This window comes from Aulonocara sp. 'chitande type north' Nkhata Bay, linkage group LG14, assembly GCF_057382095.1.
Source record: "Aulonocara sp. 'chitande type north' Nkhata Bay isolate Kocher_YH1m ecotype deep benthic linkage group LG14, A_spYH_male_GT1.1, whole genome shotgun sequence".
In the NCBI taxonomy this organism is placed as follows: Eukaryota; Metazoa; Chordata; class Actinopteri; order Cichliformes; family Cichlidae; genus Aulonocara; species Aulonocara sp. 'chitande type north' Nkhata Bay.
The window spans coordinates 36,076,309-36,219,726 of NC_141357.1; the positions used below are offsets into that span (position 1 = coordinate 36,076,309).

At 42.2% G+C, this 143,418-nt stretch overlaps 10 protein-coding genes, 1 long non-coding RNA gene and 1 pseudogene across 14 annotated transcripts; 4 read left to right on the forward strand and 8 right to left on the reverse strand.

Annotated features, from left to right (window-relative positions):
* Positions 1 to 13,707: 13,707 nt before the first annotated feature.
* Positions 13,708 to 15,490, forward strand: LOC147315133 (uncharacterized). Its single transcript, XM_086260325.1, has one exon. It carries the CDS (start codon positions 13,719 to 13,721, stop codon positions 15,063 to 15,065), a length of 1,347 nt encoding a protein of 448 aa, XP_086116451.1. The 5' UTR covers positions 13,708 to 13,718; the 3' UTR covers positions 15,066 to 15,490.
* Positions 15,491 to 22,589: 7,099 nt separating this feature from the next.
* Positions 22,590 to 23,767, reverse strand: LOC147315134 (uncharacterized). The gene has a single exon (XM_086260326.1). It carries the CDS (start codon positions 23,633 to 23,635, stop codon positions 22,718 to 22,720), a length of 918 nt encoding a protein of 305 aa, XP_086116452.1. The 5' UTR covers positions 23,636 to 23,767; the 3' UTR covers positions 22,590 to 22,717.
* A 7,942-nt stretch (positions 23,768 to 31,709) lies between these two features.
* Positions 31,710 to 36,768, forward strand: clns1a (chloride channel, nucleotide-sensitive, 1A). 2 transcript variants are annotated; one of them, XM_086262393.1, is made up of 7 exons: positions 31,711 to 32,111; positions 33,058 to 33,194; positions 33,393 to 33,524; positions 33,630 to 33,740; positions 34,788 to 34,961; positions 35,656 to 35,722; positions 36,399 to 36,768. In XM_086262393.1, coding segments are annotated over exons 1-7 (741 nt in total). In that variant the 5' UTR covers positions 31,711 to 31,992; the 3' UTR covers positions 36,400 to 36,768. The 2 variants fall into 2 exon arrangements, with proteins under 2 accessions (XP_086118518.1, XP_086118519.1); XM_086262392.1 differs by lacking the exon at positions 36,399 to 36,768 and having other exon boundaries at positions 31,710 to 32,111; positions 35,656 to 35,726.
* A 1,801-nt stretch (positions 36,769 to 38,569) lies between these two features.
* On the reverse strand, positions 38,570 to 101,887 carry aqp11 (aquaporin 11). Of its 3 annotated transcripts, none has more exons than XM_086262395.1 (4): positions 101,764 to 101,887; positions 42,723 to 44,385; positions 40,971 to 41,087; positions 38,570 to 39,331 (listed from the first exon to the last, which is right to left on the reverse strand). In XM_086262395.1, exons 2-4 carry the CDS (start codon positions 43,486 to 43,488, stop codon positions 39,231 to 39,233), a joined length of 984 nt encoding a protein of 327 aa, XP_086118521.1. In that variant the 5' UTR covers positions 43,489 to 44,385; positions 101,764 to 101,887; the 3' UTR covers positions 38,570 to 39,230. The 3 variants fall into 3 exon arrangements, 1 of the variants encoding a protein (XP_086118521.1); XR_015124757.1 differs by lacking the exon at positions 38,570 to 39,331 and adding an exon at positions 41,903 to 41,993 and having other exon boundaries at positions 42,091 to 44,385; XR_015124756.1 differs by lacking the exon at positions 38,570 to 39,331 and having other exon boundaries at positions 41,903 to 44,385.
* Positions 44,849 to 46,914, reverse strand: LOC147315137 (uncharacterized). The gene has a single exon (XM_086262394.1). The coding sequence runs from the start codon at positions 46,834 to 46,836 to the stop codon at positions 45,622 to 45,624; it is 1,215 nt and encodes a 404-aa protein (XP_086118520.1). The 5' UTR covers positions 46,837 to 46,914; the 3' UTR covers positions 44,849 to 45,621.
* On the reverse strand, positions 70,396 to 72,484 carry LOC147315138 (uncharacterized). Its single transcript, XM_086260328.1, has one exon. The coding sequence runs from the start codon at positions 72,382 to 72,384 to the stop codon at positions 71,041 to 71,043; it is 1,344 nt and encodes a 447-aa protein (XP_086116454.1). The 5' UTR covers positions 72,385 to 72,484; the 3' UTR covers positions 70,396 to 71,040.
* LOC147315139 (hemicentin-1-like) lies at positions 100,812 to 102,318 on the reverse strand. The gene has a single exon (XM_086260437.1). It carries the CDS (start codon positions 102,147 to 102,149, stop codon positions 100,812 to 100,814), a length of 1,338 nt encoding a protein of 445 aa, XP_086116563.1. The 5' UTR covers positions 102,150 to 102,318.
* A 58-nt stretch (positions 102,319 to 102,376) lies between these two features.
* LOC147315140 (tubulin alpha chain-like) lies at positions 102,377 to 106,549 on the forward strand (annotated as a pseudogene).
* Positions 106,550 to 126,403: 19,854 nt separating this feature from the next.
* LOC147315141 (uncharacterized) lies at positions 126,404 to 128,144 on the reverse strand. Its single transcript, XM_086260329.1, has 2 exons — positions 127,787 to 128,144; positions 126,404 to 126,898 (listed from the first exon to the last, which is right to left on the reverse strand). Exons 1-2 carry the CDS (start codon positions 128,044 to 128,046, stop codon positions 126,628 to 126,630), a joined length of 531 nt encoding a protein of 176 aa, XP_086116455.1. The 5' UTR covers positions 128,047 to 128,144; the 3' UTR covers positions 126,404 to 126,627.
* Positions 128,145 to 128,281: 137 nt separating this feature from the next.
* LOC147315142 (uncharacterized) lies at positions 128,282 to 132,309 on the forward strand. The gene is made up of 3 exons (XR_015124540.1): positions 128,282 to 128,403; positions 131,037 to 131,159; positions 131,893 to 132,309. It is a non-coding gene; the product is annotated as an uncharacterized LOC147315142 (long non-coding RNA).
* A 702-nt stretch (positions 132,310 to 133,011) lies between these two features.
* Positions 133,012 to 134,540, reverse strand: LOC147315143 (hemicentin-1-like). Its single transcript, XM_086260330.1, has one exon. The coding sequence runs from the start codon at positions 134,368 to 134,370 to the stop codon at positions 133,027 to 133,029; it is 1,344 nt and encodes a 447-aa protein (XP_086116456.1). The 5' UTR covers positions 134,371 to 134,540; the 3' UTR covers positions 133,012 to 133,026.
* Positions 134,541 to 136,126: 1,586 nt separating this feature from the next.
* LOC147315144 (uncharacterized) lies at positions 136,127 to 138,018 on the reverse strand. Its single transcript, XM_086260438.1, has 3 exons — positions 137,109 to 138,018; positions 136,443 to 137,012; positions 136,127 to 136,146 (listed from the first exon to the last, which is right to left on the reverse strand). The coding sequence occupies exons 1-3, from the start codon at positions 138,016 to 138,018 to the stop codon at positions 136,127 to 136,129; spliced, it is 1,500 nt and encodes a 499-aa protein (XP_086116564.1).
* Positions 138,019 to 143,418: the final 5,400 nt, after the last annotated feature.

A 143,418-nucleotide genomic window follows, 5' to 3' on the forward strand; every position in this document is an offset into this window, starting at 1 on the left:
CAGGTTGGAATTGACTGCTGCAGTTCTTGCAGTTCGGGTGGACAGGCTTCTGCAAAAGGAGCTGCAAGTCAGGTTGGAAAAATCAGTTTTTTGGACTGATAGCACAACAGTACTGAAATACATCTCCAATGAAACCAGAAGATTCAATACTTTTGTTGCAAACAGAATTGCTGTTATTCGGGAAGCAACAGATGTGAATCAGTGGAGATACGTTTCTTCTAAGGAGAATCCTGCAGATGACGCATCCAGAGGTATGAGAGCTGGGGATCTCCTCAAATGTAGGAGATGGATAAAAGGGCCAGAATTTCTCTATGAGTCAGAAAAGGAATGGCCTAAACTGGATGTGGAGTACAGTGTAATTTCTGCAGATGACCCAGAGGTCAAAAGGGACCTGACAATGAATGCCATTGTGAGAGAATTACAAAATCCTACCAGCTATTTTATCCTCTACTTCTCGTCTTGGGCAAAACTTAAAATCTCTGTAGCCTGGCTTTTAAAGATGAAAGAGGTCTTGGTGTTGTTGGCACAGAAGAGGAAAGAGTTGCTTGCTGCAGGTTTGAATAAGAATGATCCGGAAGGTCAGAAAGAAGTGGAGATAAGAATGGAAAGATTTAAGACCACTTTGAAGAAAGGAAATCTCACTCCAGAAGACTTGGCAAAGGCAGAACAAGCTATTCTTCAATATGCACAACAACAGAAATTTACGACTGAAATGGCTTTAATCCGCAATGGCCTCAAAGGAGTCTCTAAGGGAAATTGGCTCTACAAACTTGATCCAGTGTTGGATGCAGGAATCCTCAGAGTGGGTGGCCGATTGAATAAAGCAGCCATGCCTATGGAATTAAAGCATCCTGTAATTTTGACAAAAGATATGCATGTGTCAACACTGATTTTACACCATATCCATCAAAGGTTGGGACATGCAGGAAGAGCACACATGTTGTCAAAACTAAGACAAAATTACTGGATATTAAATGCAAATTCTGCTGCCAGGAAAATTATCTCTCGTTGTATCACGTGTAGACGCAACAGAGGAAAGTTTGTTGAACAAAAGATGGCGGATCTGCCTGAAGAGAGAGTCCTGCCAGACATAGCTCCATTCACAAATGTTGGAGTGGACTATTTTGGACCTATAAGTGTTAAAAGAGGACGAAGTCTCCTTAAAAGGTATGGAGTTCTTTTTACCTGTTTCACCAGTTGTGCAGTACATCTGGAGATTGCATGTACACTTGATACAGACTCTTGTATAAATGCTGTGAGGAGGTTCATCTGTAGACGAGGCCCAGTTTCGACCATCAGATCTGATAATGCTACAAATTTTGTTGGGGCGAATCGAGAGTTGAAAGAAAGTTTGACTGAGCTGGACCATGCCAAAATTCAAAAGGCTTTTGTTCAGGATGGCATGAAATGGAACTTCAACATCCCAGCAGCCTCTCACCAAGGCGGTGTGTGGGAGCGTCTCATTCGTTCAATAAAGAATATTTTAGCCTCAGTTCTTAAGGAGCAAGTTCTGGATGATGAAGGACTCCACACAGTCTTCTGTGAGGTTGAAGCTATAATGAACGACAGACCCATTACTAAAGTTTCAGATGACTCAAATGATCTTGAAGCACTGACACCCAATCACTTGTTGTTGCTGAAAAATAAACCAGTTTTTCCACCAGGACTGTTTCATCCAAGTGATTTGCATGTCAGGAAAAGGTGGAAACAGGTACAGTACATGGCAGAGTTGTTCTGGAAGAGATGGCTTTCTGAGTACCTACCTTTGATGCAAGAAAGACAAAAATGGATGAGGACTAAAAGATGTCTTATACCTGGAGACCAGGATGCAAAAGGCTTTGTGCGTTCTGTGAGACTACAAACAAGGACCAGTGTTTTGGAAAGGCCAGTGACAAAACTTATTTTGCTACTGGAAGCCTCATCGTGAAGAAAATCCTCAATGAAAATTAAGGATTTGTTTAAGGGAATAGCTCCTCCTTTTGGGACTTTAAAGTAATTGTGATTGTATGCACAATTAGGGGCCGGAGTGTTGGAGCTATTTGTTCTTTATTTTTGTTTTTGTTCTTATTTTTGAAATTAGTTAAAGTTTGTTGTTAGTTTACTTATATTTTGGGGTTTATTTGTCGGTTAATATTTTGTTTTAAATGATTTGTTTTGTTTGTTGTTATTTTGTTAAATTAGTCAGAGCTGTAGGGCCATTTTGTTTCTATAAATAAAGAGACTGGTATAGGACCAGCATGCATTGGGGTGGGCCTATGGTTTTTTTTACCAGAGCAGGAGAAGCAGTAGGAAGGATCTTGTTATTGCTTGCCAAATGGATAAATAAACCAAAACCCTCAACTAAAAGGTTTGGACAATGGACTTCTTTTGCCTGCGTACGAAATATTACCTCAGTGCAGCAGTGGCTTGTGGACTTTAAGTTGTGGGACGTTTGATCATTCAAAAGTAAAGGAATTGCCACTACAAAAACATTTTAGCATTATTTTCTGACTCCATGTTCTGAGTGTTACATTTTGCCAACTTGTCTGTTGGCGATAAAAAGTAAATGTTAGACTGAAAGCAGGTTTAAGTGTCCAATGTTCTTCATGATGATGCAGTGCACTCACACAGAGCACAGCACAAGTGTGGTTTGTCACTGATATTTGGGACTTGAGTTTGTGCAGCTGAAAGCAGATGAAGAGGTAATTTCATGGAACAAATCAGAGGTTTAGATTTAAAACACACTTTACTTCAAAGAACAGGCAGTAAACGGGCAAATTGCTTGCAAGAAACTGACCTCACAGCAACATTGTTCCTTGAGTGGGCTGGTTTCAGCCATTATGCAAATGTACTGTTTAAATGTTAGGGGAAACCTGCAGTCAGCCGAGACTGAAGAAGTCACTTTAATGAAAACACTACGTCCAGATGAACAGAATCAAGTTTTTGGGACGTTTATGGAAAGTGAATTAAAGTAAGTACACACAGCCTGACTTAATGGAAATGTCTTTTACATTCAGTCAGCGTGTTGTTATAAACTTCATTGGGTTGTAAAAAATTTCACTGTTACATTTATCTTTTGGGTGACAGCATGAAGACAGAGGGGAGGATAGAGAGAGAAGTAACCACCACCTCCCTTCAGCACCTCCTGACAGTAACACGGTCCTGTTCCAGAATGAGTGTTGAATCAATAATGAAGTGCAGGTTGGAGAGCTTTCATCAGGAAAACAACTTTTTGGATGTGACAACAGGGAAAAATACAACTTTTTTCTATCTTACTACTACTACTACTACTAATAATCAGGTAAAGTAGGGATATTTCTGCATGCATATGTCTTTGTGTGTTGCAGCAGGCCCTGTGCTGGTGAGGGCCGCCTGGCTCCTTCATTTAGATCCAGGCAGACTTTGAGGACATAAATCCGTCATGATTGTGCAGAGCACAGAGACGCAGACTTAAGACACACAGACTGACACAACATCAGGGAATAAACAAGTAAAACAATGAACATACAGCAGAGCTGAGAAGAAACAATGAGAGCCACACATGAACAGGTAAGGGAAATGAAACACAGAGACACTATTAAGAGGGCGAGGGTAAGAATTGGAACGGCTCTGTTTACGGCAGCAAGGTCGCTATTTCTCCAGGTCACGTCTTTTAGTTAGGAAGTTAACTATGAAAAATAGTGTTGAAATGCATCCGTGTGCACTTCAGTTCCCTCCTGCTTTCATCTCCCCGATGTTGGCTGACCATGAAGACAAACATGGCTCTCCTGCCTCTTCTGTGAGGCGAGACTAAACACACAACATCTGCCGGACTGAATGAAGATCCATCCTGAACTGGTTAAACAGCAAATAGTGATTTTAAGTTTTCCCATCAGGCCTGTTTCCTTTATTTTGTACCGTAGCAGTACCGTATCTACTAGCTAGCTGACTTTGGGAGAGACCACTAGCCTCAGCAGTGCAGGAAAGAAAGGGCAAATTACCAATGATGTCACTGTTATGATACCAAGAAAAAAAAAGAAACAAAAAGCTATATGTTTTGATATAGTTTCAAGAACTAATATTTGCCTCTTGGATTAGCCTCCAACTGCGCATGGACCATGCAAGTCCAAAACCCGAGAGTGCTCTGGAAGTCAGTTCCTGTCACTTAGTTATGTTCGGTATTATTTGCTTAAATGTGATACAGTGGGATGCAAAAGTTTGGGCAACCTTGTTAATAGTCATTATTTTCCTGTATAAATCGTTGGTTGTTAGTAAATATATGATATAGGAGACACACACAGTGATATTTGAGAAGTGAAATGAAGTTTATTGCATTTACAGAAAGTGTGCAATAATTGTTCAAACAAAATCAGGCAGGTGCATAAATTTGGGCACTGTTGTCATTTTATTGATTCCAAAACCTTTAGACTTTATTATTGGAACTCAAATTGGCTTAGTAAACTCAGTGACCCCTGACCCTACATACACAGGTGAATCCAATAATGAGAAAGAGTATTTAAGGGGGTCAACTGTAAGTTTCCCTCCTCTTTTAATTTTCTCTGAAGAGTAGCAACATGGTCATGGTTTGGGGAAGGATACAGAAAGGTGTCTCAGAGATTTCAGCTGTCTGTTTCCACAGTTAGGAACATATTGAGAAAATGGAAGGCCACAGGCTCAGTTCAAGTTAAGGCTCGAAGTGACAGACCAAGAAAAATCTCAGATAGACCGAAGCGACGAATGGTGAGAACAGTCAGAGACAACCCACAGACCAGCACCAAAGACCTACAACATCATCTTGCAGCAGATCGAGTCACTGTGCATCGTTCAACCATTCGGCGCATTTTACACAAGGAGAGGCTGTATGCGAGAGTGATGCAGAGGAAGCCTTTTCTCCGCCCACAGCACAAACAGAGCTGCTAAAGCACATTTGGACAAGCCAGCTTCATTCTGGAATAAGCTGCTGTGGACTGATGAAACTAAGATTGAGTTATTTGGGCATAACAAGGGGTGTTATGCATGGAGAAAAAAGAACACAGCATTCCAAGAAAAACACCTGCTACCTACATGGTGGTGGCTCCATCATGCTGTGGGGCTGTGTGGTCAGTGCAGGGACTGGGAATCTTGTCAAAGCTGAGGGACACATGGATTCCACTCAGTATCAGCAGATTCTGGAGACCAATGTCCAGGAATCAGTGACAGAGCTGAAGCTGCGCCGGCACTGGATCTTTCAACAAGACAACGACCCGAAACACTGCTCAAAATCCACTAAGGCATTCATGCAGAGGAACCAGTACAACGTACTGGAACGTTCATCTCAGTCCCCAGACCTGAATATTATTGAAAACCTGTGGTGTGAGTTAAAGAGAGCTGTCCATGCTCGGAAGCCATTAAACCTGAATGAACGAGAGATGTTTTGTAAAGAGGAATGGTCCAAAATGCCTTCAACCACAATCCAGACTCTCATTGGAACCTACAGGAAGCGTTTAGAGGCTGTTATTTCTGCTAAAGGTGGATCTACTAAATATTGATTTCATTTATTTTTTGTAGTGCCCAAATTTATGCACCTGCCTGATTTTGTTTGAACAATTATTGCACACTTTCTGTAAATGCAATAAACTTCATTTCACTTCTCAAATATCACTGTGTGTGTCTCCTATATCATATATTTAACTGACTTTTTGTTATTGTAACAACCAACGATTTACACAGGAGAATAATGACTATTAACAAGGTTACCCAAGCTTTTGCATCCCACTGTGGTTGGTTTTGATTATCATGTTCAACACTGTTTATTCATATCTGACCTCAAACAGCCTATGGAAAAATAGTGAATGCAAAAGAAACAATCTCTGTGTGAGGTGATAATTCTGCAGAATTTATTTTTTAATTAAAAAGTCTCATTGTGACTTCATGTGAAAGAAGGCGTTTCAGAGATGTACCAACAGTGGAGTGCTTTCTTTATGGGTAAAAGATGAGACGTGTGTTTCTGGTTTCATTTCTTTTTGCCTCGCTGCAGTTTAGTATCTGTATCAACAACAGAAAACACTGATCACACAAATAAGACGCACACAGAGTGATGATTACAACATCATATAAGGTAAGGTCTTGTTTTCCTGTCTGCTTTCAGCTCTGTGTTTCTAAATCTAAAGTTCATGACAGGGTCTGCTGTGGTGGAACTTTGACATCCCATTTTCCTCCTTTAATGGTTGCAATATAATAACGTTTATTTTACCCACAGTCTTCACCAGCCCACTCACCCTCACCACTAGATGGCGCCATCTGCTCATTCGCCTTCTTTCTGTTGCTTTCGGGTCAAATCTGACCGATTTACAAATTAAAAACTCATAAATAAATGTTGTGTTTTACATCATTTGCACTACGCACTTGAACATATAAAAGTGATGGGCACCCTTTTCTTTAAACTTTGAGTGTTTTAATCAATGTTGTTAAAACATTGTGTGGTGTTCCTGGTCAAGAGTGACCGCCATAGGAAATGAATGGGAATCCACCCAGCACCCACCCTTTGGCGTCAGACCCCCTGAATGGCCCACTGAACTGAATTTGGTGGGGAAAATATTTCTTATGTTCATTTAAGAGCTGCTAAAACAGACTGGTCAATTGTGACTGGAACACTAAAGTGAGGGGGTGGGGGTGCACACAACCAGACTTAATGGCTGAAAAAAACATTGATGTGGATTAGATAGGTCTGTAACCAAAAAAACTGCACAGGATTTTTATTTTTGTTTCTTATATACTTTTGACTCAGTGAAACTGGGAAAAATCATTTAAAAATTCCATCTCATCAGGTTTTCTTGCAACACTAGCATTTTTAGTTAATTAATTATATAGTTTCCCTTTTTAAACTGAAATCTGATATCCCCAAAAATTGTGACCCCAGTGGGTGACTGAACGAACTGACGATGAGTAGCCCAGCTCCATCCTGCACCACACATTTACACACCAAGATCAGACCCTGTACAGGCTACAGTGATGCTTGTTATTAGAATCAGTGTCATTCTAATTTATTAATAGGCATTAGAGAAAAGCTCTGTTTTAGCACTTTGATCATTTTTAATCACATAAGGTTGGACATAAAGACCTTTTATCCTCTCTTAGCTGTGATGTAAACGCAGCTGGGGGGACTTCAACCTCTTTCTAAGGTGAAGTTCCTGAGTTCAACTCCACCACTCAGCCGGGATCTTTCTGTGTGGAGTTTGCATGTTTCCCCCGTGTTTGCATGGGTTCTCTCTGGGTACTTCGGCTTCCTCCCACAGTCTGAGACATGCAGTTAGTGGGGTTAGGGTAATTGATGAGTCTAAATTGCCGATAGATGTAAATGTGAGTTTGAATTGTTGTCTGTCTCTATGTGTTAGCCCTGTAACAGGCTAGGAACCTGTCCAGAGTGTATCCTGCTTCTGGCCCTATGACAGCCGGGATAGACTCCAGCCCAGCTGTGATCCTCACAAGGATAAGAGGATGGAGAGTGCCTCTGAATGCCACCCAAATATTATTAGAAATATTTATAAAAAATAATTTGCCCTTTTTTGGCTTGACCACATGCCCCAAAGAATGTCTCTGCACACCTGTGAAAATAAGAATAAAGATAAGTGTGACAGCACTAATGGAGGAAAACTAAAAACATTTCCTGCAACACTCTCAGTATTCACTTATCAGGATTCAGGTGAACGGCTGTGTCTAAAAATAGATTAATAACTAACTTTCCAAGGCCCCAAAGAAATTGTTACTCTAAAGCGATTGTTAATCTGGTTATTTCGCTCCTGGTTCAAGAAAAACGTCTAAAGTAAGATGAGAAAAAACAAACTGGATGTTGCTGCTGTGATAACCACATTTATTCAGGGCCTTCTTGATACGATGTTCTTCTGCTTCCCTGGCCGCTGTGTCTGTGGGGATGTTATTCGGTCTGTGTTGCGTCCTGATGACACCCAGTTTGTACTCCAGTTGATGAGCCCATTGTTCCTTCAGTGGTGCTGGTTTCAGTCATTGTGCAAATGTACTGTTTATAAGATTTGGGGAAACCTGCAGTCAGCTGAGACTGAAGAAGTCACCTGGATGAGTGACGAACCGTTTCTCCCACTGAACACGCTACGCCCAGATGAGCAGAATCAACTTTTTGGGATCAAACTTTCTTAATATCATTATTCCTCTCTTGTTGTTCACACTGTAGAAAAATATAAACAGAAAAAACTGAAATCAAAATACAGAAATAAACAATTTTTATGCGTTCAGCCACTAAAGGAGGAGAATGGGGAGATGGCGCCTCCTAGTGGTGAGAATGAGTCGCTTCTTGAGGACTGAGAGTCCAAATAAGGGAATAAAAACAGGCATTTATTTTTTCTTTATAAATTTGCTGTTTATGTTGTGAGAAGTAAAAAAAAGGAAGAATATGGCGTAATTAAATTGCGACTGCACCTTTAATTTGATTTCTGAGCTCTGGAGACTTTAAGTTGCTCTCTGAAAAAGTGCAGCATGGATTTGGAAACTGGTTAGAACAAAATATTGTTCAATTTTTATTCAAACAACATAATTTTTTTGGGTCACTCTGAGAAACCACTGCCCATTTCTCTGGTGCATTAATGCAAGAGGAGGGTCTGGATGACCAGGAGGAGCCAGAGCCTCCACAGAGTAAAGAGGAGGAGGAGGAACTGTGCTGCAGCCAGGAGGGAGAGCAGTTTGTACTGAAGCAGGAGGCTGATGCCTTTATAGTGACAACAAGCAAAAAAGCAGTTCAACTTCTCCGCTAGTTAGATGTGAACTTCAGCTTCTCCATGACTGCATTTAGTTGAGGAGGGATCTGGTATTAGTGAGGAAAAGGCTGGGAGGTTGGTGGTTTGTGAGGCTGTCTCCAACTCTGCAAGCTCGCTTCTGCTTCGTTTAAAAAATAAAAATTAAACACCTGGCTGTTTTTGAATATGATTTGGGAGGAGCTATAATCATGGCCTCATTCTAGTTGTTTTAAAAGAAATCATTGCTAGATACACGATCACTGTACACGATCTCTCAGAGACACCTTCTTTCTCGGAAGAGTAATAGATTACATCTCTACAGTATCTGGTTAACCAGCTGCCGTGGAAAGTCAGCTTTGAGTCTTTTTAGGCACAGAGATAAAAAATGTTTGGTTAAATGCTGATCGGTGAATACTGAGAATTTAGAATCTGATTAAAACTGTCACACTAATCCTTATACTTTTTTGAAACCCTGCAAACAAGAAACTAACAACTCTTTTTCATCATTTGCATTTTTTGCTCTTATTTTTTTGCTATGTGTAAATAATTCACAGAAAAGTGTTATTTTCCTCAGTGGTTAGCTCTGTGACCTCACAGTAACATGTTTTCTTCAGGAGCTTAAATTTCTCCAGCCAAAAAATATATTTCAGGCTAAGGGAATGCTTCATGCACCAAAAACGACATAATCACACAGCCATTGATACTAAATAAGACATCTGATTTGACATGGCTTCATTTTTCAGTATGACATACTGCCAATGCAGTAAAAGCATACCTAGATATAAAAACAGTCAGGGATTGGCCTCTTGCAACCACTCAAATACACACCTGAAGGCACGTACTTGCAAAACCGAACACCAATTAGCCAACTACAAAAATCCCTCAGCGTAGCCATTTCAAGAACTTTGCAAGCATGGATGGAGGGAGAGCAAGAGGAAGAGGAAGAGGTAGAGGAGGAGGAGGAGGAGGAGGAGAAGGCCGAAGAGGCCATGAACGGACCCATATTTCTGATGAAATAAGAGCAACTTTGGTGGACCATGTCATCAACCATGGCCTGACTATGAGGGAAGCTGGGCAGAGAGTCCACCCACATCTAAGCCGCTTCACAGTGGCATCTGTAATACGAACATTCCGACTAGAAAACAGGTCTGTCTTCACCTCCATACCTTCTGCTCTACTCAGATGGTTTTATAGCACTGTTCTACAGTATATCACATTACCATATCAAGTGTACGGGGTGCTAATGCTCCTTTTGCAGCCAAAGTGGCTGATTCCTTATATTGAAGTACAGTGTTGTACAGTGGATGACACAGTACATACAGTAAAGTACTGTAAGAAAAATTAGCAAACCGATGACAATATGTGGTTGTATTCCTCCAGAATGACCCGAAGACCTTCTGGGGGAGGACGGCAACGCCTGTTCACACAACAGCAGGAACTTGCCGTTGTGGACCTAGTGAGGGCAGACAATGCCATCCGTCTCCACCAGCTACGACGGACAATACTTGCAGACAGGCGAGTGTTCAGCAACATAAACCATGTGAGCATCACCACCATCAGACGCATCTTGGGTAAACTCAGCATCACCATGAAGCAGCTCTACAGAGTCCCATTCGAGAGGAACAGTGACAGGGTCAAAGGACTTCGAGCTGAATATGTACGGGTACGTGTAACTGTCCCTTACATTTACAATAGAGTATTGGTGAAGTCCAGTAGCAGCTGAATATGTACCATATCAGTACCACATGGATCTATTCTGAGAGCTACACAGGTACCTGTGTGATGGGGTGAGGGTGCTGTATGTGTAGCACTGTAGTACAGTGACATGTTCCCCTTTTTTTCAGAGAATCTCGGCCATGGATGGAGCTGCACAGCCTCATGAATACATTTTCATTGATGAAGCTGGATTCGACCTGAGCAAAACAAGACGACGGGGTTGTAATGTAATTGGCCAAAGGGCAATTGTGCACGTCCCAGGGCAGCGCGGGGGAAACATCACATTATGTGCCGCCATATGCCTTCGAGGGCTTCTGCACCATCATGCAATACTAGGTCCATACAATAGCCAACACATACTCACATTTCTAGATGCTCTCCATGATATAGTTGTATAGAACAGAGCAGATCAGCCCAGGTTTGTGGTGATATGGGATCATGTCAGTTTCCATCGGGCTGCTCTGGTCCAGGCCTGGTTCTCCAACCACAATCAATTTGAAGTGGTATACTTGCCCCCTTACTCACCATTTTTAAACCCTATTGAGGGTTTTTTTAGGCTTGGAGATGACGTGTATATGACCGCCAACCACATGCCCGCATGCCTCTTCTGCAGGCAATGGAACAGGCCTGCGGCGACATTCAGGTGACAGCAATCCATGGATGGTTTTGACATGCAAGAGGATATTTTCCCCGGTGCCCAGCGGGAGAGGACACTGCTTGCGATGTTGATGAGGTCCTGTGGCCAGACCCCAACAGACGGCGGGATCCATGAGCCCACTTATGCACAATTGTCATGGTTTTTTGTGTTTACAGTATAGTGTTTTTTCTATTGCAGTATTATTGTCTTGTGGTTTGTTTGTTTTTTTGCTTTATCTGAATTCATGGTACTGCGATGTACACTATTGAGTAGGTCTATTTGCGTTTTTGGTTGTTTGGAAATGTGTCTCCTGTAAATGTGCCTTCTGAATACACAATGGAAATCAAGGACTGCAGTGTTTTATGTAAAGAAGACTAGTGTGTTCCCCCTGATCTGTAAGTGTTTGCATATGATGCAAGTATGTGTCATTTTGTCAACAGAGTTACATTTTGACAGAGGAATGTTAGGTTTTGACAGCAGAGTTTAGGTTTTGGGAGTGGAGTTTCATTTTGGCACAGATGTGTATGGTATATTTCCCAGTGTTGTGTCGTGTTTACTTGTGTTTAGAGTTTTGGCACAATGAGCGACGTTTTGCCAAATGTGTTCAAGCAACGGGCAAAAACTGTAAGAAATGAAGGGTGACTCCAAACCTAAGCACAGTACTGTATTGTGAGTAAACTGGCAAATTGAAGAGGAGACTCCATGCTCCTCTTGAGTTGTCCCAAATTAACAAGAGTGATGTTCAGGCACATCTCTTTTGTATATCGGTGTATATATATATATATATATATGTGTGTGTGTGTGTGTGTGTGTGTGTGTGTGTGTGTGTGTGTGTGTGTGGTGCGCCTAAATGTAAAAAAATAAAAAATACAAAAATGTAAAGTTAGGCGCACCCAAGTTTTTCACCATTTTGCTTAGCACCGCAATTTTACATGTGCACTTTTTTGGGAGGAAAATTGCCGTCCATATCGATTTGTAAATGATTAACTAAAAATCTTGTGCATGTGCTTAAAGTGGTTTAGCACTCTTTGGTAGTATTGTAGACAATGTTAAACTTAACCATCATCTCGGCCTCCTCTGACGACCTGTCTGCTGCTGCCTGCCGCTGAAAAGCAGTGGGGAGAGGGGACACTTGCTGCAGTGCATTTATCGCAGCATATAATGTGTTTTCTGGATACACTGTGCTTTTTCAGCATTCAGAGATTGATGGCTCCATGTCAGAACACTGGCTATGAATTTCAGATGGAACAGGCCTTAACTTAACAAAAAAGTTATCAGTAGTTCTTTTCATATTTTCTTATTCACAGCTACATCCACTTCTGTCGGGCCTAGGCTGCTGACTAGGGCTGGGTACCATCACTGGTTTCTATTATCCATTCGATTCTCATTTCCAAGGTCCCGATTTGATTCGATTCAATTTAGCCTCAGACAGCCAGAAATATTATAATTCTGAACATTTATCAGTACTGATACATGTGAGACTTCATCAGAATTGTGAACATCACAGCAGATGCCTTTGTGTGAAAGTAACTGAGAACAAAACACAAAACATGAAGGAGATTTTCCTGGCCCGAGTTTTTATAGCAGATAACCTTAAAAACATTCTGCAATATTCTGCAATTTTACATAATTTGCAAGTCTAAATTTCTTCAGTATTGAACAGCAGAAATTAGGCTTTCTTGTCCGAGGTCATTTAAGTAAAAAACAAAAGCCAGCGGCCGACAGCGCTGTAAACAACGGCAGACTGTTGGGTAATAATCGAATGAATAATGCAGAAAACAGAGATTTGTGATGGAAAACTGTTCTGGAAGTACAGAGAGAGAGAGCTGTGCATGAAGTGTGATTTTTATCGTGGTGGAAGCAAAGCAGCAACGGTAAGATTCATGATGATGTTTATCAAATGTGAAGCGTAGTTTGTCGGCACTCAACTTTTTTCAGACCATTGCAAAAAATTTGGTGCTTCCATGTGATTGGCTGATAAGATACTTCTTCGTTACATTCTGAGTAACATAAACAAGGGAGGTAATGGAAGGCAGTGGATCACACCACACCGAGACATCTGAGTCCATTTTTCAAACTTCAAAATGTGTTGATTTACATCTCTGATCCTCTAATACAAATAATAATATGAGTTCAACACTTAGAATCACTTAGAATTTCCACTTTAATCTGTCAAAATGAGGGAAACTGATTCTCAGTCGGATGGAAAGTTTGATTTTTAAGACACTCGGACCTAAAAGTATCTGGCAAAATGTTAGCTTAATATTAGCATTTAACCAGCTGTTGTTGTTTAGTCTGCTCCTGTCAGTTGTTGGGAGGTGAGAGTTTTGTTTATCTAATCTAATAAATAACTTGATGATATTAGGAGTAAATAAGAGTGTTTATGCATGTTTTTGTATTTTGGTTGAGGTGGAAATGAGGAAGGAGCGGGAGCAGTGACGAAGGAGGGGAGAGAAATAATGAGAAAGAGATGATGAAAAAATAGACATATAGTGAAGTGAACATTAAGCAGACAGACCACTGGATAACCAGTCAAATGTTTCATGCATAAATCTGATGATGTGATAAAGAAGTGGCGTTCCTCCTCCAACCACAAACAGGAAGCTCATGAAGCGAGCAGTGTCAGTGTTTATGTTACACTCACCAGGAGACCTCTGAGCAGGATGGCTGCAGTCGCACAGCTCTGCTTCTCCCTGCTGTTCACTCTCATCAGCAACATTCATGCAGAAGAATTTATTCTCACTATTGAAGAAGGAGGCTCTCTTGAATTCAAGCTCCCAGATCGAAACAGCTCCTGCATCACCTCCAGACGTGTTGGTGAAGATACTCTGGTCCTGTGGAACATCTCTGACCCCTGGAACAGAAACTTCACAGTACATGAAGACCTGACAGGACGACTCTCATTTCCTGAGACATTTCATGGTTCTCCTTCATTTACTCTCAACAACCTGACCCACTCAGACTCTGGACTGTACCGAGATGTGTGCTGGACTCAGGGCAGCGTGACATATGAGAGAAACATCAGCCTGACTGTGTGCAAGACAGTAAGTAAGGAAACAACGCGTAATGTAACACACAAAGCCATAGTGGACGTACGATGTGAAGGCGCAGGTGAGGATCTGACGGTGAAGTGGATCAAACATGACTTTACGTATAACAAAGACTTAAAGCTAACAGTTTTAGATGATGGCACAGCTTTGAAGGTGAACAGTTTAAAAGAAAGTTTCCTGGAGGTAAAGAAAACGTCACTTCTTCACGTCTTCAACACATTACAAACATTGTACATCTGCCTGGTGATGAACCAACAGCAGTGTGTGAGCACTCACTCAGTACGTTTGACCAAAGCAGCAAAGATAGTCCATGGCTCAGTGGGAGAGACAACTGTGCTGCAGTGTCCCTTCATTCATGACCAACACCCGGTTTGGAGGAAGTGGGAAATGGGCTCGAAGACTTATGAAGAAGTCGGTCAAAACTACTCGCTGGTGCTTCCATTGCTAATGTTAAATGATTCCGGTTGGTACACCTGTGGAGGTCAAACCATAAAACAATGGTACAAACTTTTGGTGTGCCCCAAATTTGGTCCACCTGCAGTAGAGGTCTTCTCAGAGGGAGATGAAGTCAATCTCACATGTACTACTGAGAGAAAACTGGGTATGAAGCCCTGGTGGTTTATGAATTCGATCAAAAGAGAAGGCAAAATCATTGAATTTACTGAGATTATTGAAAATCAAAGCAGAATCCTTTTTTCCAATGAAAGCCTGATAATGTCTAATGTCTCACTAGAAGATGCAGGAGAGTATTGGTGTACAGTTTTAGAGTCAGAGTATGAGTGTGTGTCAGCAGAAAAATTTGTTCTGATCCACAGAGAGCCCTTTGGGGTTTACTCGACCTTCTACAGAGTCAGGTGGATACTGCTCAGCGGTCTGCAGGTGATGCTTTGTGTTGTTGTGGTCTGTGTGATACAGAAAACCAGGAGAGGAGAGCAGCTTTCAGCTCAGACACACACTTAATATGCTCATCAGCATTTAATAACAACATTATTATTATAAGTAATAATGATAGTGTTAATATTAATACAGGGACCTAGGATTGATGGAATCAAAACAAAAACAAACAAAAATATTATTGTAGATATGAATCTGTGACCTGACTGTACGGCTCGCTCTCTTATATGATTATATATTTTAAACATTTTGCCTTTTTTATCTTTCGACTTAATTCTTATTTTTTTGTACTCATTTTTTTATTTCAGCTTTAATGATTTTGTGCTTTTTTGTTTTATGTGATTTAATTTTATCCATATCTCATTCATGTATCTCTCAGAGTATCATTTTGAATATTCTTCTGTTTCTATCAGTGATCAGTTCGATCTATAAGAAATGTTAGAAACCAGTTGTAAATGTATTCGTTCTTCACTCTGATGTGAATCATTATCATCTCAGAGCAAGAACAGCAAGGATCATGGCTCCACAATGTCACCGATCTGGGTTCAGGACCCTAAATAACTTGTTACTCTAAAGCGATTGTTAATCTGAATAGTTCTCTCCTGGTTTGAGGAGAGAGATGAGAAACAGCAAACTGGATGTTGCTGCGGTCACATTTATCTTCCCCTCACACACCTGGGGGGCTGATGTGTGTCCCACAGGATCTAATTCCAGTTGTTCTCCACCACCTCCAACAGTGAAGCACAGCTGGAGTTGAGGACTTGTAATCCACATGTGACACAGATGTTCCTGTGCACTACCCCAGTCGTCTGGTTGTGCGTCTCAGTGTACAGATACACCCACATAGAATGACCACCCCCAGATAGCTACCAGCGAACTGCCAGCCAGTTACCTGTTGGCCGTTCCTCCTCCTCCTGGGGTGTTTGGGCTTTCTACACTCCCCTTTCATTCAGTCACAGAGTGGCACCAAGAGGTGGCGCTTTCTTCACAAAAACTGAAAATGTCAAATAGACCAAACTTTACAGACAGCTTGACTTTTCAGACATTTTTCACTGCACTAAAAGTATTTCTGAAAACATTCCTTCATTTTAATTTAAACCAATTTAAAGTAAATTATTAATTAATTAAATAAATAAATGGAAAAAGGAAACCGTTGATAAAAACGTCATACTCTAAGCCCACAAGCAGATGTGAATGTAAAAGCTGATATTTGTACAACTTTCATGTTTCGTTTACTGTTTGCTTCATTGTTACTTGTTCAGACTTCTGTTTCATCTCTAAATATCCATCCATCCATCTTCATCCGCTTTCCGGGTCGCGGGGGCAGCAGCCTAAGCAAAGAGGCCCAGACCTCCCTCTCCCCAGCCACCTCCTCCAGCTTATCCGGGGGAACACCAAGGCGTTCCCAGGCCAGCCGAGAGATATAATCTCTCCAGCGTGTCCTGGGTCTGCCCCGGGGCCTCCTCCCGGTGGGACATGCCTGGAACACCTCACCCAGGAGGCGCCCAGGGGGCATCCTTGTCAGCTGCCCGAACCACCTCAGCTGGCTCCTTTCGATGTGGAGCAGCAGCTCCACTCTGAGCCCCTCCCGGATGGCCGAACTTCTCACCCTATCTCTAAGGGAGAGGCCAGCCACCCTTCGGAGGAAGCTCATTTCTGCCGCTTGTATCCGCGATCTCGTTCTTTCGGTCACTACCCACAGTTCGTGGCCATAGGTGAGGGTAGGGATGTAGATCGACCGGTAAATTGAGAGCTTCGCTTTTACACTCAGCTCCCTCTTCACCACGACGGACCGGTGCAGCGTCCGCATTACTGCAGCTGCAGCCCCAATCCGTCTGTCGATCTCCGGCTCCCTTCTCCCATCACTCGCGAACAAGACCCCGAGATACTTGAACTCCTCCACTTGGGGCAGGAACTCATCCCCGACCCGGAGTGGGCACTCCACCCTTTTCCGGCTGAGAACCATGGCCTCAGATTTGGAGGTGCTGATCCTCATTCCCGCTGCTTCACACTCGGCTGCGAACCGTTCCAGTGCGAGCTGGAGGCCCTCACCCGATGAAGCCAACAGAACCACATCATCTGCAAAAATCAGAGATGAGATTCTGAGGCCACCAAAGCGAAAGCCCTCCGCCACTTGGCTGCGCCTAGAAATCCTGTCCATAAAAATTATGAACAGAACCGGAGACAAAGGGCAGCCCTGGCGGAGCCCATCACCCACCGGGAACGAGTCCGACTTATTGCCGGCAATGCGAACCAAGCTCTTGCAACGGTTGTATAGGGATCGAATGGCCCGTAGCAATGGGCCAGACACCCCATACTCCCGCAACACCTCCCACAGGACACCCCGAGAGACACGGTCGAATGCCTTCTCCAAGTCCACAAAACACATGTAGACTGGTTGGGCAAACTCCCATGCACCCTCAAGTATCCTGGAGAGGATAAAGAGCTGGTCCAGTGTTCCGCGACCAGGACGAAAACCGCATTGTTCCTCCTGTATCCGAGGTTCGACTAGCGGACGAACTCTCTAAATATGATTTATATTTTTCCATCAGATTACAGCTCCTTTGTTCGTTCATTTTAATTTTAGTAGTTTCAAGTGGTTGTTCAAAAAACACCTGAGGCATTGACAACATTTTTAGGTAAATAGTTGTATGAACTTTATTGTTTATAACATTTGTGCCTAGGTTTTTTTTTTAATTTACAATTCATTTTTGTATTTCAAGCTGTGAAAATAATTCTATAGATATGTTTGTGGTTTTTACATTACAAAAAAAACCAACGACAGCCTTTTCTTACTCATTTATGTTTTTTTTTTTTTTTTTTTTTAACAACTTTATTTATAGTTTTCCAACAAAACAGTCCAGAATTTCTTACAAAAGTTGCGAACCCTACCCCCCACCCCCATCCAGGTGGCATCCCCACAACCAGGAAGCACAATACACACAACACAAAAAAAAAAAAAAAAAAAAAAAAAGGGGAGAAACACTCAAACCAATCTGTGACAGTCATTATAGCACCAACAGCCGGACCCCGGCATATGAGAGAAGAAACAAAGAAGAAAAAGGGAATAAAGAAATCCCAACAGTCAAAGTACGGGCATTGAGGAGACTATGGACAGCAGTCCGAGAAGAGAGCAAGAGCATAAATTACCAACAAGTAAAGAACAATAAATCAGGCAAAAGACAGACTCTTGACATGAGTTATGAACCGTGACCAGGTTTTGTCATATTTACTCTCCAAGCCGCGCACGGTATACCTAATTTTTTCCAGAGCTAATCCCAACATCACCTCTCTAATCCAATGGACGTAGGAAGGAGGGTTCGACGCCTTCCAGCTCAGCAGTATCAGACGGCGGGCATGCAACGAGGCAAAGGCTATTGCGTTTTTGTGGAGGGGAGAGAGTCTCAGCTCTTCCCGAGGTACACCGAAGATAGCTATCAAAGAGTCAGGCCGCAGTGTTTCACCCGATATAGCTGACAGTGATTGAAAAATTGATGTCCAGAAACCATACAGGGAGGGACATGACCAAAACATGTGCCCCAAAGAAACAGGAGAGTAATCACATCTAGGACAATTCGGTGCAACATCAGGGTACAGTTTAGACAGTCTGTCATTAGAATAGTGGAGCCTGTGGACGACCTTAAATTGAATCAGGCCATGTCTAATACAGAGAGAAGACGTATGTATACGCTGTATGGCTTTCTTCCAGATGTCTTCTGACATGAGTTCTCCAACCTCCCCTTCCCACGCCGCCTTAGGTTTGTCCCATGTATGAGGGCAGCTTTCAAGAATCAATGCATAAATCTTCGATATTGCTCTTTTAGTGGGCTGACTCACATTAAGAACTAGATACAGTAGGTCCTTAGAGGGCAGAGACGGGTACCCTGGGAGAAATTTAGAAGCAAAACTCCGAGCCTGAAGGTATCTGAAGTAGTGAGACTTTGGTAAGTTATGGTCTTCACACAAATATTTAAATGAGACAAAGCCATCCTCAGTGAAGAGATCTTGAAAGAAAACCAGACCGTTTCTGTGCCAGACTGCAAATGAATGATCTATTTGAGATGGTGTAAAAAGATGGTTGAACATTATCGGAGAAAAGCTACAAGTATTTGTCAAGTTAAAATGTTTCCTGAATTGACCCCAGATCTTAATTGAATTTTGAACCACCAAATTGGAGTTCAGCCCAGATGCTTTGACATTCAGTGGGAGAGGGGCAGTTAAGATCGAAATCGGAGAGATTGGGAGTGTAGCTCTCAGTTCCATATCTGCCCAGACTGGACCCTCCCCATCCGCAAACATGGTTATCCAATATGTCAGCTTGACAATGTTAGCAGCCCAATAATAGAATAAGAAATTAGGTAAGCCCAAACCACCATCAGCTTTAGCTCTCTCCAGGCTTGCTCTCCTTATGCGTGCAGGTTTTTTGTTCCATATGAACAAAGAGACAAAGCGATCCAGCTGGGCAAAATAGGATTTGGGGAGAAAGATGGGGATCATTTGGAATAGATAAAGAAACCTGGGCATTACAGTCATCTTCACCACATTTATCCGTCCTGCCAGCGAAAGTGGAAGTTTTGACCACCTACCCAGATCAGATTTAGTACTGTCCAGAATAGACCTGTAGTTATACTGGAAAATAGTCTTAATCGAGCCAGCTATTTCCAGTCCCAAATATGTGAATTTGTCATTTTCAATTTTAAAAGGCAAATCGTCATAAGTGGTCTGTTTTGCCAGATTGTTCAATGGAAACAGTAAAGATTTTGATAAATTAACCTTATACCCCGATATGTTGCTGAACTCCCGCAACCAGCGGAAAAGGTGGGGCATACTCCCAATTGGGTCTGATATCTGCAAAAGGAGATCATCAGCATAAAGCAGAGTTTTATGAGTTACCTCACCCCTGGATATACCTTTAATCCTCTCATCAGATCTGATAGCAATTGCCAGCGGTTCGATCGCAATGTCAAACAGGAAGGGTGACAGGCAACAGCCCTGCCTCGTCCCCCTGTAGAGCGAAAAATATTCCGAAATCAGACCATTTGTCCTGACTGCAGCCATAGGCGTTGAATATAGGACTTTAATCCATCTACAAAAAGTAGGTCCCATGCCGAATTTCTCCAGAACTGTGAAAAGGTAGGACCATTCGATTCTATCAAACGCCTTTTCAGCGTCAAGGCTCAGAATAACTTCCGGTTGTATTGTCGAATGGGGGGAGAATACCACATTAAACAGTCGTCTCACATTAAAAAATGACTGCCGTCCGGGAATGAAGCCCGTTTGGTCCTCATTAATAATGGTGGAAATAATAGGGTCCAACCGTAGTGCAAGAGTTTTGGTTAAAATCTTATAGTCACAGCACAAAAGACTTATTGGCCTGTATGAGCTACACTGTACAGGATCTTTATCTTTCTTTAGTAAGACTGAGATCGTGGCCTGGGTAAGCGTCTGCGGCAGATTGCCAGTAGCAAAAGATTCAGCATAAACTGATTCTAAAATAGGTGTGAGCTTCGAAGAGAATTCCTTGTAAAACTCCATGGGGAAACCGTCCGGACCTGGCGACCTTCCAGTCTGAGATAATTTAATAGCGTTTGTTATCTCTTCAATCGACAACGGCTGTTCCAAAGGCGACTGAGCATCCGGAGAGAGCTTGGGAAGATCCAGCGAGTCAAGAAACGAGTAGATCTCGGATGAATTACTGCCCACCTCTGATTGATATAGGGTAGAGTAGAAATATTTGAACTGGTCATTAATGACTCGGGGGTCGTGAGATATCGAATCAGCACCTATTTCAATTCCCGAAATCACGCGCTCAGCTGACCGCTGTTTGAGCTGAAGTGCAAGGAGCCTCCCCGCTTTATCTCCATGCTCATAATATACCTGCCTGGATTTAAAAATATTTCTTTCGGCTCTCCATGTCATAAGCGTGTCAAATTCAGTTTGCAACAGTAATTTCTCCTTAAAAAGATCTGGCGTAGGTGAAAGAGCGTAACGCCTATCCATATCCGCAATCTTGTCAGCCAGTTCTTTAAGTTGTTTAGAGCGCTCCTTGTCTCTGTGTGCCACATAAGAAATAACTTGGCCCCTAATATAGGCTTTCATAGACTCCCACAAGACTCCCCTCGACACATCCTGAGTGTCATTAATTTCTAGAAAGAAGTCAATCTGATTGCTGAGAAACGTTTTAAAGCGTTCACATAAAAGTAATAGGGGGTCTAGCCGCCACGTTCGTTGGGGCGCTACATTACCTGGAAAAACCAGACCCATCTGCACAGGGCTATGATCTGACAACACTATACTGTGGTATTTGGTGCTGGAAATTAAGGGAAGTAGCTGGTTATCGACAATGAAGTAATCAATCCTGGAGTAACTATGATGTACAGGGGAAAAAAAGGAAAATTGCTTCGTAGATGGGTTTGTTGCACGCCAAGGGTCTGATAAGCCGTAAGAACGAAGTAGGGAATTAATAGCCACTGCTGCTGACGAGAGGGTGTTGCTCGACCTTACGCTTGATCGGTCCAGCTGGGGAGAAAGGACACAATTAAAGTCTCCACCTAGAATTAGTTTATAGGAGACAAGGTCTGGGAGAGTCGAAAAAAAATTAAGAAAGAACTGTGCGTTGTCCCAGTTAGGTCCATAAATATTAGCCAGTATTAGTGGTGTGTTAAACAGCTTGCCCACTACAACAACATATCTGCCATTAGGATCTGATATCACTTCAGAGTGTTCAAATGGAACCCCCTTCCTAATTAAGATTGCTGTTCCCCTGGCTTTGTAGTTAAAACGTGAATGATATATTTGTCCAATCCACTTACAACCTAATCTTTTTTGGGAGTTAGTATTTAAGTGTGTCTCCTGTAGAAACATCACGTCAGGTTTGAGCGATTTCAAATGACTAAATACCTTGCTTCTTTTAACCAAATTATTCAGCCCTTTGACGTTCCAGCTAATGAATGAGACCGATTGCTGTTGATTATTCACATTATCCAGAGTCATAGTGCCACAATCGATAATAGACTGATCCTGCACGTTGGTTATATCTCAGTGTTTCAGTGCCTGTTTGAGCCACAACATAAACCACAGATAAACCCAAAGCAAAACTAACAAAAACAAACAGATAAACATAGATAAACCTCTCACCATCCTGGACCCCTGGGCTGGTCTTCCACAAACCTGAGACTGCCCTGAAAACACTCCTCTCTCTCCTAGGCATATAACACGTTTACACTAGCTTAAACTCTTACATGAACTCAGCAAAGACAGAACAGAGTATAATAGGACCCTTGACTCAGCATCATTATTGCCGCATGCATGTCGGCACCCATCCACTTACAGGCCGGTACGGCTCTGAACACTCACGGTTGGAAAATAATCCCACAAGAAAGGGGTAAAACCCAATAAAAATAATGACACTGGTGATAAGAAAAAGGGGATTAATTAATCAGAATACATCAAAAAGCAAAATAAAAGCACTGTTGGGGTTATGGTGTCGGGCTGGAACTAAGACCAATGAGGATACCGAAGATATTCTGAAATAAAATATTCCCCAGGCCACATGACATCCACAGCAATCCTCAACATCTTATAGCTATACCTTGTCCAATCATAAAGGGCATCCAACCGTAGCGTGGCGACGTTCACCAGTCAATGCACAGCCTGTGCAGACTACCTCAATGGTAGCACGCAGCGTGTGATACTTGTTGTGGTCCGTGAATTAACTGTCACTCTCCCTCCGTCTCCCGTGGGCGCAGATTGGTCTCGACGTAGTGCCTTGCCTTGATCGGGTCTTCGAAAGACATCTGTTCGCCAGCCGGGGTCGTGATTTTCAATGTAGCTGGATACAGGAGACCATATTTCACTCCCGTACACCGGCGAAGCAATCTTCTCACCTCGGTAAAGGCCGATCTCTTCTTTCTAACGGTGGCCGAGTAATCTGGGTAGATGTAGAAACGCTTCCCATTACGGGTAATGGGACCTGCCCCCATGGCCTTTCGAAGAACATCCACTTTCTCCTGAAAATAGTGGAACTTGACGATTATCGGTCTCGGGGCATCTCCATCCTTTGGCCTCGGCTGCAGGCTCCTATGCGCCCGATCGAGCGTCGGCGTATAGTCGAGGGCGAGCGCTTCCTTCAACAATTCAGCCACGGCTTTCTCCGGTCGAATATTTCCGAATCCCTCTTCCACTCCAATTAGTCTGCAGTTATCACGACGTTGCCGGGACTCCAAATCATCGGCCTTGTCTGCCAACCGGACGACTTGGGCAGATAGCGCATCAACTTTAGCTTCCAGTGCTACAACACGGTTAGCCTGGCCATTAGCTTCCTCCTCAAGATCATCAGTGCGGGTCGAGAGCGTGGCGTTTTCTTTCTGCATGTCTTCGATAGCCTTCGCAAACTCTGCGCGCACACTCAGGACCTCTGACCTTAAATCACCCGCCAAGTCGTCTATTTTCTTGTGTAGTTCACCTGCAGCTGCCATCACAGACGAGTCGATCTTGGCTAGCACATTCTGCTCCGTTTGCTTTATGGCAGCCATGATTGTGTCGAGATCCGGCCCGGCCCCCACCCCCGCGGCCGGATCCGCACCAGGCAAGTCCGAGGCATCAGGCCCCGGCTTCTGCTTGAGCGATTTAGGCATGTTGAACAGCTTTAGACTACAAAATACAACTGATTCGAAAGATTAGGCACTTGTGAGACGGGTTCGCGCCGGGATGTACTAGAAGGGGAGCGGGAAAATTACGCAAATGGTCAATCTAAGCAGAGCTCGCAAAAACACGTCTTCACATGTCGCTGCTCTCCTTCTTCTCCCCTACTCATTTATGTTTTTGTGTGATTTCAGATCAGTTGTGTTAGTACGGTATGTCAATAAATAAATAACTTTAAATTCAGACATGTGAGATTGTGCTGAAAAGGTTGATACCAAACAAGGCAAGAATAAAAAATGTAAAAACAATTTAAAAGTGATGAAATAGAAAGGTAAAATCAAAAGTAGCCAAAAATGGCCAATTATACCCTGGACCCCAGAGGCTTAATCCAATAAATCATGAGAAGCTAGGTTTAAATTTTTGGTAAAAATGTATTCATGACAATGATTTCTGGCATTTTGTGTAAATTAAAGCAGGTAACAATTTGATTATTACTAACAAAAACAGAGTGAAAGTTAAGTTAGACTAGTGTTTGCAAATGAACCACCCCATGTTGTGTAGCTTTCTTGATTTTATACTTATTGAGCTACATACGGATTTATTCAGAATCAGAATCAGAATCAGAATCAGAATGGGTTTTATTGCCAAATGTTGAGCAGGTTTACAACATTAGGAAATTGCTGCGGTGCTTCAGTGCAAACATACTGTCATAAATTACGCTTAAATAGACATGAAAATAAAAATGAGAATAAGAATTAAAAGTGCTAAGTAGATAGATATATACATGATATATACATGAGTGCAGATGGTGATCAGTGCCAAACATGGAATGATGCAGTGACACAGCGTAGGGTCATGTGTTAGTGGTGGGAACAGTCATATGGTTATTGTTCATGTGTCCAACAGCAGAGGGGAAGAAACTGTTCTTATGGCGAGAGGTTCTGGTGCGAATGGACCGGAGCCTCCTGCCTGAGGGGAGCAGGTCAAACAGACTGTGTCCAGGGTGAGAAGGGTCAGCTGTGATCCGAGCTGCACGCCGCAGTGTCCTGGAGGTGTACAGGTCCTGCAGAGATGGGAGTCTGCAGCCAATCACCTTCTCAGCAGAGCGCACAACACGCTGCAGTCTCTGTTTGTCCCTGATAGTGGCTCCAGCGTACCACACGGTGGTGGAGGAGGTGAGGATGGACTCGATGATTGCAGTGTAGAACTGCATCATCGTCCGTGTTGGCAGGTTGAATTTCTTCAGCTGCCTCAGGAAGTACATCCTCTGCTGGGCTTTCTTGATGACGAAGGTGATGGTGGGCTCCCACTTCAGGTCCTGGGTGATGGTGATACCCAGGAAGCGGAATGAGTCCACAGAGGTGATGGGGGTGTCAGACAGGATGATGGGGGGGAGTGGAGCTGTGTGCTTCCTGAAGTCCACAATATATAGAGGATAGAAAACATAAAATCAAAATTCTAATTTTTTATGTAACTGAAATCTTTAATTATCTAAGCTAAAGAAAATATTTAAGTTATAGACTATTTATATGAAACCTTTGTATATTTAATGCATTTGATGTATATAATGTATACATGTAAACTTATATAATTGTCATGGTCCTGAGTCTGTGGACTCAGTGCTGTTGTTTTGATTATTTTCTCATGTTTAGTTTTATTCTGATTTTGTATTCTGTCTGGGAACTTCCTGTTTTACTTTGGAGATCTGTGTGTGACTTAACTGTGTTCAGCTTGTATTTCCCTTTCATATTGTGAATTAGGATCAGCTGTGATTTCCTCCTATGTGACAAGTGCCTCAGTATTTATGGACCTTACAGTCCTTACAAACTCTGTCTTTATTCTGTTTCCAAACTATTTTTCAAGAAGCTGATATAGTGAGGATCAAACTGATTTGTAAAATTTTTGTCTCTCTCACTTGACAAAAATACCAACAGGACAAACAAAAAAAAATCTGAAAACACAAAAATATTTTTGTTGGTTTGACTTGATGGAAAATAATCAACTGAGGAAAAAAAACATCCATCTTCTTTCTAATCCATTTGATTTTCAGAGTCACAGTCTGTGACTCTGTGCTGCGAGGGATCGGGATGTCTGACATTAACACATGAACCAAACTGTCCTAGAGTACATTCACTAATCTACCGTCCAGTTTGTGACATGAAAAGAGAAACAGGACCAGAAACTACTTGGACCGGTTTCATGCGCCTCATCTTTTACCCACAAAGAAAGCATCAGCACACTATTAGTACATCTCAGAGATACTTTCTTTCTCAGGAAGTCACATGAAGAGTAATAGATTACATCTCTCACTGTATCTGACCAAACAGCTGCTGTGGAAAGTCAGTTATTAGTCTTTTTAGTCTTTTTTTAGACACAGAGATTGATGTTTTAAACTTCTTCCAGATAAGCTGATTAAAATTCTCAAACTAATCTTTATACTCTTTTCAAATTCAGAAAAACTCAAGAAACTAACAGCTATCTTCATAACTAAAATGTATTTCTCTCACTTTTAAGTGCTACGTAAATAATTACACTGTTAAAAAAATCATTAAAGATGCAGTTGTCACTGCTGAGCAGCCAGTGTGTTAAAGGTACAGACCCAAATGCGGACACGGGAGAACTGAACTGAAGTTAAACAAAGAGCGAACCTTTTTGGGGGCTGATACACAAGAAACCAAAAATCAAGGCGAGATCAAACTTGGGCCTAAACTAAAACCTAAACTGGGAGAACTAAATAATTTGACAAACCGTGACCACAATGAGGAACGATGAAACAACTATGACAAGAGGTACAAGAACGTGATTTTGAGCAGCAGCATGAGAAACAAAAACATAAACTAGAGATTAAGGAGCTTGTAAAGAAAGTCGTCTGGACTTCTTTAGGTTGCTTGAAGACGTTTCACCTCTCATCCGAGAAGCTTCCGAGAAGCTTCTTCAGTTCTAGGGTCACATGGTGGATAAGACAGGTCCATGTCACTATAGATGCCCTCCAGAGCAAGATTAGACAAACCCTTCTACCCTCTCCTATCCTAGAAGAGGTTTACAAGTTTGTGGACAAGGCTCAGCGGGCCAACACTTTAAAGGAAAAGAAAGACAATGCAGGAAAATCCACAGCTTGCTTTCAAAAACACTCACTCCTCAGTCTGAATCTACACAACTCAGAGAAGAACACACACCTGAGGACAGTCAGGAAAAATGGGTGAAGAACCTTTCTGACCGGAATCTCACTGAACCTGAAAAGAAAGTGTTGGCCAAAGGACTCATTTTTGCCATTTCTCCTCAACATTTGCCCATAGTGGCCCTCATCACAGCCACAGAAACCGCCACACGGATTAATGAATTATCACAAACAGAAGCAGAGCAAATCAGGATGAAAGTCTCAGCCACCCTCTCCAGTGCCAAAGTCCTAACCTCACAATACAACTAACCACTTTTAACTTTTAGTAACTGGATTACTTTTTTGGAGAAGTGTTGAGCAGTGCATCATCAACAGCGATCAACTCGAAACTGACGACGGAGGCATGCTTGGAAGTTCTTTGGGAAATTTATTACATACTGACACACATTACATCCTCTCTTCAAGGCTTTGTTGTGTTGCCACAGTATTTAACTGTCTTCTCACATACATTGCACACAGCATAATTTCTATGCTGAGCACCTCCAGTTTCTCATTGGCTCTTGCGGAGCCTTAGCACGCACATGAATGAGAGGTGGAAGGCGATTGTGGTTTCTATTAACAGCAACAGTGGAGGTACGATGTGAGGGAGCAAATAAGAATCTGCTGGTCCAGTGGATCAAATACGAGGGGGATACACGGCAAAGAAATTCTTTTACAACGACAACAATTGTGAAGGTGAAAAGTTTAAAAGAAAGTTTCTTGGAGGTGAAAAAAAACACCACTTCTGCATGTATTCAACACATCACAAACATCTTACATCTGTCTGGAGATGAACCAACAGCAGTGTGTGACCACTCACTTTATAGATGTGACCAAAGCAATAATGTTCATCTATCACACAGTGGGAGAGACAGCTGTGCTGCAGTGTCCCTTCAGTCATGGCCAACCACCGGTTTGGGAGAAGGTGGACCTTTACTTTGGATCAAAGAAAGCCGGGCAAAACTACTCGCATGTGTTTCCATCACGATGTTAAATTATTCAGGTTGGTACATCTGTGGAGGTCAAACCATAAAACAATTGTGCCGGCTTGTAGTGTGCCACAGATTTGGTCCACCTGCAGTGGACGTCTTCTCAGAGGGAGATGAAGTCACTGTGAGATGTTCACAAAAAAGTGAATGGCTCACAAGGTGGTTCATGAAGTCAATCCAGGCACAAGGAAAAATCACTGAGTTTACTGAGATTATTGAAAATCAAAGCAGAATCCTTCTTTCTGATGACAAACTGATAATCTCTAATATCTCACAGAAAGATGCAGGAGAGTACTGGTGTGCAGGTTTAGACTTTTTTGAAGAGTGCAAGTTCACAGAAAAAACAGTTCTGATCCACAGAGAGGCCTTTGGGGTTTACTCGACCTTCTACAGAGTCAGGTGGATACTGCTCAGCGGTCTGCAGGTGATGCTTTGTGTTGTTGTGGTCTGTGTGATACAGAAAACCAGGAGAGGAGAGCAGCTTTCAGCTCAGACACACACTTAATGTGCTCATCAGCATTTATAATGATAATAATAATGATAATAATAATAATGATAATAATAACAAACAAAAATATTATTGTAGATATGAATCTGTGCTCTGAGCTGACTGGATGGCTCACTCTCTTATATAAGTTATAAATTATTATTATTATTATATTTTGCCTTTTTTTTTTAATTCTTTGATGTACATCTTGATGATCTCTTTTCATATATTCTCATTTAATGTCAGCTAAAGTGATTATGTGCTTTTTTCTTTTATGTAATTTGATGTTTATCCATATCTCATTCATGTATCTCTCAGAGTATCATTTTGAATATTCTTCTGTTTCTATCAGTGATCAGTTCGATCTATAAGAAATGTTAGAAACCAGTTGTAAATGTATTCGTTCTTCACTCTGATGTGAATCATTATCATCTCTCTTGGAAAATGTATTTTGTTATTGTGTTTAAGAGCAGATTCATTACAGCACCATGTTTATCTGCACTATATTGTTTTCATTGTTGTGAATCATTTATATTTGCATTTCGATTGTTGTGATGCAGCAGACTGGAAACATGATTGTCTGATACAGCAAACACTTCATGATATGGACTTGACTGCTTTGATTGTGTTTTTATATTCTCCATTTTTGTTAGGAATCATTTCTGAAATAAAAATATCTAAATCTAATTTAACAGGCTGAATGTTGATGTTCTTCTGTCAATGACTCCATGATGATTTTAAATTTTAATAAACACACAATCCTCATATTTCAGTGCAGGATTTAATTAACCGGATCAGAGCTCCCAAACTTTGATGTAAAATGAGTAATCAGTGTGTGTGCGTGTGTGTTCTGAGGCAAGATTAGAAAATTGCATAACTGCCTCAGTGCTTGTGGACCTTATAGTCCTTACAAACTCTGTCTTTTGCTACTGTAGGCCCCGGTCTGGATGGACCTGGGCTCCCTTGCCTTGGTGGGTACCAGAGGACGGGGGTGCCTACTGGGGTCAGCGGGGGAGCTGGCCCTAGGGAGGGGCATCCTCCCCTCCCTCCTTTTCCTCCCCATCCCCGGCTACCTCCCTCTTCCCGCTCCACCACACTCACCCACACAGGTAGGGCCTTGGGGTGCGGGTGTGTCACAAGGGTGCATGGGAGACATCCCCCCCCCGTCCCCTTCTGGCCACCTGTGCCTCAATTTTATCTCACAACTTAGACATCCACATTACTTACACTCTCATAACACACACATATATATAGGGCCTTGAGGGTGGGCACGTTAACGGCGTCCAGTGGACGGTCTGTGTACTCAAACCTACCTCTGGCGCTGGTGCCCACCTCCCAATTTTAAATCCATGTAGACACTGAGGGTTCTCGGGAGGGGCCGTGCTAACACCTGCTGCTCTCTGGCAGCAGCACCATGCTCTCCCTTGTTTTAAATGCACTTTAGACTTTAGAACAACACGCAGCAACACTACACATGAGCGGGAGGAGGGAGGTATGGGGTCTTCACACACCCCCGTTCTCTGCTAGCCATTGGGGCGGGGGGGCTGGGAGGAGATGTTAGCTGTCCGATTGGCCTCCCTGCTGCTGCGGAGCCTGGGACGGTCTGCTTGCCTCCACCCCGGGGGGAAGGGTAACATCTCTTGGGTCTGGGTTCTGTTTCCCCCTCTGGGGGCGAGGGTACCTGGACCCGGGGTATAGAATATGTTTGGGGAGTGTGATTGTGTGTACATGTCCATTTATGTCAATCCTTACGTTGGGTGAGTGCTGAGTGTTTGTATATGTGTGCATGAGGGTGGGAATGCATGTTTGTGTCTGTGTGTGCCTGTTTTTCTGTGTCTATGTCAGGTCGGGTCTTACACTCCACCTCTCTGGGAACTCCCAGGCCCTCCAAGGCCTATCTCCCCTCACCACACTCCCTGCCGGTGACTGATGCCTTTAGGGGTCGGTGCATTGGTGGTTCTTGGTGTCCGGGGCTGGGCACTCAGGTATGTACCGGCTCACTCCCGGTGGCTACCTGGCGGGGCCTGGCGCCTGTTGCTTGGTCGGGCCTCCTCCGGGGTGCGGGGGGCCCTCGGGCCTCTGGGCCTGCCGCTCGGTTCACTCTGGCACAGCTGGCTGCCGGCAGAGCCGGCGGGCACGCCGGTGCAGCCCCCTCTAGCTTCTGCTCGGTGGCTACTGGGTGACGCCTCGTCTGGGGATCCTCAGCCCTTCCCATGAGGGTGGCACGGATGCCCCTCCGGTGGTCCTCTTTGGGCTCTCGTGCTTTGGGAGCCTCTGGATGTCTGGGGCCTGGATCTCCTCCATGCCTACTTCATGCCCTGGGGGACGGGGCTATGGCTTGCTACATCCTCTTGCAGACCATTACATGTGGAAACCATTTGAATACAAGCGCGCTGATCCACACAGGTATGCACACGGGTGTTCACTGCTCGTAGACTTAAATTACACCTTTCTTGGCTGCTACTTCAAAGCACATTGTGCGCTGTCTGTCCTGCGTGCTGCACAACAACATTGAATATTCAGTATTTACTGCTGTTTACACTTAGCTAGATTAATGCAATGGTGTTGTGTTTAGTATGTTGCTTTGGTTTTTTTTTTTTTTTGCTTGTTTTCTATTCTTCTTCTCTCAACAGGTGACCCAGGAGATTTTTTTCTCCCCCCCCTTTCTCACTGTCCCTCTCCCCTTCTGTTTTTCTTTTCCTTCCTCTTTCTTTCTCCCTTTCCTATCCCTCACTCATGTCTGTCCCGTCTGTAACATCTGAAAATAAAATATAATAAACAATAAAAACAAAGGTCGATCAAATGGACCAATACGGCAATGCCACGATGATCCATTTGGCAAAGTAAATCCATTGGGTATCCTTGTTGGTCTTCAGACAACAATTCTGACGGCTAAAGAACCAAATGGGACAGGCAAAAAAACAAACAAACAAAAAAAACAACAAAAACAAACAAACTCTGTCTTTATTCTGTTTCCAAACTATTTTTCAAGAAACTGATATAACGAGGATCAATTATCCAAACGTAATGAGTTACTATTTTGAATATTAATGATTCTTTTTTATTAAGTCAGTGTTTAAATCAGTTTATAAAGCCCTTAAGTTAATGTCTTTACCAACAAGTGAAAAAAAGAAAGAAAAAAAATCTTATAAAATCAGTGGTGTTTACTCAGTGTGTCCTTTCCCTTTTTTACCTTGTTGATTTGTGCTTGTTTATTTAAAAAATCGTGTTTGTTTTGTCTATATGCTCAGTCTTTGTTAGAATGTTATTTTTTTTACTTTTTTGGGGGGGGGGGGGGGTAAATAATGTAAGAATTTATGTTTCTACATCTTTAGGAATAAAAGATTACGAAACAGCTCCATCTCGCGACAGCTTTTTAAACTGCCAATCTGGAGTATGTGAATTCTCGTTGGGAGTTCTGCGTTGTCGCGATACTTTAGCGTGACGTCACCCTGAACAAGCACTTTGTAACCTGTGTTTTCAGTTTTTGTCACGCCTGTTCTCGCACTCAAAGCTTTCTGTCCCGGATCTGCTAATCCAAGGGAAGAGGCGTTATAGCACGGCTGACGTTTACTCGCCTCCAGCTGTCGGACTTTGATTTAGCACTGAGAAGTTACCCCGGGTAAAATTAGCCAGCTTTAGCCAGCACAAAATTTGTCACGCAGCTGCGCGTTTTCACCGGTTTCTGTTCTTTTCCGTCCGAGCGGACCGAGGACTATGGTATTACTGAAAAACCTCCACCCTCCCACCGAGGGAGTGAGACACGAACAAGCCGAGACCACGGCGGTTCTGGACGGCCAGCGGCTCGGCTGCGGCACCCTCTACGTCGCAGAAACGTAAGTGGTGCACGTGGCGCGTGTTTTCCTCTTTGGCTCGTGGGTCTGGGGTTCAGGCTCGTGTTTATTGAGGTTCTTATCGGGATTTCACGCGCACTTCATTGGAAATCACACCAGTTTACATTATAGACATAAAATAAAGGTCTGCTCCGCGCGCTGAAATCACTTCCGGAGCGCACTCTTTCAAAATAATACATTGCAGAACAAAATGTGGATGTCTTCTTTTAAATCCAGTATTAGAAATATGTCTACTTATTATTTATATTACATTTTTTTTCTGGTACCTCTCCGTAAACATGATATATTTTGTGTGTGTTTTGGTATTACTTGGACTCTCGGTAATGTTAAAAGGCGGGTTTCTTTTTCCTTTTTTTCATGTTTTTTTTTTTATGTATTTTTTATTTTAATTTTTTTGGAATTTGTTTCTGTGCTATCATTGTATTTCTTTCCTTTTTTACATTGTCTTTGCGTTCTTTTTCTTCTTGTTGTCTTCGTGTTGTTATATTATTTCAGTTATTCAATTCTTAATTTAATTTCATATTTATTTTTCTTAAGCTAGTAAAAAATTTTGGAAAAGCACAAAACAGCAATAAACTGGGAAGGAAACATTGTGTGTGTGTGTGTGTGTGTGTGTAAATTCAGATTTTACAGCTGTGTTATGTTTCTCACAGACCCTCGCTGTTGCATTACAATTACATATTTTCTTATTACATATTTTTTTACAAAGCACTTTTTTACTTTTAGGAAGTAGAAGCAAACAATGTTAAAGTAATTTAGTTGGCATTTTGTAACATTTTTTTAAAATATCATATGATAAATTAATAGTCAGTTGAGACCGTAATTAGTCGTTGCCAGAAAAGTCAGATAATAAGCTTGGCAGACATTTAAAAGCATCTAAAAGTTGTTTAGTGCTGTTGTTTAAAGCAGTTTGTTTTCTTTTTATCAGGCGCCTGTCGTGGTTTGACAGCTCAGGCCTGGGTTTCTCTCTGGAGTATCCCTCCATCGGTCTGCACGCCATCTCCAGAGACGTCAGCGCTTACCCACAGGAACACCTCTACGTCATGGTCAACGGCAAACTCAACAGTGAGGCGAAGTTTACATCTGAACTTTATATCTCTTTTTACTTGTTTAGGCCCCCAAAAATATGTAGTTTTTGGGGGGTGAGGGGAGTCCAGTCTTCAGGGTTGTTAAAGCGTGTTTGACCTGTTGTGTACAAATAGTTTCTTTACAGTTTCTGAAGGAGTTTTTGGGTCACTGCTGACTTCTCCTGTTTCCTTACAGAAGAGAACGAGGCAGAAATGGCAGAGAAAGCAGCTGATGATGATGATGACGGCAGCAGTGATGGTGGTGACGATGATGAAGACGAAGGGGCGATCACAGAGATTCGATTTGTTCCCAGCGACAAAGCGGCATGTGAGTGACCTCGCTGAGGATGAGCAGCAGGCTGCACATCCTGTATAAACGACAGTTGGAGATGGCGCAGCATCACACTTATACCTTTGTGTGCCTTACTTGCAGTGGAGTCCATGTTCTCAGCCATGTGCGAGTGCCAGGCGCTCCACCCCGATCCCGAGGATGACGACTCGGACAACGACTTTGAAGGAGAGGAGTACGACGTGGAGGAAGCCGGTGAGGCAGAACTCAAACGCATAGATGCAAAAAAGTTTTCTTTTTAAGCATTTTATTGTATTTGAGAATACAGAGTAGAAATGGCTTTGTGCCTAATTGTATTTCTATTGAAGTGAATTTCTTACATCACCAATGGCTGTTCTTGTAAAGTTGATCTGTTCTGCTCATTTCCAACCTAAAGTTTTATTCTTGGACACTAAATTATCTTTAAACACATTTCATATTTACTTTATTCCTCCTTCCGACAGCACCACAGTTCATCCTCGATCCTCCTTTGTCTGACACAAACCCCTCCCATTTATCTCCTTTAGCTCCTCCCATTTAAGTAAGCTTCCTTCTGATGGATGGATGGATGGATGGATACTTTATTAATCCCACAAGGGAAATTGTTGCTGATTAGCTTTGTCTAGCAAAGAGAAGGTCTGATTAGCCACATTATGGATGTCCCCGTGTTTGAGATTAGACAGATCCAGGTTATAAACTAATCCTCATTAATAAGCGCTTAAAAGCTCATAATGATTACTTGTTAGTATGGTGATCTCATGATTTGTTATGGTGGCTGTTTTACTCTGAGCACGCACCATTGTAGCTGCATATATGACAGAAAATAAGGATTACCAAATAGCTCCAGTTTAAATAGTTTACTGTAAAGAACATTTGATAAAATAGTTCTTTTGTCTGAATGTAAAAGTCTTTTCATTTTTCTCCTTCTGTCTTTTCTCTTTCCACTTCACGGACTGGTGACTCGGACTGCTTGCTTGCAGAGGCTGGTAAGTTTAAATGAGATGAGCACAGAGTAACTGATGTTTATGGCAGTGCAGTGTGGACAGGTGGATTAAACAGTACTCTTTGTAAATCTGTCTTTAAATCACTGAAGAAGCAGCAGGACTGAGAATAGATGGTTATCAGCAGCTGAACTTTCAAAATAAGAGTGAGGGGATTGTGCTATCCTGTTGTTAAGTGATGATGTGTGAACCCTGCATCCAGGTCCAATTTGTCTTTAAATTGTTGCTGCTGAATCACCATCTCTCTCCTCCACCTGCTTAGAGCACGGTCACGCTGACATCCCAACCTTCTACACCTGCGACGAGGGCCTGTCGGCGCTAACGCAGGAGGGTCAGGCCACGCTGGAGAGGCTAGAGGGGATGCTGGCTGAGTCAGTCGCTCAGCAGTACCACATGGCTGGAGTCCGGACGGAAGAAACAAAAGCAGAGTTTGAAGGTCAGAGTCGCACAAACCTCGACCTGTCGCTCTTTGTGTTTTAGTCTTAATAAGTAATGGCATGACACACGGAGCACGATGAGACCGATGTGAGGGACACAATAACACAAAGTTAGACTAAAACTAAACAAAATGGCACCGTAGATACAAAAAAGGTCAACTCATGTTCGACGTTGCTCTGATGCGTATCGGGAAGGCGGATGGTTGATCAGCATGCAGCCTGGCTGTCATCCATTGCTATCTGAACTTTGCAGCATTAGTGTTTTGGTTGCCACCATGTTGGTTTATTCAACGAACTGTATTTGTCAGATAAGTTCATTAAAATGCTTCAGGAGGCACCAGCAGCATGGACAGAGTGGAGGTGAAGCTTAGCAGGCAGCTAGCAGCTACACCTGTGGTGACACACCTGTGAATCAAAGCAGCCAGTCCCTAACTTTAAGCTCTGGTATGAGTTATCATCACCTGTACAGTTGTTACTAAAAATGAAACTATCCTATGTTTTTCTTGCTTTAACCAGTCAATGAGAGACTAATAAATATACTGTTCAGTTTATAATGTAGAGCAAATATAAATTACTTGCATTTCCTCAAAAATCTTTTCTGTGCAGTGAAAATTAAAGTATTTCTGGATGATTTGCAAGATGAGGATCAATTATTTTAAGATTTATTTCTGGTGTGTACATTTATGTTGACAGATGGGATGGAGGTGGACACAGCAGCGATGGAGGCGGGTCAGTTCGAGGATGCTGACGTAGAGCACTGGTAGGTCTCAGTGTGTCGGTCAGCATTTGCAGGAATTGGCCTTTAGTAGCAGGAACAGGCAGTCTGGCCAAAGAGCAGATGTTATGAAGAGAAAGAGAAAGCTCTGTGAAAAATGTGGTGGTAAAACAGTAGCTTGAGGGTGGAAATCTTTTTAAAACTTCATTTTGGGGCAAAGGCGGCACACTTTTAAGCATTTTAATCTGATTTAACAGGTGATGCTATAAGTGCTGATTTTAATTAGCACTGAAATAAGAATTCATTTACGTCATGCTTCAAAAATAAGTACAATTACATTTATAATGGCTGCAAAAGATCATGTGATGATCTTTTGGGTCCAGATCCACCGTCTGAATCTCACCATGCCGGTGAAATGTAACTACACTCACACTACACTACCACTTGTTTAACTAAAAATGTGTGAATGGGTGGATGACTGGATGTGTAAAGCGCTTTGGGGTCCTTAGGGGCCATTTACCATTTAAAAAAGGCAGTGATAATATATACAGAATATCATATGCAGAATAAAATGTAAAATGTGTGCTGAGATGAGAAACATACTGCACACGGCCCATCAATCAGTGTTTGCATTGATTAACCGTGTCGTGAACTTGCGACCACAGAAAAGTTGCCCGTTTGCAGTTTGGTTCATTCGTGTGCGTTCTGACTCTTTCTGTAGATGGAAATCGTGTCTGCAGCCGGTCAAAGCATCAGTGTTGCATCGTGGGATTGAAGACAAGGACAACAGCACTTCTTTAAAGCTCTTACTCTCTTTTCTGTGAAACCTTTTACCGCTGAGCTTCCGACATCTGCTCTGCTGCATCGTGTGGTTTCTGTTAATTCGATAACGGTCACATCGACATACTGTCAGGCACTTCTGTAACAAAGCTACTCTGGACTTTTGAGATGCAGTCCTGAACGTGTTTGTAAAACCAACTAACGCTGAGTTTTTGTTTGTTTTGTACCTAATGACCAATTGAATATTTGATGTTTTTGCTGAGGACAGTGGATCTTTGTATGTGATTGTCAATAAACAAGTAGTTTTTGTATCAGCTTGTTTATTTCAGTGTTAGTGCAGATAACAGTGAAACTCAATGTGGATGGGAGCACCAAAGTTTGTCCGTCTGGAGCTGCTCATTAATTCGTATATCACGGAATTTCAAACACCACAACAGTTTGAGGTGTTTGTCTTCAGTCCTGTTTTTGAGCATCAACAGTTCATTTGTAAGGCGCTGTTCTCAGGCCAGCAGCTCTAGCGGTCCTGGTTAAAGTCGGTGTCAGCTGTGTGAGTTATAGATGTGATTTATTTCCTACAAACTAAAAAAGCTGAACCATCGTCCTCCAAGTGTTGATTACATCAGCGGTCCCCAACCCCCGGGCCTCGGACCGGTACCGGTCCGTGAGTCGTTTGGTACCGGGCTGCGAGAGTTGAGGCTCAGGTGTGAAATGTATAGTTTTCAGGGTTTTTATCGGTTTTATCGTTTACTCGGTTTTCCTGGGTCTTTTCACGTGTGTTATGAATAAATCTTCTTTGTTTTGGTACCGGTACTAGTTTCATTTTGTTGTATTTATCCGCGACACCTTAAAGGCCGGTCCGTGAAAATATTGTCGGGCATAAACCGGTCCGTGGCGCAAAAAAGGTTGGGGACCGCTGGATTGCATCATTTTTTACATGGTTTGTAAATGGAACAGTTCCATAGCATTATATTCTATAGACCATACTGGTGGATCTGGAGAAGCTGACCATTAAACCACCAGCCTTCCAATAATGGTAAACAGCCTGCACTTCCTCCTCAGCCATCATTGAACAGGCAGTGAATGCCTGCTCATTTGGATATGCGAGGAGCAGCGCCAGGAGCCTCTGGTGGCAATTTTTTAAGGATTTTATATATGATAGAAGCTTCTGAGTAATTTTCAGCTTTGCATGGTCTCACTAAGGTCAGTCAAAAGAGGAAGTGTAATCTCACAAAATTATATTTTCTTGATGGGCATCTTGACACTGGATTGAGTCTTGAATTTTGCAAATGTTTAATGGACTTTATCAAAAAACGGTAATCATAAAATAGTAAATGAGCCAATTATTGCATCAGCTTGTAAAAGTTTTCCATCTTGCAGATTATCTGCACAGAAGAAATCAAAAATATCTTTATTTAACTTATTTGAGCAGCCATGTATCCCACACGGTGAAATGAAAACGCCCTTTTCGAAGTTTCCTTCAGTTAATCTTCAGAAAACGGATCAAACTTTACTGCAGGCGTCTCAAACTCGCGGCCCACGTCACACCTATTTGCGGCCCATATATTGACGTGAAGAAATACAATGGAATTTGGTCCTTGAAGTTACTTTTTTTTGTTAGGGAGGATGTTAAAGTGAGTTCTTTAAAAAGCAAAAAGTTTTTTAATATGAAGGCAACAAGAGCGGAGAGCACAAACATGCTGAGGGATTGGCTGTTAGTCCAGTGAGAGAGTCAAAAACTGATATGCACACTTATGTCTGCGTTTTTATTTTGTTAAATACAAACACAATTATGCGATGTTTCTTGTTTTTCTGGTACTACTTGAACACTAAAGTGGCCCTCCAACAAGATGGCAGCGCAGCAGTGGCCCACAGCTCATTTAAGTTTGAGACCCCTGCTTTATGGTATCAACATAAAACTGATGCATATTTAACAGCAACAGATGTGTTCAGACTGACACTTGGATTTGGCTGAAATGTGTTTTTCAGCCCTGAAATGTGCAAAATTTCATGAAGCTAATATGAAGTATGAAGCTAATAACTTTTCGTGGCTTCTTTGGAAACATTAATGTTTTTGCTGAACCCTTCCCAGGATCAAAGAAACAACCAATCAGCACTGATTACACTGTTTATTTATGTTTGCATGTACAGTATTTACAAAGAGCTCAAAGGCACTAATTGCATTTGTGCAAAAACTAACAGACATGTGCATGTACACTCCTACACTGTGCATGGCTCAGGAATGTTGTATTAGGTAAAAATATGACTAAAATACACAGATCATTTACTCAAAGACAGACTAATGAGGTTGTTGCAATATTATGCTACATCACATTTTCAGTTTGCAGTTGTCAGATTAGTTTAGTAGCTTAAAAAGTGATTGAAACATAAAATAGGGGCTAAGTGTATGTTACTGTATAACATTTGTTTGCAGGGTTACAACACATCTGTGTCCTTTATATCAGCTCTGTGGTTCCAGTCTTTTAAAAAAAAAAAAAAAACTCATGCAAACATTATTTTAGTAACCCTAAAAAAGGTCAGTGTGTTGACTCAGGATTAAATACAAAAAGTTCTACAGGTTTGATTGAAAGTAAAATGTTGGCGTTGCCCTGTTCACAAATTTAAAAGCTAATTTTGTGTTGAACTTCTCAGATGTGCTTCTGGTATCCCTTAAAAAGAAGTGCATTCGTGCGGTTCTTCTTCTTCCTTCTTTCTCAGCAGCAGGTTGACAGTCCGTCACAAACAGCTTCACCTGAAAATCGCCGTCCAGCAACGCTCACGCCTTCTTCTTGCTCTCCGTGGGAAGATGGCGAGGTGACGGTTTTGTTGAGAGCGCAGGGACGAGTTTGTCAAACAGCAGCACCGAGCTCATCATCCCTGAAAGAACCACGATGCAGAAGAAGAGGAAAAAAATTAAACTTTTAGGACAAAAGTTGTTTTCTGTATGTCAACCATGAAACTTCTGAATAAAACATTTAAGGTGTTACTGTGAAGCGATGCACACCGCTCAGATAAATGAAACAACTCCCAAACAACAGTCACCTCGAGGTGCTTTGTACCCAAAGCTGTCTTATTTTTTAACTACACAACAAATGTCAGTCAAAAACTGGAATATTTCATCGACCAAAATCTGATGTGTGCTCTCTCACGTTTTTGAGTTTTGCTGTTGCATCAAATTAAATGTGCCTGAATCCTGAAACGGCAATCATGGGATTTATTCCATTAAACAAACGATGTCATTCCTGAAGCACCGAGAGATATTTTTAGACGCTCGTCGCTCTGCCAGTGAAGGTAAATTACACACATCTTTGCTTCAAACAAATGAGTCATGAGATTTTAATATTTAAGCAGCTTATCAGATTTGTGTCAACACTTTGAACACAACTGGCTCGCTGGCTGCCAGAGACACAGGCACTAAAACGTAGCAGTGCTCATCGCTAATGTGGTTTCTTCTGTCTAACAGTTCAACTAAAACCTTTACTGGTGATCCACGTGGCAAAGAGGGGTCATTTATGACCACAGCTCTTTATTTCTGTGTACCGTCGTGTAAAAATATTTTCTATCTTGAATCTGTCCTGGAAATATAAAGACGAAACTGTCTTTAAGGCTGCACCACGTTTTGGACTCAACTTGAAAGAAAGGCAGATGTGAAGGGTAAAAGTGAGGTCAGAGGTCAAATGTATATGTATGTATATATGTATATGTAAATATATATGTAAACTCCACGGTGTGTGCATACAAAAATTGAAACAGAAACATTGTGGGGCAGTATACAAGGACAGTTATACAATATAATAAATAAATAAATAAATAAATGAATAAGGGAGGGGCTATGGTCATTTAGGGTGGGGATGGTAATTTCACTGAGACCAAAATATTGCACAGAACATGGAAAGACTGAGAAGGTCAGAAAGAAGGTCCAAAATAAAGTGATATTCAGGAACCCCATTTATCATTCCCTATACGCCGACACGATGAAAATACAATGACAGTAAGAAACATAGTTTTAAATAGCTCTATTATTATCCCTTTGACATTCAGAGCAATCAACTGACCTTGAAGGAAAGGTCGGAGGTCAAATGTGATATGATATTTTAAACCTTTATATGGTATTTTCTATATGTTGACAATATACACCACACTTGTAAGAATCATAGTTTCTTAGTTAAAAGGCTTTTTGTCTGTTTTCAAATAGCATGTAAGGCAAATGTTACTGGACTGTTAACATGACTCCACGCTACACCCCCTCAAAGTTTTATCAGAATTCATTCAGGACTTTTTGAGCTGTCGTGTTTATAAACAAAATGAAAAGCCAGAAGAAATTTCACTTATCCTTATTAAAAGTCAAAGACCTGAATTTATAGCACTGAGGATTTTCCAGCCAGTTTGTGCAAAAATCCCATTAAAAACTATTTTCAAACTGATGTTACTGGCTTCAGTCGGCAGCAGGAAAAATACTTGTGATCTCTTTAAGTTGAGATTTTTCTAGCGTCTCTGTCAGGTGTGTTAGTCTCACCGAGCAGCGGGCCCAGCCAGTAGACCACGCAGTACTCGAGGAAAGAGTGTCCACCACAGGGGAACTGTGTGGAGAAGGCCAGCGCTGGGTTAAAGACAGCTCCGGTCACGCTGCCACCTGGACACACATGCACAGTTTTATTAGTGAACTCACATTTGTTCATCATTTAAATCTGCTATACAGCACAAAGCAGCTGAATGCATTCCTGAATCTGCCTTAGAAAGTTAAAGTCTGTGAAGGTTCTCAGTCATCCAGGTCATATTTGCATCTGGACTCCAGACGCTTTTCTTCTCCATAAAGGTATAAAAAGAGAGCAGAAAATGATAATATTCCAGCGGATGTGTGACTTTAAAGGTTACTGGCTGAAAAAAGGTCATTGATCAAACAGATTCTTGCTTAGATTTTAATCAGATTCTCTGCAGGAAAATTTGAAAATATTTCCTCCTAAATTCTCAGTATTCACTCATCAGCATTCAGTCAAACGTTCATTTACGGGTGTAGTTAAAAAACTGCTAATAACTGACTTTACACGGGAGTTGGTTGGTCGGACACAGTGAGAGATGTAATCTGTTACTCTTCATGTGAGAAAGAAGGTGTCTCTGAGATGTACTAATAGTGTGTTAGTTCCAAATAATAAATTAGTGAATGTATTTCATGGCAGTTTGATTATTCTGGGACAAACAGTGCAGTCTTCCTCAAAGCATCACTGTGAATATAATCATATAATGTTAAAAATATAATAACAGTCTTTTTATTATTGGTCAATGAAATAAATAAATCCTCTTTATTATCAGAGTGAAAACAGACTTCCACAAACGAACGTCAACTGATGACTCCATAATTATTCACCTCTTTAAAGATGACTAACCTCATTCAACAGCCAAATGACTTATAAAATCCTAAAATCACATATTTCTGGAAGGTCCACTCACTGGTTATTCAGTGTGCCAGGCTGCAGTTACACCATGCAGACAAAGGAGCACTCGGAGCAAGTTAAAGGAAAGTTTATTAAAAAGTAGATGTCTGGGAATGGAGACAGAGGAGTTCACTTAAATCTGTCATTATGAAACGGAAGCAATCAAATCTGCCTAAATCTGACACTCAAAGGTAAACTGGATACCTGGCTGACCATCACGTTCACGACCAGGTGAGGACGGATCAAAGATCAGGAGTCGATTTTAAGCGTTGAGTTTGGCTTGATCATAATTGTTCCAGTCTGCTTGTTCTATATAAACACACAGTGAACATGTGTTCCTCTACACACACTCAGAGTAAAGGTTCTACGGTCACGCTGCCACCTGATTGGCTCCCATTCTTAACACTTTAGGACTGAGGCTTTTCCAAGCCCCAGTGTTTGTGATGAGAGACCGTTATGATGGCTCTCCCGCAGGGTAACGTGTCACTGCCTTTTGATGCCTGCACTACCCTGAGGTGGGACACGTTGCCACATAACTATAAGCTGCACACTTTTGTGTGTAATATGATGAAAACTACACAACCAATGCGGCTCCGACCCTCACACCGCTAATGCGTGTTTATGAGAGCAGGAGGTCTGAGCCACTGTTCAGCCACATTTAGGTGATTTTTATGTATTCGTGGCTGAAGTGTATGATTAGTGCCCGGTTCGTGTCTCCCCCAACAGACCCCGGCACCATGTAAATACTCTGATGTGCTCGTGATTTCCGATCACGTGATTAATTAGCGGTGGAGCCGGATTTGATTCCCTGCAGCAGTCATATAGAGTTATCATACCTGCATAAACCGCTGTGGTGATGACCGCAGCCACGGCGTGCACGCGGAATTTCTCCTGCACCGATTGCGTGTGCGTGATAACAGTCTGAACCGCAAAGGCGCACGCGAGCTCAACCGCAGCGGCCTCGTGCAGGGGCGCGTGGATGGGGCTGGTGCATCGGAACCCGAACAGCTTGTGTCGCGCGTGCAGTCTCGACAGCCCGACCCCCCACAGCCTCGGCACCGCAGCGCGTGCAGCGGCGGCCGCCGCGAACTGGCACGCGATCCTCCGCAGGGCGCGGGAGCCCGACAACTTGGCGTGGTAGGCGCGCTCGAGCGCACCGGAGGGGTTCCCGATCGCCCCGCTGAAGGTGAGCCCGTGGACCACCGACGCCAAATACGTGAAGGTGAGCGCGAGACCAGGCTCGATGCCGCCCACCTCGGACAGCAGCTTGAGCTCGTGGGTGCAGCAGCACAGCTGGAAGGTGGACACGAGCTCCACCACGTACTCGGAGAGCCCGGTGTCTGCTAGGGCCCGAGCCAGCAACCTGCGGGTCACGTCGCTCAGCACGACGATCCCCGCGAGCACCGCCAAAGACACCGCCACGTCCGCAGACATGCTGCCGGCCGGTCCGTGCTCCCAGCCGGGGACAATCCCTGTGCGTGGCCGCTGCGTGCACTGAGCTGCGGGCCTCCTTTCTCCCACTAGAGCGCCCTGATGATGGGGTGCGGAAGTCTTTGCTGTGCCGGGGTGCTGTTTCTCTATACCGGAGGATGTGGAGTTCATGCGGGAGCAAATGAGCTCCAGTCCCGGTGGCTCACATGGTGCGGAAGTGACTGAGCTCCGCAGTCCTCCTCCTGCTGGTTGTCTGCTCACAGTACGGACTAGTGATGTGTCGGTCGCGAACGAAATGTAAAAGGAAAAGGCTGAAAATTTAAATAGTTAAGAGTTGAAATGTGAATAGTTGGTTTTTGTATTATATGAGTTATTTCTTACATTTTATGTGGAGTGAATAAATAAAAGTATATTTACGGTGGCCCCTACAGACAAAGCATGTGCAAACTCCAAAACACATAAAAACTCAGAAACACACAAAAACTCAAAACACATACAAAAGACAACAGAAGTGCTCCAGGATGCTGGGCGCAGTGTTGAGCTTTTGTTATCTTGTGGCTACACAAGCCAGCAAGTACCAACGACCGGATTTGGTGTGTGGTAATAACAGGTAAATGAACTTTTTTTTTTTAAATTATTTGAATATATATGAGTGCCTGTGTATAAATACACAGAAAATACACAAATGCTTTCAATTGTGTAATTTAAGTGATCTAGTAGCTCTGTTTTGGAAGTTCAGTTAATGCTAGAAATGTGCTTTGTCTCTAGGGGCCACCGCATATTTATATATAAACATATATAAATAAAACCATTTTTTTTACATTAGTAATTCCTTTTGTGCATAATGTTATATTATTGTTAACAATAAATTAAAGCAACAAAACAACCTGAAGAGCCGGCTCTTTTTAGTGAGCTGAGCCGAAAGACCCGGTTCTCTAAAAAGAGCCGGGAATCCCATCACTAGTACGGACTCAGATCAGTATAACGATGTAGGGAAAGGAGGGCTGATTCACTGCGTTTCTTCTCCTTCTTCCGTTTTCTTCCATGTTTTTTCTCCCACTCGCGGCCCTGTGACATCACACACAAACATTTTAAAATTTACTCAAACAGAAGCAATAATCATATTTACAGTACAAAAGAGTTACTATCAAATTATATTTAATGTCAATAATACTTTTATATTGTGCAGAATCATGAAGTATGATCATGAGTACTGGTTCATTAAAGTATTCTTCACTATTTTGTTGCAGTAGATTATTTCAATTAACCTACTTCATATTCTGCAGTGAAATCTAAATTAGTGAAGAAATAAAGCAGACACCATAAACCATCCCTTAAATTATTTAACTCAATAAGGTGTTGGCCGGCATTCTGTTTTTGGCTGCATGTTAAGGTCAAAATGCTGATGAGGTCTGATCCAGTTTACTGATATACTCTGTTCTACATCCTGCACTGTAATATGAGGATTGTGTGTTTATTAAAATTAAAAATCATCATGGAGTCATTGACAAAAGAACATCAACATTCAGCCTGTTGTTTAGATATTTTTATTTCAGAAATGATTCCTAACAAAAATGGAGAATATAAAAACACAATCAAAGCAGTCAAGTCCATATTATGAAGTGTTTGCTGTATCAGACAATCATGTTTCCAGTCTGCTGCATCACAACAATTGAAATGCAAATATAAATGATTCACAACAATGAAAACAATATAGTGCAGATAAACATAGTGCTGTAATGAATCTGCTCTTAAACACAATAACAAAATACATTTTCCAAGAGAGATGATAATGATTCACATCAGCGTGAAGAACGAATACATTTACAACTGGTTTCTAACATTTCTTATAGATCGAACTGATCACTGATAGAAACAGAAGAATATTCAAAATGATACTCTGAGAGATACATGAATGAGATGTGGATAAACATCAAATCACATAAAACAAAAAAGCACATAATCATTATAACTGGGGCCACCGTGGCTCAGGGGGTTGGGAAGCGTATCTTGTCTGGGCAAGACACTTTACCCTACCGCCTACTGCTGTTAGCCAGAGGGGGCCGATGGCGCATTCCACCAGTGTGTGAATGCGAGAGTGAATGAATTGTGGCATTGTAAAGCGCTATATAAATCCAATCCATTATGAAATAAAATATGAGCAGAAATATAGAAGAATTAAGTGTGTGTCTGAGCTGAAAGCTGCTCTCCTCTCCTGGTTTTCTGTATCACACAGACCACAACAACACAAAGCATCACCTGCAGACCGCTGAGCAGTATCCACCTGACTCTGTAGAAGGTCGATTAAACCCCAAAGGGCTCTCTGTGGATCAGAACAAATGCTTCTGCTGACACACACTCATCCTCTGACTTAAAACCTGTACACACATACTCTCCTGCATCTTCCAGTGCGACATTAGAGATTATCAGGCTGTCACGGGAACAAGTGATTCTTTTGTCACTGCAGAACTTATCATCGTACACAATTTTGCCTTCTGTTTGGATCGACTTCATGAACATAAAGCCCGAAGTACTAGTTTTCCAATCATCAGAGCATCTCATAGTGACTTCATCTCCCTCTGAGAAAACCTTTACTGCAGGTGGACCAAATTTAGGGCACACCAAAAGCCAGTACGAATGTATTACTTTTTCACCTTCACAGTAGTAGATACCTGAATCATTTAACGTTAATGATGGAAATACCAGCGAGAAGTTTCGACCAATTTCTTGATCAGCATCGTAGGAAATTGCTACCTTCATCCAAACTGGGGGCTGGTCATGAATGGGGTCCATGAAGGGACACTCCAGCACAGCTGTGTCTCCCTCTGAAGCATAACGTAGCTTTGTTTGTTTGGTCAAACGTACAGAGTAAGTGCTCACACACTGCTGTTGGTTCATCACCAGGCAGATGTAAGACGTTGGTCGTGTGTTGACATGAAGAAGTGATGCGTTTGTCACCTGCAGGAAACTTTCTTGGACTTTATTCACCTTCAAAATTCTGTCTTCGAATCTACTCAGCCCGGCTTGTTGCCACTCCCCGTAATGTCTGATCCAACGCACCGTCAGATTCTCACCTGTTCCTTTACATTGTACGTCTACAGTAGAATCAGAAGCTAAGATAGGTTCTTCCCCCCTTACTGTCTTGCACACAGTCAGGCTGATGTTTCTCTCATATGTCACGCTGCCCTGAGTCCAGCACACATCTCGGTACAGTCCAGAGTCTGAGTGGGTCAGGTTGTTGAGAGTAAATGAAGGAGAACCATGAAATGTCTCAGGAAATGAGAGTCGTCCTGTCAGGTCTTCATGTACTGTGAAGTTTCTGTTCCAGGGGTCAGAGATGTTCCACAGGACCAGAGTATCTTCACCAACACGTCTGGAGGTGATGCAGAAGCTGTTTTGATCTGGGAGCTTGAACTGTAAAGAGTCTCCTTCTTTTCTTATGGCGATAAATTCTTCTGCATGAATGTTGCTGATGAGAGTGAACAGCAGGGAGAAGCAGAGCTGTGCGACTGCAGCCATCCTGCTCAGAGGTCTCCTGGTGAGTGTCGTACAAGCACTGACACTGCTCGCTTCATGAGCTTCCTGTTTGTGGTTGGAGGAGGAACGTCACTTCTTTATCACATCATCAAGGAACACTTTGAAGCATTTGGCTCGATATCACGCCGTATATCTGCTTTCACTCTTCACAGGCCAAAGTGTGGACACGTTTTTTTATACTTCGTTGCATGGGTCCAGGGGTATCAAACATGTGGTCTGGAGCACAGAACCGGCCAGTCACAGTGTCCAATCTGAACCATTACAAGTGAGATAATGTCAGCTTTACCACACAGCCATGAATATTTATGAAAATGTAAAAGTCCTTTCTAAACTATTTAAAACTTTTTGAATCGTTTTTTTTCACAAAAAAGACAGAAAGATGGCGGGGCGCTAGGTCGCTGCGGAACTATGGCATTACACATGTGACAATTATATTATCTTGGCAGCATTTAGAAGAAATACATAGTTAATATGTTTTAGGCTGTCCCGAATTCTTTGATGTTGGGCTGAGAACAAACAACCAATACTCAGAGCAGGTCCAGTCAATCAACAATTATTTATTATCATACATGTATGGGAGAAGTACAAAATACCAGTCTCTGTGTCGCTCTCAAAGAAAAACACATGAAATCTACTGTTTTATTTTTCGGGGTGCACGCCCCTTCATGAGTAAGCAGATAACATAACATGCGTCAGTTACAGTTCGTGGCGGCTAGATAGAATTCCTTTTTTGGCACTCTTCTATAACACTTAGGATCTCAACTGCCTTTCACTCCAGGTGTTTCCTGTTGTTCTCACTATGAGGCCCAGGATCAGATGTGGCACATACTGAATACATCCTGTTCCTGTATCTGTAGGGATTTATACCAAATCTACACAAGTGGAAAAAATTAAGGTCATTTGTTGCAGAGAAAGGATTGATGGACAATGTGGAGGATATGTGGGAGGAAACGGACGTCAAACCACTGAAGTAAACATGTTTTCAGAGATAATGAAGAACTGCATGTGGGAAAGTGTACGAAACAGATAAAAGCCACGGATGTGTGTGTGTGAGAGGGTCATTTTCTAAAGTATCAGATTATAAAGTCAAAGAGAAAACAACTTTACCATAAAAAACAGGCTGCGGAGCATCCACACTTCTTAAATCAGTAGTATATAACTGTCACATGTAAATGTGTAACAGCAGCAGTTATAACAGTCGTGATTGTGTTTTTGAATGCATGTCCAAGGTGTAGTTTATACCCTTGAGTAAGTATCTTGTTTGCATTTTATAGATATGATATTAATGTCATAGACGATGTTATAGAAGCACTCGCTTCTCTCTCTTTCTCGGCAGCTGTCGGAGGGGCTTTTTCAACCCAGGTACGTGATCCATGGTCCAATCAGCAGCCCACTGCACTTCAGTAGAGGAACAACCTGCAGAAATTCTTAAAACACAGGACAAAACACAAGCAGCTAACACAGACTTCTTATGGCAACTGTTGGGAGAAAGAAGTGATGAAACAGATGTCGGCTTTCTCACCCAACCATGGACATGCCGTTGGAAAGCTGACAGCTCACAGATTCTGATGACGGGTCTACACTTTGTGTTTACGTCTTTTTTTGCGCTAGATTCTGAAGCTGCAGGTCTTATCACTCTCCAACCAAAATTAACTGAACCAGCAGCAAAAGAAGATCCCAACTACATTTCACAATTCGCGTCACATAAACACCGTCATGAATTCCCTACGTTAAGAAGTGGCTCGGCCTTCCAAAATGCCTCCGCAGCGCTAGACTCTACAGCGACGGGATACTGTCATTGCCTATTGCTAGTCTGGTAGAGGAGTTTAAATGTGCAAAAGTGAGGCTTGAGATGTCACTCATGGACTCCCGGGACCCCATAGTGAGAGGCACTGCTCCCACCTTGGAAAGGGGAGGAAGTGGACTCCAGCCACATCTGTGCTACAGGCCAAATCTGCTCTTCGCCATCGTGACGTGGTGGGTCACATCCAACAGGGCAGAGGAGGATTTGGTCTTGGAACAGTAACACCTCTGTGGCAACAGGCATCCGTAACCAAACGTCGGAAAATGGTGATGGTGGAGGTGCGTCAACAGGAGGAAACAGCCAGACATGCCAGAGCCGTAGCGCTGGCCAAGCAGGGTCACTGGATGAATTGGGAGAGTGTTGAAAAGAGGAACTCTCATGGAGTGAAATCTGAGGAATGGAGTCTAATAGACTAAGTTTCATCATCTGAGCGACATACGATGTGCTACCTTCCCCAATAAATCTGCAGCTGTGGTTTGGAAAGGACCCATCCTGCCCCCTGTGTACAGTCCCAGCAATACTCAAGCACATCTTGGTTGGTTGTAGGACTAGCCTTACTCAGGGCAGAGACACATGGAGACACAACCAGGTCCTCAGGTGTCTAGCCAAGAAAGTTGAGTGCAAGAGAAAATCCATCAACACTCAACCTTTCACAAACCAAGAGGATCGTCGGCCTTCATCAACATTTGTCCGGGAGGGAGACAAGCCGAGGAATAGCCCCTCAACCCCGGACCTGGGCCCGCTGAAGGTTGCCAGGGATTGGTAGATGCAAGTGGACTTGGATCAGAGGCTAATGTTTCCCTCAGACATCGTAACAACTACTCAGAGACCAGACCTCATCCTTTGGTCCAACTCCCGAAAACTTGCGTACGTCATTGAGCTGACGGTACCATGGGAGGAAGCAATTGAGCGTAAGAAGCTGCGGTATGCCAACTTGGCAGCTGAGGCAGAGGACAGAGGCTGGAAGATCAAGGTGCGCCAAGTGGAAGTGGGGTGCAGGGGCTTTGTTGCCAGTACAACAGCAAAACTGCTTAGAGAGATTGGGATCAGAGGACAGCGCAATGGCAGGCTATAAGAGAATTAGCTAACACTGCTGAAAGGACCAGTCACTGGCTATGGTTAAAAAGGGCTGACATCACTTTGGCAGCTAAGGCAGTCAGCTAACCGTGACACACATGCCCAGGATGGATCATCCCGTGGAGGGCATGCCTAAGTAGAGGGCTCTTCTTCTCTTTCCTGGGAGGCAGTGGGGAGGTAGAGCGTACAGCCTGATCTGGCGGAGAGGTATGGGAAGCCAGATTGGGCGCCCCCCTTCCGGCTCTCCTCTCTGCTCTCTCCTATCTTGTCTCTTTTGTTTTACTTCTCTCCATCACCTTTTCTATCCCTTTAAAGAAGTGAGGCTCCATAAATGTTAAAGAGGTAAGTATTACTTGTCAGTAGCAGGGAATTGATAGAAGAAAATAAATTGTAGAAAACTAAACAGAAGAAAGAAGAGAAAAAACAATTTAACATAAACCAGTGACACACTCCAGGGCCTGATCAACCCTGGCAGAGCCTCCTTGGATGAGGGTGTCTAGTGATAAAGGCCGAAACACCTGATGATTCCAAGGTCCACTACTGACGATGTGTCCCAAAATTGAATATGATAATCTAGATCAGATCTCTAATCCCTACACATAACCAAGGAAGGTTAAAAAATGGCAGATTAGCCTGGGTAAAAGACCAAAACACCCTGTTAAGTTCAGGCATACAACGATGTGTCCTGCTGGTAAAGTTTATGGGCTGCCTTTCCTCATAACAGCCATCCCTCAAGACTTTCTCTATTCGAAGCAGTGCATTATCAGGGATTGTAACATCTAGTCCTTTTACTGAACCACCACAATAAAATCCCACTTCCTGCTGAGCTCTCTCTCTCTCTCAGTGTACTTCAAGAACAGTTTCCCATCTAAACATCTCTCTTTTCTGCATTATTCGCTTGCTTATTCCACACCAGTCTACCTTTGTGTACAGCACTGTTGGCCGCTGTTTTTTTAATTTTTATTTAACCGTCTTCTTCTACTGCAGAATAGTTTTTAGGTTATCTGCTTTAAAAAGCCAGGCCAGGAAAATCTCCTTCATCTTTGTCTGTGTTTTATGTTCAGTTACTTTGACGCAAAGGCATCTGCTGTGATGCTTACACCTCTGATGAAGTGTCACAAGTGTCAGCTTTCTTTTTATAGATGTAAAAATATGGATATGTACTGATAAATGATCAGAATTATAATAATTTCTGACTGTCTGAGGCAAAATTTCCCCAATCCAAATCAAATCGTGGATCGAATCGAATCAGGACCTTGTGAATTAGAATCGAATCGATTCTAGAAATCAGTGACGATACCCAGCCCTGGCGGAGCACTCACAGGCTTTGTGTATTAGTTGCTGTTTCCTAAAAACAATCAAGTATTTGAGTGAAATCCCTTTTCTCATTAAATGTCAAAGACCTAAATTTATAGTACTGAGGATTTTCCAGCCAGTTTGTGCAAAAATAACATTAAAAACTATAGTGGAACCCCCGACTTAGGAAATTAATTCATTCCCGAGGGTCTTTCGTAAGTCGAAAATTTTCGTAAGTCGAAGCACCCATCGCGCGTTTTGACTGAGGCGATGCTGAACGATAGACTATAGGCTAACTAGAACAACAATACGTCGTTCAAGTGGAACAATGAAGCGCAAGTACGGAAGCCAAGGGGTTGTCAAATGATTCGGAAGTCATTGTGGGCATTGTAGGCTCAGCCAATCAGAGCCAGCGGGTTTCATTACTTGGGCATTTTGCCGTAACACGGGCAAAGATATTGCCGTTCAGTGCCTTCGTAACTTTAATTTTTCGTGAAACGGGGTATTCATAAGTCGGGGTTCCACTGTATTTTCAAACTGATGTTACTGGCTTCAGTCGGCAGCAGGAAAAATACTTGTGATCTCTTTAAGTTGAGATTTTCCTAACATCTCTGTCAGGTGTGTTAGTCTCACCGAGCAGCGGGCCCAGCCAGTAGACCACGAAGTACTCGAGGAAGGAGTGTCCACTGCAGGGGAACTGTGTGGAGAAGGCCAGCGCTGGGTTAAAGACAGCTCCGGTCACGCTGCCACCTGGACACACATGCGCAGTTTTATTAGTGAACTCACATTTGTTCATCATTTAAATCTGCTATACAGCACAAAGCAGCTGAATGCATTCCTGAATCTGCCTTAGAAAGTTAAAGTCTGTGAAGGTTCATCAGAGACTCTGTTCATCCCAGTGTGGAGTCCATGCAACTCTGGCCCACAATAAATGAAAAACATAAAAATGACAGTTTCCCTCAACAGCCACTTCAAAATCATACGTAATAGTGGGGTAAAACTGAAAGTATGAAGCAAAGTAAACTACTGATAATTACTCAAAATATTTAAATCTTCACTAAGATGGGTCAATTACAAAACACATATTCATAAAAAAGTAACTTTTCCCAGGATAGCTGAAAACACTATTTAACGTGCCGCCTTAGGTGACGAACTCATTATAAACATAACACAAAATCTCTAACATTTACACGTACCTAAAAGACAAAATGCAGCAGCAGGCCTCTCTGCTGTGGAGGGTGAGGAGTGACAAAATGAATTAATTAAATACACCATTAAATAATTAAATGCCCATTTGTTTCATTTACAACATTTAATAAATTATTTATTTCAATTTTTAAAATGTAAGTAAAGTTTTAAAATACCGCGTTTTTCTGTCACCAACTACATTTTTAATAATTTTTTAGCCACAAATGTAGTAATGTAATCTTCACGTTTGGTCAGGTTGTGAAAAGTCAGCACAGGCGATGTTTTCGGTGATGTCGCTAGCTCTGCTAACAGTCAGCTGACAGAGTGTACTGAGCTCACAGCCCCGGTGTTCCAGCGTAGCTGATTTTGACAATAACTGGGAAGATTAACATAAAGTGACTGACCTGGGTTAAAGATGACAAACAGGATTTAAAAGACAGTTAGAAAACTACAGAGCACTTTATAGGCGAACCCACTTTATCAGTGGCTGATTATCCAATCACTGGCACACAGCTTTAAAACCTCCACTGAGTTTTAGCTCTCAGTGGTTAAACATTGGACTCAATTCACTCAGGTTCTGTCTGTCAGGTTGTGCTTACTTCGCTGTTTTATTTACAGCTGAGCAAATCGGTTTGGCACAGATTAAAGTTAAGTTTCATGACTGCGTAGTTTTACTGAAGTTTATTGTCTCACTGGCACACATGTTAGACTGAAACATTCGGTTTTTTTTATCTGGTGTTCGTATGTGTTACGTTTTTTTCTTTTTAATCGTGAATTTTGAATTAAAACTAACATTAAAAATCTTTTTTATACGAGGATGTCAATGGAAAATTGTACTTAGTAGTCAGTATAAGCTTTTAATGATATAAGTTTACATGTGATAGAACACTGATGACCTTTGTATGACTTAGACTGTTGTCCACTATAAGATTTGTTTCTGTTTTATAAATTCTTTCCCACAGCGATAATAGCTGAACAAGCAGTTTATCTCCTACCAGGAAGAGGAGAGCTGGACACTTTTATCAGCGCTCCCTCACAAGAAGAGGGGCCGCGTCCTTCAGAATCACACACACACACACACACACACACACACACACACACACACACACACACACACACACACACACACACACACACGGTATTCTGTGTGTATGTAGACGTCATATGTTAATGAACCTATGTATATTCATGTAACCTCAATAAAAGAGCAGTGTTACGGGGGAGTGGACGAGAGCGACTGGGGTCAAGCGAAGGAACGGCGCTTGTCGTGGTTCTCTCCCTCATGCATGAGTAACATGAAGAACTTTGCCTACTTGGTGTTTAATGCTTTTTGCTGTGTAGTTGAATTGTCCTTAACGTTCCAGCGAATGGGTTTATGCTACAAACCTATCACGCCCGCTGAAGGAATGGCCACCAGCCTGAAGCAATGGTTTTGACTCAAACAGCATTAACCCCGCCCCTGAGTTTGAATGTGAGTGAAGTTGGCCCCCCCCCACCTTCTTCAAATCCAACAAAAGTGGTATCAAACATTTGTGCTACGTTTGTGCTGCAAAAATTGTCGTTTGTGCTGCTATCATTTTAAAGATATTCAAGAAAATTTCTAGAGGTCATCAGAGGTCAACCAGCCCCCCCACATTAATGGAATCAAACAAAACTGGTGTCAATCAACTGTGTTACGTTTGTGCTGGTTTGTGCTGCTAAAATTGTTGTTTGTGCTGCCTCTGTTTTAAAGATATTAATGAAAATGCAAACGACAAAAGGTCAACCAGTCCCCCACATCACCCAAATCAAACAAAAGTTGATGTCACAGGTTTGTGCTGCAAAAAATTTTGTTTGTGGTGCTATTATTTTAAAGATATTAATGAAATTCCATCCATTTGCTTATCCTTTTCAGGGTTGCAGGGGGTGCTGGAATCTCTCCCAGCTGTCATAGGGCAAGAGGCAGGGTACATCCTGGACAGGTTGCCAGTCTGTCACAGGGCCAACACACAGGGACAGACAACCATTCACACTCACATTCACACCAATGGGCAATTAGGATTAACCAATTAACCTATCACCACAAGCTGCATGTCTTTGGAGAGAGCCCACGCAAACACGGGGAGAGAACCTGCAAACTCCACACAGAAAGACCCTGGCGTGATGGTGGAATTGAACTCAGGACCTTCTTGCTGTGCGGCAACAGTGCTAACCACCGTGCTGCCGTAATAATAACAACATTAAATAACATTTATGAAGAAATTTAAAGGGGCATGCCAGTAGGTGCGTATCAGTTTATAATTAGATAAGGTGTTTTGAGCCGATAAGCTGGTTGTGGATCACTGACTACCATGTTTCTTAACATTACCTTACTCCATCTAGTGTGCTACCAGCAGGGTATATGCTAAAATGCTAATGGTTGTTAAAACATTAACCTAATTAATATGTGAACTGTAGCTTTTAAGTCAAATGCTAATATTAACAAAAGTGCTGTCATTTGTATGTAGGCTGTCATGAGCAAGTTGTATAAAATTAACATACACAGGAGTGCACTTCAGTGATTCAGCAAATCTGAACTCAAAGGCTCCAAACAGCCTGCAGAACTGTGAATCTCAGATAACTGTCAATGTTACCTGAAAGGGCCGACCTATATTTTTTGCAAGAGTCAAACTTCTGTAGCCATGGTCACAAAGGGCTATTAAATGAGTGGGCTATTAAACACGTGTGGGATTGACACAGACACAGATTTATCTCAACAGAGTCTGGATTTATCTACAAGTATTTTAATGATGAGCTTTGAACATTGACTAAATTCATTTTTATACCAATCAAATGAATTTTGAACTAGATCGTGTTAAGGATAAACTGATAAACTCTGCCAAAAAAAACAAACATAGCGACCTGTGTTTGGTTTGTGATCACCAGGGGGTGCTATCATACACATTCTTCTTCTGAGAGAAAAAAACAAGAGTTGAAGAAAACATGTGCTAGCTATCTTATTTGCATTTTTAAGCTAGATCCCATGAGCAACAGCAATCATCAACACTTCAATTTACTACGTCAAAACAGTGTATCAAAGTAAGTAATTTAATGTCCACTTAAAGATGTAGAATTAAAGTTATAATCAAATTATAGCAGTAATATATCACATTTTTAATTTTTGCTTGACAGATGCAAAAGAAATCAGTGGTGGACAAAATTGCAGTATTTGAAGTCCTTCATGCTTCTAAAGAAGCAGTCATAAAAAAATGGAAAAGTTTCAACTCCAAGTGATGACATATGGCAAAATCTATGCAAACAACTTGGTGAAAAGATGACACCAAAAGCTCTTTACACTTTTGTTAAATTAAACAGACACAATGTATGGGCTGCTCTGGATTACAGTGACGAAGAGAGACTGACTGACACAGACAGCAGTGACAATGATAATGATTTTGAACAAAGCAGCTCTCCTTTTCAAAACAAAGACTACAAGACTTTCAATGTGGAGCTCCCATTTGAACAGTGGATACATATGATTCCACATAAAGTCACATACAAAAAGAATACTTTCAATAAAAGGGAATACACAATTTTGAAGCCAGGTACATGGACTCATGTTGTAAACCAGGGAATCTGGAAAGAGGTTAAAAGTACATGCACCATTACTTTTAGACGAGCCAAGGTGTACCCCAGAACTGTATCTTGTTTTATTAAAATCAGAGGCTTTTACAAAGAGTGTAGTGGCCAGCTGTACATTACATGTGAAAAGGAACCTGAAAATCACTGCCCAATGGTGCTGAAGTGTGTAATGGCAAACACGGATGAATCCATGCACACTGGCTTTTCTAAGAGAGCCATGTCCGGAAGTCTGAGGGCACAAGTAACAAAAGAACTTTGTGAAGGCAGACTGCAGCCCCATGTGTGGAGAGCATCAGAGGCAGCAAAGCTGATGGACTTTGGTGATCCAGAGCCAAGCCATCTACCAAATTTGCAAATGCATATGCAAATGTTGTCAGAGAGACATGATGTCCAGGTGTTGGGAAGCATTTAAGTAACAAAGTGTTGCAGGTTACCTTTGTGGTGGCCATCTTGTTTTCCCAGTAAAGAGGAAGCCTGCCTCAATTGCAGCTCTTTTATAGGCCAAAGGAGCTTGCAAAGAAAAGCGTCTGGACTTCTTTAAGTTGCTTGAAGACGTTTCACCTCTCATCCAAGAAGCTTCTTCAGTTCTAAGGTCAAATGGTGGAGAGTCCCAGATATAAACCTAGTGGGAGTTTCCCCCCCACCGAGTGACAAAAGGACCCCCTGATGATCCTCTAATCACCTGAGCCAAGGTGTGAAATTGGGTGTGGGACCCAATCAGCCAGAGTTTCGGGTGTGTTCATTGTGAAACCTGGCCCCACCTTGTCATGCGAATTCCTGAGATCAGATGGCCCAGGATGTGAGTCGGCGTTAAGGCGTCTGGGAAGGGATCTCAAAACTGGATTATAGATGGCAGAGAGTTGGTGTCGTAAACCACCGCCTCTGTTCAAAGATGGTCGCTCACAGTGGACATAGATGGCTTCTAAGAGGAGTGAAAGAAGCCAAGCCATTAGAACTGAAGAAGCTTCTCGGATGAGAGGTGAAACGTCTTCAAGCAACTTAAAGAAGTCCAGATGCTTTTCTTTGCAAGCTCCTTTGACTACGATGACCTGGATGACTGAGAACCTTCACAGACATCTTTTATAGGCCAGTCTGTATTAAGAAGGTGTGTCTTTAGAGTATTTAAAGGGAGCAGGAAATGGATTGGGGGCCATTTTGAAAAGTTGCTGTCTGCATGTGTATGATGTTGGCAAGAGATAATAAAACAATTACTTTAATTAAGATAGAGTGAAGTCTGATGTTTCCCTCACCGCCCCTCACTGCGTAACAGTTGGTGTCAGAAGTGGGATTCGGTTACGCCTGTGAATGAGGGACAGAACACGCTGAATGAGGGGTGTAGGACGTGGAAGAAACCGTTGGACAAGGAAAAACCCCCTTGCTGACATGGAAGAAAGAGAAGGTGGACAAACAATTGAGCCAGGTCCACCACCTGAAGGAGCAATGGCTGATGAGGATGATTTTGAACCAGTAGTACGACCTAAGCAGACTGCAGTTGGTGTCGTGAGTAAAGAACTTTCTGAACCGGATATCTTTGATGAAATTAGAGAATTTATGCGGCATTCCAAAAGAACAGAGGCAATACTGTTTGAACAGATAAAACAACTGAGTGACAATATACCAAGGCTGCAACATGTTGTACATTCTGAACTTCAGCCTTCTGTCCAGAGTGACATTTCTACAGCAGCTGTTTGTCCAAAGCAAGAGGCTGGGAAACTGCTTCCACTATCAGCTGTGCAGCCACCTCACGGAGCCACTGAGCACCAAGCTGAGCTGCCTTCTCCATCTCAACCACTGCCTGCACAGTCTCAAATGCATGTCGTTCAACCTGCTCCAGTGCAGAGAGCAGAAATACACCGTGGGGGTGAGCCAAGAATACCTGACTTCAGGGAAGGTGAGGATCCTGAAAGTTTTTTTGTACGATTTGAACGCATAGCTAAAACGTGGGGATGGCCGCAAGTTGACTGGGCAGCTAGAGTGGTCACCTTATTGACTGGAAAAGCCCTTGAAGCTTATGCTGGCATGGATGAAGAACAGTCTGACTCTTATGAGGCCATTAAAGCTGCAGTGTTATCCAAGTTTAATGTAACAGAGGAGACCTACAGATACCGGTTCCAGAGCACCAGTGTACCCGTGGGAGAGAGTGTGCGTGAAACCTACAATCGGATAAAGGGACTCTATAAGCGATGGATGCGTCCTGACAGTCGGAGCAAAGAAGAGATTGGCGAAACCATTATTTTGGAACAGTTTCTTCTCGTGCTGCAGTCAGACGTCCGCACATGGGTCAAAGAGAATAACCCAAAGACAGGAGAGGAAGCTGCAGATCTGGCTGAACGTTACCTAGCTGCTCATCGTGAACCTTCTAAGTCAAAGATGACTGTAGGGAGACCAAAGTTTGGTGAGATAAAACCTCCAGGGGTGACAAGTGTTGAAAGCTTGGACACTAGGGTGGTAAGAAGCCTATACATTGCAGTCAAAGGTACAACCTCATTTGCTATTACTGTCAGCAGCCTGGTCATAAAGCTTCTTTATGTCCCCTAAGAAAACCAAAGTCAGTAGAGTTGTGTGTAGTTCCCTCCACAGGTCTTGAGGGGGAACTTACTGGTGATGGTTTAGTGCCACATAAACATGTGGTAGATGTTTCAATAAATGGCCGAACAGTAAAGGCTCTTGCTGACACTGGTAGCTCACAAACCTTGGTTAAATCTTCTATGTTGAGCAATGTATTACCTGACTTTAACAAACCAGTAAATATTACTTGTGTTCATGGGTGTCAAAAAGATTATCCAACAGCAGATGTCACTATTGAAGTTGAGGGCCAAGCATTTATGTTAACTGTAGGAGTGTTGGATCAGTTAGCATATGATGTCATTCTGGGAGAAGACTTGCCAATTTTAGACAGTTTGGTTCATAATAACTCTGAAGCCTATTCCTGTGCTGTTGTCACTCGTTCAATGAAAAGGGATTTAGAACCACTGCCTGATGTAGATTAAGACTTATTTGAAGGAGGGAGTAAACTCAGGAAAACAAAGCGACAACGTAGGCAGGAGAAAAATAAAAACAGTGTGAGGGCAAAACTTCTGGAACCAACCTTACCAATGTCTTCACCTATTGATCTTCAGTGGGAGTTTCCTAATAATTTTAGAGAAAGACAGGAAAATGATTAATCTTTAAAACCTCTCTTTAAGAAAGCATGCAATGTGGATGATGGAAAAGAAAATGATGTAGGGCTTAAAAGTGTAACTGGAGAACCTTTCATAATAAAGGATAAACTTCTGTATCTAGCGGACATGGAGAAACCCAGACTTGTTGTACCAAAAGAGTACCGATCAGTAATCTTGCATTTGGGCCACACTGTACCATGGTCAGGACATTTAGGACAGGCAAAGACTTACAATCGTGTTGCTCAACATTTTTACTGGCCAGGATTGTACAAAGATGTGGTTGACTACTGCAAAACATGTCATGAATGTCAGAAAGTGGCTCCTACCAAAATTTCAGACCGAGCCCCGTTGCAAACATTACCAATAATGGATGTACCTTATGAGAGAATAGCTATGGATATCATAGGTCCTTTACCTAAGAGCAGTAGTGGTCATAAATATGCATTAGTCATTTGTGATTATGCCACAAGATATCCAGATGTTTATCCACTGCGTTCTCTGCAGGTCAAACACATTGTTCGATGCTTAGTAGACCTTTTTTCCAGAGTTGGCATTCCAAAGGAGATCCTGACAGATCAGGGTACCAGTTTAATGTCACATTTGATAAAGTCTCTTTATGACCAACTTGGTGTAAAAGGTATTCAAACTACTCCCTACCATCCAGAAACGGACGGTCTGGTGGAACGATTTAATGGTACATTAAAGCAAATGTTGAGAAAGTTTATTGATGATACTGGCAAAGGTTGGGATAAATGGTTGCCTTTTCTGTTTTTTGCATACAGAGAAGTACCACAGGCTTCAACTGGTTTCTCCCCTTTTTAGCTGCTCTATGGAAGGCAGGTTAGAGGCCCCCTGGATATGCTGAAAGAGAACTGGGTGGCTGGAGTGGCACCGGGGTCTACTGAAGTGGCTTCGACGATGAACATCATTTCCTACATATTGCAGATGAGAGACAAACTGGAAACATACAGAGAACAGGTTAGAGACCATATGCAGAAGGCGCAGCAAAAGCAAAAGGTATGGTATGACAAGCATGCCTGTGAGAGAGAACTAAAGACTGGTCAAAAAGTTTTGGTACTTTTGCCTACTGGACCAAGTAAGTTGCTGGCTAAGTGGCAAGGACCTTATACTGTGGCCAGAAAGACTGGCCCAGTGACATATGAGGTCATTTGTCCAGAGAAACATAAATCAAAGCAACTGCTACATGTAAACTTGTTAAAAGAGTATCATGAAAGAAACGCCCCAGAAGCAGGTGTGAAGCAAATCCTGATGGTACAAGATGTTCGGCCTGAAGACAGTGGCATTCTGGAGGTTGGAGAAGCTGAGATGAGCCCATTCAGAGGCATTCCCAAATCTGAAGACCCTCCTGAACATCTGAATGAAGATCAGTGGCAACAGTTGAATGAGGTGAGGCAATCCTTTCCATCTTTGTTCTTAGACACACCAGGGCGAACAAATGTCATAACACATAACATCATCTTGAAAGACACAAAACCTCTTCGTCTTAAGCCTTACAGAATCAGAATCAGAATCAGAAAGGGTTTTATTGCCAAATGTTGAGCAGGTTTACAACATTAGGAAATTGCTGCGGTGCTTCAGTGCAAACATAGTGTCATAAATAGCACTTAAATAGACATGAAAAAATAAAAGTAAGCATAAGAATTAAAAGTGCTATGTAGAAAGATATGTGCATGAGATATACATGAGATATATACATGAGAATAAGAATTAAGAGTGCTACGTAGAAAGATATATACATGAGTGCAGGTGGTGATCAGTGCCAAACATGGAATGATGCAGTGAACACAGCGTAGGGTCATGTGTTAGTGGCGGGAACAGTCATATGGTTATTGTTCATGTGTCCAACAGCAGAGGGGAAGAAACTGTTCTTATGGCGAGAGGTTCTGGTGCGAATGGACCGGAGCCTCCTGCCTGAGGGGAGCAGGTCAAACAGACTGTGTCCAGGGTGAGAAGGGTCAGCTGAGATCCGAGCTGCACGCCGCAATGTCCTGGAGGTGTACAGGTCCTGCAGAGATGGGAGTCTGCAGCCAATCACCTTCTCAGCAGAGCGCACAACACGCTGCAGTCTCTGTTTGTCCCTGATAGTGGCTCCAGCGTACCACACGGTGATGGAGGAGGTGAGGATGGACTCGATGATTGCAGTGTAGAACTGCATCATCGTCCGTGTTGGCAGGTTGAATTTCTTCAGCTGCCTCAGGAAGTACATCCTCTGCTGGGCTTTCTTGATGATGGAGGTGATGGTGGGCTCCCACTTCAGGTCCTGGGTGATGGTGGTACCCAGGAAGCGGAATGAGTCCACAGAGGTGATGGGGGTGTCAGTCAGGATGATGGGGGGGAGTGGGGCTATGTGCTTCCTGAAGTCCACAATAATCTCCACTGTCTTCTGGGCATTCAGCACCAGGTTGTTGTGGCTGCACCAGGACACCAGACGTTCAACCTCCCTCCTGTAGGCAGACTCATCCCCGTCCGAGATGAGCCCAATAACGGTGGTGTCATCTGCAAACTTGATTAGCTTGACAGACTGGTGGGTGGAGGTGCAGCAGTTGGTGTACAGGGAGAAGAGCAGAGGAGAAAGAACACAGCCCTGAGGGGAGCCGGTGCTGATGGTCCGGGAGTCCGATACATTCTTTCCCAGCCTCACAGGATACCAGAACGGATGGTGGAACCGTTGAGGAAGGAGGTTCAGATGATGCTGGAACTGGGAGTGATTGAGCCCTCAAGGAGTGAGTGGTCAAACCCCATTGTACTTGTTCCAAAGAAAGACTCCCCTCAACCACGATTTTGTTCAGACATGAGAAAGCTAAATAGTATTTCCTGTTTTGATTCTTATCCAATGCCACGGATTGATGAGCTACTGGAAAGACTAGGAAAGGCTAGATACATTACAACCTTAGATTTGTGTAAGGGTTACTGGCAAGTGCCCTTAGAGCCATCCTGTAAAGAATACACAGCCTTCCAAATTCCAGGAATGGGCTTATTTCAGTACACCGTGTTGCCCTTTGGTCTTCATGGGGCACCTGCAACTTTTCAAAGGTTGATGGACATTATCCTTAATGGTTGTTCAAAGTTTGCAGCTGCCTACCTGGATGATGTGGTGATTTACAGTGAGTCTTGGGAGGAACACCTGCAGCATCTAAAGGTTGTGTTGGCAAAGATCCAGGAGGCTGGTTTGACTCTGAATGTGAGCAAGTGTGCCTGGGCACAAGAAGAGGTGAAGTATCTAGGATACATTGTTGGACATGGACAAATAAAGCCACAAGTTGAAAAGGTAAAGGCTATACAAACAATTCCCAGACCTAAAACCAAAAAGCAAGTGAGGTCGTTTCTGGGCTTGGTTGGCTGGTATCGGAGGTTTATTCCCCATTTCTCAACCTTGGCAGCCCCTCTTACAGATCTCACGAGAAAACACACTTCTAAAGTGATGTGGAATGGCGACTGTGAACATGCCTTCCGATGTTTAAAGAGACAGATTTCTGAAGCCCCTGTTTTGCAAAGCCCGGATTTTTCCAAACCATTTGTTGTACAGGTAGATGCCTCTAATGTTGGACTTGGAGCAGTGCTGGCTCAAGGAGAAGCTGGTGAAGAAAGACCTGTGCTTTTCTTAAGTAAGAAGCTGTTTGACAGGGAAAAAAACTATTCTACAGTAGAAAAAGGAGGACTGGCAATTAAGTGGGCAATTGATTCGTTGAAATATTATCTCCTTGTAAGAGAATTTATTCTTCAGACGGATCACCGATCCCTGGTGTGGATGCACTCCAAGCAACACCAGAATGCGAGGATACTGCGCTGGTGCCTAGCCCTCCAGCCATACCAGTTCACTGTGTCCAGCATTGTCCGGGTAAGAACAATCTTATTGCTGACTATCTTTCCCGTTTGCCGGAGATGTGTCGACCAGAAGGGGGGGTAGTGAGTAATGTTGGGAAGCATTTAAGTAGTGATGGGACGTTCTGTATCGAGGCTTCGGAGCGTGTGTCGAGTAATGGAGGGGGCGTTTCCGCGAAGCGCGTATCGAGGCTTGCTTCATTTATGGGAGGAGCTGAAAATGATGACGTCCGAAGCCTCGCTGCCCGGCTGTACCACGTGACTGGTTCATGAAGTGGTTCGAACTTTGCCGCGAGATATGACAGCGATATAAACCCCTCAGACTCAGAAGAGGAGGATGTCCTCCCCTGTGTGGGAACATTTTGATCTTATTCCTCCCAACAAGGTATGTAAATTTCTACAGAAGATGTATTTTGATGATACTGATGGTGCAATACAATTTATGTTGAGCTGTCTTGACTTTTGTACAAGGTGAAGTGTTTGCTATGTGCCAGGGAGCTGGGATATAACAACAACACCTCATCCATGCTTAGGCACTACAGAGCTTTGCATGAGAATAAGGGGAACACCGATCGTGGAGCAAGACCAGGTGAGCCATCAAATGCAATGATAATATAGGATGCAGTAATGTTACTAAATGATATAACAATATTATACAACTGTTATAAGTTACGTGTGTGATATTTATATTTGTGCTTTGTCTTTATTGTCTTTCCTCAGGAGAACAATCTCAAATAGATGAAGACCTGGTCAGCATGGTGATTGAGGACTCCCAGCCATTTAGCATTGTGGAGGACAAAGGATTCAAAAGATTTGTTAAATCATTAAATCCCAGCTATGTTCTCCCCACTAAAAAGGTCGTAAAAGCAGTGAAAATTTAGTTTTTACAGAATAAAATGTGAACAGGCAGGACTGTGTAGCTGTCCATACCTCAACGTTACAAAAGCACAACCACTGTCCACACCCCAACCACACCTCACCTCACAGTAAATGATCATTTCCATTTCAAGCATTTCCAAATAATCATTTCCCATACTGCCACTATAAATATACACAGTATACTGCCATCACTACAATATACATGTTTTACACACTCCTTTTGTTGTTGACATTTACAGGCTGTGTGCAAAATGCCACACTCTTCAAATTCATGCCAGCTATTATTTTTACGTCCAGTAGGTGTCCTGCTAGAGCAAATGAAGCTTCATGAAGCTTCGCGTTGGGGTGAACCAATTGGATGAAAAGCTTCAGTGCTTCATGGGGCTTCATCTGCCCATCACTACATTTAAGTAACAAAGTGTTGCAGGTTACCTCTTTGTGGTGACCATCTTGTTTTCCCAGTAAAGAGGAAGCCTGCCTCAATTGCAGCTCTTTTATAGGCCAGTCTGTATTAAGAAGGTGTGTCTTTAGAGTATTTAAAGGGAGCAGGAAATGGATTGGGGGCCATTTTGAAAAGTTGCTGTCTGCATGTGTATGATGTTGGCAAGAGATAATAAAACAATTACTTTAATTAAGATAGAGTGAAGTCTGATGTTTCCCTCACCGCCCCTCACTGCGCAACACCAGGCAATCACAAGATGGTTATCGGAATGGATTCGTGCTGGAGCACCAATCCCAAAGGAGGCCATCTGTGATTTTTCCTTAGCTTGACTTGGTGCTTTAGTTAAGGCTTTAACACATCATTCAGATTTGAAGAGCTACATTAATGAATGCTTTGGTGTCTTGCTTCGGAAAAAATCATACAAACTACCACCATGTTTCATCAGTGGATGTGGCACACTTAATCAAAATGATTTGCCAGTGGGACTGTTTGAGAAAAAAGCCTCATCGGGTGAAGGATTTCTACATGCGATCAATGGCACAACTTGTCAAGTCCCAATCCTTGGAAGAAGCAAAGGTCCTAATACGCAGCATTGCTATTGTGGCATTAAGTGAGACAGAAGGCTGTGACAGTTTTGGAAACCCCATTATGTCAGAAGTGTCCAAATCAAATCTGAAAAGAAAAATTGCAGATGAGACTATGTCTGTTTCTGATGACAAGGAAGAAGAAGACATTAGACTGGATCCATGCACAGAAATAAACACTGACTTAAGGCAGTGGGTGGCAGATATTTGTGAGGGGAGCAGGTGCCATGCTGAAGATCATGGTGATCGAGACAATATGCACTATCTACCTGAGCTCGTCCCACACCTAATTAGATTGGGAGGATACCTACCACTCTGGACTGGAGTAATGGTTCCCCTATTTCAGAGCGAAAAGCTCACTGCAACTTCAGCTAATGTTGAAAGCAGAGTTCAAGAACATTAAACATGGTCTGTTCAAGCATGAAAATCTCCCTATAAGGATAGATAAATTCATTGCACGTCATCTTGGTTTTATTGAAGGGAACATGCGGATCTGTTCTGCAAAACAAATACGAAAAGAAGCAGAGGTTGCCAGACAGGATGGTACAAAATTGACACAGACATGGACATTGAAGAAACAGCAGCTTTGGAAAACTGGAGAGGCCTTGCAGTTCCACCAAAGAAGAGGAAATTGGCCTCATACCTCTCCCCTTGTCCTGAATGGCTCCACTCAGATCCAGCTGTGAAAAAGAAAAAAGTAAAGCTAGGGCTGTTAAAAAATGGAAATAATCAACAACCAGTAAAACTTGGCAAAGGACAATACTGTGTCATGAACACCTGTGCCTTTGATGCCTTCTGTCAAAGTCTGTGCTGCTCTTACTGTGACAGTCGTACTGCTCAAAACATGTTGAATAGTTCAGAGGAGAACAAAGTATTCCAGCTTGTGAAATCCCTTGCTTCAAAGGGTGTCACTCAACATGCCTATTCATTGAGGGCAGAGGTGCTGAGCTCAATATTCTGCCCTGTTCAGTTGAAGACTGGTGTTCATCGTGTTGATGCACAGTGCCATATGTCCACAGTAATTCAAAAAACAATGACGCAAAATCCAAGTGTTCACTTCACAAGACGGTGTTCCTCCCAGTACTGCTTTAGAACTTTACACACCAAACACAAGGCAAATACCTTTTGTTTCCATTGATCTGTCAGTCCTCTCAGCTTCTGGCATAGCTCACCTTCAGTCTGCTGTTGAACAAGGATCGCCATGCCTAAGACCAATCGAAAGTTCTGATGCATCTCCAACAGCATTTAAAACAGATTCATCAGGAAAGCAACTTTGCACAGGGACTGCTTGTCACAGTTTCACCCTGAGAGAGCTTGTATGGATTGACACAGACCTTGGAAAATGCTCTACAGAAACTCTGGAGCACAGTTACCACAGTCCAAAAAGGTTTTTGCTTACTGAATTTCCATCCACTCTGCTACTTCAGGGAGAGAAATTCACACTGAAAGCAGTCATTACATTTCAGGAGGGCCCAACACCAGAAACACTCGGGCATTATATGACATTCTGTAACAGGACCCCGTACATCTGGGAGATGTATGATGACCTAAGAAAGGATGTAACTATAGCATCTGAAAACACCAGCGTATGTCCGCACGCTGTGCTCTACACAAAGGAATGATGGCAAGATCTCATGAAAGAAAGTCCTTTTCTAGTTTGTGAGTTAGATAATGGAAATAGCTGTTATTTTTCAGTTATTGTATTAGACTTGTGAGGCTCAGACAGTTCCATGTATTTACCTTTTCTAACAGGAAACATATATACTACATTGTTCTCGTAGTTTTGTATTTTGTTACCAGCAAATAAAGTTTTTTCTCCAACCGAATGCATTAATTATTTAAAATGCTATATTTAACCTAGTTTTTAAATAAGTTATTGCAGTTTGATTACTAGGTTTAAGAGTGTGATCATAAGAAAAAAATATCCAATGCTGGTTAATATCTCTCAATTTCTTTACAGTAAAGAAAGTGGCTGGTTGAACTTTAGAAACTTTTGGTAATATCTTTAAAATGAAAGCGGCACAAACGACAATTTTAGCAGCACAAACCAGCACAAACGTAGCACAAACGTTTGACACCAGTTTTGTTCGATTCCATTACTGTGGGGGGGGGGGGCTGGTTGACCTCTGATGACCTCTAGAAATTTTTATCAATATCTTTAAAATGAAAGCGGCACAAACGACAATTTTAACAGCACAAACGTAGCACAAACGTTTAATTTAAAAATTAAATCCTTAAATATATTAAATATTAAAACTAGTGCTGTCAGTGTTAATCTTGTTAAAATGACGCTGCAAATCTCCGTTAGTGAATTAACGCAGATTGTGTGGTTGTTTGCTGACAACAGAAAAAAGTTGCATCTAAGAACGCGTTTTTTTCTTACTGATGCTCATTAGTGAAACACAAAGACATTAGACTAGTGATGGTGAATTTGATTCCTTTTACTGAATCGAGTTTTAATGAGTCACTCACCAAAGTGAATCGGATTTTTGAGTCATTTGATTCACTGAGTCAGTTGACCAGAGTGTGCAAAAAATGTACATTTTCACTCAAACTTAATTTGTTTCTCTTTTCATGTAAATCCCACTGCTGAGATGAATGATTAAAAAAAAAACCCAACTATTTTATAGAGCAAAAAAAGAGCAAAAATATTTCTAAAATTAAGCAATTTCCTATCAAAATTGCTTAATAAACATTTATTTTGTTTATCTTTATTTTATTAGTATTTTCCTTAAATGTGTCATATATATTTTCTCATCTAAATGTCCACTGAAATGTGAGCCAGGGGGCGGTAATGCGCCTTAACATTGGTTGCCAACCAAAAAGAAGAAGCTGTGAGCCAGGAGGGAGGGGGTGAGCGAGTCCTGAGCAGTGTTGCCAACTTAGTGACTTTGTCACTATATTTAGCGAGTTTTCAGACCCCTTAGAGACTTTTTAGTCTCTAAAAAAAGACGTGAAAGCGCATATCACTTTTACTCTCAACAAGCAGCGGGTGCTGTAACGCAGTCAGTTCTTCTTTTACTCTTATGCTGTTTTGTGGATCACAAGGTTTAAAACGACTTATAAACACACACACAAAATAACTCCAGAGTGTCTATTTCGGGTCACTTTTGCCAGTCCAAGGAAGGAGCAGGGTTGGAATTGTGACATTAAAAAAATCAATAATTGCTAAAAGAAATTTAATTTGTAGTTCTACATAAACTCTAAATGCATTTAGGACGTTTTTTACTGACTTTATGTCTCTTCCACGATGTTATTTCTCTCTCCAACAACATAGGTTACAATTAGATTAGCATGACAAATTATGCAAATTAGGCGATGACGTCATTTAGCGACTTCTAGCGACTTTTAGGACAACCAATAGCGATTTTCCTTACTGAGGAGTTGGCAACACTGGTCTTGAGTGATTCACTTATGCTTATGATTCAGCACAGCTAGGGAGGGGGTGAGTAGCTCAAATGTGCTGTTAGCATGTTAGCAGAGCGATGCTACTGTGAACCGAGGAGCTATTCTTGATGTGAGCTTCTACTCAGGGTTTTTTCTTCCAGTTCAGAGCAGAAATGTTTTTGTTAAGATACTGGATGTTGTCTTTTTCTCCACAATTTTAATTATAAGCTAGATACATTGCTGCTAACAGCAACAGGGATGAGTCAGTGAGTCAGTTGGACTTGTGAATCATGATTCATGAGTCAGTAAAGTGATTCTCGAGTATTGAACGATTCGTTCATGATTCGCGCGTCACTACATTAGACAAAAATGAAACTTTAGACCCTCTCTTCCCCCCCAACAGAAGTCAAAAGGATCTTCCAGGAATAGTGACATTATTTTCTGGAGAATTGATTGGTCAGTACGTCGTGATTTCATACCTGCTGATCTCTAATCTGGAACCTAACCGGCACCAGCAGAGTAACAGACACTTAACAGATAAATTGAATCAAGCATAAAAACATTTTAGGCATCAAGACAAGTCATATTATCTGTGAATTTCCCTTTTTTTGATTGGTCAGATGCTGCCAACACCTCCCTTTCCTTGTGAAGGTGCATGAGAAACCCTGGATTAACTTTGCTAACCAGCGGACAGCCCAGTGTGCCCAGCAGAGCTGACATGAGGGCTGTTTCAACTGAATCACACACTCTGCTTGCCAGAGGTGAGTGAGTGGAGTCATGTGGGGTCCCTTTAGGGAAGTCAGGTCCAGCGTACCGCCACTGCAGACTCTGCACATTATCGCTGCTGTAGTCTCAAATTTGTGCAAACAGTGCATTGTGGGTTGTGTTGTATCCGAATCTGCTGGCAGGCATCTTTTTCTCAATCCTGCCAAACTCCACCCCTTTCATGTAAGCGTGCAGGGAAGACCCTGTGTTAGAGAACTGATAACAAACTCTGTGTGACAGTTTATCCTGATTACAAACGTTAGGGTACGTGAATCCAGATGATGGAAAGATAGCCCGGGTCTGTTGATGAGTCTCCACTTAAACACTGACTTTGTTTGTGTTTCCTGGAGTCCCATCCCATAAATAAAACCAGTACCGCTGCCAAAAAAAGAAGAGTTATTCAAAACACATGGGAAAAGACCCAGGGAAACAGAGTTAACGATTGAAAAGATTTTAAAAATAACGCTAAAACCCCTGAAGAGCATCAGTTTCACACCCGAACCTCAACTCTCTGGTACCAAACGACCGGTGCCGGTCCGTGGCCCGGGGGTTGGGGACCGCTGCTGTGAATAAAAGGAATCTGTTTGAAGGCTGTGCAGAGCAGCGGGACCACACATTGTCACGTAACGTTTTTCATCATATTAATATTTATTTGTAAAATAGTAAATTTTAGTTTTAATGTTCAGTAAATAAAATTACATTATTCAATACTACATGCTACGCAATAATAGTAATTATATTACTTCTAATAGTCGTAATAGCAGTTGTTGTTGTTGTTTTTGTCATCATGCTGTTAAAATTGTGACTTTTACATTCAGTTTTTGATTAAAACATTTTAATTCATTAAAATAAAATATTAATTTTTTTTTAACTCTACCACCAAAAACCGAATACTAACAAATAATAATAAATGATGTTAACATGTATTTATTATGTTGCTCTTTGTTTGATTTCTCTTCTGTTTTTTTTCTCCATACAGGTGATCCAGGTGTTTTGTTTGTTTTTCTTTTTGTTCCTTCCCCCCTTTCTCATCATCTCTTCTCCCCTCTGTTTTTCTTTCTCTCCCTCTTTCTTTCATTCTTTCCTTCTCCCTGTCCTTTCCCCCAGTCATGTCTGTCCCGTCTGTAACAATCGATAATAAAATAAAATAAATACACAATTATAATAAAGGTCAATCAAGTGGACCAACATGGCATCTTTCTTGGCCTTCAAACAACAATTCTGATGGCTAAAGATCCAAATGGGACAGGCAAAAAAATAAATAAATGATGATAACCATGTGCAGCTTCTCTCGTCTTCCATGTTTCACTGATATGTTTCACTCTAAATCAGACACGTGTTAAAGTGTGTTGGCTGCATATTAAGTTCAAAATGCTGATGAGCTCTGATCCAGTTGACTGATATACTCTGCTCTACATCCTGCACTGAAATATGAGGATTGTGTGTTTATTAAAATTAAAAATCATCATGGAGTCATTGACAGAAGAGCATCAACATTCAGCCTGTTAAATTAGATTTAGATATTTTTATTTCAGAAATGATTCCTAATAAAAATGGAGAATATAAAATCACAATCAAAGCAGTAAAGTCCATATTATGAAGTGTTTGCTGTATCAGACAATCATGTTTCCAGTCTGCTGCATCACAACAATTGAAATGCAAATATAAATGATTCACAACAATGAAAACAATATAGTGCAGATAAACATGGTGCTGTAATGAATCTGCTCTTAAACACAATAACAAAATACATTTTCCAAGAGAGATGATAATGATTCACATCAGCGTGAAGAACGAATACATTTACAACTGGTTTCTAACATTTCTTATAGATCGAACTGATCACTGATAGAAACAGAAGAATGTTCAAAATGATACTCTGAGAGATACATGAATGAGATATGGATAAACATCAAATTACATAAAACAAAAAAGCACAAAATCACTATAACTGAAATAAAATATGAGCAGAAATATAGAAGAATTAAGTCGAAAGATAGAAAAAGGCAAAATGTTTAAAATATATAATCACATAAGAGACTGAACCGTCCAGTCAGGTCACAGATTCATATCTACAATAATATTTTTGTTTTGATTTCTTCACTTCTATGTATTATTATTATTATTATTATTATTATTATTATTATTATTATAAGCATATTAAGTGTGTGTCTGAGCTGAGAGCTGCTCTCCTCTCCTGGTTTTCTGTGTCACACAGACCACAACAACACAAAGCATCACCTGCAGACCGCTGAGCAGTATCCACCTGACTCTGTAGAAGGTCGAGTAAACCCCAAAGGGCTCTCTGTAGATCAGAACAAATTTTTCTGCTGACACACACTTATGCTCATCCTGTGACCTCCAACCTGCACACACATACTCTCCTGCATCTTCCAGTGCGACATTAGAGATTATCAGGCTGTCACGGGAACAAGTGATTCTTTTGTCACTGCAGAACTTATCATCGTACACAATTTTGCCTTCTGTTTGGATCAACTTAATGAACATAAAGCCCCAAGTACTTTTTTCCCAATCATCAGAGCATCTCATAGTGACTTCATCTCCCTCTGAGAAAACCTTTACTGCAGGTGGACCAAATTTAGGGCACACCAAAAGCCAGTACTTATGTATTACTTTTTCACCTACACAGTAGTAGATACCTGAATCATTTAACATTAGTGATGGAAGTACCAGTGAGAAGTTTCGACCAATTTCTTGATCAGCATCGTAGGAAATTGCTACCTTCATCCAAACTGGGGGCTGGTCATGAATGGGGTCCATGAAGGGACACTCCAGCACAGCTGTGTCTCCCTCTGAAGCATAACGTAGCTTTGTTTCTCTGGTCAAACGTACAGAGTAAGTGCTCACACACTGCTGTTGGTTCATCACCAGGCAGATGTAAGACGTTGGTTGTGTGTTGACATGAAGAAGTGATGCGTTTGTCACCTGCAGGAAACTTTCTTGGACTTTATTCACCTTCAAAATTCTGTCTTTGAAACTACTCAGCCTGGCTTGTTGCCACTCCCCATAATGTCTGATCCAACGCACCGTCAGATTCTCACCTGCTCCTTTACATTGTACGTCTGCAGTGTCTTCAAGACTTGTGATATATTCTTCCCCCCTTACTGTCTTACACACAGTCAGGCTGATGTTTCTCTCATATGTCACGCTGCCCTGAGTCCAGCACACATCTTGGTACAGTCCAGAGTCTGAGTGGGTCAGGTTGTTGAGAGTAAATGAAGAACCATGAAATGTCTCAGGAAATGAGAGTCGTCCTGTCAGGTCTTCATGTACTGTGAAGTTTCTGTTCCAGGGGTCAGAGATGTTCCACAGGACCAGAGTATCTTCACCAACACGTCTGGAGGTGATGCAGGAGCTGTTTCGATCTGGGAGCTTGAACCGTAAAGAGTCTCCTTCTTTTCTTATGGCGATAAATTCTTTTGCATGAATGTTGCTGATGAGAGTGAACAGCAGGGAGAAGCAGAGCTGTGCGACTGCAGCCATCCTGCTCAGAGGTCTCCTGGTGAGTGTCGTACAAGCACTGACACTGCTCGCTTCATGAGCTTCCTGTTTGTGGTTGGAGGAGGAACGCCACTTCTTTATCACATCATCAAGGAACACTTTGAAGCATTTGGCTCGATATATCTGCTTTCACTCTTCACAGGCCAAAGTGTGGACACGTTTTTTTTATACTTCGTTGCATGGGTCCAGGTGTCACAGTCCTGGGTTTCCTGACCCAGCGTTTTTAGTTCTTTGTGATGTTTGTATTATTGTACTTGTTTGAGTTATTCTATGGTTTCTAGTTTTGATCCCTTGCCCTTCATGTTTCTCTGTGTCCCCTCTGTTCTGTGTAAGTCTGTGTCTGCATGTTTGAGTTCCCCTCTGTGTCTCTCGGTTCTTAGAGTCCTCTGCCTTATGGTTTATGTCTCTGTGTTTCTTAGTTGCTGTCTCCACTGTGTCAAGTTCGCGTCTCTGTGTGATCCTTCCTGTTTTACTTTGAAGGTCCGTGTCTTATTCCGTGTCCTGCTTTGCTTGTCTCGTCAGTCCTGATTTCTCCCAGCTGTGCCCTCCTTCTGTGTCTCATTCCCCTCGTTACTCCCCAGTGTATTTAAACCCTGTGTTTCTCTGAGTCAGTGTTGTGTCGTCCCTCATGCTGTGTGCATCTCCCTGTGTCTCTCTGTGGGTTTAGTTTGTGAGTTTCCAGTTAGTTTGCTTCGTATGACTTTCTCCTGCCAGCGAATAAAGAGTTCTTTGTGTTTAAACCTCGTGCCTGCATTTTGGGTCCAACTCCTGCCCGCCGCACAGCGATTCATGACAGTATGACGCGACCAGACATGGACCCAGCAGCACTCAACCCACCAGAAGAACTGCGTCTGGACATAATTTACTCCGTGGAAAGACTCCTGCATCTCTGGCTTGAACATGAGGGGAGGGAATTTCGCCGTGCAGTGGAAACCAGACTACAGCGTTTAATCTTTGGTCTTCCTTGGCTACTCAGTGCGCTCCACACACTCGAACAGGATTTAATCCGAAATGAGCTCCACCTTCATCCCCCAGCTGCTACTGCCCACCTGCCTGAAGGGCTGGACGTGGAGCTGCTCGGCCCGTCGGAGCCATCATCAAAAAAGAAGCGGCGATCACACCGCCGGCGTCCATCACCACAGCCGGACCCCGAGTCCTCTGAGTTACCAGCTGTGGTAAAAGAAAGAGACAATATTCAAGAGTTTCCTGGATTTGGGACTGTTTATTCCGGAGCCGTTTGTTTTCACTCAGCTGCCCAGCCAGAAGCTCTCTTTGCTGCCCAGCTACAAGCTGCATCTCCTGTGTCCCTGCTAGCACCGTCATTAACTCCACCACAAGCTCCATTTTCACCTCTACCATCGCTTCAGTCATCAGTTCGGTCTGCCACTCAGTCGCCCTTAGCTCCATCATCCACACTACCACCTGTTTCCCTTCCACCACAACCATCACTACACCCAGCCATTCAGGCTGCTACTCAGTCAGTCATTCAACCCATAGCCCTGCCATTAATACACTCTATAGCTGAGCCATTAGCCGCCCGACCCGCAACCAATTCAGCCACTCCTCCACCCGTTACACCTCCACTACAACCGTCACTGCAGTCTCCAGCTCAGTCCCCTGCAGCTCAGCTTTCCCCAGCGCAGTCTCCAGTGTCCCCAGTGCAGCCTCCCTTAGCACAGTCATCCACTCAATCACCAGCTCCACTTTCCCCCCAACTATCACTACTACCTCTAGTTCAGTCTCCTGTGCACTCACCTCTGGCTCAGTCTCCTGTGAAGTCATCAACTCCACCGCCTACTCCACTCTCACCACCACCGTTATAACAGACATCAGTTCAGTCTCCCGTGCAGTTATCTACTTCACCACCATTAGTAGCTCAGCTCCCCGTGTCTCCAGTAGCTCAGCTCCCACTCTCACCCGTGTCTCCAGTAGCTCAGCTCGCACCTGAGCCATTGGCCCAGTTCCCCGTAGCAGTGCAGTTTTCTAGCCAGCTTAACATTGAGCCAGGGGTCCCAATCCTCTCTGGCTCTTTATCAGCTCCTGCTGGAAGCTCTGATGAGCTCATCCAGGACTCCGCGGCTCCCGCGCCGCCATCTACCTTGTCCGCTGGGGGTTCCAGTGAGCCCGGCCAGCACCTCCTCGTCTCCGCTGGAGGGTCCGAGGGGCCCATTCAGCCTCCCGTCTCCGCTGGAGGGTCCGAGGGGCCCGTTCAGCCACCCGTCTCCGCTGGAGGGTCCGAGGGGCCCGTTCAGCCACCCGTCTCCGCTGGAGGGTCCGAGGGGCCCGTTCAGCTGCCTGCTGCTCCACCAGCGTCACCCACGCCGTCGCCTGGTCCAGCTTCAGCTTCGCCCACGCCGTCGCCTGGTCCAGCCTCCGCTTCAGCCTCCGCTTCAGCCTCCGCTTCAGCCTCGTCTGGTCCAGCTTCAGCATCCTCAGCGTCGTCTGGTCCAGCTTCAGCATCCTCAGCGTCGTCTGGTCCAGCTTCAGCATCCTCAGCGTCGTCTGGTCCGGCCTCATCCGAGTCTTCACCCCTGTCTGGTCCTGCCTCGCCTGGTCCTGTGCCCTCCAAGCCTCGGCCGGTACGCCTGACACTTGGGAGCCGCCGCTGCCTTCCGCGCGGCCGGCCCCCTGAACTGCGCGGCCGGCCCCCTGAACTGCTCCGTCGTCTCCTTCGCCGCCGCCGCTGCCTTCTGCACGGCCGGCCCCCGGATTGCCATCGCCTGAGTCGCCGCCGTTGCCTTTTATACAAAATAAAGTTAATACATTTCAATATTGCTTCTGTTCTGATTCAGTTACATGTCGAAAGGGAGAGAGAAGTGTCTGGGTCAGTTTGACCCAGTATTTTGAGTTGTCATCTTTTTGCAGGTTTAGTTTAGTTCCATGTGTCATTTTCTGTCTGTCTCTCTATGTCGAGTCTGCATCTTAGTGTGATGGTTTCTTGTTCCTGTTTTATTGTGAAGGTCTGCGTCTCATGTGAGTGTGTTCAGTTTTACCTCTGTCTCGTCTTGTTGATTATTCCCAGCTGTGTCCACCACCTGTGTGTAATTCCCCTGTGTTTCTCTGTGTATTTAAGTCGTGTCCTCTGTCATTGTAGTTGCTGGTCCGTCTGCGTATTCACCATGTTTCATCTGTGTGTTCCCTGCTATCTACCATCGTCTGCCTCTGCTCGCCCTCCTTCATGTTCGTGTTCTGGTTTCTGCGCTGTAGTTCAGTTGTTTTCCAGTATAGTTTAGTTTGTCTTCGTTTGCCATTTATTCAATAAACCACCTTCACAACTGCCTGCGCTTGGATCCTCCTTGATTTCTTCCACACGGCTCTTCTCACTCACCGTGACATGAAGAAGTACACACTTATTTAATCCCACCCCTTTGCCATAAGTTATCCGTCAATATTTAGTCAGCTTCCTTACTGATATAATCTGTAATAAAAATAGTGAACAGATTTCTGATATAATATCACATCAGGAAATTTTCTAAATAGCGACATTCACTTAATTTCAACATTTTCCCTTTTCTTTATATCTCAAGAAGATCATATCTTTATAACTCTTTTTGAACTGTTTTGTTTGGATATTGCTTCAATTTCATATTTAAGCTGTTCCACAGCTTCACTCCATGCACAGAAACACAAAAGCTTTTTCCTGTTGCACGTACCTTCCCTGTTTTGAAGTTACAAAAACCCTTAAATTATAACTTACTCCTTTAAAAAAACATACTCTGAATATAATCTGGCAGTTCCTTATTTTTTGCTTTGAATAGAATTTGTGCTGTTTGGAATTTCACTAGATCAGCAAATTTCAATATTTCAGACTGCAAAAATAGTGAGTTTGTATGTTCCCTATAACCTGCATTGTGGATGATTCGAACTGCTTTTTTGTTGAAGAGTAAAAAGTGAAAGTAATGTGGTTTAATAGTTGTTCCCCCAGACCTCTGCACAAAAGCTTAAGTATGGTGAAACCAGTGAACAGTAGAGAATATGAAGTGATGTCCCGTGTGATACCTGCTTTGCCTTGTTTAGTACTGCAATGCTTCGTGATACTTTGGAATGAATATATCTTACGTGAGCACTCCAGTTTTTCATCTATTATTACCCCCAGAAATTTATTTTCACTGACTCTTTCAATATCAACACCATCCATCCATCTTCATCCGCTTTATCCGAGGCCGGGTCGCGGGGGCAGCAGCCTAAGCAGAGAGGCCCAGACCTCCCTCTCCCCAGCCACCTCCTCCAGCTTATCCGGAGGAACACCAAAGCGTTCCCAGGCCAGCCGAGAGATATAATCTCTCCAGCGTGTCCTGGGTCTGCCCCGGGGCCTCCTCCCGGTGGGACATGCCCGGAACACCTCACCTAGGAGGCGCCCAGGAGGCATCCTTGTCAGATGCCCGAACCACCTCAGCTGGCTCCTTTCGATTAAAGGGTTAGGGTATCAACACCATTTAGTTTAATCTTAGCATTGTATTTAAAGTACTATTTCCAAATAACACAATTTTAGTTTTATTCAAATTTAATGATAATTTGTTTTTATCAAGCCAGAACTTCACTTTACTTATTTCATTAGTCATAGCATCCAATAAATTCTGCAGATCATCACCAGAGCAGAAGATGTTTGTATCGTCAGCAAAGAGAACCATTTTTAATACTTTGGACACTTTTGGACCAGATCGATCTCTGCCAGGGATTGATTTGCAATGCTTGTCCTCAACATCTGCTGTTTCAGCTGAATGTGCTCTTATGTCTTCTTCTCAGTGAGCTGCACTAGCTTAACTGTTTGAGCTATTTTAGTCTACCTGTTCGTCGCTCCGGCTGGCTCGGCTCTTTTCCCTCCACATAATCGAAGATGTGGTCCAAGATGTTCCTGAGCTGGTCGGCACTATTATGGATTCTCCTGACACTCGTCTACCATCCTATGGCTGGACTGCTCCGCTATACAGCCGCTGAGCTCCTGCGCCTTCGTGGGCAGCTGTCACTCCTGTCGCCGGCAGAGCTCCACTACCACCCAGACATCACTTTCCAGCCTCGCCGGAGATACATCCATCGCGGGTCCCGCAGGATTTTCCATAACTCCAATGGAACTAAATCGTTTTGGTCTGTTACTTGCCGCCCTCGCAGGAACCCTGATCGGGTTGTCAACCACCGATCTCTAGCCCACCTGCCCAGGGCGCCGACCGCGATTAGCAAAAAAGAAAATACTCCACTCAGTTTCGATCTTCTAAACATTCGCTCACTGACAAATAAAGGGGCCTCTCATCCAAGAGCTCCTATCTGACCGTAAATTTGACTTTTTCTGCTAAACTGAAGCCTGGCAACAACCTGATGACTTTTCTCAGCTAAATGAATCTACTCCTCTGGGGTTTGTTTACCTTTCTAAACCTAGGCACAGGTCGTGGGGGTGGTCTCGCGATCTTCTTTCGCCAGCACTTGAAAGTCCTGCCAGTTAATGTTGATACCTTTAGTTCCCTTGAGTGCCTTGCATGTGAGCTGACTGGACCCATTCCCACCATCATAGCTACTGTATACTGCCCCCCCCCCCCCAAACCTAACCCTGTCTTCCTCAGTGACTTTGCTAATCTACTAACCCATCTTTCATCTCTCTCCCCAGATGTGTCCTTGATTCTCTGGCTCCTGTAGAAACCCACTCTGTTTCCTTTGCTCGCTCTGCTGCCTAGTTTACCTCTGACCTCCGAGTTTTGAAGGCCAAAGCTCGGCAGCTAGAGCGTAAATATAAGAAATCTGCTTTAACTGTTGACGCAGAAATCTATAAATACCATGTACTTAAAAGACTCCATCAGCAAGGCCAAACAAAGTTTCTACTCTGGTATTATCAGGTCTTATTAGGGTAATGCAAGGACTCTGTTTTCAGTTCCCAACAAACTAATTCAACCCCCCAACGCTTTACCACCACACTTCTATTCCTCTGAAACCTGCAACTCCTTGATGCTGTTCTGGACTACGAAAATGAATAACATCCACCAGCAACTCAGATCAAATGTTGTGTCTACGCCCTCTCCAGAACCTTTTCTCCTTTTTGAGCCGTTTTCCACTTTTCATCTTCCCGATTTATCCGATATTTCCGAGTTCATATGTAAAGCAAAACCTGCCACATGTCATCTCGTTCCCATGCCTACAGGGCTTGTGAAATCCTGCCTCTCTTCCTTACTCCCACTCATCTTTGCTATCATTCACTCTTCACTCACCACCGGCATCGTTCACTCAAGATTGCTTCAGCCACTCCAGTACTGAAAAAACCCTCCTTAGATCCTAGCAACTTTAACAACCTCCGTCCGATTTCTAATCTACCTTTCATCTCTAAAATACTTGAAAAAGTGGTTGCAGCTCAACTTTATTTACACCTGGTTAACAATAAGACCTATGAGAGATTTCAATCTGGTTTTTGCTCATGTCACAGTACAGAAACTGCTTTACTTAAAGTCACTAATGATCTTTTAGTCAGAGCTGACTCTGGTCTTCTCAACATTCTCATCCTTTTGGATCGGAGCTCAGCCTTCGACACCATCTCTCACTCTGTACTTCTAAGCAGACTTTCCTCTCTCGGCTTCTCTGACACACCCCTCGCCTGGTTTCAATCATATCTCCTTGACCGCTCCCAGTTTATTCAACTAAGATCATTCCGCTCTCGTCTATTCCCCGTCACCTCTGGTGTACCCCAAGGCTCAGTTTTTGGCCCTCTTCTCTTCATAATATACATCCTCCCTCTAGGTACCATTTCCCGCAAATTTGATCTTCAGTTTCACTGTTTTGCTGATAACACCCAGTTATATCTCTCTTGCAGACCTGATTCCTCCGTCCCACCTTCCTCCCTTTCAGAATGTCTATCCGAGTTAAAATCCTGGTTTATCTCTAATTTTTTCAAGCTCAACGAGGATAAAAGTGAAATTCTTCTTATTGGTACCAAATCCAACCTTTTGAAGGTGAACCATTTCTCTCTCACTATCGATAACTCCACAGTTTTCCCTTCTCCTCAGGTTAAGAGCCTTGGTGTCATCCTAGACAGTTCACTATCCTATAAATTTCACATCAATAATCTCACCCGTTCTGCCTACTTCCATCTACGTAACATTAACAGATTACGCTCTTCTCTTTCCACCCAGTCTACGTCCATTCTTGCCCACAGTCTTGTTACCTCCCGTATTGACTACTGCAATTCTCTTTTGCATGGTCTCCCCCAAAAATCCCTCCATAAGCTTCAACTGGTTCCGAACTCTTCTGCCCGCATTATCACCAGAACCCCTCCTACCAGCACATCACCCCTGTTCTTCAGGAACTTCACTGACTCCCTGTGAAATTCCGGATAATATTCAAACTTCTTCTGCTCACCTTCAAGGCCATTCGTAACCTCGCTCCTCCTTACCTTTCTGACCTGTTAAGCAGTACCTGTTCTGCCCGTTCACTTCGATCTTCTTCTTCTATCCAGCTTGCTGTACCTTCTTTCTGCCTCACCACCATGGGAAGCAGAGCTTTCAGCTGCTCTGCTCCCAGACTGTGGAGCTCTCTACCCCCATATATAAGAAACATTGGTTCTCTCCTCCAGTGTAAATCCCAACTCAAAACCCATCTGTTCAAATCTGCATATTCACTGTGAAACTGTTATTTATGTTTCCTACTATATTGCTTTATTGGACAGTTGGTATTATACAATAATGTAAACATTCTAAGGAATTCATTATACGCACTATGAACGTCTTGTTTCTGATATATTTCACCCTAGTTCTGTTTCATTAAATCTTTTTTTCAATGCATTCACTCTTTCTTCTGTTCTTGCTTGTCTGTACTGTTTTTTACTGTCCACTTTATTGATCTTGTAATTCCTATCATAGATGGTAAAAATTGGAAGATGGTCACTTATGTCTTTAATCAGGAGTCCACTTACAGTCTTATTTTTAATGTCATTTGTAAAAATGTTGTCTATGAGAGTTGCACAATGTGATGTGATCCTGGTAGTCTAGTAATTTTTCTGCATTTTGGATGTGAAGGAGCTTTACCTCCACAATTTCAAGGATATTTTTCTGCTGCAACCTGATAGTGGAAATTTCCTCCATTAAGAAGTAAAGAGACCTTTTAATGTCCTCAGCTGATGGAGTCTTCTTCAGCCCCATTGTATCTGGTTCCACTGGTAGCAGGTTCAGTCAGCTGTTTCCTCGGTCAGCTGTTAGCTTTCTCAGCTGTTAGCCTGGTAGCTTGTTGGCTAGCCTGCAATTACCTCTTTAACTTTGATAATCCAGTCCAATATCCTGTATCAGAGTCATACAGTTATAACAGTCATGATTGTGTTTTTGAATGGATGTCCAAGGTGTAGTTTATACACTGAAGTAAGTATCTTGTTTGCACTAAAGAGGTTTGATATTAATGTTATAGACAGCTGTAATGCAGGCACCCAAAATGCAGACGGAGACGGGAAACTCAAAAACACTGAAAGGCAAATAATGCAAAACTTTACTGGGACATATATAAACTAAACATACGAAGAGGCACACGGAGGAAACGCACAGCCATGAGGGAGAATGCGACACTATACTTAGAGAGACAGCGGCAAACACAAAGTACAATGACAAGGGAACAGAAGACACATAAGGAACGCAAGACTGACACATGAGTTTGACAGAGAAGTGGAGGAAAGGTAGATTAGAGGGAGCGAGGGAACAAGAGGAGACATGAGAAACATAACAGGCAGGGGGGAAGAGAATGAAACATGAGGAGGGAAGCAAGACACAATAACTCACAACATATATAAACACAGACACACAGAGAGACACAGAGGCCAAGGACACAAGAGGGAATCTGATAATCAAGACGCTAAACAGGGAATATAAGAAACTCAAAACAGAATAACTAAGACTACAAATGAACCAGAGTATGAACTATGATACAAAGTAACACTAAAACACAAGACATGCAGCACTATTAGTTCTAACAGTCTCAGAGTAGCATTTCTAATTTTGATTGAAACTGTCAGAGAAAACGGCAGCCTCAAGCAAGCCAGGATATTAATTTATAGAAGCTGTTAAAATTATATGTCTAACGTTAAAATGTTGGTGACACAATAATTTCATCCTAATGGTACTGACATATTCATAGGGTTAATTTTTGAGACAAAATATCATGAGGTAGTCATGATTTTGCAAATATTCCACCTTAAAGTGCAGTTTGCACAAATTGTTTTAAAAATGCACTCAGCCTGCAAACATTACTGATGAGTCAAGATCTGCACAAAGTGACAGAAACACTGAAGTAGCTACACATTTTATTCTTATTGTCATGTATGTCCTATTTATCAGGTGACAGAAGAACCAACACAAAACTCAGAGAGTAATGGTAATACAAGATCACAGGTGAAATTGGATGATGACTTGGTGGTTCATGTAGGCAAGTATATTTCTCCCTTTTTTAATCTTTTTTTTGTCTTTAGCAAAGACAAAAAGGGGGGAAAAAGAAACAGGGCAGTGTTCGGTGGTGGAATCATCCATCCCCACCAATGCCAAAACCAAATCTACGCCCTTGGATTACAGAATACATGCCCCAAAATGTATTTTGTAACATAATCCATTACGTTACTCAATGAGAGTAACATATTCTGAATACTTTGGATTACTTAATATATTATCACGCTATTTACAACTACATGAATGTACTATTGCTGTGTGATTTGTTACTATTACTGTAGGTTCTTGCCATACCAATACCAACTAGATTTTTAAATCTTAATAAAAAATGAGTAACAGTAGGTGGACATTAGGTAAAGCTGCACTTTTAGCAGCGATCTCGTATAGAAAACTATTCCGCAGGTATATAAAACAGGTCCGCGGCTCCGAACCGTAGTAAAGGGACCTCTGGCTAATACACCGGGTTCGTGTCGGGCTTGTCGCCCAAAACTAGCTTTACTTTGTTGTCTGGGTCAACTTTGCTAGCGAGGGACAGAGAGAGGCGTTGAAAGGCTGCTCCAACGGAACTTATTGTTTCGGAGGAAAACACAAACACAGTGTACAGTCGACTCTTAATAGCTTACTTACAGCTGAGGCTACATTCTTTAGGGCTATGCCTGGAACAGTCTGCCTGTTGCTTTTATATTAAATAATTTTTGAACAATAATTGAAAAAAAGAATTTCTCCACGTCATTATGTGGGCTGCAAGTAGGGTGACATGGGCCGCGAGATTGAGACACCGCCATTAGAGCCTCTTAATGCGTGTTTTTTTGGGGGGTTTCTGTCGGTATGGAATTGCCAAAAACAGAGAGGGCATAGCCGAACATATGAAACAGGAAAAGACCGCCGTGTAATCCCTTTATTTCAAAAAAGTAACTGTATTCTGAATACCACCATTTTAAATGGTAACTGTATACAGTTACTCATATTTTGTATTTTAATACGTAACTTCGGTACATGTATTCCGTTACTCCCCAACACTGAAAATAAATAAAAGAACATTGAAGTTCTTGAGATGTTCAGTGCAATGACACACAAACTAATCCAAAAGTTAACAGCTCACATCATGACTTATGACCTCAAAGTCTGCCTGGATCTAAATGATGGAACCATGCGGACCTCATCAACAGGGCCTGCTGCAGCACACAAACAAATTTATATATATACACACACACACACACACACACACACACACAAATATATATACATATAAAAATATAAATTTGTTTTATTTTTTTTTTAATTACCTCTTCATCTGCTTTCAGCTGCACAAACTCAAGTCTCACATATCAGTGACAAACCACAGTTGTGCTGTTGGAGCATCCACAGCCTCTATGTGAGTGCACTGCAACATCATGACATGAAGAACACTGGACACTTAAACCCACTTTCAGTCTAACTTTAACTTTTTATCGCCAATAGACAAGTTGGCAAAATGTAACACTCAGAACATGGAGTCAAAAAATAATACTAAAATGTTTAATTATTACTACATTACCTTTGACTACAACTCTTGTTTGCGAGCAGCTTATTGATCTTGATAAATATGTGCTGCTTACTTGTGTAAAAACAGTGAAATATAAAAAGTGTTTACTAATTTGTACCAACGTGAGAGAGAAATGGAGCTGAAACCACTGAAACCAGAGTGTTTGCAGACACACAGATAATGAAGACATGCTGCTCGGAGATGCTAGATACAGATAAAAATGGTGTGTGTGTGTGTGTGTGTGTGTGTGTGTGTGTGTGTGTGTGTGTGTGTGTGTGTATTGAGCCAAGATTGCCAAACTGCCTAACTGCCTTAGTCTTCCTCCCATTAGGGCCTACATGGATGACATGACCATCATTACAACAACAAAACCATGTACTAGGCCAAGGGCGTAGATTTGGCGTGGACAGAGGGGACATGTCCCCACCAATAATTTGATCTCTTCAAGTAAAGAAAAACAAACGCGATAGAAAGAAAAAAACGATCTGTCAACGTCTCATTCAACCAGCGGTGAAGAAAGATTTAAATTACGTTCTCTACCTCATGTGACAAATATGGCCAATGTGATTGGCTGTGCCTTTCAGGGAGCTCTGTTTAGTTTTAGCAGCAGCAAGCCTGCACTGTGAGGACCTGCAAGTAGGAGAGGAGGATGGCAGCAAAAAGGAAGAACCTGGATATAAGAAAGTATTTTTCAAAGAAACCTGTAAGTCACTTAAAGCCAAGTTCACTCATAAAATGTGTCCGTCATACAGGCTATGCTAGGCTTTGGCCCACATCAGTCTAAAACTGTATGTAACCATGAATAACGTGTTTTGGAAACTAACTGCACAACAGGCAGCACTATTAGTTCTCTCAGTCTCAGAGCAGCATTTCTAATTTTGATTAAAACTGTCAGAGAAAACAGCAGCCTCGAGCAAGCCAGGATAATAATACTAAAATGTTTAATTATTACTACATTACCTTTGACTACAACTCTTGTTTGCGAGCAGCTTATTGATCTTGATAAATATGTGCTGCTTACTTGTGTAAAAACAGTGAAATATAAAAAGTGTTTACTAATTTGTACCAACGTGAGAGAGAAATGGATCTGAAACCACTGAAACCAGAGTGTTTGCAGACACAACACACAGATAATGAAGACATGCTGCTCGGAAATGCTAGATACAGATAAAAATGGTGTGTGTGTGTGTGTGTGTGTGTGTGTGTGTGTGTGTGTGTGTGTGTGTGTGTATTGAGCCAAGATTGCAAAACTGCCTAACTGCCTCAGTAATTATGGACCTTATAGTCCTTACAAACACTGTTTCACTAACTTCAGTAAACATTTTGCATACATATGTCACACCGTGAACTCAGCGGTGCACGAGCCACTGCAGTGGTTCAGACTGTTATCACACACAAACAATCAATGCAGGAGAAGTACCGCGTGCACGTGGTAGATGCCGTCATTTACACAGTGCTTCATGCAGGTGTGATAACGAGACTGTTTGACTGCTGCAGGAGAAGATTGTTGATTTATGTATCTGTGCATTTTCAGATTTTTGTGTTCCAGCTGTTGTATGTTTGTTTTTTCTTACAGGTGCAGCAGTTGGTGATTGTGCATTTCTATTTGGACTCTATTCTTTTATTACATCTTGCACTACAACCCCCATGCACCAATGCCGTGCACCGGGTGTGGTAGGCCTTTGTGTTGCTCAGTGAACGGAGTTGATTCAGCACAGTCCTCCAAGCTATGTGCAGTAAATGTACTATCGTCAAGTACTGATTATTATCCACTTTTTATACTTTTTCTATTTTTTTGCCTTTTTGTGTCATTTCAGATATTGTGTCAGTCACTGTTCCCTCTGAGCACTTGAGCAATCGTGCACTGCTAACACAGTCTCCGCGCACTGTAAATCAGCGAAATAAAATAACTACATGTATTTACTTTTATTCCAATTCAGGCTTGATTTTTTTTGTGCGCAGAGCAGATTTTCTGTGTGGGGAGACCGTGTCAGCAGTGCGCGACTGCTCACGCGCATAGCTTTATTACTTCTGCTGGATTACTGCAATTCATTATTATTAGGATGTCCTAAAAACTCGGGTTCATTATGACATCTATAAAGAGAAACTTCACAATTATAATTTACAACTGAGGAGTGCAAGGAGGTCCTACTTCTCTGACATCATCACCAAAAACAGCCATAATGCTCGGGTCTTATTTTCTACAGTTGACAGGCTAACAAACCCTCCTGTGTCAGTGGCAGCTGAACTTCATTTGACCATGACCTGCAATGACTTTGCCAAATTCTTCACAGACAAAATCCAAAAGATTAAACAAGCAATTGGTACATCAACAGCAGATCCAGAACATGTACTGTGTCCACCAAAAAACTGTTTAAACACCATGAAACAGTTTCACCCGATTAACAGCAAAGACCTGGAGGACATCTTAGGTCAACTGAACTCCTCCTCCTGCTGTTTAGATGTCCTGTTTTTCAAAAAGGTCTCAAAGACTTTAGAGTCAGACCTGTTACAGATCTTCAACTTTTCTTTAATGTCATTTGTGTTTCCAGAACCACTAAAAACTGCTGTAATCAAACCTATATGAAAAAAGGACAATCTTGACAAGATACAAATGAAGAACTACAGGCCGATCTCAAATCTCAAATCTCCCTGCTTGTTTGTTTGTTTGTGTGTATTGCTAAATTAAAGTACCTTTTTATAAAAGAGCTTATGAGGTTCTCAGTGGCAGAATATAATCTGCAATAAGACGTTATTTTTTAGCAAAGTCAAAGGAAAATAAGAAGGTACAATCTGCACAGAAATGAACATTTGTGAGATATAGAATGAATTTTGATTTTACAAACTTTTCCCTTCCTATTTTTTTCTGTTTCCATATCAAAGCTGAATGATACAGGGCTGGCGGTCCATAAAGATGACTGAGGCTCAAATTTTGTATCTCTATATGTAATCATGGGAAATGAGGGATTTGTGTCTGGTCAGAACATACCATGAGAGTGAAGCGATGATCATGAGTTGTTTGTTTGGTTTTTTTACTGTTTTTGTTTTTTTTTTCATGTGGATGACTGTCATAATTACAAAACTTTCAATAAAAAAAAAGAAAAGAAAAAGAAATGTGCAATTCACTTGTATTTTTACTTTTATTTTTATTCCTATTTATTCTATTTATCCCCTTCGTATATCTTATTTATATATGTCTCTGTATTTATGTGTGTGTGTGTGTGTGTGTAATATTCTGTAACTTCTGTCAGTGCTGTGCTTTTGGAAACCGAATTTCCCAGAGGAACCCACCTGAGGGATTAATAAAGTTTTATCTTATCTTATCTTATCTTATCTAAATGCTTCAGTGTTCCTTGATGATGTAATAAAGATTTGGCGTTCCTCCTCCAACCACAAACAGGAAGCTCATGAAGCGAGCAGTGTCAGTGTTTGTACGACACTCACCAGGAGACCTCTGAGCAGGATGGCTGCAGTCGCACAGCTCTGCTTCTCCCTGCTGTTCACTCTCATCAGCAACATTCATGCAGAAGAACTCATGGTCATAATCAAGGAAGGAAGCTCTTTTGAATTCAAGCTCCTAGGTGAGGGTGACTTCTGGATAACCTCCAACATGTTGGTGGTACATTTCTCACTTTGGGAAGAGAGTCCCCACATTACATGAAGATGTGACAGGACGAGTCTTTCATTCAGCATTAAATGGTTCTTCTTCATTTACTCTCCATAAGCTGACCCACTCGGACTCTGGACTGTACCAAGATGTGTGCTGGACTCAGGGCAGCGTGACATATGAGAGAAACATCAGCCTGACTGTGTGCAGGACAGTAAGTAAGGAAACAAGTTATATTAAAACTCTTGAAGCAACAGTGGACGTACGATGTGAGGGAGCAGGTGAGAATCTGACAGTCCAATGGATCAAATATGAAAAGATGCTTGGGGACGATTTATGGACTGGAGGTTTCAGGTCGCTTTACAGCTGTGAAGGTCAAACAATGATACAACGATACAAACTTTTGGTGTGCCCCAAATTTGGTCCTCCTGCAGTAGAGGTCTTCTCAGAGGGAGATGATGTCACTGTCAGATGTTCAGCAAAAAGTCTATTATTCATGAGGTGGATCATGAAGCCGATACAAACAAAAGGAAAGATTGTGCACTTTGATATTCATTCTGATTGGCTTATTAAACAACTTGGCAGGACAACTCTTTCTAAAGACAGACTGATATTCTCTAATGTCTCACTGAAACATGCAGGAGAGTATTGGTGTGCAAAGATAAATTCAGATGATGAGTGTGTGTCAGGACAAAAAATTTGTTCTGATCCACAGAGAGCCCTTTGGGGTTTACTCGACCTTCTACAGAGTCAGGTGGATACTGCTCAGCGGTCTGCAGGTGATGCTTTGTGTTGTTGTGGTCTGTGTGATACAGAAAACCAGGAGAGGAGAGCAGCTTTCAGCTCAGACACACACTTAATATGCTCATCAGCATTTAGAAGAAGAAGAAGAAGAAATCCTTATCACCATTTATTATTATTATTATTATTATTATACATAAAAGTAACAACATGAAAAAAACTGGACTTCTTTAAGTTGCTTGAAGACGTTTCACCTCTCATCCGAGAAGCTTCTTCAGTTCTAAGGTCAAATGGTGGGGAGTCCCAGATTTAAGCCTAGTGGGAGATGGCTAGTGGACCCCACAGAGGGACAAAAGGACCCCCTGATGATCCTCTAATGGCGTTCTTAAAGTCAGCAAAGAGGCACAGAAAAGAAGACCAGACACCAGCGAGGGAGGATAAGAAGGACAGACGCAACAACATTGTCATCCCCTATGTAGCCGGTGTATCATAGAAACTCAGGAGAGTTTTCTCCAAGCATGACATCCTGGTTCCCCATCCCATTTCAGACCCAGCAACACGCTCAGACAAAAACTGGTTCACCCGAAAGACAAAACTCCAAAACACAGACTTAACAATGTGGTGTTTGCTGTACAGTGCAGCGAGGAATGCCCAGACCTCTACATTGGAGAGACCAAACAGCCACTTCACAAGCGCATGGCACAACACAGAAGAGCCACCTCCACAGGACAAGACTCAGCAGTCCATCTGCATCTTAAGGATAAAGGTCACTCTTTGAGGATGCCAATGTTCACATTTTGGACAGAGAGGACAGATGGTTTGAAAGAGGAGTGAAAGAAGCATCTATGTCCACTGTGAGCGACCATCTTTGAACAGAGGCGGGGGTTTACGACACCAACTGTCTGCCATCTATAATCCAGTTTTGAGATCCCTTCCCAGACGCCTTAACGCCCACTCACATCCTGGGCCATCTGACCTCAGGAATTCGCATGATAAGGTGGGGCCAGGTTTCACGATGAGCTCACCCGAAACTCTGGCTGATTGGGACCCACACCCAGTTTCACACCTTGGCTCATGTGATTAGAGGATCATCAGGGGGTCCTTTTGTCCCTCTGTGGGGGGAAACTCCCACTAGGTTTATATCTGGGACTCTCCACCATTTGACCTTAGAACTGAAGGAGCTTCTCGGATGAGAGGTGAAACGTCTTCAAGCAACTTAAAGAAGTCCAGACGCTTTTCTTTGCAAGCTCCTTTGACTACGATGACCTGGATGACTGAGAACCTTCACAGACAACGTGAAAACAAAAATATTATTGTAGAAATGAATATATAATATCATAATATTTAGACTTTAGAAACTATTGTCATTGTCACGAGAACAACGAAATGAAGAATGGTCCCCGATCATTGCATCATCCCTAGCAATATCAAAATATAAATAAAACAATAAAATTCAATAAATAAAATAGATAGAATACTTAAAATACTAATAAGATGTAACAGTAAAACATTCACATACATTCCCACACACATGCTTCAGACCGTGCATAGATTAACACAAGAGTGGCGTGATGGACATTTTTTTGTAGTATTCAGATGTGTTATTGCAGTTGGATAACAGCTGTGTTTGAGTCTATTAGTCCTTGCTCTGATTGCCCTGTACCGTCTGCCTGAGGGCAACAGTTCGAACAGGGAGTGGCCAGGATGTGAGGTGTCTTTTATGATGTTTTGGGCCTTTTTAAAACAGTGGGCATTGTGTAGAACTTCCAGTGTGGGGAGAGGGCAGCCAGTGATCTTTTGGGCGGTGTTAATGATCCCTTGGAGTGCTTTCCTCTGAGCCCCTGTGCAGCTAGTGTACCAGATGCATATGCAGTAAGTTAGAACACTCTCAATGGTGGCTCTGTAGAAGGACACCAGCAGTCTCTGTGTGATGTTATTCCTCCTGAGAATTCTCAGGAAGTACAGTCTCTGTTGGGCCTTTTTCAGCAGCTCGGAGGTGTTCACACTCCAGGAAAGGTTCTCCTCTATATTGACTCCCAGGAAGCGGAAGCTTGCCACCCTTTCTACACATTCCCCATTTATGAATAGTGGTTGGATCTCTGCCTTTTTCCTTCTGAAGTCTATTATGAGTTCTTTGGTTTTTGAAGTGTTGAGGAGGAGGTTATTGGCCTTACACCATGACGTCAGCTGCTCCACCTCGTCTCTGTACGTAGACTCGTCTCCCTTGGAAATGAGCCCCACCACTGTGGTGTCATCTGCAAATTTCACAAAGATGTTGCTGTGGTGGCGAGGAGTGCAGTCGTGTGTGTAGAGAGAGTAGAGCAGTGGACTGAGCACACAGCCCTGGGGTGAGCCAGTGCTGAGACTCAGGGCTGAGGATGTGTGATATGGACTTTACTGCTTTGATTGTGTTTTTATATTCTCCATTTTTGTTAGGAATCATTTCTGAAATAAAATAATATCAAAATATAATTTAACAGAAGATGAGAAAATGCTGTTCCATATTTCACTGCAGCGGGCCTTCATTCATGATAACCATTAACACAGTAAATAAAGTGACACAGATCATGCAAATGTTCATTCTAACTGTATTTTCCTATTCATGCCAAAACCTGCTGTCATATTTGGAGTTTTAACAGTTTCTAAGCTCACTGTTGAACTCTGAAGATCACACTGCTGGAATAAAAACTGCTTCTTGTTGAGTTGTTGCTTTGCATGAAAAACGCACATTTATATAAAGTCAAGTGTGTTTAAGGCTCGATATAATCAGTTTGCAGTAATAATGCCCTTTGCTTAATTCCAAACAAGAAAAATGAGGAGGCTGAAGAAAAATCAACATGTTGTTTATATCACAAATAACTCTTTGGGTAGAAATTGCTGAGCAAAGGGTCTGAGAATTAGGACTCAGGTGCAGATTCATCAAGAGGAGCGTGGCATTATTACAAACTGTTCCACCCTATAAACACTAAATGCATGTGAACAGGTGACCGGCACAATGAGCTGAAGAGCACAAAACATTATTTACCTTCAGATCACGAGCCGTCGCAGTCGGACATTTTTGAAAAGCAATAAATTGTGTGCCAAAGACTTCTTATTCACATTTATTTGACACATATAAGTGTAACTACAAACTCACAGGCTAAGCCATAAATTTAGCTGCAAAAATATTCCTGTTCACAACTTTCAGTTACAAAACTGACACTGTGCCTCTTCAGTAAATCCAGCAGCTTTTTAACATTAAACACTTTTTGCTGCAGATGTTAGTAAATTTGACCCAAAGTGTAACTTTTCTTTAAATTTCCGGTGTTTGTACTGAACGGATATTTTTCACACATGCGTCTCATTTAAATGACCTGCATGAAACAACAAGGTTAGATCATGTTCTGGTGAAGTAAGATGGGATTTTTTTTGTCCATCTTTTGTCTGGATCTAGCACATGCTGAGACTTGGCCCCTGTGGGAAAGGGGGGGTGACAAGCGGTTCTTGGGTGCCTGGGGCCCTGGGACCTCATTCTTACTTCTTGTACCAGGGTGGCTGGCCTTTAGCGGCATCGTGGGGACCCTATCTGGGGCCTCCTTCCTTCTCCTTCTGGGATGCATGCGCCGATGTCACTGTTTTGTGCGCTCTCAGGTCTTCAGTACTCTTCGGGACTGCGGATGGTCCGGTGGTCCTGGTTCCATCTCTCTCTCCCTGTGGCTTCTGGGCAACGATTTCAAGTACATTTCATGTCAAAGACACACTCTCTTCCTCTCCCTCTCAGGCTACAAAAGGATTGTGGGTTTATGTATCTGTGCATTTTCTAATTTTTGTGTTCCAGGTGTTGTATCTTTAATTTTTCTTACAGGTGCAGTAACTGGTAGTGACACATTCTGCATGTGTATTTGTACTCTATCCTTTTAATATATTTTCTCGCCCTCCTTTTTTCCCCTCCTGCCTCAGACACTGAAACTGAAATAACACAAGTGGAAATTAAGAAATAAAGATAAAAGATTCACATGAACAAGAGGAGCCTACAGAGATCTTATACAGCTGTTCTTGGATGAACTCGAACTGGCAACCTTCCGATTACAAGACAAACTGCCAACTCTTGAGCGACGATCACCCCCTAACTTTCAAATATGAATGTTATTGTATTTCACTGGTAGTCTAAGTCTAAAAAACAAACAAACTAATATGTAGTTGTGTTTTTCTCGACGTTATTGTGTTTTACTTGCACTTTTCAGTTGTGGTTGCTGACGATAAATAATATTGATTTGAATAATTAATGATTTTAGTACGAGATACTGATGAGTATAGATAACTATTTCTCAAATATTTTGATTCAATTTTAAACTAAAATGTAAAGTACATGCAAAGGTATTCTGTGAACCACATACTGAATTTTTTGTCTGAGATAAATGTAAATAAATACCTTATTTTAACACAAACATTAAAATTTGAGAAATTTATTTCAACTTACCAAACTCAAATAATTACTAAAAGGATATATGGAATATGGCTGAAGTAAACTAAAGCCTAAAATACTTAGTAATTTGTTTAATAGTAATTTAACATTACATAATTCACATATAAAACTATGAGTTGTAATTTTAAATAATTTAAAAGCATGTAGAATAGCATATGCAGGCAAGTATATTTCTCCTTTTTTTTATTATCAAAAAGCAAAGACAGAAAGGGAAAAAAAAGAAACAGGGTAGGGTTCGGTGGTTGAATCATCCGTCCCCACTAATGCCAAAACCAAATCTACGCCATTGTACTAGGTGACTGCTACAGAAGCTCCAGGAAAACATAGAATGGGCAAGAATGGAGTTTAAGCCAAGTAAATCTCGCAGCATCTCCATCATAAAAGGAAAACTGACAGCCGAGCAACTCTATATCAGTGGAGAACAAATTCCAACAGTCTTAGAGAAGCCAATAAAGAGCCTGCGACGGTGCTACAATGCAGACCTCAAGGATACGTGGCAACTAGAACTAAGGCAGAACCTGGCTGATGACCTAAGGCGGATTAACAACACTGCACTCCCAGGGAAACTGAAGCTATTATTACCCAGACTAATGTAATGGTAAATGTTCTGTATTTGTATAGCGCTTTATAGTCCTAAGGACCCCAAAACACTTTACACTATACACAATAATCCACCCATTCACACACTGGTGATGGCAAGCTACATGTAGCCACACTGACAGAGGCGAGTCTGCTGGACACTGGCGCCACCAGTAGGCAACCGGTAAAGTCTCTTGCCCAAGGACACAACGACCGAGACTGTCAGAGCCAGGGCTCGAACCGGCAACCTTCCGATTACAAAACGAACGCCCAACTCTTGAGCCACGATCGCCTTTGACAATGTACAAGATCTCACTCAATCTTGCCAATCGACTAGAGAGGCTATTGAGCTCCTACGTTAAGAAGTGGCTCAAACTTCCCAAATGCCTCAGCAGTGTCGGACTCTATAGCGATGGGATACTGCCATTGCCCATCCCTAGTCTGGTAGAGGAGTTTAAATGTGCAAAAGTGAGGCTCACGTACTCCCAGGGCCCAATAGTGAGAGGCACTGCTCCCACCCTAACAAAGGGGAGGAAGTGGACAGCCACATCTATGCTAACGTTGGGATCCTCGAAAGAGTGACCTTTGTCTTTTAGATGCAGATGAAAACAAGATAAAAAATACAGTCATGACATGTGTATGTGTGCAGCATAATATGCATTTATATACCACCCTGCTACTACATAGCATATGTCTAATTGTCTAATTAATGTCTAATTATGTGAACTTGTACTATCGATGCTATCCCAGACAACCTCCAAAATCGCGGGTAACTAGCTTAACAAAAGGATTAGCTTTACAGCCAAATACTGCATTGGTGGGCAACATATTGCACAAAAACAAAGTTACAACTTATACTTTAAGTACATACCAGCGATACAACCACAAACAGAAGATGCAGACAGTATTTTCTCCGACAGGACACCATAAACTGCGTGCCGATATGTTTCACTTCTTTTGCTCACTCGCTTTTCTTGACTGAGCTGACTTCCTGTTCAATAAAGTTTTTTCTAAATAAAGCCGTTTCTGAAGTGCATTACTTGGAGCAACCACAGAGGGCGCTGTAAACACATAATGAATAACAACTGACTGAGAATGATATTTTGGTGATACAACATTTCACAACTTTTAGTGATAACAGAACAGCTGGTAAGTTATTGCAGTGCCAGCTGTTTAATTCACAGTAAGCTTATGCAGTAGGATGATCTGATTTCCTCGTGTTGGTGTTGTTCCCAGACCATCATGAAAATGTTGTTCCAGGTTCAACATTGCAAGTGACCAATCACATTGTTGTGACGTTATTCTTTTGCGCGCCAAGCCATTCGTGCATTTATGAAATTCCAATGTTGCAAGGACAATATCAATTCTGCTTACTGTTTATTAAAGGGTTACGGTTAGGGTTAGGGTCAGGGTCCGTTGATCGGCGGACAGAGGCGGTTTCACGCAGCTTTAGTACAGTTTTTTGTTTTACGCCGTTTTTTCCCGAAGTCGCAAAAGTATGACGTCACAACATTCTGATTGGTCACTTGCAATGTTGATCCTGGAACAACATTTAGTATGATGATCTGGGAACAACACCAACACGAGGAAATCAGATCAACCTATGCAGTAACCACGCTAACTACGGCTGGATCGACGCAGGTCAGACTTTGGGAAATACTCCTCATGTCTCTGAAACTAAAAAGTGGTCGTTCATCAGCTGTGTAGAGAGTTTTCCAGCAGGGTATTGCAAACGGAAACGTGTTGATGATGAAAATAGCGGGTCTGCCTTTACAGTCTTTAAGTTTCCCGGATGAGTATCAGTAACAAAGTCACAGACACAACTTTATTTAACTTTCTCATGTTGGTAAAAACGAATCTGCAGCTGAGAGAATAACAAACTCAAACTGTCGGAGCTGGTTTGATTTTTGGATTATAAATCAGCAGGACGTTTTCACTCAGTCTTTATTTACAGCATGTTTTAAAGCGTTTAAAATGGGGGAATGATGGGGGAATATGTTTTAAATGAACAGCAGTTGTAAAGCCTGCTGTGCGAAAATCACTGAATGAAGAGCAAACAGTGGCACAGCAACATGTGTGAATTAATTTGGTGATTTATTAAATGTATAAATGTTTTTATACTTGATTTTAATCTGCTGCTGAGTCTTTTACACTGATGGAAATGCCAATATCACAGAACATGCAGGAACACCTGTTCAACCAATCACATTCCACTTTGATCTGCGACAAACTGAAGCATTCACCTCTTTTACAACAGTGTTGTGTTTGACTGCTATATTGTTATTTTCTTTATACTGTAGATTTTCATGTCTCTGGAATAGTTGGCAGTAATAAGGATTATTGTCTGTAAAAGAATATCGACATGTGAATTCGATTAGTTTGATGCTGCCAACACTTTCATGTAACTGCGCTGCTGGTTTAAATCAACTAACGGAAAGATATCCTGGATATGCTGATTTTGCTCCGTGGTGTACAGGACTCTGAGACAGCATCTGGACTGCCTGTTTAGCCTCATGATTAATGGTAAATGGTAAATGGCCTGTATTTATATAGCGCTTTACTAGTCCCTAAGGACCCCAAAGCGCTTTACATATCCAGTCATCCACCCATTCACACACACATCCACACACTGGTGATGGCAAGCTACATTGTAGCCACAGCCACCCTGGGGCGCACTGACAGAGGCGAGGCTGCCGGACACTGGCGCCACCGGGCCCTCTGACCACCACCAGTAGGCAACGGGTGAAGTGTCTTGCCCAAGGACACAACGACCGAGACTGTCCAAGCCGGGGCTCGAACCGGCAACCTTCCGATTACAAGGCGAACTCCCAACTCTTGAGCCACGATTAATGTCCACAATGAAAATATTAGTCGAACATCGTGAAGTCTGTATAGGTTTCACAGTGTCGAACAAGCCTGGTACAGTTAAACCTGAGAGTTACTATATGGCGGGAACACCAATATTATCTCTTTTAAAAAAGTGTATACACAGGTCACACTGATTATTGGACAGAAAACACAAAGATCAGGTGTTAATCTGATTTATTTAATCTCTCTCCTCCTTTTTAATATTAGTTATAATTCAGAAATGGCGACTGAAACGAGTAGATATAACCCTAGTAAATGAAGCCGGTGTACAGCCAGCTGGGGTTATGACAGTTGTGTACTGGGTCTATCACACGCTTTGCTGTGAGACAGACATCCTGGAAATCCACAAAATCAGCACTTCTTCAAAGAGGCTCTATCTTAACAAACCGCTACATCCTCGGCTAAAAAAATATTAAAAGTTTATTTGGTGACACACAAACAGAGTACTTCAAATCACAGTTCAGTTATTTTCTGCATGTTCATAGTTGTTGTTGTTGAGAAACGCCCACTGAAGGAATGGCCACCAGCCCAAAGCAATGGTTTTGACTCAAACAGCGTTAACCCCGCCCCCTGAGTTTGATGGGTGATGCTGACAGATAAAAATAAATCAAGAACACAGCTGCAGGGTCAGGAGTGCCAAAATGAATAAAAAAAAAATACATAATTAAATAATGAATTAAATGTTTTGTATAATTAATTAAAAATGGAAAATGAAATTAATGGGCATCTATTAATTACTGCCACATTTAATTAATTATTTATGGTGTATTAATTAATTAATTTTGTCACTCCTGACCCTCCATACTCTTGATCCCTGCATCCCTTCATCAGCACATTGGGGGCATTTAGCCCTAAGAACTAATACTTAGTAAAGCAAAATACACCAAACTTATAATTTAGTAAAGGGGGAGGAGCTACGGAGAATGAGCCTTATCAGTGTGGAGTCCATGCAGTTCTGGCTGGGAAACCCCACACATGTACTATCGGTGTCCCACTGATGCCCCACTACAACAGTGACATGTGGAACCTTAGTATTACAAAAATTCCATCTGAATAATAAAAAAATTAAATATATACAATGCACATTTGAGAAAGTTCACTATGACTCACTCAGTACATTATAGCTCAGTAAGGAGCTTGGAAAGAAAAACATCTGGCATCAGGAAATCTAGATGTTTTTCTTCTCTACAAAGGTGTATTAAAAAAAGAACAGCAAATTATAATATTACAGCGGATGTGTGACCTTAAAGGTTTCTGGCTGAAAAAAAGGTCATTGATCAAACTGATTCTTGCTCGCTGAGTGCAAAAAAACATTTTAATCAGATTCTCTGGAGGAAAATTTGCAAACATTTCCTCCTAACTTCTCAGTATTCACTTATCAGCATTCAGTCAAATGTTCATTTACGGGTGTAGTTAAAAAAATGCTAATAACTGACTTTCCACAGCAGTTGTTTGGTCGGACACAGTGAGAGATGTAATCTGTTACTCTTCATGTGAGAAAGAAGGTGTCTCTGAGATGTACTAATAGTGTGTTAGTTCCAAATAGTAAATTAGTGAATGTATTTCATGGCAGTTTGATTATTCTTGGACAAACAGTGCAGTCTTCCTCAAAACATGACTGTGAATATAATCATATAATGTTAAAAATATAATAACAGTCTTTTTTATTATTGGTCAATGAAATAAATAAATCCTCTTTATTATCAGAGTGAAAACACTTCCACAAACGAACGTCAACTTATGATTCCATAAATATTCAGCCATTCAAAGGTGACTGACCTACTTCAACAGCCAAAATCACATATTTCTGGAAGGTCCACTCACTGGTTATTCAGCATGCCAGGCTGCAGTTACACCATGCAGACAAAAGAGCACTCGGAGCAAGTTAAAGGAAAGTTTATTCAAAAGTAGAAGTCTGGGAATGGAGACAGAGGAGTTCACTTAAATCTGTCATTATGAAACGGAAGCAATCAAATCTGCCTAAATCTGACACTCAAAGGTAAACTGGATACCTGGCTGACCATCGCGTTCACGACCAGGTGAGGACGGATCAAAGATCAGGAGTCGATTTCAGGCTTGGGCTTGCTTTCATCATATTAGTCCAATCCAATCCAACTTTATTTATAGAGTACGTTAAAACCAACATGGTTGAACAAAGTGCTTTCCATCACAAAAACTGAGATAAAAGTAAAAAAAACATAAACAGACAAAGAAAGTGAAATAACAATAAAATAAATACATAAATGAAAAAAAGATTTCAAAATTAAATCCTTAAATATATTAAATATTAAAACTAGTGCTGTCAGTGTTAATCTCATTAAAATGACGTTAACGCCACGCGGCAAATCTCCGTTAGTGAATTAACGCAGATCGTGTGGTTGTTTGCTGACAACAGAAAAAAAACATCAAAGGAGAAAAGTTGCATCTAAGAACACGTTTTTTTCTTACTGATGCTCATTAGTGAAACACAAAGACATTAGACAAAAATGAAACTTTAGACCCTCTCCTCCCCCAACAGAAGTCAAAGGGATCTTCCAGGAATAGTGACACTATTTTCTGGAGAAGTGATTGGTCAGTACGTCATGATTTCATACCTGCTGATGTCTAATCTGGAACCTAACCGGCACCAGCAGAGTAACAGACACTTAACAGCTAAATTGAATCAAGCATAAAAACATTTTAGGCATCAAGACAAGTCATATTATCTGTGAATTTCCCTTTTTGTGATTGGTCAGATGCTGCCAACACCTCCCTTTCCTTGTGAAGGTGCATGAGAAACCCTGAATTAACTTTGCTAACCAGCGGTTATCCTGATCACGACTGTTAGTGTAAGTGAATCCAGATGATGGAAAGAAAACCTGGGCATGCTGAAATCACTTCGTAGTATGTGCCCCAGGGTTCAAAGGCCATCCAGTCGCACCATAACAAGAACATGGGAACACTAATGTTGTTTCTCCTTTTACAGTCATAATCTGCATTCATGAATGTTAAAAATGATTTTATTAGAAATGTATTTTGAAACAGAAAAGGTGTTTCAGTTAAGATAACACAGAACTACTTCAGTGACAGTGGACAAGATCTTTCCACTGCTGTGCAGTCCAGATGTACAGCTCACAGACTGATGGCAACCTCTCAGAAAACACGAGTTACAGTAGTAGTGATAAACAGCGAGACAAAGATCCTCTGCTGAAGCAGAAAAGGTTTAATATATTTCCTATGTAACCTGCAGGGGTGATTCTCAAGTCTGTTGGAGCCCAGGCAAAAAGGGACAAGGACACCTGACAGCCCAGTGTGCCCAGCAGAGCTGACATGAGGGCTGTTTCAACTGAATCACACACTCTGCTTGCCAGAGGTGAGTGAGTGGAGTCATGTGGGGTTCCTTTAGGGACGTCAGGTCCAGCGTACCGCCACTGCAGATTCTGCACATTATCGCTGCTGTAGACTCAAATTGTGCTAACAGTGCATTGTGGGTTGTGTTGTATCCGAATCTGCTGGCAGGCATCTTTTTCTCAATCCTGCCAAACTCCGCCCCTTTCATGTAAGCGTGCAGGGAAGACCCTGGGTTAGAGAACTGATAACAAACTCTGTGTGACAGTTTATCCTGATAACAAACGTTAGGGTACGTGAATCCAGATGATGGAAAGATAGCCCGGGTCTGTTGATGAGTCTCCACTTAAACACTGACTTTGTTTGTGTTTCCTGGAGTCCCGTCAGTCCTGTAAACCAGCGTCCCCAACCTTTTTTGTGCCACGGACCTACAATATTCTCAAGGACCGGCCTTTAAGGTGTCGAGGATAAATACAACAAAATAAAACCAGTACCGCTGCCAAAACAAGAAGAGTTATTCAAAACACATGAGAAAAGACCCAGGAAAACAGAGTTAATGATTAAAAAAGATTTTAAAAAATAATGCTTAAAAATTCAAAGTTTTTCATTAAAATATTTTAATTAAAATAAAATATTTAAAAAAAAAATTTAAACTCTACCACCAAAAATCAAAAAATAATAATAATAATAAATGATGATAACATGTATTTATTATGTTGCTCTTTGTTTGCTTTCTCTTCTGTTTTTTTTCTCCATACAGGTGATCCAGGTGTTTTGTTTGTTTTTCTTTTTGTTCCTTCCCCCCTTTCTCATCATCTCTTCTCCCCTCTGTTTTTCTTTCTCTCCCTCTTTCTTTCATTCTTTCCTTCTCCCTGTCCTTTCCCCCAGTCATGTCTGTCCCGTCTGTAACAACTGATAATAAAATAAAATAAATACACAATTATAATAAAGGTCAATCAAATGGACCAACATGGCATCTTTCTCGGCCTTCAAACAACAATTCTGATGGCTAAAGATCCAAATGGGACAGGCAAAAAAATAAATGATGATAACCATGTGCAGCTTCTCTCGTCTTCCATTTTTCCCTGATGTGTTTCACTCTAAATCAGACATGTGTTAAAGTGTGTTGGCTGCATATTAAGGTCAAAATGCTGATGAGCTCTGATCCAGTTGACTGATATACTCTGCTCTACATCCTGCACTGAAATATGAGGATTGTGTGTTTATTAAAATTAAAACTCATCATGGAGTCATTGACAGAAGAGCATCAACATTCAGCCTGTTAAATTAGATTTAGATATTTTTATTTCAGAAATGATTCCTAATAAAAATGGAGAATATAAAAACACAATCAAAGCAGTAAAGTCCATATTATGAAGTGTTTGCTGTATCAGACAATCATGTTTATTCACAACAATGAAAACAATATAGTGCAGATAAACATGGTGCTGTAATGAATCTGCTCTTAAACACAATAACAAAATACATTTTCCAAGAGAGATGATAATGATTCACATCAGAGTGAAGAACGAATACATTTACAACTGGTTTCTAACATTTCTTATAGATCGAACTGATCACTGATAGAAACAGAAGAATATTCAAAATGATACTCTGAGAGATACATGAATGAGATATGGATAAACATCAAATCACATAAAACAAAAAAGCACAAAATCACTATAACTGAAATAAAATATGAGCAGAAATATAGAAGAATTAAGTCGAGAGATAGAAAAAGGCAAAATGTTTAAAATATGAAATCACATAAGAGACTGAACCGTCCAGTCAGGTCACAGATTCATATCTACAATAATATTTTTGTTTGTTTTTAGTTTGATTTCATCACTTCTATGTATTATTATTATTATTATTATTGTTATTATTATTATAAGCATATTAAGTGTGTGTCTGAGCTGAAAGCTGCTCTCCTCTCCTGGTTTTCTGTGTCACACAGACCACAACAACACAAAGCATCACCTGCAGACCGCTGAGCAGTATCCACCTGACTCTGTAGAAGGTCGAGTAAACCCCAAAGGGCTCTCTGTGGATCAGAACAAATGTTTCTGCTGACACACACTCATACTCTGACTTCAAACCTGCACACACATACTCTCCTGCATCTTCCAGTGAGACATTAGAGATTATCAGGCTGTCATGGGAACAAGTGATTCTATTGTCACTGCAGAACTTATCATCGTACACAATTTTGCCTTCTGTTTGGATCGACTTCATGAACATAAAGCCCGAAGTACTAGTTTCCCAATCATCAGAGCATCTCATAGTGACTTCATCTCCCTCTGAGAAAACCTTTACTGCAGGTGGACCAAATTTAGGGCACACCAAAAGCCAGTACACATGTATTACTTTTTCACCTACACAGCTGTATTTACCTGAATCATTTAACATTAGTGATGGAAGTACCAGCGAGAAGTTTTGACCAACTTCTTGATCAATATTGTAGGCAACTGCCTCCCTCCACCAAACCGGGGGCTGGTCATGAATGGGGTCCATGAAGGGACACTCCAGCACAGCTGTGTCTCCCTCTGAAGCATAACGTAGCTTTGTTTGTCTGATCAAACGTACAGAGTGAGTGCTCACACACTGCTGTTGGTTCATCAACAGGCAGATGTAAAACGTTGGTCGTGTGTTGACATGAAGAAGTGATGCGTTTGTCACCTGCAGGAAACTTTCTTGGACTTTATTCACCTTCAAAATTCTGTCTTTATAATCCGTCCTGGGTAGTTGCCACTCCCCGTAATGTCTGATCCAACGCACCGTCAGATTCTCACCTGCTCCTTTACATTGTACGTCTACAGTAGAATCAGAAGCTATGATAGATTCTTCCCACCATACTGTCTTGCACACAGTCAGGCTGATGTTTCTCTCATATGTCACGCTGCCCTGAGTCCAGCACACATCTCGGTACAGTCCAGAGTCTGAGTGGGTCAGGTTGTTGAGAGTAAATGAAGGAGAACCATGAAATGTCTCAGGAAATGAGCGTCGTCCTGTCAGGTCTTCATGTACTGTGAAGTTTCTGTTCCAGGGGTCAGAGATGTTCCACAGGACCAGAGTATCTTCACCAACACGTCTGGAGGTGATGCAGGAGCTGTTTCGATCTGGGAGCTTGAACTGTAAAGAGCCTCCTTCTTCACTTATGGCGATAAATTCTTCTGCATGAATGTTGCTGATGAGAGTGAACAGCAGGGAGAAGCAGAGCTGTGCGACTGCAGCCATCCTGCTCAGAGGTCTCCTGGTGAGTGTCGTACAAGCACTGACACTGCTCGCTTCATGAGCTTCCTGTTTGTGGTTGGAGGAGGAACGTCACTTCTTTATCACATCATCAAGGAACACTTTGAAGCATTTGGCTCGATATCACGCCGTATATCTGCTTTCACTCTTCACAGGCCAAAGTGTGGACACGTTTTTTTACACTTCGTTGCATGGGTCCAGGGGTATCAAACATGTGGCCTGGAGCACAGAACCGGCCAGTCACAGTGTCCAATCTGAACAGTTACAAGTGAGATAATGTCAGCTTTACCACACAGCCATGAATATTTCTAAAAATGTAAAAATCCTTTCTAAACTATTTAAAACTTTTTGAATTGTTTTTTAGTTTCAAAAACAACTAAAAAAATGTTGTTTCCTATGTGATCCTTCATAAAACATCACATATTTTGAAACATAATTCAGGGTTTGGTTTGGTCTAAGTAAGCAGAGAAGTCCAGGCATCCAGTTTCCATGCAGATGTTTACATAACGCTCATCATCTGATGATGAAACTTACTTTGCACCCAAGCAGCCCAACCAGAAATTGAAAGTGTACATGCATCAAGGGACGGAGCGCATCCCGTCAATAGGTCCAAAGTGCAATCGAGGCTAATCCCATGATCTTCTTATTTTCTTGTAGACCGAAGTTGAAAATCTGGCAGTATTTATTTTTGTGTTTTTTTTTTCACTCTCAGCCGTCCTTCTCCTGTATTTGGGCCTGTTTGTTAATTTATTTCAATCATGTAAACAATATACAGGTACATTTAGCAAAGAAAATTAGAGAAAAAAATACTATACAAAATAAAGTTAATACATTTCAATATTGCTTCTGTTCTGATTCAGTTACATGTCGAAAGGGAGAGGGAAGAAGTACACACTTATTTAATCGCACCCCTTTGCCATAAATTATCCGTCAATATTTAGTCAGCTTCCTCACTGATAAGGAAGGACGATCGTGGCTCAAGAGTTGGGAGTTCGCCTTGTAATCAGAAGGTTGCTGGTTCGAGCCCTGGCTCGGACAGTCTCGGTCGTTGTGTCCTTGGGCAAGACACTTCACCCGTTGCCTACTGGTGGTGGTCAGAGGGCCCGGTGGCGCCAGTGTCCGGCAGCCTCGCCTCTGTCAGTGCGCCCCAGGGTGGCTGTGGCTACAATGTAGCTGCCATCACCAGTGTGTGAATGGGTGGATGACTGGATATGTAAAGCGCTTTGGGGTCCTTAGGGACTAGTAAAGCGCTATATAAATACAGGCCATTTACCATATAATCTGTAATAAAAATAGTGAACAGATTTCTGATGTAATATATACTATAATATCACATCATGAAATTTTCTAAATAGCGACAATTCACTTAATTTCAACATTTTCCCTTTTCTTTATAGCTCAAGAAGATCATATCTTTATAACTCTTGTTCAACTGTTTTATGTTTGGATATTGCTTCAATTTCATATTCAAACTGTTCCACAGCTTCACTCCATGCACAGAAACACAAAAGCTTTTTCCTGTTGCACGTACCTTCCCTGTTTTGAGTTACAAAAACCCCTTAAATTATAACTTATTCCTTTAAAAAAATAACATACTCTGAACAGGCTGATATCCAGATTGACGTTTTGGAAACTGATTTTGCTTCTGCAGCATCCTGTGTGCAATCCTTTTTTTTTTTTTTTTTTTTTTTTTTTAAATGACATCAGAAACAGCAGTATGCGACATTACGTGATGGCAGAGCTTCAGTTCATCCTTTGTCATTTTTTTTTTTTTTTAATAAATAGGACAGGGGGAATGAATGAGAGAGAGAGGGGGAGAGAAAGAAAGAAAACCCAAGGGGAGAAGAGACGGTGAGAAGGGGGGGGAAGAGAGACAAAAAAAAAACAAAAAAAAAACAAAAAAACTCCTGGGTCACCTGTATGGAGAAAAAAAACAAACAAACAAACAAACAGAGGAGACAGCAAACAACAAAGAGCAACATAATAATAGAGAAAACAAAGCACCATCACAATAAACTAGCTAGTCATAGATATCAGTATTTACTAAGTAATAAACGATATTGTGCAGCACGCAAGATAGACAGCGCACAGTGTGCTTTGAGGCAGCAGCCAAGAAAGCTTTAGTCCGCGTCTGTGAATACCCATGTGTGCATACCTGTGTGGATCAGCATGCTTGCATTCCAAAGGTTTCTCCATGTAATGATCTGCTAGGGAGTGTGGGGGGGCCACAGCCCCGTCCTCCAGGGTGTGAAGCGGGTATGGAGGAGATCAAAACTCCAGACATCCAGAGGCCCCCAGAACACAAGAGACCATGGAAGACCAACAGAGGGGCAGCCGCGCCACTGTTCCAGTAAGAGCTGAGGAGAGTCCCGGACGAGGGCTCACTCAGCAGCCGCGGAGCAGAAGCCAGGGGGGGTTGCAGTGACGCGCCCGTGAGCTCCGCCGGCCCCCAGCTGCGCCTGAGTGACCGAGCCCTAGGCCGAGAGGCCGGGGGCACCCCACCTCCAAAGGGGCCCGAGCGAGCCCCAGGCCCCAGGCCCCGACAAGCGGCCGCCAAGGAGTGAGCCGGTGTGTACCCGGACGCCCACCCCCAGACACAAAGAACCACCAACACACCGACACCTGAGGGAGTCCGCCACCGGCAGGGGAAGTGGTGGTGGGTGGAGATAGGCCTCCAAACCTTGGAGGGCCTGAGGTGTCCCCAGAGAGGTGGAGTCTGATACCCAACCTGACATATAGACACAGACATACAGGCACACACAGACACAAACATCCATTCCCACCCTCATGCTCTCATATGCACTCACTCCACACTCAACCAACGTGGAGACAGACATAAAGAGACGCTGTACACACAATCACACTCCCCAAGCGTACTCTACAAACCGGGTCTAGGTACCCTTGCCCCTGGAGGGGGGAATTGCACCCAGACCCAGGTGGTGTTACCCTTTTCCCTGCGGTGGGGAGAGGCAGACCACCCCGACTCCGCAGCAGCAGGGAGGCCCCACACCCCAGACCGCAGTCGGACGGCCAACTCCTCCTACTAGCCCTCCCGCTCCAGCAGGCCGCAGAGAATGGGGGTGGGAGAAGACTCCAAACCTCCCTCCACCCGCTCATTGTAGTGTTGATGCATATGTGTTCTAAGGTGCAATTAAAACCCAGGAGGGCATGGAGCTACCTGCCAAGGAGCAGCAGGTAAGCGCATAGTCCCTCCTGCTAACCCTCAATGACTAAGTGTATTTAAAATTGAGAGGTGGGCAACGACGTCAGGGGTGAGGTATACACCCTGATGGTGATTTGGACTCCGTGATTGTGCCCACCCCCAAGATCCTATATGTATGTGTAATGAGAGTGTGAATATCCTGTGTGCAATCCTGTTAGAATATGTCTGATCAGGGCGATGGTTGGATCCTGTTAAATACCCCAATTCTTTGATCTTTGGGCTGAAAGAAGAACAACACTTGGTGTTTAATGCTCAATCAACAATCTCTTTAGACCATACAACCCTTTAGGCATAAACGTCCGGATGGGAGATTTGCACAGGAGGTGGAGTTTTCCATCTACCCAGCTCCCCAAGTGTCCACTGCTGTGGTTGAGCCATACAACTCCATCCTGACCACCCACACCACCCTAGAGCACTCTGACTGTGCCTTCATGGTAGATAACGAGGCAATCTATGACATCTGCCGTAGGAACCTCGATATCGAGCGTCCTTCCTACACCAACCTGAACAGGTTGATCAGCCAGATTGTGTCCTTCATCACTACTTCGCTCCGCTTTGATGGCGCCCTCAATGTTGATCTGACAGAGTTCCAGACCAACTTGGTGCCCTACCCTCGTATCCATTTCCCCCTGGCCACCTACGCCCCCGTCATCTCTGCAGAGAAAGCTTATCACGAGCAGTTAACTGTATCAGAAATCACAAACGCTTGCTTCGAGCCAGCCAATCAGATGGTGAAATGTGACCCTCGCCACGGCAAGTACATGGCCTGCTGCCTTTTGTACCGTGGCGATGTGGTGCCCAAAGATGTCAACGCTGCCATTGCTACCATCAAAACCAAGCGCACCATCCAGTTCGTGGACTGGTGCCCCACCGGTTTCAAGGTCGGCATCAACTACCAGCCACCCACTGTGGTTCCTGGTGGAGACCTGGCCAAGGTCCAGAGGGCTGTGTGTATGCTGAGCAACACCACCGCCATCGCTGAGGCCTGGGCTTGATGTACGCCAAGCGTGCATTTGTTCACTGGTATGTGGGTGAGGGAATGGAGGAGGGTGAGTTTTCTGAGGCTAGAGAGGACATGGCAGCTCTAGAGAAGGATTATGAAGAGGTTGGAGTTGACTCTGTTGATGGGGAGGGAGATGAGGAAGGTGAGGAGTAGGTTCATTGCAATGAAATCATCAAAGTTATGCAAGTTCGCTCAGAAGCACTGTTACGTTGTTCTACCAAATCTTGTTACACATTCCTGTGTATATTTTTCAACTTTAAATAAATGTGTTTGAAAATGTGTTTTAATGCTATGTGAGAGTGTAACATGGAGACATGACCACTTTGTTTTGTAGTTCTGTTCTTTCAGTATCAGCACTTTCTTTTATTAAGGTGCTTCTTAATAAAGAGTACATGAGCTGTTTAATCACTGGTATGCTTAATTTTAACCCTCCAAAATCTAGAAAAGAAAGTTAACCGCTAGGTTAATTCTGAATAAAGTAAAATAACGTAAATAAATTACAAATATAATAATTTAACATTATAATAACTAAAAGCGACATTTTTAGTGAATCTATATCTTTCTTAACCCCCCTAGTTCACAAAGCCTTAAAGTTTACTCTTCGGGCGCCCCTCATCCCCCGTTTTTTTCCGCCAAAATTATCCACACCCACTGCCGCGCTGAGCATTCTGGGATATGTTGGGCCACAAAGTCTACACCGCCACATCCTTAAAATTCAGGGAAATGAAGGACGCATTTGAGGGCCGGATTTCGAGCAGCCTTCGAAGTGGGACAGCCTTCGAAGTGGGACAGCCTTCGTCGCGTCGCTGTGACGTAATCGGCCTTAAAATGCGGCCTTTAAGGCTGCAGACCCTGAATTAGGATACAGCCATAGCCTAACATATGAAACAGGAAAAGACGGCCATGTAATCCCTTTATTTCCCTTGAGAGAGAAATGGATCTGAAACCACAGAAATCAGAGTGTTTGCAGAGTGCAGACACACAGATAATGAAGACATGCTGCTCGGAAATGTTAGATACAGATAAAAATGGAGTGTGTGTGTGTGTGTGTGTGTGTGTGTACTGAGCCAAGATTGCAAAACAGCCCAACTGCCTCAGTAATTATGGACCTTATAGTCCTTACAAACACTGTTTCACTAACTTCAGTAAACATTTTACATACATATGTCAATGCTGTATAATTTACAGCAAACGCCGTGAACGCAGCGGTGCACGAGCCACTGCAGTGGAGCTCACGTACAGCTTTGTGGGCTCAGAATGTGGTTATAAATGTTTTGTACTTGTACTTTTGTATGTGTAAAAAGAATTTGTGTGTGTGTAAAAAAGATTTGTATGTGGACTTAGCCAAAAAAAACCCCGTGTGAATCTCTGCAAGTTACAAGTACGAATTTTGACCCTATTTTTCTTCCTTTCATCTGATTGGTCAATGTCATGTCAATCACAAATGTAACAATCCAATCAGAGAACAGATGGGTTTGGCTGTCGGAGGGGAGCTTTTTTGAACTGCGGGTTATTACTCTATAATATTACTTACTCTAATATTATTAATAATAATTATTAGTAATATTAATTATTAATTATCTAATAATATACTAATCTAATATTACTTACACCGCACTTTACAGTTATTTATTTGTAAAAAATGTTTGGAATCATGTATGATTTTTGTTCCACTTCTCACATGTTTACCACTTTGTGTTGGTCTTTCACGTGGAATTCCAATAAAATTGATTCATGTTTGCGGCTGTAATGTGACAAAATGTGGAAAAGTTTAAGGGGGCCAAACACTTTTGCAAGCCACTGTAAAGAACTTGGAAAGAAAAACTTCTGGCATCCAGATGTTTTTCTTCTCCATAAAGGTGTATTTAAAAAAAGCACAGCAAATTATAATATTACAGCAGATGTGTGACCTTAAAGGTTTCTGGCTGAAAAAAGGTCACTGATCAAACTGATTCTTGCTCACAAAAAACATTTTAATCAGATTCTCTGCAGGAAAATTTGCAAACATTTCCTCCTAACTTCTCAGTATTCACTTATCAGCATTCAGTCAAACGTTCATTTACGGGTGTAGTTACTGCTAATAACTGACTTTCCACAGCAGTTGTTTGGTCGGACACAGTGAGAGATGTAATCTGTTACTCTTCATGTGAGAAAGAAGGTGTCTCTGAGATGTACTAATAGTGTGTTAGTTCCAAATAATAAATTAGTGAATGTATTTCATGGCAGTTTGATTATTCTGGGACAAACAGTGCAGTCTTCCTCAAAGCATCACTGTGAATATAATCATATAATGTTAAAAATATAATAACAGTCTTTTTATTATTGGTCAATGAAATAAATAAATCCTCTTTATTATCAGAGTGAAAACAGACTTCCACAAACGAACGTCAACTGATGAGTCCATAAATATTCAGCCATTCAAAGGTGACTGACCTACTTCAACAGCCAAAATCACATATTTCTGGAAGGTCCACTCACTGGTTATTCAGCATGCCAGGCTGCAGTTACACCATGCAGACAAAAGAGCACTCGGAGCAAGTTAAAGGAAAGTTTATTCAAAAGTAGAAGTCTGGGAATGGAGACAGAGGAGTTCACTTAAATCTGTCACTATGAAACGGAAGCAATCAAATCTGCCTAAATCTGACACTCAAAGGTAAACTGGATACCTGGCTGACCATCGCGTTCACGACCAGGTGAGGACGGATCAAAGATCAGGAGTCGATTTCAGGCTTGGGCTTGCTTTCATCATATTAGTCCAATCCAATCCAACTTTATTTATAGAGTACGTTAAAACCAACATGGTTGAACAAAGTGCTTTCCATCACAAAAACTGAGATAAAAGTAAAAAAAAACATAAACAGACAAAGAAAGTTAAATAACAATAAAATAAATACATAAATGAAAAAAAGATTTCAAAATTAAATCCTTAAATATATTAAATATTAAAACTAGTGCTGTCAGCGTTAATCTCATTAAAATGACGTTAACGCCACGCGGCAAATCTCCGTTAGTGAATTAACGCAGATCGTGTGGTTGTTTGCTGACAACAAAAAAACATCAAAGGAGAAAAGTTGCATCTAAGAACACGTTTTTTTCTTACTGATGCTCATTAGTGAAACACAAAGACATTAGACAAAAATGAAACTTTAGACCCTCTCCTCCCCCAACAGAAGTCAAAGGGATCTTCCAGGAATAGTGACACTATTTTCTGGAGGATTGATTGGTCAGTACGTCGTGATTTCATACCTGCTGATCTCTAATCTGGAACCTAACCGGCACCAGCAGAGTAAAAGACACTTAACAGCTAAATTGAATCAAGCATAAAAACATTTTAGGCATTAGTGATGGGTCGTTCGCGAACGAAATGGCTCTTAGAGCCGGCTCTTTGAAGTGAACGACGCGAGCCGGCTCCTTATCGCGAGCCGTCACGTGGGTTTTTTTTTTTTTTTTTCTTTCTCTCAGCCTCTCTCTCGCACTTTTTTTCCGCTTCACTCTGCACACGAGCCTTGTGCTTTACGCTGGGCAGAGGGGGGAGGGGCGGTAGTTACACTCAGTAGCACAGGAACAGAGCCAGAGAGAGAGAAAGAGAGGCAGGGACAACAACATTAGAAAGGTATAGTAATCATCCACAACTATTTTCGGTTGCAGATGATAAAGGATTGAGAAAGTTTATTCATGCAGGTCCATATGACAGAGAATATGCATGTTCTTTTAGTTTTCATATTATAATTTATATTTAATTGTGTTGTGGTTTGCAGTGTTTTGTGTTCTTTTCACTTTAAATTTGTGAAAGGAAAAAGCTGAAAATTTAAATAGTTAAAAGTTGAAGAAAATATAATCTGATCAAACATTATTCAGCTTTAAATATTGTTCAGCTTTAAAGTTACTGTGCAACTGTGTAATAAAAATGTGCTCACGACTTTGGCCTTGAGAGCGATAAGAAGCGATCGCCTCATTCTGCAGGTGCAAGATATCTGCAAGCGAAGAGACTAGAACACCCAAGGCCGCTTTCCTTTTATGGAGTTGTTTTTCTGCTAATGCAGCACTTTCCTCACAACCCCCTCCTGTAAGTTTTAGAGAATATATACCCATCCTCACAGCAAATATTAGGAATCTCCTGATGTGAGCTGTGTTGAGAGCTTGTCTCTGTCTCAATAAAAGTTCACTGATTCCCCATCTGCAGCAGGTGTCCGGTTGTCTTCATTCTCCGCCAGCCTGGTTAAGTCAATTCCTCCTTAACATCTAAAAGAACCTATTTAATGAAGGAAGACGGGTTCACTTTGTGTTTAATATTATTCTATTGCTGTTGTTGTTTTTTTTATATCCTTCAATTGGCGTCACGGAACAGGATGCGCTCCAGGTCAACTGGAACGGATGGGAGGAAATCGGCCGTGGTCTGAATGAACGGAGTTTGGACAAAAGCTGTGTGCACACAAAAACAAGGTAAGCAGACCTTTTATTTCTGCTATATTGAACATTATAAAAATACTTAGTGTCCAAACTCCTAGTAATTCATAACCAAAATTGTCTGGCTTACTTAAGGCTTGTTGAGAATCAGACAAGTGAATAAGAGATAAGTGAATAAGAAATAAGTGAATAAGTGAATAAAGATAAGAGTGAACTGAGGTCTGACCACGGTTGCAGCCGACGGGTTGCTCTCCGGTGTCGGATAAATACCTCAGTGCAGGTCTGGGACCTTGAAAGGGTTTATTAGTAACGCCTTTCTAAACAAATTAAAAGGTTAAAGGCCTTGAGAATATTTTTTAGTAATATTCTCTAAACTACAGAAGGGTTAGGAAGGCCCAGAGGACTTTATTAGAAAAGATCCTCTAAAACTTAAAAAGGAGAAGTACTGGTTGGAGTCCAAAGGAGGGGTCCCTTTGATCAATAGGAGAAAACGGATCTCTTCTTAAAACCCCGATGATTTTAGTGTTTTAAATGTTTTGATGTTCTGTTTGATATTGGACACACATAAATACACGCTGAATGCTTGCTGTGGAACACTGGGCAGGACAGTTTGGTTCTCCGTTGTTCACAGATTACACAATTAAAGGAACTAGGTTCCTCTTTTGGTTAAAATAATACACCACACATAGAATTTTTTTACACATTTATTACATACATAAGGAGGGTAATGAGTGACTGCAGGTAATGTATGAAGTGTGAATGAGACGTGTGAACAAGGTGACAACCAACTAGCACCCCTATCAGGAAGCTCTAGGCAAGGTTACCCGCCAGACTCCGGTTTGGTAGAAGCCTGGTAACACCTGAAGGGATATTTCAGTGCTGACTCACCTTTAAAGCAGCGCCCCAGCTGTTAGTGCCTAACAGAGGCAGAAACCCAGCTGGCCCAAATTCTCCTTTAAAATCAATAAATAGAACATAAATTACCGGTGTGTGTAAATAAGTTGTATAAATCTGTTAGATCTGAAACTCCTGCTAAAAAACTTCCTCTCTACAACTCTTTTCTCTTCTCTCCCTCTTTCTCTCAGTTGGGATTCTGTGTGTGTATGTGTGCTGGAGAAATAAAAAAAAAAAGGAAAAGGGTCTCTCTCTCTGTCTCTGTGAGAGGAAAAAGGTGGGGGCCGAGTGAGCCCGCGGGGCCGAGCGGGTCCGCGGGAGCGAGCGTGTATGCTGTATGAGGAAGAAGGGAGTGAGAGGGAGCGAGTGAAAAGAGTAATCGAGTATTTGGTGATTTTTTTATTATTTCAGAGGCACTGGGTAAGAGTTTTGACTTTAGCTGTGAGAGTTGTGAAAAGAGCAGGTTTTTCTTTTGTTGTAGACTGTGAGTAATCGGTGTTTTTCTGCCTATTGTGCTGCGTGGAAGACACAGAAGTGTAGAAATGTTTGTGGTTTATCTTTGTTTGACGTTTTATATAGAGTTGGTTGATTCAGGGTGATTTCTCCCGTTTAAGGGAGGAGTTGCATTGTGGTTATGTTAAAGCTTTGCTGTAGGGGTATGTGTGTGATTTTGTGCTGGCTTCGCATGTTTAAATGGATGCATAGAAGTTTGTCAGTGAGAAATTGTTATGGTGGGGTTTTAAAGTTAGTAAAGAGTCAAACAACGCCCACTGTTTTAAAAAGGCCCAAAACATCATAAAAGACACCTCACATCCTGGCCACTCCCTGTTCGAACTGTTGCCCTAAGGCAGACGGTACAGGGCAATCAGAGCAAGGACTAATAGACTCAAACACAGCTGTTATCCAACTGCAATAACACATCTGAATACTACAAAAATGTCCACCATGCCACTCTTGTGTTAATCTATGCACGGTCTGAAGCATGACGGTGGGAATACTTAGTATTTTAAGTATTCTATCTATTTTATTGATTGAATTTTATTGTTTTTTATATTTGATATTACTAGGGATGATGCAATGATCGGGGACCATTCTTAATGTCGTCGGTCTCATGACAATGACAATAAAGTTTTTGATTTTGATTCTGATTCTGAAATACACCCTCCTCAAGAGTTCAATGATTTAGGCAGTTATGTTTATACAAATACTAAATGTATGTTTAGTGTCTTCATACAGGTGTTTTTTCTTAACCTGGAAGCCTGAGTACGGCAGCAGAAGACAGGCCAAGCTTTGGCTAAAATTCACGGCTGGACACCAGAGTTGTCCTCACCCCTCCCGGTAAAACAAAAAAGAGAGAATGTAGTTTGAGGCAGGTTTTTCTCGCTGAACTGCTCTGGGTGCTGTGTCCCTGAATCTCACCAGTGTTAACCTCTGGCGGAAGACATGGAGAAAAGGAAAAGATGTTCCTGGTAAATCACTGAGACAAATAAAACCACACACAACCAGAGAAAGATATGAGAAGGGTGAGGAACAGACACATGTGCGTGTTAGAGAAATGCCTCGTTTGAGAAAAAGTTAAAGTAACCCATATACAGACGCACCCATACATGCAATGAAGAAACAGCTTACATACATGTGCACGTACATGCAAGGTTAAAGTAGCGACACTTAACATACACCTGTTTTTAAATGATATAGTTTATACATTACTGACAATTAAACGCTTTGGGTTGCAGGACAACAACGTAACGTCAAAAGACAAAGACACTGGTCTGAGGATTAAGTGAGGACACGACAAATTTAGTGGTTAAAAGGGTCGACTTGGGACATGTTTTTGTTGATTGTTTAAGACAAATGACTACTGAATGATAGGAAATTCCTTTTTAGGTTTCTAAACAGGATCTTAAGAATTTTAACACGTACCTGTGTTGTCCTGTCAACTTGAGGGGTTATGAGTTGATTATATGGTGAAAAAAAAAAAAAAAAAAAAACAAAAACAAAAAAGGGGGGAGACGAGATCTCGTTGTTTCTCCCCTCTCGGGATAACACAGCCAACACAGCACAGCCAACACAACATCATTTTCCTGTTCGCCTGTTTTGTTTTGTTTTTGTTTTTTCTGAGAGCCGAAGCTGACCTGGACTCCTACCCTCCCCTCTACCATCGTTGCCCTCTCCGCGACCATCTTTGACCCTTTGACCCCTGAAGGCCACAGCAGCTGGACTCACAACAACAACTTGAGGATGTCAACAGTGCTGCAAAAGAGTGATCTCATGCAGCAGAGACGGAGAGCACTAAACCTAAAGCCCGTTTCACTACACGGGGGAAATTCCCAGGCTGCGTCAGCTGACAGAGCTGTGACGAGACGCGCATTAAGCCCGGAGGAAAAGGGACGGTGAGCAGAAGGATGCTGACCTCTGAGAAGAGCCGAACAGCAGAGCTGCAGAAGGCCGTGGAGCAAAGTAAGGACAACATAAACAGACCCAAAGAGGAGGGGAGGACCCTAGGCCATGCGTCAGGCCGCTGGTTTACCTAAACTACAGAACAGGAAGGTGATGAACACAAACATATACCAACACACGAACACACACTTCTGCATGCGCCTACTTAGAATGAAGGGAAACACACACATGAACACTTATGCACTTGTTGAGGGAGTAAAAACTGATACATACCCATGCACTAAAATCAAAATGTTGATTTAATTTACTAAGAAGTGACACACAATGCTCCAGCTGCTGCAATGAAGAATGCTTTACTGACAAAGGCTCAATGCTGCACACAACAAAGTCAAATACAGAATTTGCTATAATAATAAGCCCAGAGGGCATTTGTGTGGTCTGGGGAGCAGAGTCCGGAGCGGTTTGGTTATGAAAATGATGCCCGTGCGAGATATCTGGGGCTTAAGGCCTCGACTTAATTGTTTACTCTACACTAAAAAGAAAAGAAAACACTCTGAGCAGTGGTGCAGAGTGAAAACGAGGAATTAACAGTGTGAGTTTTATTTCAGAGCGCCACGTCATTGTGATGGAGATTTAATAAAGGAGGAACACACGGACAAAGAAGAAGAGAAGGGGGGGCAGCCCTTGAACGCGATTGCCTGAGGCATTAAAGTTCTGTACTAAATTCTGGTTTCCAGTGTGAGAAAAGTCACGCAGTGCCAGTAGTAGAGCTAGGTTGAGTGATGATTCTAAATTACTGTAAGTAAATCATCGTACACCGTTCAAGTTTCATGATAACGGGGATCTAGACTTTGTTGAACCCTAGGCAATTTGAACAGGTAAAAGTCGAGTGACCAAGTAGCAGTTGAATAAAAGTCATTGAATAAGTGTTGAAATAAACTGGCAGAATTAAGAGAATTAAAACATTTCAAGAGCTCAACTTACTTAATGGTTCAATTTTGTTTCACGAACGCAAAACATATAGGTTTATGAATATGAAAAGGTTGAGGTGGTGTTGATTTGACTCTGTGTAGGTTTAGGTTGGTATTTTTATTGATGGGAAGAATATTCAGTGACAAGTCCTAAGACCCGGGCGTCTGCATTTTGTTTTTGTTATTTTTCATTTTATTTTGTTTTATATTTACTGATTTTTGTTTGTGAATCTTTTCTTTAAGCAGATCTGCACATCGGAAATTACAAGCATTACACGTCGGCGAGAAAATTGTTGTAAGTGAGTTTCTCCGCATTGAAATGGGTTCTGGAGGAAACACTTGTGGGGACAATTAGAAACGAGAGTCCCTGTTTAAAAAAGGATTCAGCGAGGTAATCCAAACTCAAGTTCTTGTTTCTTTTTGAGATGACGTCATTTTGCTGAGTGTGGAAACTAGATGCGACGACAGGTTTCACTATCAGCAAAGAACGGATGAATGGATGAAAGACTGGGAATAAAAACAAACGGACTGACTGGTAAAAGATGACAAGACTTGACCATGACTCAAGGTTAACCACCTCCACCTAGATAGGATAAAAGGGTGGATAAATTTATGTGGGTTTCTTTTACAGGAGTAGAAGGATGACAAAATATTCGAGGATGAGTGAACCTGTAAATGCCATTTTTGTGTCTTGTGTTGCTTACAGAGGTAACTGCGCAGCGTTACCATTTACATTTTCTTCCCTACAGGGTTACAGTTTTAATGTTTTTCTATTACAGGATTTCTGGGCGGATGTGTGAAGAAACGGTGTTTATGGGTTAGGAGTTGGGGATGCTATTACACTGTATTCTGGTGAGAGTGTTGGGGGAGACACACCCTGTCTTGAAAACTGTGATTCTTTTACAGGAAATGTTTTATAGCACCTATGGAATGAGGATGCCTGACTACGGTCAATGTGCTGCTAATGTTTGCTTTGCTTTGGTGAGAGGCGTGCAGTAGAAAACAGACAAGTGACATGAAAACAAGTAATAATAACAAATAACAAATTTGGGGACAGTTTGACCTAGAGCCCACTAACTGGCCATTAGGGGCTCTCGCTCTCGCTCTCTCTCTCTCGCTCTCTCTCTCTCTCTCTCTCTCTCTCTCTCTCTCTCTCTCTCTCTCTCTCTCTTGGAATAACATTGCCCAAAGGGTGAATAAAGCTAATTGTGGCAATAATAGTGATTTAATGATTGGAGAAACCTGAACATGATACTTGTCTGTTGAGCTGAATCGTTTATTACTCTTATGATTTTCCGGTGGGACTATGAAGATTTTTTGGTACAGATTGCAGGTTGTTGCTCTTTAACTCCTAGAACACGCCCTTGGCGAGGTGGGGGGAACTGGACCACCTTTCTCTGCCCCATCATCCTCTATTAGAAGACATCCAAGCTAAGTAAACATGTCTTGGCCCTTTCCCCCTGAAATGACAGGCAGGCAAATATGTTGCGTCTTTGTTTGCTTCCTGGCCCTGGGTCTCATTCCCATTGGCATAATCCTGATCTGTGAAGGGCCCCCGACACTTCTGACACCTTCAAGTTCAAAAGCTTCGCCCCCTTCTGACAGTCCCAATCTGACAATTGTAGCCCCTAGGGTCTTGCCCACCACTTCCTCTCCAGTTTTGCCCACGCCCGATCCATTTAGAAAGAAATGAGACACGGTTACCTCCTCGCCAACGGATGATGAAAACTCTGATCGTGAGGGTGACGAACATTATCGTCTTTCTCTTGTTTAAATGCTTCTAGAATGGTTGTTTCTCTGTGGTGTTTTGTATTAGGCTTGTTATTGATTGTTTCCCTCACCCACTTCCTCTTGAAGGATATATCTGGTTGAACTGTGTCTGGTCGGGTTGTGAGGGTTAAGCGATGTTCTCAGGGTCTCCGGACTTAAGCCTGAGCGAATGTGTACTCCCACCACTGGATATAAATTGTTTTTTTCCACACCCCTTCCTCACGTTTTACCATATTCACTTTTGAATGTCCTTAGCAGTTACCGTTCTGAGTTTATTTTACGGTAGATTTATTCTTTCACATTTTCACGTTTATATCTCTCATTATTATAGTATACTCTGTACTCTCCACATTTTTATCATTACTTATGTTTTTTGGTTGCTGGGTTACAGGAACTGTTAATTTTGTGTCACTACCCTGGTTGCACTAACTCGTTGTATCCGTGTGTGCAGGACAGCTGTTACTGCTTTCGTCGGGAACCGAGACTGCTTGCAGCCGACCCCTGGGCAGGGTGGTGCCTGGACTCTTTTCTCCTCATCTGCAATGACAGATAAAGACAAATGATAAGACCCGAGGAGTTTTTCGAGCCAGGCTTCGACACGTCTCTGTGTTCCTTTGAATGTTACTTATTTTTGTGTGTTGACCCATTTAAGATGGGTCAAAAGGGGGATTTGAAGAAAATATAATCTGATCAAACATTATTCAGCTTTAAATATTGTTCAGCTTTAAAGTTACTGTGCAACTGTGTAATAAAAATGTGCTCACGACTTTGGCCTTGAGAGCGATAAGAAGCGATCGCCTCATTCTGCAGGTGCAAGATATCTGCAAGCGAAGAGACTAGAACACCCAAGGCCGCTTTCCTTTTATGGAGTTGTTTTTCTGCTAATGCAGCACTTTCCTCACAACCCCCTCCTGTAAGTTTTAGAGAATATATACCCATCCTCACAGCAAATATTAGGAATCTCCTGATGTGAGCTGTGTTGAGAGCTTGTCTCTGTCTCAATAAAAGTTCACTGATTCCCCATCTGCAGCAGGTGTCCGGTTGTCTTCATTCTCCGCCAGCCTGGTTAAGTCAATTCCTCCTTAACATCTAAAAGAACCTATTTAATGAAGGAAGACGGGTTCACTTTGTGTTTAATATTATTCTATTGCTGTTGTTGTTTTTTTTATATCCTTCAAAGTTGAAATGTGAATAGTTGATTTTTGTATTATATGATTTATTTATTACATTTTATGTGGAGTGAATAAATAAAAGTATATTTACGGTGGCCCCTAGAGACAAAGCACATACAAACTTCAAATCACGTACGAACTCTGAAGCATGTACAAACTCCAAAACACGTAAAAACACGTACAAACTCCAAAACACGTAAAAACTCCAAAAACACATAAAAACACGTACAAACTCCGAAGCACGTAAAAACTCAGAAGCATATAAAAACTCAGAAGCACATAAAAACTCAAAACACGTACAAAAGAACAACAGAAGTGCTCCAGGATGCTGGGCGCAGTGTTGAGCCTTTGTTATCTTGTGGCTACACAAGCCAGCAAGTACCAACGACCGGATTTGGTGTGTGGTAATAACAGGTAAATGAACTTTTTTTAAAATTATTTGAATATATATATGAGTGCCTGTGTATAAATATACAAACAATACACACATGCTTTCAATTGTGTAATTTAAGTGATCTAGTAGCTCTGCTTTGGAAGTTCAGTTCATGCTAGAAATGTGTTTTGGAGTTTGTACGTGTTTTGTCTCTAGGGGCCACCGCATATATTTATATATAAACATATATAAATAAAACCACTTGTTTTTACGTTAGTAATTCCTTTTGTGCATAATTTTATATTATTGTTAATAATAAATTAATTAAAGCAACAAAACAACCTGAAGAGCCGGTTCGGAGCCGAAAGAGCCGGCTCTTTTTAGTGAGCCGAACCGAAAGAGCCGGATCTCTAAAAAGAGCCGGAAATCCCATCACTATTAGGCATCAAGACAAGTCATATTATCTGTGAATTTCCCTTTTTTTGATTGGTCAGATGCTGCCAACGCCTCCCTTGTGAAGGTGCATGAGAAAACCTGGATTAACATTGCTAACCAGCGGACAGCCCAGTGTGCCCAGCAGAGCCCTTCACACTCTGTTACAGAAAAACCATATGTTTTTTTTTGTGTTGTGTCAGGGATGGATATGTAGTTGTAACGTTTGTGTTCACTAACTTTACTTTCTGTTTCCTACCCTGCCTAGTCTGTCTTGGACTCAATGCTGACTCAGCCTATAGTCTCTCCTCCACCTCTGCCTCTGCTCTCTCACGCTCTTCTCTGGCTCTACTTTCTGCTAACATTCTGCTCTTCTCTCCTCTTCTGAGCCTGCTCCAGCCACAACTTAGCAACTGCTAACTGCAATTCCTTCCTCTGCTTCGCTTTACCTGTTTTACCTGCTACACTTACAGCTATTCTTTCTACCAGCATTTTACACTGAACTTCCACTAATGTCCCTTCAAATCCACATTTCCTGGTGGAGACCTGGCCAAGGTCCAGAGGGCTGTGTGTATGCTGAGCAACACCACCGCCATCGCTGAGGCCTGGGCTTGATGTACGCCAAGCGTGCATTTGTTCACTGGTATGTGGGTGAGGGAATGGAGGAGGGTGAGTTTTCTGAGGCTAGAGAGGACATGGCAGCTCTAGAGAAGGATTATGAAGAGGTTGGAGTTGACTCTGTTGATGGGGAGGGAGATGAGGAAGGTGAGGAGTAGGTTCATTGCAATGAAATCATCAAAGTTATGCAAGTTCGCTCAGAAGCACTGTTACGTTCTACCAAATCTTGTTACACATTCCTATGTATATTTTTCAACTTTAAATAAATGTGTTTGAAAATGTGTTTTAATGCTATGTGAGAGTGTAACATGGAGACATGACCACTTTGTTTTGTAGTTCTGTTCTTTCAATATCAGCACTTTCTTTTATTAAGGTGCTGCTTAATAAAGAGTACATGAGCTGTTTAATCACTGGTGTGCTTAATTTTAACCCCCCAAAATCTAGAAAAGAAAGTTAACCGCCAGGTTAATTCTGAATAAAGTAAAATAACGTAAATAAATTAAAATATAATAATTTAACATTATAATAACTAAAAGCGACATTTTTAGTGAATCTATATCTTTCTTAACCCCCCTAGTTCACAAAGCCTTAAAGTTTACTCTTCGGGCGCCCCTCATCCGCCATTTTTTTCTGCCAAAATTATCCACACCCACTGATGCGCTATGCATTCTGGGATATGTTGGGCCACGAAGTCTACACCGCCACATCCTTAAAATTCAGGGAAATGAAGGACGCATTTGAGGGCCGGATTTCGAGCAGCCTTCGAAGTGGGACAGCCTTCGTCGCGTCGCTGTGACGTAATCGGCCTTAAAATGCGGCCTTTAAGGCTGCAGACCCTGAATTGGGAAACAGCCATAGCCTAACATATGAAACAGGAAAAGACGGCCGTGTAATCCCTTTATTTCCCTTGAGAGAGAAATGGATCTGAAACCACAGAAATCAGAGTGTTTGCAGAGTGCAGACACACAGATAATGAAGACATGCTGCTCGGAAATGTTAGATACAGATAAAAATGGAGTGTGTGTGTGTGTGTGTGTGTGTACTGAGCCAAGATTGCAAAACAGCCCAACTGCCTCAGTAATTATGGACCTTATAGTCCTTACAAACACTGTTTCACTAACTTCAGTAAACATTTTACATACATATGTCAATGCTGTATAATTTACAGCAAACGCCGTGAACGCAGCGGTGCACGAGCCACTGCAGTGGAGCTCACGTACAGCTTTGTGGGCTCAAAATGTGGTTAGAAATGTTTTGTACTTGTACTTTTGTATGTGTAAAAAGAATTTGTGTGTGTGTGTAAAAAAGATTTGTATGTGGACTTAGCCAAAAAAAAAAACCCGTGTGAATCTCTGCAAGTTACAAGTACGAATTTTGACCCTATTTTTCTTCCTTTCATCTGATTGGTCAATGTCATGTCAATCACAAATGTAACAATCCAATCAGAGAACAGATGGGTTTGGCTGTCGGAGGGGAGCTTTTTTGAACTGCAGGTTATTACTCTATAATATTACTTACTCTAATATTATTAATAATAATTATTAGTAATATTAATTATTAATTATCTAATAATATACTAATCTAATATTACTTACACCGCACTTTACAGTTATTTATTTGTAAAAAATGTTTTGATTGATTGAATCTTTATTTTGAACATGTTGAAAAAGTACAACAAAATAGAATTAAAAGAGACAAATGAACAAAGCAAAACAAAAGGAAAACGAGCAACCACAACTCATAATAAGCATAAGCTTATTTAATCCCACCCCTTTTCCACTATCTAGTATCAATAGACTACAGAAATACCTCCTTCCAATTACATTATATGTCATGTGTATTTATTTATTTTTTTAATATATATACATATATGTTTCTATCTATCCATACATATGTATACACACATACGCACATATACACATTTTCAATAACCCCATTAACACCTCAAGGATACACAACCCATACCAACATACCCGTGCACCTGCACACACATGAAAATATTAGACAAGAACACCCTATCAAATCTCTACCTTTTCCCTGTACCCTGTAAAAACCATATCCTTAAACCGCTTTTTAAACTGCGCCATTCTCGGACATTGCTTCATATCTTTACTTAGTCTGTTCCACAGCTTCACTCCACACACAGAGATGCAAAAACTTTTTAATGTTGTACGGATACGAGGATGTTTTAAATTTAATTCCCCCCTCAAATTGTATCCCCGTTCCCTTTTAGAAAACATTTTTAGAATATTGTCAGGAAGCAGGTTATTTATTGCTTTATATATAATTTGTGCTGTGAGAAAATGAACCAGATCTGTGAATTTTAGAATTTTTGATTTTAATCTTTAATTTTAGTGGATGTTTGGAATCATGTATGATTTTTGTTCCACTTCTCACATGTTTACCACTTTGTGTTGGTCTTTCACGTGAAATTCCAATAAAATTGATTCATGTTTGCGGCTGTAATGTGACAAAATGTGGAAGAGTTTAAGGGGGCCGAAACACTTTTGCAAGCCACTGTAAGGAGCTTGGAAAGAAAAGCATCTGGCATCAGGACATCCAGATGTTTTTCTTCTCTACAAAGGTGTATTAAAAAAAAGAACAGCAAATTATAATATTAAAGCGGATGTGTGACCTTAAAGGTTTCTGGCTGAAAAAAGGTCACTGATCAAACTGATTCTTGCTCACAAAAAACATTTTAATCAGATTCTCTGGAGGAAAATTTGAAAACATTTCCTCCTAACTTCTCAGTATTCACTCATCAGCATTCAGTCAAACGTTCATTTACGGGTATAGTTAAAAAACTGCTAATAACTGACTTTCCACAGCAGTTGTTTGGTCGGACACAGTAAGAGATGTAATCTGTTACTCTTAATGTGAGAAAGAAGGTGTCTCTGAGATGTACTAATAGTGTGTTAGTTCCAAATAGTAAATTAGTGAATGTATTTCATGGCAGTTTGATTATTCTGGGACAAACAGTGCAGTCTTCCTCAAAGCATCACTGTGAATATAATCATATAATGTTAAAAATATAATAACAGTCTTTTTATTATTGGTCAATGAAATAAATATTCAGCCCTTCAAAGGTGACTGACCTACTTCAACAGCCAAAATCACATATTTCTGGAAGGTCCACTCACTGGTTATTCAGCATGCCAGGCTGCAGTTACACCATGCAGACAAAAGAGCACTCGGAGCAAGTTAAAGGAAAGTTTATTCAAAAGTAGAAGTCTGGGAATGGAGACAGAGGAGTTCACTTAAATCTGTCATCATGAAACGGAAGCAATCAAATCTGCCTAAATCTGACACTCAAAGTAGTGATGGGATTTCCGGCTCTTTTTAGAGATCCGGCTCTTTCGGTTCGGCTCACTAAAAAGAGCCGGCACTTTCGGCTCCGAACCGGCTCTTCAGGTTGTTTTGTTGCTTTAATTAATTTATTATTAACAATAATATAAAATTATGCACAAAAGGAATTACTAACGTAAAAACAAGTGGTTTTATTTATATATGTTTATATATAAATATATGCGGTGGCCCCTAGAGACAAAACACGTACAAACTCCAAAACACATTTCTAGCATGAACTGAACTTCCAAAGCAGAGCTACTAGATCACTTAAATTACACAATTGAAAGCATGTGTGTATTGTTTGTGTATTTATACACAGGCACTCATATATATATTCAAATAATTTTAAAAAAAAGTTCATTTACCTGTTATTACCACACACCAAATCCGGTCATTGGTACTTGCTGGCTTGTGTAGCCACAAGATAACAAAGGCTCAACACTGCGCCCAGCATCCTGGAGCACTTCTGTTGTTCTTTTGTACGTGTTTTGAGTTTTTATGTGCTTCTGAGTCTTTATATGCTTCTGAGTTTTTACGTGCTTCGGAGTTTGTACGTGTTTTTACGTGTTTTGGAGTTTTTACGTGTTTTGGAGTTTGTACGTGTTTTTACGTGTTTTGGAGTTTGTACATGCTTCAGAGTTCGTACGTGATTTGAAGTTTGTATGTGCTTTGTCTCTAGGGGCCACCGTAAATATACTTTTATTTATTCACTCCACATAAAATGTAATAAATAAATCATCTAATACAAAAATCAACTATTCACATTTCAAGTTTTAACTATTTACATTTTCAGCTTTTTCCTTTCACAAATTTAAAGTGAAAAGAACACAAAACACTGCAAACCACAACACAATTAAATATAAATTATAATAATATGAAAACTAAAAGAACATGCATATTCTCTGTCATATGGACCTGCATGAATAAACTTTCTCAATCCTTTATCATCTGCAACCGAAAATAGTTGTGGATGATTACTATACCTTTCTAATGTTGTTGTCCCTGCCTCTCTTTCTCTCTCTCTGGCTCTGTTCCTGTGCTACTGAGTGTAACTACCGCCCCTCCCCCCTCTGCCCAGCGTAAAGCACAAGGCTCGCGTGCAGAGTGAAGCGGAAAAAAAGTGCGAGAGAGAGGCTGAGAGAAAAAAAAAAAAAAACCACGTGACGGCTCGCGATAAGGAGCCGGCTCGCGTCGTTCACGTCAAAGAGCCGGCTCTAAGAGCCATTTCGTTCGCGAACGACCCATCACTTGCTCAAAGGTAGAGTTGGATGTCTCGAGACCGGTCTCAAGACCACTTTTACGTGGTCTTGGTCTCGTCTTGGTCTCGACGGACTTTTGTCTTGGTCTCGGTCTTGGTCTCGACGGACTTTGGTCTTGGTCTTGTCTTGGTCTCGCTGTTTCGGTCCTGCGTTCTCAAATCGACATAGTGTTCGGGAGATTTGGAGTCAACCATCAGCGGAGCGGGGGGGGGGGTGGCTTACTGGGCTTAAGCCCGGGTCATTTTTTCAGAAGCATGGGGTCTTTTGGAGTGTAATTTGTTAGTTAGATGCCTGACTGACAACTGTATAAAACAAGAACAACACACGAAGCACAGAGCGCACCGTCGTAAATTCCCCCTAATTTTGGTATGATCCGAGCTCAGGCACTAGGCGACTGAGCACAGCACCCATGTGAGCGAAGGGGGAGAAGCTGCTGCCTGCGAGTTTGCTGCAGACAGAGGAGAGCTTAAGTTTGACCAGGTACCAAAGCAAATCATTCATACTGAACTAATAATGTAAATATGACGGTGTATCACAAAAGATTGATATCAAACTGATCACTTGGTTGCGTTACTTGCTCTTCGATTGAATCAACAAATGGATAAATAAAAAGCCGAACAGCAATGCTGATTTTTTAGAGAGTCTTACGGTGTGTTCACACCGAACGCGATGGACGCGAATAGAGCGTCAGGTTTACATGTAAAGTCAATGGAAAGGCGCGATTGCGGGTCCCGCGAAAATTCGGAAGCAGATTTGCGTCGCGAAAACGCCAAAACGCGTGAAACGCGCGTCAGTGTAGCGCGTCTGGCGCGTTTGACTCGCGAATAAAACCACGCGCGTGAGTTTTTGTGTTGCATTTTGTGCATACGCGCGTTTCGTGTCTACCGCTCGAGTTGGAAAAATCTGAACTCCAGCGTCAAATCGCGCCGCGACAACCAATCAGGAGCCTGGTGACGTGGCTGTTACCTAGGTCAAAGGGGCAGATCCAGCCAAAGCCTTTCATACTTCAATGGAGGGGAAGGCTAATCAATGCGGTAGCAAACAACTCGGAGCTGTACACCACCAGCTGCTTTCAGTACCGAGACAGGAATAAAAAGGACCGAGCTTGGAGGAAGATATGTGAAGAGATCGGGCAACCTGGTAAGTTCATTCATTTCTCTTTTGAAAGTTTTCACTGACCCGGGGAAGCCGCACAAAAGCTAGCAAGCCACCGCTATTTTCCCACTGACGTACAAATACCGTTCTGCTTTTATGCATGTTGTCATTTAGGAATATATTTTATTGTTTATTAATAAACAGCACACAGTGGTCCCGCTGTTCATCCGTCACTGCTTTGCTTTTTCGCTGATTTTTTATTGCACAGTACAGCATTGCATTCTGCAGCCTGATTGACAAATCTCCTCCGTGTCGTGTCTCCTGCGCTTGCCAAATTTATCACGTTTGGTTTTGATAACCATCGCGTCCAATAGAAAAAACAGCACAAAAACACCCATAACTATGAGCCTCATTCGGAAATAGACACCTGCACCGTGAGGGAAAAAGGCGCACGAAAGTGGCGGGCAGATGAAGACAAACCGCAGCATAATAATACTTTTACGTTTTGCAATCTACAAAGGTTTGCACTTTGAGAATCAATTGTGAGAACTGTGACCAGGGGCTAGTTATTCTGAGAACCCCTGCAATAAATGAGGGACCACTGTCTACTCTACGATTATTATATCCAACCTGTTAACATTTAATACTGTATTGATAGAACCAACTGATTCTGCAGCAGAGCATCCCCAGTCCCTGAGCTCCTGCTGCTGCACCCACAGATATGTACAGCAAGCACTGATACCTTTTTAGTCGGTGGGATTCCCTTGTGATCACCTTTACTAAATATCTACAACCAATCTGATTATATCCTGTTATTGTTTTTTTTTTTTCAATGTTGAAATTAAAATCTAGTAGCAGCCTTCTCATTTCTTTGTGTTTTGTGCTGTTTTACAGGCCCACAGAGGAGGACGGCTCCGAGGCAGATGAGGGACGGGTCCCAGGACGGTCCATCGGCGGTGGAGCTGGCCATCCTGGAGTCCCTGAAGAGGCCACACCAGTCTCCAATGGAGCATTTCCTCCTCAGCCTTGTTCCTGCTCTGGAGAGCAGCTGGTCCTTTTTATTCCTGTCTCTCTGTAAATTCTTATATTTTATATATTTGTGTTTAATGTTTTTCTGTTTGAGACTTTTAATATTATTTTAAATAAATGTTTATAATGACTAATGTCTCAGTTCTACTACACAGCAAATGTTGGCACACGACTTGACACATGTAGAATTTATTTCATATTATACTAATGACAAAATATACTGATACAGTGGGATGCAGAAGTTTGGGCAACCTTGTTAATAGCCATTATTTTCCTGTATAAATCGTTGGTTGTTACAATAAAAAATGTCAGTTAAATATCATACAGGAGACACACACAGTGATATTTGAGAAGTGAAAAGAAGTTTACTGGATTTACAGAAAGTGTGCAATAATTGTTTAAACAAAATCAAGCAGGTGCATCAATTTGGGCACATCAAAAAAGAAATGAAATGAATATTTAGTGTATATCAATGTGTGTGTCTCCTATATGATATATGGGGTGCCTTTGTCTGGATGTGCTTCCCATCCAGAGCTGCACAGCACAGAGGAAAGTTCCAGCGCTCCTGGAATCCCTCTGTGATGGAGCGCCAGTCTCCAGGTGAAGGCACAGCCATGAAGTCGTCCACTAGACAGTCCCAGATGGACGTCGCTGCCTGGGGGGTGATCTGGCTCACCGTGGACACACCGACTCTGAAACTGAACGCGATGGTCCTGAAGGAGTCCCCGGTGACAAGGAACCTGGACAAAATTGTTCAAAATCAGTATTATGTGTACTGCAGTTACAAAATACATTATTCAAATTCCAAAATACTTTTGTGATGTCAGATATAAATCACAAAACTTAAATCTTACATAAAACATTTTGTAATTATAAGGATAATTACAAAATGTATATTAGATAATATCTAAAACAGTTGTGTTTTGTTTTAACTTTAATATATCATAATTTGATTGGTAGCAACTTTCACAACTACAGTGAGCCAATCACTCATAATTCCTAAACATGTCAATCAGGTAGGAATGAAGTGAGACATTAATAGAAATAAAGAGTTGTATGTTGACATGTAGCCCTTTCCTTGCTTAAATCATTAATATTTTTCAAAAATTAATCTTTGATAAGACAGCTTATCAAGATAGAACCATGTAACTAGAGATGAACCAAACTGTTCACAGTTTTATCTAACTCTGTTTTAATAAAGGCTGTGACCCCTGCTATAGAGTCTGACAGCTGCAGGGATTATATACAAATATTCAACTATCCCAGAATTAAACCAGGTCTAAATAAAAAGGAGTGAGTATCACTACAAAGGTTAACTCAGTGGTCCTAATGCTACAGTTTGATATCAGCAAACACCGAGCGCATACATTGATGTGACACCACAGCCATGCTATCATGCAAACACTGATAACAGCATAAATCGAATTAAATCGGGACTTGATGAGACCTTCTGAGTATCACTAGAAATATTATAAAGAGTCGTCTCTGTACCACAGTTTGCTTTCAGTAAACACCGACAGCATTCACTGTTAGCATAGCACATCCATGTTAGCAGTGTATAACTGGATGGATTAGCATATTAGCACAGATATCAATAAAGGACTACCGTATTAAATAGTTTTACTAACCTCAGGCAGACGGACAGGCGCTCTGCAGGTGGGATTGAGCGCCTGTAGTCGGTGTCTAGGCGGGCGATTCTGGGACCGACGCGGGACAGCAGGTCCTCAAACTGGCCGACGGTGATAGCGCTGGAATCGGCCGTCATCCAGGCGCAGCTCCTGGAGCAAGTGGTGAAACTCACCAAACTGCTCATGCCTCTGGAGGACCTGATGGACCCAGGTACGGCGAGGACGTCTTTTACGCTGCTGCTCTGCTCTCCACAGTACATAGAGAAGGGAGACTCTCTCTTCAAGCGCTAGCTCGATAGCTGCCATCTTGCAAAACCAGGTCTGGCACAACTCCCTCCCACATTCCTCCCACATTTCCGGTTCACGCGCGTCAAAATATCGCGCGATGGATTTTTCTTGGACACGCGTTGAGACGCGAATGTACACGCGTCAAATTAGGGGCGTTTGGGGCGTTTTATTCGCGTCCATCGCGTTCGGTGTGAACACACCGTTAGCTTACATTTCATATTTTCAGTTGTTTCCCTCCACGGCTAAACAAACTCTCTAAATCGGTTTCAGTTGTGTACTGATGAACACAACAATGGACATAAGGAGCTTCTTTCAAAGAAAAAACTCAGGTAGATGTTATTTTATATATTATGCTTTGGATGTTGTTCAGTATATCTATGCAAAACAGGAGGAATTTCAATACACAGCAGGATATTCACAGTTGAAACCAGATATTTACATACAATTTATGGAGAAAACATAAAAACTTTTTTTTACTGTTAAACATCAATTTAGAGTAAACTTTTGTTTTTGATAAATAAATGTTGAAATATCTTTTGAATTAGTGAAATGTCGGAATAAAAAGAGGGAGCTGTCTATTTTAATCACTTTCATCAAATGTAGGAGTACATGTACACTAAGTTTATTGTTAATTAATAAGAAACTCCAGACGATTCGATTCTGAGCTGAAGAAGCTTCTGATAGGTTAGTAGAGTCCATGTGAGTAAAGTGGTGGCACAGCTGTGGATGCATATAAGGCAAAACACAGAGCCTGTTTCTTTGACATGGGAACATCAAGAGATGTCAACCAAAACACCAGGAAAAGAATTGTGGAGCTCCATAAGTGTGGCTCAGTTTGAATACAATTTGGTGCCATTTGCAATTAAGAAATACAGATAGTTTCTCTCTTTACTCTCAAAGTTAACAAATATGTTTTTTATATTTATCAATCTAAAAAAATAAACATTTAGTCTGATTTGATGTTACAATTAAAAAAGTGTTTTTATCTGAAGAGTCTGTAAGTATCTGGTTTCAACTGTATATTTGATGATGTTGGTGTTTAGCTTGTCAGCACAAAGAGGGAGAGAGAGAGGAGCAGAGAGGGAGAGAGAGGAACAGAGAGGGAGAGAGAGAGGAGCAGAGAGGGAGAGAGAGAGGAGGAGCAGAGAGGGAGAGGAGCAGAGAGGGAGAGAGAGAATGACGACAGAACAGAGATGAACAAGAGCAGGTGAGACACACATGTTAGTCAAATGGTTGTTTGCCAAAACTCATCAGAACATGTACCTAGTGTTTCTTTTTAGATACCATTTGTTACTTTTCAAATTCTATATTTATTAAGTTATGCAGGCTTGTTTGCACAACAAGGCTAAATAATTATATAAACTTTTCTCAATCTAAATATTGTACTTTGGTAGAATTAAAAAATAAGTGTAGTGCAGGTCTATGATGATTTTTAGTGCTACTATCATCTAGTTCTGATTCTGGTTCTGTCTTGGTTACTGTTGTAGTCCTGTTTTAATTCCGGATCAGTTCTGGGTATGGTTGAATTGGGGTTTAGTCCCTGTGTCTTGCTGCTTAATTAAAAAACTAGTTTAAGGTGTCCTGCATATGTATATAGAATAGCATCTGGCTGCAGTTTAAAGACTTTTTTTGTCTCGGTCTCGGTCTTGGTCTTGTCTTGGTCTCGATACCCTCTGGTCTTGGTCTTGTCTTGGTCTCGGATTAGGCGGTCTTGACTACAAGTCTACTCAAAGGTAAACTGGATACCTGGCTGACCATCACGTTCACGGCCAGGTGAGGACGGATCAAAGATCAGGAGTCGATTTCAGGCTTGGGCTTGCTTTCATCATATTAGTCCAATCCAACTTTATTTATAGAGTACGTTAAAACCAACATGGTTGAACAAAGTGCTTTCCATCACAAAAACTGAGATAATAGTAAAAAAAAAAAACCATAAACAGACAAAGAAAGTGAAATAACAATAAAATAAATACATAAATGAAAAAAAGATTTCAAAATTAAATCCTTAAATATATTAAATATTAAAACTAGTGCTGTCAGTGTTAATCTCATTAAAATGACGTTAACGCCACGCGGCAAATCTCCGTTAGTGAATTAACGCAGATCGTGTGGTTGTTTGCTGACAACAGAAAAAAAACATCAAAGGAGAAAAGTTGCATCTAAGAACACGTTTTTTTCTTACTGATGCTCATTAGTGAAACACAAAGACATTAGACAAAAATGAAACTTTAGACCCTCTCTTCCCCCAACAGAAGTCAAAGGGATCTTCCAGGAATAGTGACACTATTTTCTGGAGAAGTGATTGGTCAGTACGTCATGATTTCATACCTGCTGATGTCTAATCTGGAACCTAACCGGCACCAGCAGAGTAAAAGACACTTAACAGCTAAATTGAATCAAGCATAAAAACATTTTAGGCATCAAGACAAGTCATATTATCTGTGAATTTCCTTTTTGTGATTGGTCAGATGCTGCCAACACCTCCCTTTCCTTGTGAAGGTGCATGAGAAACCCTGAATTAACTTTGCTAACCAGCGGTTATCCTGATCACGACTGTTAGTGTAAGTGAATCCAGATGATGGAAAGAAAACCTGGGCATGCTGAAATCACTTCGTAGTATGTGCCCCAGGGTTCAAAGGCCATCCAGTCGCACCATAACAAGAACATGGGAACACTAATGTTGTTTCTCCTTTTACAGTCATAATCTGCATTCATGAATGTTAAAAATGATTTTATTAGAAATGTATTTTGAAACAGAAAAGGTGTTTCAGTTAAGATAACACAGAACTACTTCAGTGATAGTGGACGAGATCTTTCCACTGCTGTGCAGTCCAGATGTACAGCTCACAGACTGATGGCAACCTCTCAGAAAACACGAGTTACAGTAGTAGTGATAAACAGTGAGACAAAGATCCTCTGCTGAAGCAGAAAAGGTTTAATATATTTCCTATGTAACCTGCAGGGGTGATTCTCAAGTCTGTTGGAGCCCAGGCAAAAAGGGACAGGGACACCTGACAGCCCAGTGTGCCCAGCAGAGCTGACATGAGGGCTGTTTCAACTGAATCACACACTCTGCTTGCCAGAGGTGAGTGAGTGGAGTCATGTGGGGTTCCTTTAGGGACGTCAGGTCCAGCGTACCGCCACTGCAGATTCTGCACATTATCGCTGCTGTAGACTCAAATTGTGCTAACAGTGCATTGTGGGTTGTGTTGTATCCGAATCTGCTGGCTGGCATCTTTTTCTCAATCCTGCCAAACTCCGCCCCTTTCATGTAAGCGTGCAGGGAAGACCCTGTGTTAGAGAACTGATAACAAACTCTGTGTGACAGTTTATCCTGATAACAAACGTTAGGGTACGTGAATCCAGATGATGGAAAGATAGCCCGGGTCTGTTGATGAGTCTCCACTTAAACACTGACGTTGTTTGTGTTTCCTGGAGTCCCGTCAGTCCTGTAAACCAGCGTCCCCAACCTTTTTTGTGCCACGGACCTACAATATTCTCAAGGACCGGCCTTTAAGGTGTCGAGGATAAATACAACAAAATAAAACCAGTACCGCTGCCAAAAAAAGAAGAGTTATTCAAAACACATGAGAAAAGACCCAGGGAAACAGAGTTAATGATTTAAAAAGATTTTAAAAAATAATGCTTAAAAATTCAAAGTTTTTCATTAAAATATTTTAATTAAAATAAAATATTTTTAAAAAAAATTTAAACTCTACCACCAAAAATAAAAAAATAAAAATAATAATAAATGATGATAACATGTACTTATTATGTTGCTTTGTTTGATTTCTCTTCTGTTTTTTTTCTCCATACAGGTGATCCAGGTGTTTTGTTTGTTTTTCTTTTTGTTCCTTCCCCCCTTTCTCATCATCTCTTCTCCCCTCTGTTTTTCTTTCTCTCCCTCTCTTTCTTTCATTCTTTCCTTCTCCCTGTCCTTTCCCCCAGTCATGTCTGTCCCGTCTGTAACAACTGATAATAAAATAAAATAAATACACAATTATAATAAAGGTCAATCAAATGGACCAACATGGCATCTTTCTCGGCCTTCAAACAACAATTCTGATGGCTAAAGATCCAAATGGGACAGGCAAAAAAATAAATGATGATAACCATGTGCAGCTTCTCTCGTCTTCCATTTTTCCCTGATGTGTTTCACTCAACATCAGACATGTGTTAAAGTGTGTTGGCTGCATATTAAGTTCAAAATGCTGATGAGCTCTGATCCAGTTGACTGATATACTCTGCTCTACATCCTGCACTGAAATATGAGGATTGTGTGTTTATTAAAATTAAAAATCATCACGGAGTCATTGACAGAAGAGCATCAACATTCAGCCTGTTAAATTAGATTTAGATATTTTTATTTCAGAAATGATTCCTAATAAAAATGGAGAATATAAAATCACAATCAAAGCAGTAAAGTCCATATTATGAAGTGTTTGCTGTATCAGACAATCATGTTTATTCACAACAATGAAAACAATATAGTGCAGATAAACATGGTGCTGTAATGAATCTGCTCTTAAACACAATAACAAAATACATTTTCCAAGAGAGATGATAATGATTCACATCAGAGTGAAGAACGAATACATTTACAACTGGTTTCTAACATTTCTTATAGATCGAACTGATCACTGATAGAAACAGAAGAATATTCAAAATGATACTCTGAGAGATACATGAATGAGATATGGATAAACATCAAATCACATAAAACAAAAAGCACAAAATCACTATAACTGAAATAAAATATGAGCAGAAATATAGAAGAATTAAGTAAAAAGATAGAAAAAGGCAAAATGTTTAAAATATATAATCACATAAGAGACTGAACCGTCCAGTCAGGTCACAGATTCATATCTACAACAATATTTTTGTTTGTTTTTGTTTTGATTTAATCACTTCTATGTATTATTATTATTATTGTTATTATTATTATAAGCATATTAAGTGTGTTTCTGAGCTGAAAGCTGCTCTCCTCTCCTGGTTTTCTGTGTCACACAGACCACAACAACACAAAGCATCACCTGCAGACCGCTGAGCAGTATCCACCTGACTCTGTAGAAGGTCGAGTAAACCCCAAAGGGCTCTCTGTGGATCAGAACAAATGTTTCTGCTGACACACACTCATACTCTGACTTAAAACCTGTACACATATACTCTCCTGCATCTTCCAGTGAGACATTAGAGATTATCAGGCTGTCATTGGAACAAGTGATTCTATTGTCACTGCAGAACTCAATATCGTACACAATTTTGCCTTCTGTTTGGATCGACTTCATGAACATAAAGCCCGAAGTACTAGTTTTCCAATCATCAGAGCATCTCATAGTGACTTCATCTCCCTCTGAGAAAACCTTTACTGCAGGTGGACCAAATTTAGGGCACACCAAAAGCCAGTACGCATGTATTACTTTTTCACCTACACAGCTGTAGATACCTGAATCATTTAACATTAGTGATGGAAGTACCAGCGAGAAGTTTTGACCAACTTCTTGATCAATAATGTAGGGAACTGCATCCATCCACCAAACTGGGGGCTGGTCATGAATGGGGTCCATGAAGGGACACTCCAGCACAGCTGTGTCTCCCTCTGAAGCATAACGTAGCTTTGTTTGTTTGGTCAAACGTACAGAGTAAGTGCTCACACACTGCTGTTGGTTCATCAACAGGCAGATGTAAGACGTTGGTTGTGTGTTGACATGAAGAAGTGATGTGTTTGTCACCTGCAGGAAACTTTCTTGGACTTTATTCACCTTCAAAATTCTGTCTTCGAAACTACTCAGCCCGGCTTGTTGTTGCCACTCCCCGTAATGTCTGATCCAACGCACCGTCAGATTCTCACCTGCTCCTTTACATTGTACATCTACAGTAGAATCAGAAGCTATGATAGATTCTTCCTCCTTTACTGTCTTACACACAGTCAGGCGGATGTTTCTCTCATATGTCACGCTGCCCTGAGTCCAGCACACATCTTGGTACAGTCCAGAGTCTGAGTGGGTCAGGTTGTTGAGAGTAAATGAAGGAGAACCATGAAATGTCTCAGGAAATGAGAGTCGTCCTGTCAGGTCTTCATGTACTGTGAAGTTTCTGTTCCAGGGGTCAGAGATGTTCCACAGGACCAGAGTATCTTCACCAACACGTCTGGAGGTGATGCAGGAGCTGTTTTGATCTGGGAGCTTGAACTGTAAAGAGCCTCCTTCTTTTCTTATGGCGATAAATTCTTCTGCATGAATGTTGCTGATGAGAGTGAACAGCAGGGAGAAGCAGAGCTGTGCGACTGCAGCCATCCTGCTCAGAGGTCTCCTGGTGAGTGTCGTACAAGCACTGACACTGCTCGCTTCATGAGCTTCCTGTTTGTGGTTGGAGGAGGAACGCCACTTCTTTATCACATCATCAAGGAACACTTTGAAGCATTTGGCTCAATATCACGCCGTATATCTGCTTTCACTCTTCACAGGTCAAAGTGTGGACACAGTTTTTTTTTATACTTCGTTGCATGGGTCCAGGGGTATCAAACATGTGGTCTGGAGCACAGAACCGGCCAGTCACAGTGTCCAATCTGAACCATTACAAGTGAGATAATGTCAGCTTTACCACACAGCCATGAATATTTATAAAAATGTAAAAGTCCTTTTTAAACTACAGGGAGTGCAGAATTATTAGGCAAATGAGTATTTTGTCCACATCATCCTCTTCATGCATGTTGTCTTACTCCAAGCTGTATAGGCTCGAAAGCCTACTACCAATTAACTCATTCACTGCCATTGACGTCTATAGACGTCAATTGAAAAACTTACGTTGACTGCCATTGACGTCTATAGACGTCAATTACGTTTTTCAATGGGAGGGGCCAGAATACAACCTCGGGCAGCTTGTCAGTGAATTTTATTTTTTCATATATTTGTAAATAAATTGTTTTGATAAAACATAACCTTTCTCAGTGTTATTTCTGTTTTATAGAAGTGAAGAACTATTTTATATGTTAGAGGTGTCACAAAGCAAGAAATATTAGTGTCAAAGGCACTTTTCTGCTTGAAATGTATTTTTCACAAAAAGCTCGTTTTCTCCCTTTTTTTGGTCAAAACAGGCATTTTTGGTGGAACCCACCTCTCTTCTACAGCTGATTACTAAAGAATGGAAAATGGTAGAAACAAGCTTTTTTTTTTGGATGAAAGAAGAGAGTCTGTTCTTCATTTTGGTAGGTTCAGCGTTTATATGATCATAACACACAGTTTTCTGTGGCTCTTCAAAAATGAGTAAAAATGCTCAAAAACCCTGGCAGTGGGGAGTTACCTGATTTGAAAATGGCTGGCAGTGAATGAGTTAAGCATATTAGGTGATGTGCATCTCTGTAATGAGAAGGGGTGTGGTCTAATGACATCAACACCCTATATCAGGTGTGCATAATTGTTAGGCAAAGTCCTTTCCTTTGGCAAAATGGGTCAAAAGAAGGACTGGACAGGCTCAGAAAAGTCAAAAATTGTGAGATTGTCAGGTTAAGGCTGTGTGCAGGTAGGAGTGGAAGTAGAAGGACCCAAAGTGCAGACACTCGGAGGCGGAAAGTGGCTCAAAACTCAGCTGTTATTGCTTGATGGCAAAAAGTGGCAAAATGTAACAGAAATCCAAAATCCAAATAAACTTACATGACCAGGCAAACGGACCACACAGCATAAATGAGAGTAGATCACGACACAGACACAAAGAAACACGGGGCTTAAATACACAGAGGGAGCAATCAGGGAATGGGTAACAGGAGGGAAACACAGCTGGGGCAAATCAGGCCTAACGAGACAAGGGGAAGCCAAACCAGACACATTAACATCAGACATGGACTTTCAAAGTAAAACAGGAAACATAATACAGACTCACAGGCAGGCACTATAACAAAGGGAACAAAGACGTGGGACCAGGGCAGACACAGACACTGACTGGATGTGGGGATACAGCAGACAGGAGAGACAGCAACTATGGAACACAGACAGAAAACCAGAACACTAAAACTCTAAACAAACCCCACCCAGAGAACCTAAACTAAGAATGATCCTAAAACCCATAAAGCAAAGCTAGAATACAATGAAATAACAAAATCAAAGAACCAAAAACACAAAACACTGGGTCAACGACCCAGGGACCCTAACAGTACCCCCCCCCCCCCCCCCCCCCCCCTTAAGGGCTGGCTTCCAGACAGCCCAAATCAGAACACCAAAAACAAAAAACAACCCAACCAGGGCGGGCGGTGGGGGAAACAGGACGGAGGGCACGAAACAAATGATACACATCGAGCCATAAACCAAAACACAGGGAACAAAGTCCAAAACAACAGCACTAAGGCCTAGGAACAGTCCAAAAGCAAACAAACAAAAGAGCCCATGAAAGGCGCAGAGGCCCAGGCAACAGTCTCGAAAAAGTTCAGGGGGGCGGCCCGGAGGCTGATGGCACAACAGTCCAAATCCGGGATGGTCAGGGGGGCGGCCCGGAGGCTGACGGTCCAAGAGCCCAGAAAACAGTTCAGGAGGCCGGGCAGGCGGGAGGCACCGGCGGAGCAGATCAGGAGGCCGGCCGGGCGGGAGGCACCGGCGGCGACCGAGCAGATCAGGAGGCCGGGCGGGCGGGAGGCACCAGCGGCGACCGAGCAGATCAGGAGGCCGGCCGGGCGAGAGGCACCGGCGGCGACGTAGTTCAGGGGGCTCTCCATGACGGCGGCGTAGTTCAGGGAGCCGGCCATGATGGCAATGACGTCCAGTCATCGGCCGGACCGGACGTACAGGACGAGCAGGCCGGACAGGACGGAAGGAACGTGCAGGCCGAGCAGGCCGGACGGGACGTGCAGGATGAGCAGGCCGGACGGGACGTGCAGGACCAGACAGCATGGGGACCTCAGGCGCAGACGAAGCGAGACCGAGCGAGGCTGGACCAGGAAACGCAGAGGCTGAGGCTGGACTAGGCGGAGCTGCAGAGGCTGGACCAGGCGGGGCTGAAGACTCGGAGGCTGGACCAGGCGGAGCTGCAGAGGCTGAGGCTGGACCAGGCGGAGCTGCAGAGGCTGGACCAGGCGGAGCTGAAGACTCGGAGGCTGGACCAGGCGGAGCTGCAGAGGCTGGACCAGGCGAGGCGGAAGCAGATGCTGCGGGCGGTGTGGATGTTGAGGTTGCAGGCAGTGGAGCCGGTGGTGGCTGAATGGCCTCGCCAGAACCGTCAACAGACACTGGGATGTGCTGGCTGGGTCCTCCCGGACCCCCAGCTGAAGAGGCAAGAGGCTGAACGGGCCCCTCGGACCCTCCAGCGGAGACAGGAGGCTGAACGGGCCCCTCGGACCCCCCAGCGGAGACAGGAGGCTGAACGGGCCCCTCGGACCCTCCAGCGGGAACAGACGGCTGAAGCGGTCCCACGGACCCTCCAGCGGGAACAGACGGCTGAAGTGGTCCCTCGGACCCTCCAGCGGAGGCAGGTTGCTGAACGGATGACCGAGGAGAGGAGTGACGGTGGCGTCGCTTCCTTCTAGACGAGGGAACAGGAACCGGTGGAGAAATGGAGACCTCATCCTCTGACCACATGGCCGCCAGGAAAAAGGCAGGCGAATGGACAGGCGAACAAGGTCCAGGCTGGTGTGAGGAAGGAGAGGCAGTCTGAGGTAGCGACGAGGCAGGTGGTGAGTGTGCGTTGTCCTGGGGTGGCGGTAAAGAAGTGGAGGTGGAGGTAGAGAGAGCAAGCTCGCCAGCCCTGACTTGCTCCCTCCAGGCAGCTATGGAGCTGCCCAGCACAGTGTCCATAGAAAGCTGAGTAAGCCGAGGGTTGCTCCGAATGATGGCATCTACAGCGCTTAGCCCAACGGCCATGGTCCTCAAATCATTGGCCTGAGCAATGCGGTCAAGGAGCTTAATCATCCGCTCCATCTCAGCGTTGAATCCAAAAGCTGAAAAGTCTGCGGGGTCCATGTTCTGGTCGTGATCTTCTGTCAGGTTAAGGCTGTGTGCAGGTAGGAGTGGAAGTAGAAGGACCCAAAGTGCAGACACTCGGAGGCGGAAAGTGGCTCAAAACTCAGCTGTTATTGCTGGATGGCAAAAAAGTGGCAAAATGTAACAGAAATCCAAAATCCAAATAAACTTACATGACCAGGCAAACGGACCACACAGCATAAATGAGAGTAGATCACGACACAGACACAAAGAAACACGCGGCTTAAATACACAGAGGGAGCAATCAGGGAATGGGTAACAGGAGGGAAACACAGCTGGGGCAAATCAGGCCTAACGAGACAAGGGGAAGCAAAACCAGACACATTAACATCAGACATGGACTTTCAAAACCAGAACACTAAAACTCTAACCAAACCCCACCCAGAGAACCTAAACTAAGAATGATCCTAAAACCCATAAAGCAAAGCTAGAATATAATGAAATAACAAAATCAAAGAACCAAAAACACAAAACACTGGGTCAACGACCCAGGGACCCTAACAGAGATATCTTGCAGAGGGATGCAGCAGTCTCAAAATTGCAAAGCTTCTGAAGCGTGATCATCGAACAATCAAGCGTTTCATTCAAAATAGTCAACAGGGTCTCAAGAAGCGTGTGGAAAAACCAAGGCGCAAAATAACTGCCCATGAACTGAGAAAAGTCAAGCGTGCAGCTGCCAAGATGCCACTTGCCACCAGTTTGGCCATATTTCAGAGCTGCAACATCACTGGAGTGCCCAAAAGCACAAGGTGTGCAATACTCAGAGACATGGCCAAGGTAAGAAAGGCTGAAAGACGACCACCACTGAACAAGACACACAAGCTGAAACGTCAAGACTGGGCCAAGAAATATCTCACGACTGATTTTTCTAAGGTTTTATGGACTGATGAAATGAGAGTGAGTCTTGATGGGCCAGATGGATGGGCCCGTGGCTGGATTGGTAAAGGGCAGAGAGCTCCAGTCCGACTCAGACGCCAGCAAGGTGGAGGTGGAGTACTGGTTTGGGCTGGTATCATCAAAGATGAGCTTGTGGGGCCTTTTCGGGTTGAGGATGGAGTCAAGCTCAACTCCCAGTCCTACTGCCAGTTTCTGGAAGACATCTTCTTCAAGCAGTGGTACAGGAAGAAGTCTGCATTCTTCAAGAACAACATGATTTTCATGCAGGACAATGCTCCATCACACGCGTCCAAGTACTCCACAGCGTGGCTGGCAAGAAAGGGTATAAAAGAAGACAAACTAATGACATGGCCTCCTTGTTCACCTGATCTGAACCCCATTGAGAACCTGTGGTCCATCATCAAATGTGAGATTTACAAGGAGGGAAAACAGTACACCTCTCTGAACAGTGTCTGGGAGGCTGTGGTTGCTGCTGCACGCAATGTTGATGGTGAACAGATCAAAACACTGACAGAATCCATGGATGGCAGGCTTTTGAGTGTCCTTGCAAAGAAAGGTGGCTATATTGGTCGCTGATTTGTTTTTGTTTTGTTTTTGAATGTCAGAAATGTATATTTGTGAATGTGGAGATGTTATATTGGTTTCACTGGTAAAAATAAATAATTGAAATGGGTATATATTTGTTTTTTGTTGAGTTGCCTAATAATTATGCACAGTAATAGTCACCTGCACACACAGATATCCCCCTAAAATGTTATATTGGTTTCACTGTGTGATGGCATGCCACACATGGTAAGCTCCACACCTCATCACCCGTTGATTCACTTTAGTTTAATTTACAGTCACTACTTTAAAATATTCTATTTATTGTTCAATATCGTTTCTTTATTAAATGTATTCATTTTTCCATCACACCTTCCAATGTTTATATGGCGTGCACACATATTAACCTTGCAAGGTCAAAGTTCTGTTTTATGTTATATTAATACATCTTTCTTTCTTTGAGTTACCTGGGGGTTGGTGTCTCCTCCTGTCTGGCAAAGGGCTGGGAGACCTGAAGTACTACTGACAGCCTAATTGGATTGCACCACATGCTTCATTGCCTGGGGGGTGTTTCATGTTTGTTTAAATGTTTTGTATTAGTTGGTTATATGGCAGCCATCTTGTTTTCCCCCGTGTGTCATTTGGTTTAGCTAAACCAGTATTTAAGTCCCCCTGTGTGTCGTTTCAGCAGGTCAGTTTGTCATATGTTTGTTTGAGGTTTTGTTAATTATTATCTTGAGTTTAGTCTATTGAGTTGACCTCTTTTATTGGTCTGCCTGTTTAAGTTTTGGCTTTGTTAAATATGTTTTCATATTTTTGGGTCAATAAAACCCATTTTTTGAATTAAAACCACCTGTGTCCTTTATGCTTTACTGCTTGGTCCCTGACAATTGGTGGCAGCAGTGGGATCATCCAGTATTGGACACAGGTCTTTTTTCTTTTTCTTTTTTTTCTTTCTTCTGTTTTTCCCCATGAGGAGGAAGAATGCATCGTGGTGGCAAGAATGAAAAGAAAAAGGGATCTGCTCAGCAAACCTGCGAAGAGGAGGAAAATGGAGCCTCAGGAGTCACTGAAGTTGTGGAGAGAGTTGAAAAGGAGCCTACTTTGTCTGATCTAGTCAATATGCTACATGCTCACATGGAACAACAGGACATCCGGGATGCAAAACAGAGTGAGTTAAATGCACGACAAGAACAGCGATTTAAAGCCTTTCAACATCAGTTTAGACTTTTGCAGTCAGGAATCCAAGTCAGAACATCACCATCAGATTCTGCAGAAGCTCGCTCTGAATCATTAGAGTTTGATATTCATCCTTCTTCCTCTGTTCAGCAGGCCCAGGCTGAACCAGTTATGACTAATTCCAATCCAGCCATTTCACCAGCATTTCAGTTTCCCCTACAAATAGAGGGCAGATTGGAAAGATTAACTGAAGCTGATGATATTGAACATTTCCTGATCACATTTGAACGTATGGCTACAGCTTATCGACGGCAGAAGTCAGATTGGGTTTTTCATTTGATACCCTTGCTTACTGGTAAAGCTAGAGGTGCCTATGTTCACATGGACATTGATGATTCATTAGACTATGATAAAGTGAAATCAGCTATTCTGTCAAAATATGACATTAACCCTGAAACATATAGGCAAAGATTCAGATCCCTGGACGTTCAACCAGATGAAAGCCCTCGGGAGCTATATGCGAGACTGAAGGAGCTTTATGGGAAATGGATCCAGCCGAAGGGTAAAACTATTCATGACATTGGTGAAACTATAATCTTGGAGCAGTTTCTCAGAATGTTATCTCCTGAGCTTCAGGTTTGGATCAGAGAACACAACCCTGGTTCAGCAATGGAAGCGGCTCGGTTAGCTGATGTTTTTGTTGCTGCCAGAAAGAAGGGGCAAGCATGGAGCCATAATGCATGGAAGGTATCGAGGGACACCCGGAAGATACCTCAGCAAAACCATCTGGATTCAGCAAATACAAGCACCAGTAAGAGCTCTCAGTCTACCACTAGACCACCAAAGGCCTCTGGTAAGAAGCTCATTTGTTATCTTTGTGGATTAGAGGGCCATACAAAACCTATGTGCCCAAGAAATTCTGCTAAAATGGTGCAAATGTGTTTTGCTCCTCGTTCTAATGCTGATCCTGAGCAGGAGAGTGACAAATCCATCAAAATGAGCCAGATTGAAGTGAATGGGGTTCTACTCAATGTCCTTCTTGACTCTGGCAGTTCTCGGTCTCTTATTCACTCAGATTTTGCCCCACCTAATATTGTTCGCACCAGTGATACAATTTCAATCTGTTGTGTCCATGGAGATGAGAAAAGATATCCGACAGCTGACATCTACATTAAAGTTCAGGACCAGATGTATCTGCTGAATGTGGGTGTTGTGAACAGTTTGCCTTACTCTGCCGTGTTAGGGCGTGACCTTCCTGTGCTTTTTGATTTGTTGGAGTCTGAGCAGACTGAGGAGTGCAATGTAGCTGTTACCAGAGCTCAGGCTAAGCAAGTCAGTACCCACTCTGAGACCCTGAGTGCCCTGCCCTTTTTTAATGAGGAGTTTGAGACAACTGTGGTGAAGCCACGGAAGACCCGCAGACAAAGAAGGCAGGAGAAATTCAAATTTTCACCTGTGGATACACTAACAGACGCTGAGCCAACACCGTCACCCCTAGGGTTTAATATTCCAACTGAAATTGCTGAACTCCAAAAATCTGATCAATCTTTAATATCTCTTTTCCGGAAGGCCAAAGAAAAGGAACCTGGAGTGGAGCAGGTTAACAGTGAGTACATCTTGCAAAATGACATTCTCTATCGTCAGCAGGGGTCGGTGCTGCAGCTGGTGGTTCCCCAGAAGGTTAGAAACGCTATTCTCACCTTAGGGCATTCTATTCCGTGGGCTGGCCACCTTGGTAAACACAAGACCACAGCTCGCATCAAACATCATTTCTACTGGCCTGGTCTTAGCAAAGATGTGGCTCAGTTTTGTAAAAGTTGCCCACAGTGTCAGATAACATCTGCTAAAATCCCCCATAGAGCTCCACTCCAACCTCTCCCTGTCATCGGCACTCCTTTTGAGCGTCTTGGAATGGATATTGTAGGGCCTGTTGAGAGGAGCAAAGCAGGAAATCGTTACATGCTTGTTGTAACAGATTATGCCACAAAATATCCGGAGGTGTTCCCTTTAAAATCTATAAAGGCCAAGCCCATTGCATTTTGTTTAGTGCAGTTCTTTGCAAGAGTTGGGTTTCCACGAGAAATACTAACTGATCAAGGCACTAACTTCATGTCTACTCTGTTAAAGCAAGTTTATCAGTTGTTGGGTATCCGGGGTCTGAGAACTTCACCATACCACCCTCAAACTGATGGGCTGACAGAACGGTTTAACCAGACATTGAAACAGATGCTCAGGAAGTTTGTCAACGACAGTGGTAACGATTGGGATCAATGGCTGCCATATCTACTCTTTGCTTATAGAGAAGTCCCCCAAGCCTCCACAGGTTTTTCACCTTTTGAGCTGTTGTATGGTTATGAGGTTCGCGGCCCTCTAACTCTGTTAAAGGAGACCTGGGAGGGAGACAAGGTGGAGGAGGGACCCAAGAACATTTTGTCTTATGTCATTCAGATGAGAGAACGGTTAGAGAAAATGAGTGAACTTGCTCAATCACATATGGTGGAGGCCCAGCAGCAGCAGAAATCTTGGTATGATAAATCTGCTCGTCAGCGTGCGTTTGAGCCAGGACAAAAGGTGCTCGTGCTCCTCCCCAGTGACAACAACAAATTGTTGGCAAAGTGGCAGGGGCCATTTGAAGTCATGAGGAAGCTGGGACCCACCACATATGAGGTGTCCACCCCAGGGCAGTTGCGCTCCAGCAAGGTCTTGCATATAAACCTTCTGAAGGAGTGGGTGGAGCGTATTGAACACAAGGCAGATGCA

What these genes read in the sequence shown, in the direction of transcription:
- LOC147315133 (XM_086260325.1), top strand. Translation starts at nt 13,719, where the DNA reads ATGGCTGCAGTCGCACAGCTCTGCTTCTCCCTGCTGTTCACTCTCATC.
- LOC147315134 (XM_086260326.1), bottom strand. Translation starts at nt 23,635, where the DNA reads ATGCCTAAATCGCTCAAGCAGAAGCCGGGGCCTGATGCCTCGGACTTG.
- clns1a (XM_086262392.1), top strand. Translation starts at nt 31,993, where the DNA reads ATGGTATTACTGAAAAACCTCCACCCTCCCACCGAGGGAGTGAGACAC. An exon ending in TCCCAGCGACAAAGCGGCAT is followed by an intron (nt 33,525 to 33,629) that starts GTGAGTGACCTC and finishes CCTTACTTGCAG; the next exon opens with TGGAGTCCATGTTCTCAGCC. An exon ending in AACAAAAGCAGAGTTTGAAG is followed by an intron (nt 34,962 to 35,655) that starts GTCAGAGTCGCA and finishes TTATGTTGACAG; the next exon opens with ATGGGATGGAGGTGGACACA.
- aqp11 (XM_086262395.1), bottom strand. Translation starts at nt 43,488, where the DNA reads ATGAACTCCACATCCTCCGGTATAGAGAAACAGCACCCCGGCACAGCA. An exon ending in CACCACAGCGGTTTATGCAG is followed by an intron (nt 41,088 to 42,722) that starts GTATGATAACTC and finishes ATGTGTGTCCAG; the next exon opens with GTGGCAGCGTGACCGGAGCT. An exon ending in CTGGCTGGGCCCGCTGCTCG is followed by an intron (nt 39,332 to 40,970) that starts GTGAGACTAACA and finishes TGGTTCTTTCAG; the next exon opens with GGATGATGAGCTCGGTGCTG.
- LOC147315137 (XM_086262394.1), bottom strand. Translation starts at nt 46,836, where the DNA reads ATGGCTGCAGTCGCACAGCTCTGCTTCTCCCTGCTGTTCACTCTCATC.
- LOC147315138 (XM_086260328.1), bottom strand. Translation starts at nt 72,384, where the DNA reads ATGGCTGCAGTCGCACAGCTCTGCTTCTCCCTGCTGTTCACTCTCATC.
- LOC147315139 (XM_086260437.1), bottom strand. Translation starts at nt 102,149, where the DNA reads ATGGCTGCAGTCGCACAGCTCTGCTTCTCCCTGCTGTTCACTCTCATC.
- LOC147315141 (XM_086260329.1), bottom strand. Translation starts at nt 128,046, where the DNA reads ATGTACTGTGGAGAGCAGAGCAGCAGCGTAAAAGACGTCCTCGCCGTA. An exon ending in CGCCTGTCCGTCTGCCTGAG is followed by an intron (nt 126,899 to 127,786) that starts GTTAGTAAAACT and finishes AATTTTGTCCAG; the next exon opens with GTTCCTTGTCACCGGGGACT.
- LOC147315143 (XM_086260330.1), bottom strand. Translation starts at nt 134,370, where the DNA reads ATGGCTGCAGTCGCACAGCTCTGCTTCTCCCTGCTGTTCACTCTCATC.
- LOC147315144 (XM_086260438.1), bottom strand. Translation starts at nt 138,018, where the DNA reads ATGGACCCCGCAGACTTTTCAGCTTTTGGATTCAACGCTGAGATGGAG. An exon ending in AGCCTCTGCAGCTCCGCCTG is followed by an intron (nt 137,013 to 137,108) that starts GTCCAGCCTCAG and finishes GTCCAGCCTCAG; the next exon opens with CCTCTGCGTTTCCTGGTCCA. An exon ending in CGCCTTTCATGGGCTCTTTT is followed by an intron (nt 136,147 to 136,442) that starts GTTTGTTTGCTT and finishes ATTGTATTCTAG; the next exon opens with CTTTGCTTTATGGGTTTTAG.